Source organism: Homalodisca vitripennis, chromosome 2, assembly GCF_021130785.1.
Source record: "Homalodisca vitripennis isolate AUS2020 chromosome 2, UT_GWSS_2.1, whole genome shotgun sequence".
In the NCBI taxonomy this organism is placed as follows: Eukaryota; Metazoa; Arthropoda; class Insecta; order Hemiptera; family Cicadellidae; genus Homalodisca; species Homalodisca vitripennis.
The window spans coordinates 35758316-35902494 of NC_060208.1; the positions used below are offsets into that span (position 1 = coordinate 35758316).

Sequence of the window (144179 nt, forward strand, 5' to 3'; positions counted from 1 at the left end):
TATCTGCCACACTTTTTTATATAGAAATAAGTCAATGTATGACTATTATTATCTGTAGCTCTGTTATATGACAAGTTGATCTAGAATTTGTTATGTTAAGGCACTATTATGGAGGGTATTACCATTAGTACAGGGCAACACATAAGATGCTATTTTTGACTTGATGTTCATCAATATTACAATAGTTACATCATGTACGAAAAGTTTTGCCATTTTATAAAGGGGCCAATTTCATGTACAGGATAGGTACTTTTTATACTTGTATATGAATGATGGCGTATCAAATAAGCTAGATAATATTCCAGATTTCTTTTTATCTTAAAATTTGAAAAAGTACAATTAAATATATTGGCATTGTTTAACAACAATACACAGCTAAACTCTCACTATGTTGCAATCATGTCATCAGATTAAAAGCAGCCAATGATGTTAGTTTCATTATTAATCAAACGGTAATTCCATTTGTATCATCATCTAGACATGAGTAAGCAACCATCATCAACAAAATATAGATTAAAATTCTTGTCTTTGTGAGCTACCTGTACTAATGGCCATCTTGATTCGGGCAATGTAACATGAATGTGTGGTGTAACAACCATTGGTGGTGATGTGATACTGCTTTAAGAAAATTCTTTTACATTTTGTACATCATTTAACCCTTTAAGGACCAACCGTCTGATTTATCACCGGCGGTGTACTATGCGAAAAGGACCAGCAGTCTGATTTATCACCGGCGGCGTACTATGCGAAAAGGACCAGCCGTCTGATTTATCGCCGGCGGCATACTATGCGAAAAGGACCAGCCATCTGATTTATCGCCGGCGGACTTTTCATATTTTTTAAGAGATATTTTAATCTTCTATATGGAATAAATATACTATTTTTCTATTCCCTGTATGTTTCTTACTATGATATCAAATTTTAAACGTCTTTGGATTTATCAGCTTGGTGAAAAAAATTATTTTACGGCCATGTTGCATCGTAATGTTGTCAGGGAACTTTGGGATTATACCGACCACACCCAGACATGAATCGTTATGACATTTTGCTTCTACTGATTACTAGATTAGCGTAGAACAAATTTCGTCAATATAAAACAGGAATTGTCTTATCGCAAACCCCTCTCCATCCTCAAGACTGAGGTCAAAGTCGAACGGTCTAGTAGATAACGTGATTGCAGAGTCTCACCGCCCGTTCAGCTGGTGCGTCGCTTTGTTGTACTTCTGTGTTTTACCCCTACATTTCTACAAACACAAAAACTAAACTCTTTATTGAAAAAACACACAAAACTTGTTTTTTATGTACCGTACAAAAAACTTAAATAATCATGTGATGCCGCGCGGCCTGCCGTAATCGGGATTCTCGAGAAGATAAAATAACAGCGACAACAATACCTGGAAACGCTTGTTGATTGATGGAATGTTAGTTCTGTTACTCAACTACACCGTTTTATAACGTTCCAAGTTCATTGAAAAAAGTTTAAGCGTTGGGGGCGGCATATAACGGAATCTGACCCCATTAACAATTATTGATAATCGTAAGTTTGTAATTTTGTAATTAAAGAGTTGTTTTTTCGTTCTATCATGTTTGTTTCTATAAATGTATATTTTTGTGTTCTTCATACTGGTGTGGTCGGTATATTCCCAAAGTACCGAATAATATCCTTAATAGCCTATAAGGTTTTGTATGTTAGGCTAATGCTGAAAAGTGTGTTTTAACCAGTGTTACAGAAAAATTTAATTCATTTACAAACTCTTTATTTTTTATTCCAGGGCTTTCAAAATTTGTACAGTTATAGAGGATTATATTTAGAACTAATAAATACCATTTCCCACGGATAATTTATTCTTATTTTTGGTAGTTATAGAAAGATCAAACTCAATTTTTTTATTTTTTTTTTATTTAATAAACAGATAAATTAAATTGTTTTTTTGCTATATAATGAATTAAATTTATTTTTTTCACAATGAACAATTTCATTATAAACATTTTAAGCCTAAAAACAAATCTGTACGGTAATTAGTTCTGAAGATATGATTTTTTTCTCAAACGCTTGAAAAATCACACATTTTTAATATGCACAGTTCTTGGAGCATGGCCAGAAAAACGCAAAAATTTTCATTGCACATGTCAAATTTTGGTCTGGTCCTAAAAGGAAACCTGTACTCACTGACAACTTTTCAACCAGATCCAATAACAATGAATATCAACATAGCATTTTCCTACAAAACACAAATATACCTAAAATCTCAAAACTTGCGCTTACCTGAATAGTAATCTCAGGTCATGTATCTTCCACCCAATCATATAAGAATCCTGAAATATATAAAATGAAATTTAGCAGGCTTATAATAAATCCTTTATAATCTTAACTATTGTCCAGTTATTAATCAGAAATTCGCTCATCAAGTTTCAGCCTGGGGCGATAACATTCATCATGCTATGCAAGACAAAAAGTGTCACATAATTATTTGTTAAAAGTGTTCCTGAACTATACTTTTAGAACTATCTATAAGCAATTGAAAAGAATACAAAATCATAGTAATGAATAACATAGCATTTTCCTACAAAACACAAATATACCTAAATCTCAAAACTTGCGCTTACCTGAATAGTAATCTCAGGTCATGTATCTTCCACCCAATCATATAAGAATCCTGAAATATATAAAATGAAATTTAGCAGGCTTATAATAAATCCTTTATAATCTTAACTATTGTCCAGTTATTAATCAGATATTCGCTCATCAAGTTTCAGCCTGGGGCGATAACATTCATCATGCTATGCAAGACAAAAAGTGTCACATAATTATTTGTTAAAAGTGTTCCTGAACTATACTTTTAGAACTATCTATAAGCAATTGAAAAGAATACAAAATCATAGTAATGAATAACATAGCATTTTCCTACAAAACACAAATATACCTAAATCTCAAAACTTGCGCTTACCTGAATAGTAATCTCAGGTCATGTATCTTCCACCCAATCATATAAGAATCCTGAAATATATAAAATGAAATTTAGCAGGCTTATAATAAATCCTTTATAATCTTAACTATTGTCCAGTTATTAATCAGATATTCGCTCATCAAGTTTCAGCCTGGGGCGATAACATTCATCATGCTATGCAAGACAAAAAGTGTCACATAATTATTTGTTAAAAGTGTTCCTGAACTATCTATACTATCTTTTAGAACTATCTATAAGCAATTGAAAAGAATACAAAATCATAGTAGTTCCAAGTATTTATCAGATATTCCACAACCAAAAAAATGTACTTAAATTGTTAAATATAAAAACTTCCTCAGATTTCATGGTGTATCTGAAATAATTCACAACGATCAGCAAAAATCCATTTGCACCAGGTTAGTTAATTTACATGATGAACAAAGACTAAATCAGACAAACCCTCATCAACAAGTTTCAGACTGGGGCGGTTTAAAGTCATCATATAAATGCTTTCTTTTCTAAACAAACAAATAATTAAATAAGAAAACTGTACACATTTGGAATGTTCCAATTTTGCTGATAGCAAAATTGCACATCAAATGTGTCACAGTTCATTGGTGTGTTGTAATTAATAAAAATTGTACTAATTTACATAGTAATACAGTAAGTGAATTCTGAAGGGTGAACTTGATTCATGAATTCAGAACCTACAGAATAAAATTTGAGTCCTCTTCATTCAACACAATTAAACCCAATAGATATTTAAGAAATTGGATAATTTGGATTGATGAGACCTCAGACTATCAAAATTTTCTAAATTAATTTTTATAACAGAATCAAATACAAATTTTTAAGTATGGATTTCTGACATTTGAATTTAATTTTTTAATTCTGTGCAAACAGCATCTGTGGAATTAAATTTGTTAGACAGCATTATTATATGCATCGGAATAACTTGCGGTTCCCAAACATGAAGTTAATATTTCATTCATTCAATGCACATTACATAATGTAGCTATTACGTTGTAAAAGGTCAAATCATAATTACAGAAATAAGATTCATTAGATATAAAATTGTTACTAAGGCAGTGCCTTTAAGGACTATTTGTTTCACGAGATGTTGAATCAAGTCTCAGTTTTTAAGTTAGCATCAATGAAACTCAGCCCCGAAAGATGTATTTATAAGCATCATGGACTTGATAGCAACTTCTCTTGACAGTAGGTAATCTTATATTAGTTCATAGTTTTAGTCAAGTAAAGGAAATTTAACTTACCCTTTGGGGACATTCCAGCTATTTCTTCAACCCATTATCCTGATTTTTCCTTCACGTTCCTTAACATAGAGAACGACCTGAAAGCAAAAGTACATGATATAGTAAAATTCAATTAAAATAATCAAAAATTATTAGCTTTACACTACCAAAGTTTCAGTTCCATCAGATAGGAGCGAAAGACAATTAAAATTAATAATCAGGATTCATTTGAACTATGTTATCGTCATTTGGAACTTTCCACTATACATGAAAACACTTTGGAACTAAACATCCACAAAAGCATACTAGTATCAATATTTCAGCACTACGATAGTCACATTTTGTTTAATAAAGGCATTATAACCAATTTTTCTAATTTAACCCATTGGCGACGGATGACGTATATTGCCCGTCATCATGTATACAGCGCGTAAAAGACGGATGACGGACAGTGTCCGTCATGAATTTTGGGATTTGTTCAATCGATATAATTCTCGGTTATTTGTATGGTTATTCCGTTCACCAACAAGCGATCGATAGTTGAATCGTATTATTCGGTATCTAACATCCGAATACAAGAAACTGAATGCAAAAACCGAACATAAACCTGAATACCGTAACTGTTTGCAATAGAAACAGCGATCAGTCGAGCAACATGGCGTCTCGCGATGAAGTGTTTCTCCGTTCGTCGGAGTTATCTGCGTATGTGGATAATGTACTGAATGAAAGTGATAGTGATAGTGGTGATTTAGATGGCGAAACTGTGAATATCAATGACGATAATGATGAAATCAGTGACAATGACGGGCGAAGTGATAGTAGTGATGACGATGACGACAATGACAATAGGCCTAAACCTCCAAACTTGGACCTGGACAAATGACACAAACACAGTAAGGCAAATCAACTTTACTGGAAATTCAGGTTATAAATCCAATTGTTTCCAGGCAATTGAATGCTGATTGTACAGAGCTAGATGTATTGAATCAATTTCTAACCAATGAGTTCTGGGATAAAGTTGTAAGTGAAACTAACAAGTATGCTAGGGAGAAAATTCTTGGTGGAGGTGATGTTAGGCCTAATAATAATTGGACTGATGTAACCAAGGATGAAATGAAGGCTTACTTTAGCCTTGTTGTTTTGATGTCACAAAACCCAAAACAAAAAGTAACTGACTATTGGTCTCGCAGACAAATAATTCATTGTCCTATCTATAGTGAGGTTATGTCACGCGACAGATTCAAATCTATTTCTAGATACTTACACTTTTCATCCTCACTTCTGCAAACTGACAAACTAAGGAAAATCGACCAGTTGTTGAATTACTTTTGTCATCATTCAAAAGGGTATTCAAACCTGGAAAGTTTTGTTGTATTGACGAAAGTTTGATGTCCTTCCGAGGAAGGTTAGCCTACATCCAATTCAACCCTTCAAAAAGGGCTAGGTTTGGAATTAAGATTTATAAGGTATGTGATTCTGTAACAGGGTACTGCTACAATTTTCAAGATATACACTGGGAAGGAAATTACCAATGACACTACAATGCTAGTTAGTGAACAAGTTGTTTTGACAATGACAGAAGACTTAGTTGGTGAAGGTCGACTTATGTTTATGGGACAATTGGTATTCATCGCCAAACCTTTTTTTGGAGCTCCTAAACAGAGATACTTATTGCAATTGGTACATTGAGAGCCAATAGAAAAATGTTCCCAAGGAAATAAAAAAAGAAAAAACTGAAGAAAGGAGAAATAACATTTCGCTCAAGTAATAACATGTTGTGTCTGAAATGGAAAGATAGGAAGGATGTGACAATGCTTTCAACATACCACGAGAGACCAGATTTCCAAGAAGTAACTTCTCAGCGAGAAAGTAGAAAACAAAATCCAGTAGTAAGCCTCAAACCAAATGTTGTTGTAGATTACAACAAGTATATGTGTGGGGTAGACAAGCAGGACCAAAAACTTTCCCTCCTTTCCAGTAATGCGTAGGAGTGCCAAAGGGTACAAAAAAATATTTTTTTTTTTCCTTTTTGATATTGCATTATGTAATGCTAGTATTGTACAACAACTTGGTCACTAAAAAGAAAATTCATCTTTCAGAATTTAGGCTAAACATTGTTGACCAGTTACTATCAACAGTTCAGCTTCCTGATAGGCCTACAGGAGGGAGGCCTTCACTAGACCAACCAATGAGGCTACAATGTAAACAATGGGGACATTTCATTGAAAAAATTCCTCCAACAAACAAAGCTAGACCATCCAAAAGATGTAAAGTGTGTTATGATCACGGAAGGCGATCAGAAACAATTTACCAATGTAAAAAATGTAAAGTTCCTTTACATTTGGAGAACTGTTTTGAAATTTTTCATATACAGTAAATAAATACTAAAAAAAGTAAAAATGTATTTGTAATTATTTGTAAATATATACCACACATGAATTCCACAACAAAAACTTTTTACAGGTAAGTTATACCACCATAACTGAAAAAAACTATTAAACGTTTTTTAAACAAAAAAAAAACTCAGTCCTGGGTTGTCACAATAGCGTTAAAATCTCAGTCTCCAATGGGTTAAGAATGCATAACCAATCATTCAAATAAATTAGGCAATTCCATCAGATAGGAGCGAAAGACAATTTAAATGAATAATCAGGATTCATTTGAACTATGTTATCTTCATTTGGAATGCCAACAGCTCAGCAGCCTCGATTCTCTTTACAAATTAAAAATTTATATAGGGAATTTTATTTTTGTGAAATAAAACTGGACTCAATTGAATTACTTATTACTACATGAAATATGAAGAGAACAACAAATTCTAATCTAAAGGAAAAACTGGAAAATCTAAAGGAAAAAATAAACAAGAAAAAACTCTAATCTACGAATTTTAGGATGACAATGTCGCACTCAAACCCTTAGGCCAACGGAGATAACTCCCGAGGCCTTACACAGGAGTGCTTTAATATTCCCACACTTAGCACACTGTCGTAAGTATCAAACTCATACAGCCGGCTTAATAGTGTGGGGTGAGATACAATGTGAATTATCAATAGAGTTTACCTCAACCTGCCAAATAAACACGCCACCTTGTTAAAAAAAAACTTTAAAAACCAAACAGAAATTTTTTTAGAAATATTTATTTACAAAAAATGTATGAAAAAGGGTAACTTCAGAAGTGAACAATAATCACTAAGATCAGAAACTCTAGTCTGGCATGACAATTCGTTATCATCATTTGCTACCCTTTAAATTAATACTAGGTGATACAATATTTCTAGAACAATTTATTTTTTTAATTCCTTTATTTCTATGAAATACAAGATATAAACGGCAGTGAAACAAAATCACTGTGATAAGCAGAGAAAACATATAAAAGTTTTAATATGTCAAATAAAAATAAACCACTTGAAACTTCCACATCACAAATTTAAAATTCTATCACGAACATCTTAATACAAGTATATCCAGCTTGTAGAACAATCACTGGCTACCAATTTTAAAAGCAAATCTAAAATAAATTAATTAGCCTACATATCAAAACTACAACTGAGTTCTATTATTAGAATTATAGACTAAATTCAGAGATCAGAATCCTTTTGGCTTATGTATGGTGTATAATCATAATTGCTCATATTACTATAGTCATCATTTCTCCGATTCTATCCTGATAAGTGACAAAACGCCTGACAATAAACGCATACCAGTAACGATATTTCAGCACTAATATTATCATGTTTTGTTACATGATGACCAATAACCAATTTTTCTTATTTTAAGAAGTCATAAACATTAAAATAATCAGGATTCGTTTGAACTATGTTATAGTCATTTGGATATGTAAAAAAATTTTAAATCAAAACAAATGACCAAAAATCTATTAAAAAGGGTAAACTTCAGAAGTGAACAATAATCACCAAGATCAGAAACTCTAGTCTGGCATGACAATTCGTTATCATCATTGGCTACCCTTTAAATTAATACTAGGCAATACAATATTTCTAGAACAATTTATTTTTTAAATTCCTTCATTTCTATAATAAACAAAATATAAACGACAATGAAAGAACATCACTATGATAAGCGGAGAAAACATAAAAATTTAAATATGTCAAAAAGGGTAAACTTCAGAAGTGAACAATAATCACAGAGATCAGAAACTCTAGTCTGGCATGACAATTCGTTATCATCATTGGCTACCCTTTAAATTAATACTAGGCGATACAATATTTCTAGAACAATTTATTTTTTAAATTCCTTCATTTCTATAATAAACAAAATATAAACGACAATGAAAGAACATCACTATGATAAGCGGAGAAAACATAAAAATTTAAATATGTCAAAAAGGGTAAACTTCAGAAGTGAACAATAATCACAGAGATCAGAAACTCTAGTCTGGCATGACAATTCGTTATCATCATTGGCTACCCTTTAAATTAATACTAGGCGATACAATATTTCTAGAACAATTTATTTTTTAAATTCCTTTATTTCTATAATAAACAAAATATAAACGACAATGAAACAACATCACTATGATAAGCAGAGAAAACATAAAAATTTAAATATGTCAAAAAGGGTAAACTTCAGAAGTGAACAATACAGTAATCACCAAGATCAGAAACTCTAGTCTGGCATGACAATTCGTTATCATCATTGGCTACCCTTTTTACTTAATACTTATTTGATATTGTGTAAACAATATTTTTTAGAATAATTTGTCAAATTCCTTTTTTTCTATAACAGATATAAACCACAATGGAACAAAATCATTAGGATAAGCGGGAAACATTACTGTTAGAATATGTAAAATATAAATAAATTACTGGGTACTTCCAAACCTAAAATTATGCTACCTGCAAAATACACTTCTATACAAGTATGTCCTGCATGTATAACAGTAACTTTCAACCAATTTCCAAGGAAATAATCCAAAAATAGAATTAATAAGTATGAACCGGTTTGAGAATTATAAATTTAATTCAGAGATCAGAATCCTTTTGGCTTATGTATGGTGTATAATCATAATTGCTCATATTACTATAGTCATCATTTCTCTGATTCTATACAGATAAGTGACAGGTAAAAGGTGTGATCAATAGTGCCATAAAAAAATTGGAGAAACACCAGAAACTTAAACACAATACAAAGAATCTAGCAAAAGATCGAATGAGGAAATGTATTAGGAGAATTCTCACTGTCTGTCACAAAATGATCAGACTCCTACAAAAACACAATTGCATTTTCACCTCGGAGCACAACGCAAAAGTGGGCACCTAATCAATCATTTCCAGGTGGCACAGAAACAGTTTATTTAGTATCCAGTATAAACTCAAGAAATTATAACAATCTTGTCATATACACAAAAAAGATGAAGTACCATACATCTTCATAATGAATCAAATAACACCTCAAATAACACCCCACACAAAGTTTTTGTTCTAAGGCCAGTTGCACCACATTCAGATTCAAATATTTACAAGTATATATATTATACATTGTATACAATATATATATATCAATATATATATCACCTTGTGTTTTTTTTTTTTTTTTTTTTTTTTTTTTTTTTTTTTTTTTTTTTTTTTTTTTTTTTTTTTTTTTTTTTTTTTTTTTTGTGTAGAGTTATAAACGCTTATTGTAAGCATAAAACCTAAAATGATTTGTTTTTAATACAATTCGAATATTAAATTCAGAGATCAGAATCCTTTTGGCTTTTGTATGGTGTATAATCATAACAGTTCATATTAACTATTTCATCATCTCTCTGATTTTATTCAGATATATTTCAAAAGTAAAAAAATATCAATCAGAATAAAGTATACCATAACTATGACTATGATTTATATTGTGTGCGTGTGTTATATAATAATAAATATTTAGAATCACATTTTTTTATTTTTTAGTAATAAAATAATAAGATTATCAGAAATTCTGTTAGGTACAATGTAAATTGTTTAATCAATAATATTAACATAAATCAAAATAGAGCTCTGTTACCTTATCATATTTTAAGAGATTATAATTACCAGACATTTACAAAATGAATTTGAGTATATAATGATTAGAAACTCACCTGAACTTGTGGTATATAGTCTGAGCAATTTGAGACTACCCCTTGGAGTACCTAAAAAATAATAAAACAACATTACATAACTAGTATTAAAAATCTATTTAGTATGTATACATTACATTATTACATGAACCTTCAGTCCTGTTGAGCTTGATATTTTAACTTTCACAGAATTCAAGTTGGTAATTGTAATCATCATGTGGTTCAATGATAGTTTTTATACTTAAATTTGTTAAACTTCAAGGAAATGGTGTCCAAGAACTATTTTCTTTTTATCTCTTAATCTTGTTAACACATTCCAGACGCGATCTTTCACAACTGCCATGATGTACCTGATCAGGTATTTAAAGCTGACTAGCGCCAATAGTACCTGATCAGGTATTTAAAGCTGACTAGCGCCAATAGTTGACACATAGTTAAGAATTTCCGCGGCGGAGCAAGTAATTTATGTGATTCAATGTTTATTGAAATTAAATTTGGCTATTGCCATTTACACAAAATTTAATTAATGTAGATAAAGTAGTTTAACAGGTATTTCGTCTTCCAATCATATATTAGTTAGGTCATTTAAACGCATATGTAACATACAGCCAAATAAAAAATAATTGAATCGTACAAAGTAAGCGCTCTGTGGTGTAATGGTAGCACATCTACCCGGCAAGTGAGAGATCCGGGTTAAAGTCCCAGCGGAGCAAGTACTTCCTGTGATTTAATGTTTATTGAAATTGTCTGTGTTTCTTTCAGACTTTCAATGATAATTTTTGGATGATTTAATAAAATTAAAATGTATTATCACAAGAAACAAATGCCGCAACACACAACTACGTCATTGATGTTCTCCATTAATACTTAGGTAAAAGATACTAAGCATTTCCCTTTGTTCAAATTCAGCCAAGTGATAATCTCCTCAGGTTGTCAAAGATAATCATGTGTATCATCGACCAGTGCTCTGTTCTTGTTTCATCATTGGAGATAATATAAAACTCACTTTTTACAGAACGTTTTAAGAGTTCCAACTTGAAAATAAAGCACAAAATCATTAAAATTGAGACAAATGTTTGTTCTAAAAAGGTTCACAAGCTGAACTATTGATAACCTTTAATTAACATGCTGGGGTCTTACACCATGGTAGTTATGATTCTGGTTATGCTTCTTTGTTTGTTGCAAGCTAGATTATAAGGAAAACCCCAACCTACCTAAATTCTGGAATAAAAACAATGGATGAAGATAATTTATAATGTTCAGAGGACTTTGATTTTAGTGCTAACATTATGTAAAGAGCTGTGTACTCTCATGTACAAATTTAGATTTATCATCAGAATAATTTCTTGCAGTTCACTATAGAATGGCAATATAAAAAAATTATACAATACCTTTATGTTAATTGGTAAATTAGAAAATTTTTTCAAAAAATAGTTAAAAACACAACAGAACTCACTTAAATTTCATAAAGGCACTAGAAACTGCCTATGAATTTAAAAAAAATACTTCTAGAAGGAACTAGCAATATAACAGAATGATAGTATCGCCTCTACCTATGATTACTATTATGGCTGCAACTCCTGATTTTGTTACCTAAACCGCAACCACAGATTAACCCTCAGACTAATAATAAGCAACTCCCAGAATGATGCACTGGTTTTTGTCTCTCACGACATATTTTTCTGACATTTTTTTTAAATTTGTGTTAAATGCTAAGTAGTATCAAGTGTTACATATCATTTTTATGAAGAGAGAAAAATGAAAAATACAAATATGCACTTACTGGAGTATTTTTTTATTTGTATATAAATTAAAAAATGTGTAATGTAATTTTTTTTCTTTTCCAAGTTTCACTCCATGTAGCTTTCACATGACGAGGTTTCACAAAAAGTCTCATTCCACCAGTTTAAAATCATCCAGACTACCTGACAATGAATCTGACAAAGAAATATCATCTTGCACTTTATTTGCCAATATTTCACTTTTTATCAACAGAACTAATATTTTTATCAACCAATAGTTCACGAACGAGGATCACCCATTTTACAACATAACACTCAATTATAACCAACTAGCCTACACAATAACTTAGCTACAGTAGCAACAAATAACGTCAAGGCCATGCAGCACGTCACCAGTTGCATAGTCCATGCCGTGCGGCATTTGGATCAATATCAGCTAACTATATCAAGTGAATTGGTATTTATGAGTAGGTTTTCTACTTAAATTATAATTTGAATTATTCATTACACCCATAGGAGGGTGTTGCGGCTGAGACTCTACACCTAATTCCTCAATTTGCAGCAAGTAAATATTATCCCCCACTGTGTTATAAAATTATCTCAAACGAACTTATAACTTTACACCATAACTACGTGTATTGACATTACTTAAATCCTGGTTTGAAAAAGATCAAGTTACTTACTTTCCTAAACCACATCTTGGGACTTCTTTTAATCCCTGAAACAAAATATTTAAATACATTAAAATAATTATTATCTCAACATGGTTTCTATTATTTTCAAGCATGTTCAGAATGCTTCATAATCATTACATAATCATACGAACGAGACTTCAATCTGGTATTCATCACTTTGTCTACATAAAAAATGACAGCTCTGTATACTGTGATATAAAAGTACTTGTAATTTTTATAAAATTGGTAGAGTTGGCATATTGCAAATTATATGCTTGAGTTGCTAAAGAATCTATCCCTTAATCTTTTAAAACTATTTGCAATTATTACAAAGTTTTTAAAAATGTGTAAGGTTTCAGTTTTAATTATGCAGCTGACACATTTACTAATACAACCATATAATATTAAATATAATATTATTCACAAATAAACTGGGACTACAATAAAATATTATTTCCTACCTAGTATTACTATGGGATTCTTGAAAGTAATAAAATTTGTTGGAAATGTTTTATTTTAAAAGTATTTGCTCCTTCAACAAAACGCAAGAACTAAGCATTCACTTAGAAGTATACATTTTGTACAGAATTCAATGTAATTTTAAAAAGAAATAAAACACAAGAATGACAACATCGTGTCATAATAGTCTTCATTGACTTGTCACCATTTACAGCCCACACGATTTGGTCACATAAAATAATGCATCTAGAGAAGTGCATGGCAGAAAAAACTCGTGCAACTTGATAATTAACTTGCTTTAATGTACAAAATATAATTGCATCTAATATTATGGTGTAACAGTGTTACACGTAACGGAAAGCTCATTTTTGTATTCAAATCATAAGATATATATATACTTCAGATTGAAAAACTACTAATGAAGTTATTGTTATAGCGGCCTACCATTACAATAACGACTAAGTGCCCAGATATGTGTCTCTTAACGTTACGGTCACGAGAATTAGCTTAATGCTGGGAGGATTAAACAAACATGATTCCCACAGTTGTATTAATTTGCGTTCTTAGAATACTTTTACTGTTTATTATTATTTATAGCACTAATTTTAACCTGTTTTTTTTCTGTTAAGTAGTTTTGACTAAATTATAGCGGCTCCACCCCTACATGCTTGTTCTCTTTAATTTATATTGTTGTTTTATATATGAACTTTAAGCTTTCTTTCTCACTATTATGGATTACTTTGTTGCAAATGCATGTTATTTATTGTAATTAAATTTGAACCTGTTTTGTTTGTCAAGTTTATATACTGTACAATATTGTATTAAAGTATGTGATGAGAAACTTCAAATTCCTAGGTACAAACTGAATAAAAATAACCATACTAGTAATATAAAAACATCCAAATGTATGTGTGCGTGCGTGCGTGTGTATTATATTATATTAAATATATGTAACCCAATCCTTCATTAAATAACCCAGAAAATTAAATAATGTACCTTGCACTTATTAAGCATTTGATTATCAATATTAGGAAATATCTAACTTTAATTCTATAGTTGATTTATAACAACTGTAGAGGTCTTTGAGGATGGGATCTGCAGCCACACTGCAGACACCGAAGGCATAGACCTCCATTACTGTACCACCTGTGCATTCACGAAAGTTACAATATGTAACAACGTGCCAAATAGGTGGAAGGATAAAGTGTTCCAGTAATTGTGTATAAATTGAACGTAACAAGCAATTTAAGACAATTATAACTCTTCACATCTGGTAGTGTTTTAAGCCTAATTTATTTTTATTTTGAATTTACGTAACTAATTAGTGGGTTTTTTAAAATTAAAGTAGATTAAACTGCTTGTAGTAGTAAGTTTAAAGTTGTTTTAGAAACCCCAATTTTGACCCTCCGAGCGTCCATCATATTTCCCGAAACGTCCACCTGTTTTTGTAACTTTTGCAGTCTTTTTTTGCACAATTTATAAAAATCCTAAGAATGGTTTAAATATAGTGTAATATACATCATCTTTCTTGGAAAGAATCACAGAATGATTATATAAGAATAACAATTTTTAAACAAATTTTCTTTTTGCAACAGCCTGAGAAAGGGGAGAAATATTTTAAAAAATATTTTTTTAATATAAAGTATCCACATGTTATTGTTATATTACCTCTACAACAATTTCATAATAGGCAAATTATAACAAATTTAGTCATGAACACATAAATATACGGGGTTATGGGGTTCTGTAAATATATTCATAATGTTATATCATAATATATTCACAACAACACACTGAACAATTGCGCGAGCCCCGTCCCGCCCGAAATAACAGCTGGTATCGACCAAGAGGTATTCAAAGACCACTAAATGTAAAGAACAATTCACAGGCTTTCGTTATGTAATTTATAACAATGTTACGCGAATAATAGCGCGGGTTGAAATTATTTGATCGGCAAGTGCCCGCCGTCTTAAAATAAGACAGCGACGTTTAGTGAAAGGTGCCGTCGACTTAAAACAAGTCGGCAGACGCTCGTAGGGTTAATTAGAAAACCTTTTTTAACAGAACTAGTGAATAGACGAACTGACTATAGTTGATTTATAACGACTGTAGAGGTCTTTGAGGATGGGATCTGCAGCCACACTGCAGACACCGAAGGCATAGAGCTCCATTACTGTACCACCTGTGCATTCACGAAAGTTACAATATGTAACAACGTGCCAAATAGGTGGAAGTATAGTGTTCCAGTAATTATGTATAAATTGAACGTAACAAGCAATTTAAGACAATTATAACTCTTCACATCTGGTAAAGAGTGTTTTAAGCATAATTTATTTTTATTTTTAATTTACGTAACTAATAAATTAGTGGGGTTTTTTTATATTAAAGTAGATTAAACTGCTTGTAGTAAGTTTAAAATTGTTTTAGAAACCCCAATTTTAATTACAAAACTTTTTTAATAGAACTAGTGAATAGACAACTGACAGTAATGCATCCAGCAATCTACCATGGTAATGAACGAAATTTGTCAAGAACATAGTACCCTATCAGTAAAATAAAATTCTAAAAGGCAGATTACAAAATAATGCTTGAGCTAAAAAAAACTCACCTGAAAACAATTTTGTACACAACATATTAATTGCTTGAAAGGGCAAAATCAACTTCAAATTATCATTACTGAGTACAAGAAAAACAACAAGTCTGTCCATTATACAATCGTGTTTACAGAAAGAAAAACTTCTCTTACTAGCACCATACAAGAGAAAGAGCAGAATGTTTCTTGAAATTACACAACTAGCTCTAACCAATTAAAAAAGAAACAGTGATGTCAAAAGCCTAAAGGAAACATAATTATACTTGTAAAACAAATTAACTTTTTATTTGTAGTATGCCCTACTACAACTAAATCACATATTTCCATCCAGTTAACTACGATTAGATTGCTAGAACCAATTCACAATTGTGTATTTAATATTAAATGTATTTAGTAGAGATCCCTCAAGACAGTTACAGTACTATACACCCTGTCAGGTATGAGTTGGGTCTTTTGAACAAAATATTTTCTTTATTATCACTCATACTTTTCATATTTTTTAATTAATCTATCACAGTATTTTTAGGATAAGGTAGGAAGATTTAACGAATTCACTACGGGTTTATTTAACACACTTTTCCAGGTCTTGTTAACTGACCTAGTGACTAGCAATAAATCCTTTCATACAATATTCAACTATGGAAGTTAGTTAGGTAAGTATAACATACAATTAATGACTAGTAGATTTTCATATACTGTATTAATATGATACTCTAGTGATGAAAAAAGCTACCTTTATAAAATGTACTTTTTACTCTTTTAAGGATGAATGTGTCTCGACACCTAGTGATACAAATAACATGTTAATCAGCCATCGGCCCTTACAAATGATTTTACTCTATTTTTGAATTTTGAACAATAATGTTGAATCGAATTACATAATAGGCTCTTGTGTGGAAGTTTTTCTGCAAAATAAAGTAGCAATGCAGGCAAGGGCACTAACCACAGGCCTATGCACTACCCAAGTACAAACTACCTAAGGGGCCTACAGCACTACCCAAGGGCCAAATATACCACCTAAGGGGCTCACAGCCCTACCCAAGGGCCAGACACACTAAATCTAAGGGTTCATCAACGTTTATTTGATTGTAATAATACCTAAGCCTACTTACTTCACTGTTACTCCCACACCTACAAGTAGGGCAAGACACCTACCCAAAGGCTTACCTGCCTTCCTACCCCAGTGCTTACCTACCTTGACTTTGAAGCCTGTCCTTGGAGCTAATCACAACTATCATAGTCATATCCTAAGCAATTTCCACTTGAAAAATCAACAAATTTAATAATAGATAGTTGGTCTTATAAACTATCTAGTACCACAATAAAACAAGATCATGCTACAGAATTGAAATAAAAAGAAATTCTGAATAAGGCGTGGTTATTAGGAAAGAAGCATGGTCAATCTTCCTTGTATAGTAAAGTTAATTTTACACGGCTAAATATAAGTATTAATGCTTTACTTTGACCTAGCTGTCTTATTTAACTTTTATGAGATTAAACTAAATGACAACAGAATCGGAATTATTAATATACATACCGGCAATTCTCCTTCGGGATCCAGATTGAAAGCGATAACCATCTTCAACCGTAGCAGGAATAGAAATGGCAGAGGAAGCCTATGCAAGAATTGATGACGGGGCAAACTCAAATCCGGAAAAATTGGAATGGCGGAAACCAACCAAGCAACCAACAAGACAAACAAAAATACTTTCCTTGCCTTCTGAGAAAACATATTACAAAAGTAATTTAGTTGTTTATAAATTAACTAATTATGTTAAGGAATAAATTAATAATCTTAAATTACCTTACGATTAAATTAAACAATTAAAATTAATATCAAAGGCTCCATTTTTAATAAACACAATTACAAACAATTAAATGTCGTGATATCTTAGAAAACATATTGTTCTATACAACAAAATATAATCTTTATTTCACGTATTCTTGGTAAAACATGTTATGCTACAATTTGTGCATTGCTTAATACATGATCAAACACTCCAATAAATGAATTTTTTTTATTTTGTGAGGCCTTTCGTGTTTATTTATTTATTTATATACGAAGAACTCCATTTTACAGATAAGTACAACTAAGGCTGACACAAAAAAAGTGATCATAATCTAAGACAACATCAACGTTTAAAACTAAAACAATATTATGGCAGCAGAACACAAAATTATGTTGATTTGAATACAAGTTTTTGCTACATTTAGATTTGTCACAATATTATATTATCTCAGTACATGATCAAAGACAGAGAGTTTACGCATCAATAAAGACAATATCAATAATAATATAATAGTAATATTGAAAGAAACAACAATAATAATAGTGTTTAAAAAAAACAACAATAATAATATCAAAAACAGCAACGATATAGCAAATAATTAACGAGAATAAATGCTAATGTGAATACAATAATAATAAATAGCAAATTAGCAACAATTAATACTCGTATGAATACAACATTTTTGCTAGTATATAATAAAAGAATAATAACAATAATAGAACAATAAAAAAAACATTCACCGGGGAACCTGACTCTGGAAGATTCCTCTGATCGCAGATTGGCTGTCATCAAAGAAGTCGAACTGGCGACACAGCAGTTGCCCAGTCGATGTAATCGTGGAAGAGGACCGTTCATGATGTAGTTGGTGGGGTGCGACCGACCAAAAAACAGGTTGCATGAGCGGGTCAATCTTGAAGCACGTAGATCAATGCGACAGAGTAGGTCAGAACTATCGACCGTGCCACGAAGAACTCCCCATAAGAAAGAGCATCAGCTTGTTGCCTTCTAGTAGACAGAGGGAGAAGTCCAAGAGAGGCTTCAACTAGATCAATGGGTACATCAAGATAGTTATGACCCAGCCTAACACCGACAGCTTGGACGAAGCGTCGCTGGATCCTGTCTAGACGTTCAATGTGATTGTGTTGATAAGGGAACCAGACAACAGAACAGTATTCAAGTATACTCCTTACCAAGGACTTATATAGGATATTCAACGCCACAATGCCAAGACCACTTCTTGAAGCTCTTAGTATGAAGTTGAGCATTCGTAGGGCTCATATGCTTATAAGGGCTCAGATGAAGTCAATATGCTTATCAGGGCTAAGATCTGCAGAGAAGACGACACCCAGATCACGGACGATTGTACTGCGAGATAGAACAGTTCCACTGAGCACGTAGTCAGATACCACAAGAGGTTGGGCAGAGCGAGTGAAAGAAACCAGTGAACATTTGGCGGCATTTATGCTCATAGCGTTAGTGATGCACCAGTTCTCAATTAAGCATAGGTTCATCTGCAGTGTCTCAGTGTCAGAAGGGTCCCTAATAGCACGGAAGACCTTGACATCATCCGCAAACATTAGGCAGTCAACATTTAATGACTTGACCAAGTCATTAATATAGAAATTGAAGAGAAAAGGGCCCAGGCGTGACCCCTGAGGGACACCAGAAGTGGCGGTGAAAGGTCTTGATAGGGCGCCAGCGAAACTAACTAGGAAAGTTCTATCATTTAAGTAGGAGTGAAACCAAGAAAGTAGGCTGCCACATATACCATAACCGTGAAGTTTGGCCAGAATGTGCCCATGACTGATAGCATCAAAAGTTTTGCTAAAATCAATATAAACACTATCGACCTGGATGCCACTCGAGAAGGCAGACAAAATGTAATCCTCATAAACAACCAAGTTGCTAACTATTGACCTACCCCGGACAAAGCCATGTTGCTGCGGTGCTATGATATTTTTGAATTGGAAGCTCACATAGTCAAGAACTAAGCTTTCGAAAATCTTCCTCAGAACTGGCTGAATAGCAATGGGTCGGTAATTGTGGACATCAGAAGAATCAGACGACTTATGAATCGGCACAATAAAACAGCTCTTAAGTCCATCAGGGAATATACCATTCTCAAGTAATCTATTGAAGATAATTGTAAGTTGAGGCGCAATAATGGGAGCACAGAAGCGCAAGACGGATGGAGGGATTAAGTCAGGCCCAGTTCCCTTGGAAGTGTCCAATGAAGAAAGTTTTCTCTCCACATCCTCAACCCTGAATGTACAAGACGACATATTGATCTGGGTGGTGAAGTCAAAGTTCAATGAACACATCGTCAGACCCGCATAACTCATGGGTTTAAGCATTTAGTTTCCAATAAGAAAAGCTGGTAAAATGTAATTTGTGTATTTTTGGTCAAATGTGTGTCCTACACACAAAAAATATTAGATAGTGTAGGTATAATGCTCCAGCAGTCAATTTTTGTAGGAAGTTTTAAAGGTATATGCCAATACTCTTAAGGATTTGGATAGAATGTTGAAGAACATTTCTCTACGGTATGAATGTCGATGTGGGAGGAAGTTGCTCCTGTGTCTAGTGTTGTAGGTGTGACTATCACTTGCCCTGTTTTATTATAAATAGGTTTGTCTCTTCAATGTAGTAGTACACCAGTTAAGATTCTCAGCTCCAAGAATGCTGCTCTACATGTATCCAATAGTCCAACGTTTAAAACTCTAGTTATCCTCTTTTGTATAAGGAGCACGATTTTGAGGATTTCAGGTTGTAGGTTGTAGGTTGTAAGGTTACTTTGATCTCAAAGTATACACCATATTTGTCTAATCTTTTTTTATTACTTGTTATGGGCTGTAGATTGTTCAATCCCCCTGAAAAGTATACAAAAAAAAAGAAATCCTAATTCAAAATGGTATCATGATGGTCTGTTCTCAATAAAATGTGATCTTGATAAGCTTTATTACCTTCTTAACGACTCTAGTGATCCAAAGGGAATGATTAGAGAATTGTATAAGTTATCTAAAAACAGTACAGGTTAGAGATTCAAAGATCCAAGCTAGCATTCAACAATGAAATTGTAAACAGTTCAAATAACAAAACCAAAGCTGCTTGATCAATTATAAATGAAAATAAAGGGTCAAATAGTAGGCTTATTTCTCTGCCAAGCATCTCCTAACACTTTTAATAATTATTTTGTTGAATCTGTGCATGAGATCACCAATAATGTTACTGTAAGTATTAATGACCATGAGTTTTACTTAAATAGATTTTACTTAAAAAGTGAGATGAATTATTTTTTGTCTAAGCCTAGTTTTACCAGTAGAAAATTCTCAGTAGAAGAAGTGTATAAAGCTATTAACAATTTAAGCAGTAGTTCATCTCTTGATTTTTATGGTTTAAATTCTAAGATTTAAGAGTTTGTCCTGTGTACATTTGTTAGGTTTTAACTTGTCTTTTAAATATGTGTGTTGCTCAAGGGGTATTGCCTGATATTTTAAACATTTGTAAGGTTGTACCTGTTCATAAGAGAGGTCAAAATAAATCTTTGTGCTAATTATAGGACTATTTCAATTATTTCTATAGTGTGAAAGGTCATTGAACGCCTGATTTATATACAATTAACTGATTACCTTGAATTAAATGTACTCTTGTCTAAAAGTCAATTTGGTTTTCTGCCAAAACACAGCACAGTTAATGCAGTATTGTCTTTGGCTAGTGATTGTTACAAAGGCTTGGAACGTCATGAAAAATTAGTTTTTAGATCTTTTGATGTCTAAGGCTTTTGACACTGTAGACTCCTGTTGTTTAGTAAATAAGCTGGCTTTTTATTTTTCTGACAACTTAGCTGTTATTTTTTTAATCCTACCTATAGAGTAGACAGCAGACTGTATGTACTGATGGAGTTTTGTTTAAGATTCTCCCAGTCCATCTGGTGTACTACAAGGATCTATCTTGGGGCATACGCTGTTTATTTTATATATTAATGACTTACCTAGCAACTTAGCTAATTCCAATGTAAATAGTTTTTTATTCGCAGATTACTTAGTTTTAAATGTCAGGGAGAGTATCACATGCCCATGACACCCTAGAAGATAAGACAAAAATATTTGTAGACTGGTGCTGTGCTAATAAGTTAAGTCTGAATGCTGGGGAGGTGCAGGACTTAGCACTTAGCTTGTCACCAAAAAGGAAAGAAATCTGTGCTTTGTGAAGTTCCTGGACATATTTTTACAAACTGACTTAAAATGGGGTAATCATATTGGCAATGTAGCCACCAAACTAGCAAAGGGGCTCTTTTTGAGATCTTTAAAGAACAGTGTTGCTCCTGACATCCTTCTGAGCATATACTATGCTTACATTCAAAGCCGTCTTAGCTACGGTATCTCCTTATGGGGTAATTCCGGATGGTGAAAAGGTTTTTACATTACAGAAGAGGGCAGTCAGGTTAGCATGTGGCGCTCCGGATCAAACCCATTGTAAACCTTTATTCATATACCTAGGAGTAATTACATTGGCATCACTATAGGTTTTCTCAACCTTGTTGCATATTAAAGAAAAAAATAAATGTAATGACTGAACCAGTATTCACAGCTTTAACGTAAGATATAAAAATAATTTAAACAAGAAAAAATGTATGTACACTAGTACACAAAATAGTTTTTAATGTATGGGTATAAAAATGTACAATGTTTTACCAAATAATGTCAAGAAATTGTACAATAAATTTAAGTCAGCACTTAAGAGCTTCCTAGTTGAAAACTATTTATACGAGGTCTGTGAGTATTTTGACGTAATTAAATCTAACTTTAATTGAAAAATATTCTAGCCTTAGTAATCTTTGACCATTATTGTGCTGTACAGTTTTCAACAATAAAAATCTTGAATCTTGCACTGAAAATTGATGCGAGTATTGAGAGCGCTTTGCTTGTTGAACCCTGCGCGCGCGCTCGTGTGTGTAGGCTGTTCCACGTCACTACAGTTGCACTTAGAAATTAGAAAATGTATCCTCAGAAGGGGTATATACAGTTACTTTATTATTATTAATGGCATGAAAGAAACGGGCTCCGCTTGGATCGTTGATTCTACAGCCCAAATAACTGTATTTAATGTTAAGATTTCCAAGAATATTAGTTGCGGTATATTCATGAAATAAATGAAAAATATATTGCTAGTAAAATAAACGTCAAGTTACGACTTATATGAGCATGTTCTAAATTAAGTTCGATTACAACCCTTTGAATTGAAAAATGCATTGGTAAACATATTCTATGATGATCAACTTTACTTTATCATTGATTGGCAACATTACAGTGGAACTTGACGGCTGAGGCTCTTCATTAGTTTTTATAAAATTATTGGACATATTAACTGTAGATCAAATTATTTCTGATTTCCCATTTTATTCATCTCTATCACTCTTGGCGTCTTTTACAGTTAAGTTTACAATAAGTTTAAAACAAGTTGATCCGTTGATCCAGTACTATGGTTCGAAGCACTCATATTCCAAAAGGAAAACTAAATACCTACTTTAAATTCACATACGATACTAATATCTGAATAAAACAAATACCGACATTAAATATTTTGTATAAACTTTCACTGAAATCATAATAATATGCTACCAGTCTAACACAAATTCACTGTCAACTAAAAACTCAGTATATAAACCAGCTGTTTAGACGCCCACTAAACTAGACTGCAGTAAGTGCTGAGTTATAAGCATAAACGCAGTAAGTTCAATGGATTAACTACATTCTTGATTAGAATTTTGTACTAATGGCAGTCTTTCCAGAGTAATATGATACTTTTGACGTACTTACAGCAAAAAGTCCCCTTACATATCATTAGCTGTTGGAGATACGGCAATTTAAACTAGTTCATTGGATCCCCCATGGTTGAATGTAGGAAACCATATACAACTCAATATTGATTGTTTGGATCTACGGCACTTTTCCTTAGCTGGGTGGTATGGGTCTCGTCAAAATTAGTATATGTACGCGTCTTGGTCTTTTAGAAGAACGCTCCAAGTAATGATGTTGTCCTGCTCATTTGCAACACCTTTGTGTATAGTTTGCAAAAGTTTTTTTAATGCCCAAAGCGCTGACGTCGTATACAATTAAGTGTAGGTACATTGAAAGTTTCTTTTTACTTTAAAAATTACAACACATAGTTAGTGTTTATATTTCATTAGCTTTCTCGTTGCTTTCAAAGGAGACAGTGTACAATGAAATGGACATTTTATCTTTATGCAATAGACGCACTGCCTTATTCTGCTCGGAATACAACAGATACTAATTCTGATCGAATTTCTTCACTAGACAGAGAGCAAAAGACGTCCTTTAATACTACATTTTACTACTATGTTCTTGAAAAGTGTAATATTTAATAACCGAGTCATCATTAAGGGGACATGGTACACCCTATACCGACAATGCTAATTTTGCTATTTTTATGCCCATTTTTTTCAGAGGCCATTGGAGATAGACCTATGAAATTTTTACAGTTTGTACTACCTCTTTTGATTTACAAACAGACCTATTTTCAAATAAATATCTTAACTTTAAACCTCTCAAAAACAATTTTTTTAGAGTACCATTTTTAAGATTTATTTTTTAACATGTTTAATTAATATATTTCCAATAAAAACAGATACCAAGATAATAATAGGTATATTTGTACAAATATGTATTATAATTATGTGACAAAAATGTGAAGCTTCTATCTTGAACGGTTTCTGAGAAAACCGGGCATAAGTGTGCGAAAATGAAATTTTCTGTAAACGCAGTTTAAAGTAAGTGATTATACTAGAATTAACATTTTTGTAACGTAACAGCATTAAAAAATTCCTGGTTCATAGTCCTTGACCTTATCTTTCTCTTCAATCTTCCTTTTAGCCATCCTCCTTTGTTTCCTTTTCCTCTTTTGTGAATCCTGAACTTTCTTTTCAGCTTCATACACTCTTTTTCTATCAATTTTCTGAAGGCGCAGATTGCAATTATCACTGTATTTTAGTTTAAGAGCTTCTAGTTTAGGGAACATTCATTTTAGTTTAGGGAACATCTAGTTTCCCTAAAGCACCTTTGTTAAAAACTAATAACTGCATCATATACTCCTATTTTTAAGGTTGTCATACCTACAAATACAGTTTTTGGCAGGCTTCCATATAACTCCGTTCAATGACTCGTTTGGATTTTGGGTACGACCTAAAGTGCATCGACTTAGAAGAGTGTTGTTTGATAAGTCATTGAAGACAGGTTTGATGGCATTTAAAACTACTTCAGGAAGAGAGTGCTTGTGGGAATATGGCTCTTTAGTTATTTTTGCTCGGTTGAAACCGCACCATGAAAGTTCTCCTTCGGGGCATAAAATATGCTTAGGGTTAGCATCTGTTGACATTTTACGGTAGAAAATTGCCCATATGGCCTTTTTCATTTCAAGTAAGTCATCCCTGTTGTTTTTTATGGCATTACCATAGTAGGACTGAATGGTATCTATTTCAGGGCCAGTAAGCCTACCTTTTCCACCAAGTGCTTTACCATCACCCAATGTTCCCGTTGTTTTACACAGCTTTCGAAGTCGCGACCGCATCCTTTTGGAAACATGTCCTATACACTCAGCCTTTTCTATATTTATATCTCCATAAGGCTTTGATTCATCGACAACTGCATGACCCTTAGAGTCACCGTCCCCTAAGTAAGTCAGATATCTTACACCTCTTGTCATCACGGATCGGTTGAATATTGCACGGGACAAGATATTTTGTTTAATTTTTCTATAAGGGTTATAGTTGTCATAGAAATGTGGGAGTGGTATCATTGTTTTTGTAACAGATCAAACTATAATAATTTGCAAAAAAATAAAAACCTAAAAAAATCAAAATATTGAGTTCCATGTCCCCTTAAAAGCAGTTAGACTTCTAAAGTCACCTGTTATATGAATATTTAATTTAAGAGACCTAACTTTTACTTCCACGGAAAAATGTTACCTTATTATTGTTTTAATTATTTCTGATAATTGTTCAAATCTTGAAGAATATTATAGGTAGAAGACTTTCAGGCTCAGAATTGGTTTTGAGAGCGGCGTTGTCATCTATTTTGGCGTTGGCTGTATTGCATTTTATCGCAGAGTAATTATTTTTCTATAGGAAAAATATATTTGGTTTACATGGATGATCAGCGTCCAGAACTTTTCTTTTTAGAGTGAACGATGCTATTTGAACTTGTTGATTTTCGTCAATTTGACAATTGACGAACCAGTCACCTTTAATCTTAATGGTTCACATTGAACAGTGATTTATCGGAACAATTATCTGTTTGCAGTTCGGTGTTTACATTTTAGAAAGGAAAGGAGGCTCGGAGCTATGTTTATGTTTGAACAATGGTGGCTTGACACATTTTACAATGATGACAAATATAAAATGATTAACCAAGCTGTTAGTACTGAAAAAGAGTAATAAAATATGAAATAACGAAAAATAACACACGTATTAACTCTCCATTTGATAATGGTTCCTCTGACTTGTAAAGAATTCGTTTAGGCTATTCGGTTAAATTTAGAGTATTTTGCTATTACATTATCTTAAAAACAAAAAAAGTGTTCGTTAATAGAAGATTGTTAAGTATTTTCTTGAAGGAAGTCTTCCCTGTTCTGTCATGTCAGCTGATTTCGCGTACCTCGTCCAATATTGGTTCAATTTCTTTGATCTTATGTTCCTTGGTCCATCCCATTCCTTATTCAAAGCCGTGTCCTTCCTTGTTGACTGTTCTGCTGTTCCTGGGTTGTACTCAAAGGTCATTTAGTGAAACAAATTTTACTACGAAATGGCTTCAAACGCTGCTAAAACTCCAATAATGCAAGCAATTTCGGTAAGGAATTTTTTAGAAATTTGAACTAACTACAAAATGTAATTTTCCAACACTCAGTAAAATATTTAACCTTTGTTTATGTCGTCTGCTACAACCTTCTTCAACATCCTAAATTTAGCCTATGATATCAATATTATTTAAAAAATATTAAGAATGTTAGTTATTTAATTTTTCGGGCCGTTTTGTTATTTCTTTTCCATTTCATATTATTTGCATTTAACCCTTGCACTGGCAAGTCAGTTTGCCCTAACTTGAAGGCTGTTTTTAAGTGATTTGTAAACCTAGTCTTTTTTTATAAAATTAATTAAAAAATCTTTTTTTTTGTATTAGCTGTATAAAGGATAAATATAGTTAATTTGGTATAATATAAATAAAATAAATTTTAAACACTTTTGTGGAGTCAAAAATAAAAATTCCAGTTATAAAACAAAAGAGGGCGGACACGGTGTACCAGTCGTGTTAACAAATTTTAACTTCCAAGGTACTTTAAATATAAAAGAATTATTCTAGCTGTTGAAAGTGTATAGTTACCTCATATATGGTTTATTTGATAAATAAATTATTTTTAGTGCATTAAGCTTAACTAGACATATAACCTCTTTATAAATTTATCACTCTACGTTACATTGTAGTGAATCAGTAAATTTGTGTTTACTAACATGCTACCATGGTAACAGGTCACAGGAACGTAATAACTCAACACATCATTTTGTAATAGGTATTAACAAACAACAGTATATCCCGTCTCCAGCAGTCATTACTCAAATAGCCTACCACACACTAGGTCTTATTTTGTTTCAATTACTTTGGAACAATAATGTCGAGCTGAATTACGTTGTAGACTTTTAAGATTGTATTATAGTAAACTATAGTTTTATACATCAAAGAAATATATGCATTTTAGATTATATTAAATAATACAACTTTCTTTGTACTAAGTTTGGGCAGTTAAAATTGTTTAACAGGGTAAACAAACATGCCAGATAACATTTAAATCATTCTAATTAATGATTTTATATTATCGATCACTTAAGTGTTGGACACTTTGAAACACAAATTTTTCAAATTTATGGATCTGTTATAGGGATGGTAGAGTTTATCAAAATAGCTATAGTCATAACAACAATCTGATTTGAGATTAAATAATCATGGTACTTTGGTATTATCTGGAAGTTACTATTACTGGGAGAGTTTTCTTTATCAGTGACCAAAATAAATTACAGTATTAAAATGAACAGACTTTATTTAACCTATTTTGAAATTTATAAGTCATCACTACGAACGGTTATCGTATTCTGCCTCTCAAAAGGAAGCAATGTCAGCGAGAATTGAGTTAAATCCATTGCCACCAATCACCGCTACTCACGATCGCCACATGTATTCTGCTAATAAAAGAAACTTTCCTCTTCAATTCGACAAGAATTCAGGAGGCAAATATAATTATTCATGAAGAAATTATAATATAATCAAGCACACATAATCAATTAAAACAAAAACTCAAAGAACAACAATTAGTTATTTGAAAGTGACAGGTGATTCGTGCGTCAAGATCTACTTAGCGAGTCACTTTTTTTGGAGGTGATTTGGCGACAGGAGGTATGACTCATTGAGTATTTTTTAATTCATTATAAAACAAGAAAAGTACTAATAACATATAATGAAGTTTATTTTGGTCCAAGGTAACGAAAACTCGTCCAAAAAAAGGCCTTCGGATAATACCAAAGTACCATAATTATTATAATACTTAGCAGTTATTAATAATTAATTAACACTACAATCTCATAAATCATAAAGGAGTTATAACAAAAATACTCATAAATAATAGCAAAATGATTACTACATAACAAACATTTATAAAAGAAAATACACTAAATATGTGAAATTACTAGATTTGTGTAACTATGTATACGTTTTCTATTGGATAGCAATGATTAACCGCTTTCAAGAAGATATTGAAAGTATCCTCTCTAGAAAACCATACTTCTCTTCTATACAAATATTCACAAACATGATCTGCAAGCAGGCTGGTTGATATGCCACTTTTTAAAATTCGTTTTATAGTTCTCCACGAGCTGTAGACAGTAAAAGACAATACATTTATTTTATGAAAAGGTGTTCAAAGTTCATACAAGTTAGTTATTGTTCAAAAACCAGTATCGGTTCATTATATTGATAGTTATAATTAAGTAACATCATTTGTCAATATTGATATGAAAAAACCGGGTCCGCTTATTGTACTTACCTTGTTCATATTTAGGAGTACAGAGTTCCATTGTATACTAAAATATAGCTAAAGCCATTGTCTACAGAGATTGTATAATGAGTGATGGTTAATTATAACAGTCATGATTATCTTGCATTTATATAGTGTCAGCTTAGGTCACTATAGATTAATGAGAATGTCAATGAAGTTCTCTAGTGGTAAAGGCTCTAGACGATATAGCCATAGCTATAAACACATAGGCTAATAATTGGTACTTTGGTATTATCCGGAGGCTACTATTTGTGGTTTCTTATGGGAAATTTAAAAAACTACATTATTAGAAAGATTAGACTTTATTTGACTTACTGTAAAAGGTACATCTCATTAATGATCAGTTCTTGTTTTCTATGTCTCTGAAAGCGATATCAGTGAGGAGGCCACTCTGTCCCTACTTACTACTTGTTATTAGGCTATATAAGTAGGTTTAGACTAGGTTATCATAAATCTGTTACTATTAATACTAAAGTTAAAGGTAACCTTTAAGAACGCTTATGTGATACGTTCCCAAGGGATGTTATTTTTTTCACCAGGAGTAAGGGCGTCGCCGAAGCCCGCACTGATGGCCAGTGGCATTTCCAGTCTGTACTTTCCCGATCTCAGATTACATCAAAGATCATCCAACTTTTTGTTTTAACGATTTGCTACGTGATCTGATGTCAAAAAAGTAAACATCCCTAGAGATAGTACCTAAATTGATCATGTGAGCACTTATTAATTTTTTATATTTTTAATATGTAGGCCTACATATGTATTTACCTAATGATATAGCCTAATAACTAATAGTAGAGAGGGAGAAAGTGGCCTCCTCTTCAACATCGCTTCCTTTTGGTAGGCAGAAAATTAGAACTGATGGTCTTAATGAGACATAGCTTTTATAGTAAGTCAAATAAAGTCTGTTCTTTCTAATAATGTATTTTTTTTAGGCCCCTGGTAAGAACAACTCTTTAAGAAATAGTGGCCTTCAGATAATACCAAAGTAACAATAAAACTAATACTGAATCTTGCTAGCAATAGCCTAGACAACCTTTCAACTAACCTTTAAATACAAACAAAAATAATTTGTATAACAATTTACTAGTTATTAAAACACATTCTTCAACATTGAAACTATTTCAATGAATAATAAGCACTAATCAATACAATAAAAAATAAATAAATAACGTCTTTATTTGAAGCGATTTTCAACATTACATTGTTGTTTTTCAAAATAACTCAAGTCATACATTTTCAATCAAGGCACATACAAATCTAGCCAATATTGCCTCAAAAAGTTAAAATAAATTTAATTGCAATTATAGTACACAACCGAGTAAAGACGGCATAGCGCTACCAAGGAAATAATTCGTCATCACTTTTATAACATAATTTTATGATGTCACAGTATATAGAGAAATAAAAAAGCATTTCTTCCTGTTTCTAACGGTATATAAATCGTGTCGATAATCATCCAAATACGCCTATAATGATTAACAAGAGCAAGTGCAGCAAATCAATAGTATCTCCGTTTATGCCAGTTGGGACACAGCAATATCAACGGAAGATCTGTTGATTGTCAGTTAAAGGATAGGCCTAAATGATAATCTAAGAACCTTTGTTTTTTCTGGAAGCGCAGAATATTTTAGATCTACAAAATTAATTGGGTAGACTACCTGCACAGCACTTTTAACTAGGCTACATGTTTGTTGTCAATGAAATTATCAGTAGTTGTGATTAATTATTTTGATATTCTTAGTTGACCCTACACAACCCTCTGAACAAAAGTATTTAAGATTGTATGAGGTAATGAGTAAAATAACGTTTCTTAACCCTTTCTTTTTTCAATATCTGGTTTTCTGGGTGATTGCATAAATAATTATAAAATGTATTAAAAGTCTCATTGGAAGTTATTTATTTAACTAGAACTGGGATGCATTTAACCGTAGCTGGCATAGCTTTTTGATCTCTTGCTCTGAGTTAAAAAAAATTAACTGGAAAGTCCATTACTAAACAAAACATATTGCTATATATATTATAATTTTATTCAGAATAAAATACAGCTTGTTATGAAAGAAATAAAAATTGGATTTACCTTACATCCATGGATGTGTGGTGCTCCGAAGTTGAAACTTTTATCTTCTCCAGCCTATAGGAATCACTAACAACTTCAATTGAAAAATCCTAAATGTACAAAATATCCGTATTTTGTGCTGATCAAGAAAATGTCTACTTATTTTTAGACCTCTGTTTAAAAAGAAAATTAAAACAAACAAAAAATTAACTATTTACAAGACAGGTGAAAATTAATATCTCTAATCTCCATCATCATTACCATGGGCTCTTTTCTGTCCCATCCTTTTTCTCCTCTATTATTGCTCTAGCATGTGTTAACATCTAGGATGTATGGCACAATTACATGCAGAAAACTAATAACAACTTTGCTTTTTATATCGTCATCACTGTAATAAACTTCACATTTTTAAGTGCTCTTTACGGCCAGGTAATTGAATAAGAGCATGTGGTACATCATCACCTTGTGGTCTTGGCTGGGTAATGTTTTCAAATTTTCCTCTTCTACTGAAGATTCAACAATACTTTCAAGGTAGTGGTTTTCAGTGTTAGTTGTGTACAAAATATAAGAATTGTGGATAAGCAATATCAGTGGGCTTTGTGAATATTTACTTCCAGTGCCTGTTTGTAGTTCTGCTACATGTGATGCGATATATGCACTTATCACTAACATCCTCAACACCCATATTATAATTGTACCGATTTATGAGACGAAAATAGGTTTTACAGCTTGCAGTCTACTTCTACGGATAAGCTGGTCCTCGGTGTGCAACCACAACGAAATTAAAAAATACTGGTTTCCGTTATGCCTTTGGCTTATAACCTACTAGAAAAATTTTCCTTTGCCTGTAATAAATGTGTTTTTTTAACTCCAAGATACTCATTGAGTACTTTTTTTTTGCATAAACCTGTTGAATTTCTAATTATGGTATCGGAAATGAAAGTTTCTTTGTTGAACAACTCTCGGGCAAACAGAATGTTAGTATAGAAATGATCACTATGAATATGATGAACTTTTGTCCTATAATTGACATTGAGTTAGTTGGTCCATAACCACTCTGTGAGTACTTACTATTACATGTCTAAAATGGTTTTATACCTAATCTATTACATACAAAAAAATGGTACTTTGGTATTTTCCGGAGGCCATTATTTTTTAACAGTTCTTCTTACCGAGGACCTAAAAACCACATTATAAAAAAGAACAAATTTTATTTGACTCACTGTGAAAATGGCTTGTCATTATGCCGGTCGGTTCTTGTTTTCTGCCTCCCGAATGTTGGTGAGAAGGAAGCCACTCTGTTCCCATCTACTTCTTGTTATTACGCGATATAAGTAGGTATACATTTTTAACACCTTTTACTTTACAGCAAGATAAAATTGAAAACTTTTTTTAATGATCTGTGTCAAGAGACCTTTAATGTGAGGTACCACATGCCCCACTTTTTTATTAAGCAATTTCCCAAAAACAACCCTCCACTCCATATCCCTTACAGGTTTTTTTGGGGGTTCAAAATAATTTTATTGAATTCATGATAGTGTGGATCCTTGATAGTGTGCAGTCTACCAAATAATGCTTGCCAAATAAATATTTAGAACGTGTTATCAACAGAGTTCTTAAATAAAATTCTTGTAGAAGATTGCAGTAAGAAACATATCTAACTCATAGTTTGTATACAAATGATATATAGTTTTTTTTTAACTCTCAACTGGAACATTGATGATATGGAATTCCATGGTAAACACCTTCTGTTTTCAGAAATCTTATCTGTATTTTATCCAGTCTTGAACCGAGGCCGATGATGCAGAAAAACCAAGTGTCTTTCTAATACTCAAATAACTGCCAGATCAGGGTTAACATAAAGTGTATGGGCAAAAAGGATGTCTTAGTTGTGTGTGATGCCAGTGATGTTACTAGAAACGAAGTACATGAAGTATTGAATAATATTTAAAAAAAACACACACTCTTGACCTTTGTATTAACAATGCAATATGGGTATTACAGGGTTTACCTTTAAAGTATGATTCACCAGATTGGTAATGTGCGATTATAGAAATTAAGAAACACAGTAGTTATCATAATGTAACTAATGTTAGGTAACTGTATTTACTTAATTAAGTACTAATAGACTTTCATAAGCATCAGTACATCAGGTTTTACAAATTTTACTTTGTGAAGTCTGCAATTGTTAGGTCATTATGCACTGTAGTAGTGTTAGCCTTGATTGTTTTATAAGCTACCATACCTATTTGAATTTCCTAATCTTCCTCCTCTTGTAATGAAAAATCTAATTAATAAGGTAGACCTTAAATATAATTAAATATGCATTAAAGATTTGTCACTATAAGCGTGAATGAATAAAAAATGTCTTGTCTCTACAAGTCTCAATTTGTTCAATGTCTGCATGGCAAATGTCCTTCCTCAATTGAAATTTAGTTTTGTGTCATTGATTTATAAAATTATAAATGTGATATGGATGATTAAGGAAAAATTTTTTATTATATTGAAAACACAATTCTAGCACGTTAACATATGCTGGCCACTGCCATTTCTTTCTATGGTCGGTTGAATTTAGAAACTTTCTTTGACTCCTGAGATTATATATCTAATACAGCTAGTCACTAATGATTTCTTCTTTCTCCTTTTTCCCATATGTCCAGAAAGGCCGGCTATTCAATAAAAATGTTTTTCTTTTATGGCTAGGAAAATGTAATAAAGAAACCGGATAGTGCTGGCCACCCAACGTGAGAGGACATTTTTTTAAATCTCCCGAGGGCAAAGCGTTAACTCATTCTGCAGTAAATTGGGATCATCAGATTTGTATTTCAACTTTTATTCTGAACCAGATTATATAGTACCAATAAGAAGAATTGTAGTAAAGATATTTAGGCTGAAATTAACTTGAAGAAGGTAACAATTTTTTCAGTTTCATGTCTTTTTTATATATTGTCTTTTTCAGAAACGTAACTATGCTACTGCTGCCAAGATTGCACAGGCATGTGCTGAGGTCCAAGTCAAGGTGTTGCCCAACAAGCTGATATTAGCAGCTGCCGATAGTGAAGTGCCAATCAGCAGGGTCTCTTTGCTGTTCAGGTACGATCCTGGTGCCTCTAAAGTATTATAATACATTATCCTAATTAGCTCTGGAGAAATCAGTTTATTTATTTTGAAGTCAACCAATAAATAAAAGTTAGTTTGTAATAACTTATAGTTCATGATCTGCGGGCCACTGGACCATGGAGAGTAAGCTCAATTAGTATGGGTCACTGCACTATTGCTTTGTTTAAAGTTTGTTCATACAAGATCATTGTATGAATTGGGATGAAGCCAACATAATACATCAGAAACCCCATTTTATTAAAAAGAAATTTATCAAGGTGTCATAATATATCAAATTAGTGGACCAACCAATCAGTCAACCACAAGTCCAAATTAGACCGCTTTGGTTGCCAATTCTGAAACATAAATAAAATTAACAAGGAAACCTAAATAAATTGCCAAACAGATTGGAGATTTCTAATAAATCAATGGAAAGTTTCAGTTTAGTTTTGAGAAGTTCATCTAGAATAAGCCCATTATAAAATGTAAAACGCCCCAATCACATTTCCTGATTTTTCTGCCATGTTGTTTCTTCCGTGATGATCACTATTTCCTATTAGTGTCTGGTCAGTTTTCAGTGGTTGGTTGGTCAGTGCATACATGTACTCTTAAGTTCAGTTTTAAGCATTGGTGTTTTGTTGTTATTAAGTGCATGTTGTAGAGATACTGTGGATGAAGTTGACACACAAATGTGTGTCTCAACGCTCTGGTATGATTTGTTTATTTTAACCTAGGTTTAGTCATGTATTAGGTTAGTTTTCCACCTGAGGAAGATATCAGATTTCAGATCTTGAAACATAGTGTTTCTGATTTATTGTATTAGTATAATGAAGGCAAATATCTGGAAAATTCTGTTTCCAGTATCTTGCGGCATGAATAACATTGGTAATAGTGAACATATGTCGAGTGAAAGATTGTGCTGTTTATTTTACACAGTAAATAAAAGTGCAATGTTTTTCTTGATTGAATATGGACTGCTCATCTACTTTACCTTTTATATTTAATGGCATACTTCATTTTTTAAGAAAAATTTATGAACAACCAAGATTTTGAACTGAAAGTTTTATGGCAAAATGTTATTTAGAAGGGTTGATAGGAGACCCTAAATTGACTTAGAGAATGTGATTAAAAATTGTAGCAACTGAATTTGAGTTCTTATTAAATGTTGTCAAATCTAATGAAAAACAGGAAATATGAAGAACCGATTATTCCAAAAGGAATGTTTAGTGGAATCTTTTGTTTTTTAGCTACAGTATTTTAATATTTTGACACATAATACCTAAACACACAATTGCGAGAATAATACCTGAAATAGGAAAGGCTGTAACACTGAGGATTCGATTGGGGTAAAAACTGTGTAAAGTTAGATTGATAAAATTTCTTTTCATTATGTTCATTTCCTAAGTTTCTTTATGCAGGAGTAAATTATTCAAATATGTTTTGGATTTTTGCATTTAAATAATATAGTGATTGAACTGTCCTGGTATAGAGCTGGCTCAAGGTATGAGACCCCTGACAACCTAGGAGTGAGCAGTGTACTGCGCTCATCCGGTGGTCTGACCACATCCAATTCGAGTGGGTTCGGCATCGTCCGCAACTTGCAGCAGATCGGTGCGAGTCTCAGTGTCACATCGGACCGTGAGAGCATCGCCTACACGCTGGATGCCACACCTGACAAAATGTGAGTCCTTTCATATCTCGGACTTGATAGTTAGTGTTAAGCATAATTTATTTTGGAATCCATGCTAAACTGTTACAGATATCTGTCTCTGCCTTATGTAAGAATAAAATCATAATGAGCATAGTCAATACTTTGATTGAAGGTTACTTTTGATGATGGAAGGATTTTGAAGGAAACAGGATTTTTCCGGACATTTGCCATCGTTCAGTGAAACAAGAAAGTGACCTGAAGAAGAGATCAGATTGCAGATCTCGAAACGTAGTGTTACTGATTTCTTGTTTCACTGAACGATGGCAAATGCCCGGAAAATTCCTGTTTTTTTCATAGTCAATATACGGTACTTCTCATTTATCTTTTACAAAAGTCTCGGGATACTTTTAAAATTGTTTCTGAGCTGAAAGTCACCTCTTTTTTTAGCATACAACATAGTTTTCCATGGTATTGATTAATTTATCCTAACAAAGAAATTGACCATCAATCTCTCTAGTTTTGGTGGAGGTCAAAATACGTAGGTATAACGAGAATAAAAAATAAAAAGTTTTTAGTATGATACACGTTGAATAGAACTGTCAGACATGTAAATAAATGTAATTTCAGCATCAGTCAACAAAATAAAGACAAACTGGCTGAAAATTGTAAATTTTAGTCTCTTTTTATCTTGTTTAATGTAAGAATTATTTATGTGTAACAGTTGGTTATAAGTGTGTAAAGTGATAAAATACAACCAATGAAAATATTTACCGTTTGGTATATTTAATATTTTAGAGACATTTCCGTTTCGATCTCCACCTAAAATGGTATAGGTGACAAATCAATTCATATTTTTTTTAAGAAACCAAGTGTTTATGTAGTTACTGTTTTATTCTTTCTAAATGTAATCATTAACCTAGATGTATTCTTTCTGAATAAAGCCTAATTCTCGCTAAATTGTATTACTAAACTTCATTACACAGATCTATTTGAAATTCTGAAAAGGTACATCTTGGGTGTAAGAGCTTTCAATTAATATCAAATATATATATATATATATATATATATATATATATATATATATATATATATATAACAATTGTTTAAGATAAGTAAAATTTCTGTAAAAGACTTAAGAAATTCTGTAAATAATATAGGATGCCTCTATTAATTTTATGAATAACTAGTGTATGTAAGAATAATAAAATATAATTTAATCCTGGCTCTGCACCGTAAGAAAAAGCTGAAAAATTTCACTCTGTTATTAAAACAAAACATTGAGATAAAATATGTGGATTTCTTTAGAGAGACATGCATATAAATAGTGTCAAGTCAGTGAAAGTTCACTAATGATTTTCTGGTTGTTGTAAACATTTTTTGTAATGTTGCAGTGAAAAAGGATTACCATTCCTTGTCGATGCAGCCACCAAGCAGGTGTTCAAACCCTGGGAACTGGACGACCAGGTTCCGCGTATCAAATACGAACTGGCCACCACTTCCCCTCAGGTGGGTAGGTGTAGCTTGGAAGGTATTATACTATGTGAGAGAAGGTGAGTAAAAGAAAGTGAATCCTCACCTATTCTTCTTTAACGGCTATATACAGTGACAACTCAACAATAGCAATCTTAAGCTTAGTAACATCAAAGTCCAAGAAGGTGGAACATGCACTGATCCAAGCATCTAGAACAGTACTTATCTAAAACCTTGACAATACTGAACCTTATCTAAAAATTTAACCAATTTGTGAACCTCCGTTTTTGAGTCAATAATTACTAACCCAGCTTTTCTACATACAGTTGGCAGTATTTGTTTCAACACTTTAATTTATTGAATCTTTGATAAAAAAATCCCTGAATTTACAAATATTGATTCATCTTGATAAGACATTGTTGGTTTGTGAGTCTAGTCCTAGTGTCAAAGTAATAACCCAAGCTTAAAGTTGCATTATAAAAACTAGGAAGAGAGAGATTTTAGTGTATCAGAGTCACCTCTATAATTTCCCGGGGGCAAAATGTGACTTAAACTCATGTCTATGTAACCTGTTAATTGATTTTGTACTGTCAATAAAGAAACTCCCCTGCAAAAAGGTTTTATATACACCTTTGATATTTTGTAATATTCATTCCCATTTCACAAGGTTTTATCTTTGTCTTAAGTTATCAGTGAATGCCTTTTGTGAATGTCTTCAGTTAGCTCACTCCTGTTACACAAGGAAATTGTTAGTTTCACCAATGTCAATTTTTAGTAAATATTTTTGAAGCATGTCATTTCTAGTACCACCAATAAGTTTTGACAGATCGCGTTATGGCATTCATGACCAGACATACTATCGAATTTCCTATCAAACTTGTCTTTATGGGTTTGTCACCTGCCAAAGTAATAATGTAAGGACGACTTTGTTACAGGCCAAGGTTCTAGACTTGGTGGTCAATGCAGCCTACAGGAGTGGGCTGGGAAACTCCATATTTGTAAAAGACTACAACATCGGCAAAATAAACTCTGAAACTGTAAGTCCTTTAGATAATATGTAGTATATTTAGTTTATAGGTACTGTTTAAAGCTCATAACCATGCAAACAAAGCCAATCATACATAATCTCAATATTAAAATTTCACAATCAAGAAACATGTAATAAAATTAAAAAAATCGAAGTAATTTATATTTCATTTTAAATAAATCATAAACACTGTAATACACTTTGTTTAAAGTTTGTTATTGATGATGGAAGGTTTGAAAGGATAACAGGATTTCAGACATTTGCCATTGTTATGTTACACATATAACGATGGCAAATTACTGTAATATGATTAATTTTAACATAAAGAAGAAAACCAGACCAAAGTACATCAAAAAAATAAAGATTAAACATTGATGATTGAAGATTTGGAACAAGTTTCAAATAAATAAATTAGTTAAATATCCAGACTTTTATAAAATGTTCTTTTGCATATTACAAGAAGACAAATTTTCCAGATTTTATTAACTGGATAATTCTACATTGCAGCTGCAGTACTTTGTGGCGCAGAATTTCACAGCACCCCGAGGAGCCTTGGTGGGTGTAGGAGTGTCGCTGGAGCACTTGCATCACTTAGCTGAGAGTCTGAACCTGCCATCTTCACCTGGCAGTCATGAAGCCCCCAAATACTACGGTGGAGAGATCAGGCACGATCTACCATCTTCACACGTCCACATTGCACTGGCTGCCGAGTCTGCAGGGTCTGTAACTCAGTGAACATACATTGAGTTCTTAGAATTTTAAAAATATGAGGAATTCTGTAAAGAAGAATTTGCTTCTAGTAAAACAAGGGTTGATTCAAGATTGGGCTAGATGATGCAAGTCAGCAGGTATGCAGGAAGGTGTTGCCACAAAAAGAGGTCACTAGGATACGGAGAGGAGGGGAGGACTAGTTTTGGTTGATGTTGCTTCATTACATATCCAGACTCATAGTTGAATTGAATTACACAGCAAACTGTATCTTTGGAATTTATTCAGTCTTTGTATCTCTTTTGTTTGATAAATCACATTTTGGTAATGAAAGGTTTAATCTTCCATCATATTCGTAATCAATGGGATTAAAATAATCTGTATATATATATATATATAAACATTAATATATATATTAATATTTATATATATATATATATATATATATAAATGATATATATAAATTAATGTTTTATATATATATATATATATATATATATATATATATATATATATATATATATATATATATATATATAATTAATTAATGTTTGTCTGTATGTCCTTTATAGAATTGTAAATTATTTGATTGATCATTATGACAATTTGTATGTATATGTATTTTTTCACTAAGAAGCTTTATATGCTGTGCTCATTGATGTAACTCGCCACCAGGCGGCACTGCAAAAGATACAAGTTTTTAAAGCACCTGCACATTATAAACTGCAATTACGAGGCAGTTATGTATATTAAATAGCCAAACACTATTTGAAGATGCTAAGTTATGATGTATATTTGTTTTTAAAATAAATTTCTGGGTAAACTTAAAGCTTGAGTGTTTGGCCACTTTATAATGAAGTACATGTACATGTACAATAGCTATAAACATACACTTTTCACAGATTTTTTTGATCGTGGCGACAAGACAAACTCTACCTCGGCATTGGAAATATAATTCACTTGAAACAAAAGTGCTTATATACGGGCAAAGCTTACGAAAAGCATGCAAAGCCACGGGAAAGAGCTAGTTATGTGATAAAAGTTAAATTAAATATGAAACTAATCAAATTTTAATAAGGGTTAAATTTATGAACGTATGCAGAAATGCAGCATATTGCTGTTCATCATGTCCTTTTAATTTTAATACAGGGTGTATCAAAAAGAATCATCCGATTTAATAAAATCATAACTATTCTGTTTGTTGAGCTAAATGCACCACCAACGTACTGTTAAAAAGAGTATCTTTTAAAGTTTTTCATGGTTCCTGCAAGGTAGCAGAAGCGCACTTGAGTGAACGCCTACTTCATTTCTAGTGAAAATGGTGTCTGCACCACAAAAAGCGTTTTGTGTTCTACTTTTTTCGCAGTGTGTCTGTAATAACTGTTCAGTGTGACCTTCTTAATAAGTGTGGTGTTGATCCTCCTACATCACAGAGCATTAGACGATGGTATGCACAATTTCAAAAAACAGGTTGTCTGTGTAAAGGCAAATGACCCAGAGTGTCCGATGAAGACGTGCAGCACGTCTGCCATTGTTTCACACGCAGCCCTCAGAAATCTGTTAACCGCGCTGGTCGACAGCTCAACATGCCTCCTATGGCCGTCTGGCGTGTGTTGCGTCGACGATTGCGCATGAAAGGATACAGACTTCAGATACTGCAAGCTCTTCGTGAGGGTGATAAAGAACGACGCGTGGAGTTTTGTAACTTCATTCTTGATAAGATGATGGATAACATTTTGTATCGGCATTTTTGTATATGGATAACGTATTGTAAACCGCCATATGTTAGAATATGGGGCACAGAAAAACCACTTGAAATTGTGCAACATGAGAGAGACTTTCCAAAATTTAATGTGTTTTGCGCGGTTCCACAGGAAAAGGTGTACGGTCCATTTTTCTTAGCTGAGAACACTGTTACAGAAATAACATATCTCGATATGCTTGAGAATTATCTTTTCCCCCAATTGGAGACTGATTCAAATGACTTCATTTACCAACAGGACGGGGCACCGCCACATTGGCATCTGGCAGTCCGGCAATTTTTAAATCAAAGAATTTGTGACCGGTGGATCGGCCACACTGGACAAAATGACGCATCCTTACATTTCTGGCCTCCAAGGTCACCGGACCTTACTGTATGTGATTTTTTCTTGTTGGGTTCCATCAAAGACTCTGTATATGTGCCTCCGCTACCAACAACAATGGATGAGCTGAGGAATCGCATTACAACAGCAGTGGAATCAGTAACTCAGGACATGCTCGCTGCAGTGTGGGATGAATTTGAATACCGCATAGATATATGTCGTGTATCTAAAGGTGGACATATTGAACACCTTTGAAAAGGTATGAAAAAAATCTTTTTGAGTTTCCCTTTCAGCCAAAAAAATTAGTAATTGTATATGTTTACTACTGTTCGAAATATAGACATGCCAAATCGGATAATTCTTTTTGATACACATTACAATGTAATTGCTTTATCATTTTAAATGTTTGTGATATGTTGGCCTCAGATATCAGTATTGAAAATGCTTCAATTTATACATATATATATATTATTATAATGAAAGAAGACAACTTCACAGTCCTTTAACATTTTGACAAAAATAATTTTCAATTATGATATAAAATACGTACTGCATATATTTTTTAACTTTTATGAACAAATTTATTATTGCACTGAAGTCTTTTGTCTTTTTTTATCATAAGAAGCCTTTGTGCTTGTATTGATATATATATATATATATATATATATATATATATATATATATATATATATATATATATATATATAGATGGAGGGAGGGGGGGAGAGAGAGTGCCTTTATACTTGAAGTACTGGACTAATAAAATAGTTTATTCACTAACTGGTGGTACAAACATCTTCGGGTTGCGGATTGGTAGCTCAGGAGTGCTTTGTTCATTCAGTAGTCTAGTTAATATAACATATATAATAAGTGAGAGATCCGGGTTCGAGTTCCGGCAGAGAAGCACGTTTTGGAATTCAATGTTTATTGAAATGATATATATATAATGTTTGACAGTGTTGCCTTAGACATTGCAACAAACATATTGTGTGACTAGATAAAATTAATTCAAGGAATTTGAGGTAGAAAGTAACCGGTTTGATTTATTTTAATCTTATATTCATTTATGTACCGAATTAATGACAATCTTGTAGGAAGAGACGCAGGAGCAACAACAACAACCTCTCTTAAGCCCCGTTTTACACTAGCATGTAGCGCTTTGCGCAAAGTTTTACTTGCATCCTACTTGCAAGAAAACTTGCAAATGTAAACACTAACATGCACAAAAGTTAAACTTGCAGGGCTGACTTGCCATGCATTGTTTACTTGCGCCGGTAATTATTTGTTCTGACAAATATTACCGGCGCAAGTAACAACTTGTGCGTCAGTTCTACTTGCACGCCGGCTCCACTTGCCTGTGTAAAACACGTGACTTGCAGACCACTCCGACTTGTAAGCAAGTAAAGTGAGTGTGTTTAGTCGTGTTCCGGTGTGTGCTCTGTACATTTGAGTTTAAGGTTAATTTGTATATTTGTTATAGTTGTAGTGGTTACTGAGTTGTCATGGCTGATACCAACGAGAACAATGAAAGTGATAAACCCGTGATAGGAAAGGAGACTGTCAAGAAGGAAGGAAAAAAGGTAAAAAAGTATGATAAATGGAAACATAAACAACATTGAAACTTTTTTTTGGAACTGTATGAGGGATACCCTTGTTTATGGGATTATAAATTGGCGGAATATAAAGATAGAAATCTTAAAGAAGACGGCTGGTTACAGATTGTAAAAGGAATGAATATGCCAAACTTTACTGTTAAAGATGCTAAAGAAAAGATGCGAAGCCTGAGGAATACATATTCGAACGAGCTAGTAAAAATAACAAAAAGCAAGTCTTCAGGAAGTGGTTTAGATGACGTATACACACCGACACTGAGGTGGTTTCCAACAATGGGACCGCATATTAGGAGCAGTTGTGAAGACAAGAGAGAGCCAAGTAATTGGAATTTCCAAATGAAGATGGTAATAAGGTAGGCATTGAAGTTTTGTAATGTAAGGTAACTTAAGCCTAAATAACAACATAATGTAAAACGGTTTTTTCCATTAACGTTTATTTAATCAATGTTCAAAATGAAACACATTATACATACAGTTACAGTTACATTATACATGTATTGATGGTACCATTAAATGCCAATTTGGCTGAATTAGCCCAAATTGATTGTCAAACACTTAAATGTTCCATCATGTTGCATCATCTGCAACGAACAAAGCGTTTTCAGGCAGGTTTAATGTGTTATTATCTATAGCCTGTTGCAACTTACTATTTGCCAACACTCCGCCATCGGATGCCTCGGCCATTGCTCCCTATGTCAACCGTACGTAAAACAATAGGCATCATCGACCACACCAAGAAGTATAGTACTGAAATTTCCTTTATAATTGTAGTAATCTGACCCGGATTCATTTGGACAACGTATTTGAATATGTTTTCCATCGATGCTACCCACAACATCTAGGAAAGTTCCATCGTGTTGAAAAACCGCTCATTATGTCTTCCCATCCGGCTTCCGTCATTGGCATCTACAAAAAATAAATATTGTCATGTCGTAACACATATAAAATATCAGAACATGTTTTTACTTTTAACAGAAACAATTTTCATTAAGTTACACCTTTTTTCCCCCACAGGACCAACGAAACGAAGAATCCCAAGATATTGATGCTGAGAGAGTGACGAACATCAAACACCCCGTATCAAGAGAAAGATTACAACTGACCACCAAACTGTTATTCCTCCCAAGATTAGAACTGCATTTAAAACAAAAACAGATGAGAAAGTACAGAAAATTTGAATCTTCCATTATAACACTAAAAGAGATATCAGATAAGGCATTTTGAACCACGGAATGTACAGATGACAGAAAGCAATGAGTTCGATTTATTCGGCCAATTTGTTGCTTCCCAGTTGAAAAAAATTTGCCTGAGTCACCGCTTTACTTGCCATGCAACACATTCAAACCCATTTGTTTGAATTAAGAATGAAAAGAAACATACAACCTGCCCAACATAATAACGTACAAAGTCCGTCCCAAAATTTATTTATTATCTCCATCTCCAAACTACTCATCTCATTCCAATATTGAGTATTCACGTGGTTGGCCCAAGTGAGGATAGTGCAGCCTCTCCCGTGTATCATAATATGGGACACGTCGGCTCAAATAGTGCAGGATAACAAACTTATTGTCAATGGCTATAAAACAGTATTTTAAATGAAGGCGAAGGGAAGAAACCGACGACATCTAAGAAAAGTTCAAAGACATTTTCAATACCTAATTTTTTGGTCTCTATGACACTAACATTTTTTACCAATTTCCAATCTACTGCTAATCAATATTTCCTTTGACTATTGTATAATAAATTTATTATCATTGAACTTGTGTTTAAATGAAGTACACATATCCTCAAAAAACATTTTATTAATAGCTAGGAAAATCTCTTACCTGCACAAATTCCTGCAATGTTTCATATATAGCAGCACAAACATCAGGAATGAATTTTGAAATAGTGCATTTTGGTACTCGATAAAAATACTGTAGGGAAGCAAAGGAATCTCCAGTAGCCAAAAATCTTAACGTAATTTGTAACTTAATTTTTGCTGGTAGGGCTACCCTCATCTTTGTATCCTTTTTCTGTATGCACTCTTTCACATGGTCTAGCAATTCGTCAAATTTATTTTTTGAGAGACGGAGGATGTTCCTAAAGCTATCTTGGTCTTCTCTCGCCAATTCATCTAATAGTTTTGATCCTCCTAGTTGCAGCCTTCTTGAAACCCATCTTCTTTCCCAGCATGACCTTTTTTTTCTTCTCTTTATATTTAATAGTAATTCATTTGCTTCTACAAAAAGCTCATCACGTAACACACTAACTGCATCTCTCACTACAGCCCTAACGTCCTCTATAACATCCGACATTCCGCATCACATGTAGCACTGCACTGACTGGAATTGAGGCTAGTTCCACTTGCAGTAGGTGTAAACCTTGACTTGCATGCAAGTACAGCTTGCATTAACTTGCACATCCTACTTGCGCAAGCGCTACATGCTAGTGTAAACAGGGCTTTAGTCACTTAAAGATTGAGAAAGTAAGTCCGTTCCTACTTACACTAGGTTTTGTATACACTATGGCTGTCGTAGAACACATTCACCACAAATTTGTATTGTCAAGAATAATGCTTGCTGCAACTGTGGGTTGAAAAATAATTTGTAGGAATCCAACTACAAACCCAACACTAATATGCTTCTGTACAAGGTTTATCTTCGTAACCTTTATCTTCTGTCTTTTTTTTATACAAAAATTGTATATGTATCTACGTAAACTCTTAGAAATTACTACAAAACTTATAATCATTGTTGTTAACAATAGATGTTGAGTGAAGTACTACTGTTTGTTATTGTGTTAAATGTTCGTCATAATATTCATATTAGTGTTTGTCTATAGACTCAAAACGAAGGAGGCACTAGTGTTCTCAGTGCTGCGAGCGGCGCTTGGTGCTGGTTCCTATGTCAAGTATGGAGTAGGCGCAGGACCCCTCGGCAAGCTGATCGCCGAGTCCAAGGAACCTCTCGGGATCTCGGCCTTCAGTAACTCTTTCTCCGACTCTGGCTTGTTCGGTCTGGTGCTGTCCACCACAGCCCATAATGCCAAAGTGGTGTGTATTTTTGTCATCTAAAAATCTCTTCTTTGTTTAAAGTTTATTTTTGGCGATGGAAGGATTGTGAAGGAAAAAGGATTTTTCTGGACATTTGCCATCGTTCAGTGAAACAAAAAATCAGTAACACTACGTTTTGAGATCTGCAATCTGATCTCTTCTTCAGCTAAATAACTAGCCTAATACATAATTACAAACTAGGTTAAAATAAACAAATCATACCAAAGCGTTGTGACACACCTAAATCTCAATGCTTAACGTAGTGTTACAGATTTTTTTTTTCACTGAACAATGGCAAATGTCCAGAAAAATCCTTTTTCCTTTACAAATCTCTGATTTAATGTTCATACTTGGAATATAAATAGTTCCAGTGAGATAGAACATCTGTTTGGTAAATGATTTGAAACTGTAGATTGTAACAGTATATGAATTTTCAGGTTGTATTTGAGAAAGACTGCAAATACCAAAATTGTAATTAACCCTTTGATATCTCATCCATTTGTGTTTGTTTTGTTACAAATGAGCTTATTTATACAAACATTTACATTCTATGGCTTTAAAAACTTCATTTTGAGAGTGTTAAGAGTATTATTTCCGGTCACTCTCATTTTTCTGACACGAAGAGGAAACAAACAATCATAATTGCTATGGTTATAATGGTTACATTGTGTTTTATAAAGATACAGTTAAAAAAGGCAAAATAGTTTATTTAATTTTTTTTATTTTTAAAAATTTTTATCCAATTTAAATATATTTTGTTTGGCTTAGTTACTGTTCTTAACCTTTGAGTGCCGCAGTAAGTGCCGGTATCGTTAATTTTGATTTTTTGTATTTTGATAATATTTAATATAGTACAAGGTTATTTTGGCCAAATAACCAGATAGCTATATTCATTAGGTTCCAAACTATCGATAAATATGAGTTTTATGTTGTTTCCCTCCTGTTTGATCTGTGAAACGTATGTTGTTTGGTTACTTATCAGGAGGCCACTATTTTTGGACGAGTTTTCCTTATCGGGGACAAAATAAATTACAGTATTAAAAAGAACAGACTTTTTAAATTTACAAGTTATTATCACAATCAATAAAAACAAAAAATTAAAGAACAACATTTTATTATTTGCAAGTGACACGTGATTTGTGCATCTAGGCCTACTTGAAGGGGCACTCGTCTAGGCCTGTTTGCAGGCGATTTGGCGATAGGAGGTATGATTCATAGAGTATTTTTTATTCATTATGGAAGAAGGAAAGTATTAGGAATGTATAATGAAATTTATTTTGGTCCACAATAAGGAAATCTCGTCCAAAAATAGTGGGCTGCAATAATACCCAAGTACCTATGTGATGATTTTGTCTACCAGTCACAACGTAGTGGATTATTACCGTTTTGCGTAACGACCATTCTTGTTGTTTATGTGCCAATAACCAAGAATATGAGTAAATACAAACGAAAATCGTAACTTATACAGTGTTTTATCGTATTTCTTTATGAAAGTAATGTAGTGATTTGAGTTGTGTCCAAGCAAAAAATGTGAATTTCCAGATTAAATATAATAGGTTTATTTTGGTTTTTACAAAGTTGCTGACATTCTTACAAAAGAAATGTAAGCAAGTATTTGTCTATACATTTACTAATCCTATTTAATTGTGTTATCTTGATGTTTTATTTGATGTATTGTGAAAACTACACTATTACTATGTAATTTCTAAACTCTGACAAATGAAGTACAATTTACAAAATGTCGGTACCCGGAAGCATTTTGTAAATACATATAATGATATATTTTTTTAATTGTGTAATCACATATTATACATGGGGTTTATTTAAAATTGTATGGCCTTTATCATGGTGGGAGGGAAAAAATCTTAAAAATACAGTATACACTCAAATTAGGTTCAAACTTAAATTTTATAAAACATTTTTTACAACTTAATATTTTGTAAAAAAAACTTGTTTTATAAAAACTAAAATTTTTATATTTTTATAAAGCAAATTTTGTTTGTAAAGATATGTCTCATATACTTTATTTCATTTGAAAAAAAAAAAAACAACAACATTATGAAAATCTGTTGGATAGTTATTTTACAACAGTTATTTCTCAAAAGCTGGATAAATTTTATCACTAACAGTATGGTAACAATAAATGCCAACGTGCCAGACACTATGACAGGATAGGTGAGTGATCTAAGGCTAATCTCCGGATGTAGAGCACTAGCAGTCTGGGCCGGGTCTAATTCTCACTCCTGATACTTGGTTTTTTGTATTCAATAGATACATGTATAAGGATCACTGATCTGTGGCAAAGCCAATACCACAACTACATACAATCAGTAGTTGACAAAATACAGCTGATTTTGTTTACTTTATTAATAAAATAAATAAAACATTTAATTAGTAATTATTTTTATTTTTGTGGTTATGTACAACCAGACTATAACAATTACACCATTGTTAATAAACAAATGAAGTTAAACAATACAAATCTATTTAATCTATGAAATTTAAATACACTTACCAATCTGATCATGTTTCTTAAACTTGGAACTGGCAGAGTCGTAATTTTAGACACATTAAACATAATATTGTGCTAATTTTGAACAATCTTCATCTAAATCATAATAAAATTTCTATAATTGTAATCAGCAAACTCCGTGCTTTCTTTTAACATAATAACTTTTGTACATAACATGTTGCTTTATATTTTACTGGCCAATAAAAACTAAACACGTCTGATGCGCTATTTAATCTTAACAGCTATTGCTGTTCGAGTCAGCTGGATTCTGTTCTGTTTAGTTTTACCTTGTTTTTCGTGTTCTACTATATTATAAGTAGACATTTATTCTTGGTCAGCATAACAACTTGGATATTTTGGATTTTTGTATTGAAAGGTGTTTAGTGATATCTTTGGACTGCAGAAAATAAAAAAAATTGTTTCTAAAAAATGGTTTGGGGAAACAATTTTAGGAAACAAAATTTCCAACTTTGGAGTACCATAAATTTACAAATGTAAAGATAAACCCAATTTATTTTTCTCTTGCAATATACTGGATTTTATTCTGAGTAAAATAGTAAAATGATATGCAACACTTTATAATTTGCTTATTAACTGATTTTGCAGTCGATTTTTTGTTTACCTCTGTGCAAGGGATAAAATGCTGTGCCAGTTCTAGGGTTGAAGAAAAAAATTCCACTATACTAAGTAGTTTGATTGTATTTGAAAATGTCTGGATCGAACTATCCAGATTAGAATTGTTTTTTTAGTATTCCTTAAGAGAAACTGTTTGTATATTGTTAAACATTTATATTCAATTTCACTATGTCCATAACTACTGCGTATGTTTTGTTTCCTAGTATTAAAATATTTATTCAACTAAAATTAACTAAATTCAATAAACTACAAAATCATACTGTTTTATTAGTACTTGTTTTAAGATAATAATGTATTACTTAGCCAAATACCAGAAAAAGATTACAAAAGTGTTTACATAAAAAATGTAATCTGATTTTTATCCCTAACATGACAACTTTAATGGTGAAAATGGTTTTTATGGTTTGATGAGAATCAGTGTGGCCCTAAGTATTGTTGTGGGAGGATTAATGTTCATTTATGATCAATGATTAGAAATCAGAAATCAGAAATTCTTTATTGATAATCTTTAAGATTACAAGTAGCGTCAATTAACAAAAAGTTTACATAGTTATAAAAATATAAAAGTTCATGTTTGTCTCTGTCAAGTTGTCAGTCTCCATAAGTAAAATTCCTCCACTGTGTAGATGGTTCTTTGCAAGAGCCAGTTCTTTATTGCAGTCTTCATGTTAATGTGATTGTTTCCTATTTTCTTAATTTCTTCTGGCAGAGCATTAAAAAGTTTTTTCCCAGCATAGGTTTGGTTTTTTTCTCAAATACAGCTGTTCTGTGAAGAGGTAGTGGAAAGTCTTGACCATGTCTTGTGTTATGTTCATGAAGATTACTATTTCGAGGAAAGTCTTTTAATAAGCAGTACAATATCGTTTCCAGAATATATAGAGAAGTCACTGTCAGTATATTCAATTCTTTAAAAGTAGCTCTGCAGCTTTCTCTAGGTCCTAGCTTCCCCATTAACCGGATTGCTTTCTTCTGAATTTTGAGGACTTTTAGTAGGTTAAATTGAGTTGTGCCCCCCCATGCTGCTATCCCATACCTGAGATGACTTTCAAATAGGGCATTAGTACGCTATTTTGGTAGATTCAAGAGTGCTTGTTGCATGGGTCCTTCGCAAAGCATAGAGTGATGAATTTAGCTTCAGGCATAAGTTGTCATGTGATTTGTCCATGTCAATGTATTATTTAGTGTTATTCCTAAATAATTTCATGTCCTCTGTTTCTTGAATACCAGGGATTTCGGACACATAGTTTTTATTAGTTCCTAGAGTGAGTTGTTTAGTTTTCAAGCTGTTTTAAGACCAGATCATTGTATTTGCAATATTGTTGGGCCATATTGAATGAGATGTAGGAGTTTATTTCTAGCTGTTCAACATCCTTCTGGGCTGAGAGTAGTACGGTATCGTCTGCGTACATGATGGAATTTGTGTAGTTTTCCAAGAATATTGGCAGGTCATTGGTGAATAAAATATATAACACTGGTCCTAAGACGGAGCCTTGGGGAACCCCTCGAGTCATAGGTAGTTTTTTCAGATTTAACAGTACAGGTCTCTCCATTCTTCTCTGTTTAACCTCTACAACTTGGTATCTTTCGTTCAAATAACTCTCAAACCATTTTAAGGCTGACTGTTGGACGCCAAGAGTTTGTAGTTTGGCTAGGATGAGCTTATGGCCAAGACAGTCGAAAGCTTTGCTCAAGTCTAAAAAGATACTAGTGATGGTGTTGCCCTCTTCCAGGTTGTCTGTAATATATTCAACAAGGTCTATTATTGCAGTTGATGTAGATCTTTCTTTTCTGAAGCCATGTTGATTATTGGATAGGAGGTTATTGTCTTGTAGGTGAGTGAGTAGTCTAGAAAGAGTGATCTTCTCTATTATTTTTGATACAGTTGGTAGTAGTGAAATGGGACGGTAGTTTGTTGCTTCATCTTTGTTTCCTTGTTTTATTTAGGGTATACTTTGGCCTGTTTTAAGTTTTTTGGAAATATGCTCTGTATAAAAGGATATGTTAGTGATGTGAAGGATTGGTTTCAGAAGTTCAGCTTCGCAAAATTTTATGATTTTTGATGAAATCTCGTCCAAAACCCGAGGAGGTTTTACTTTTCAATGAACGGATTGTTTGTTTAATTTCTTTGGCTGTGGTTGGGGTCATTTCTGTCATTGTGGTATCTATATTGTAGCATGGACTATACAGTAAGTTGTCATTCGATATTTGGTGTTGCTTTAGCGTGTTTTCTGCTATATTTACAAAGAAGGTGTTAAGTGGTCAGCGATTTTCTTTGGGGTCCGTTTCTTTTATTCCGTCGATTGATAAATGATTCAAGTCTGATGTTGATTGGTTCTTAGCAGCTCTTTCTCTATTTATGAGTTCCCAGACTGCTTTTGTTTTGTTATTAGCGTGATATATGTGGTCTGCATTAGCTTCCTTCCTAAGTCGCCTGAGTTTCAGATCATAGGCCTTCTTCTTCTGGTTTGCCTCAGATTTATCTTCAGTTCTTCCTGTGACATTAAACTTATCCTGCGCATTGATAAATTCCTTTCGTTAATCTTAAGGTTTCTTCATCATAGACTGTGTTCTTTCTAGAGTGGCTTTGTTTCTTGGTTTTGAGTGGGCAGGCAAGATCTAATGCCCTTGTAAAGGTATTAAGGAAGTTATTGGTAAGCGTCATCAATGTTGTTCGATTGCGTCACATTCTCCCAGGGTTTCTGTGGCTAGGATAGATTTTAGGTAATTTAGGTTCCTCACGCATGTGTTTCTGTATGTTGAGAATGTTATATTTTCAAATATTTTAGGAAAGTCAGCTGTGCAATATTGGCCAGTATGATCTGATAAGCCAGTGTTACAGATTTCGACATTTAGTTTACCTGGGTGGGGAGGTCAGTGCATATAAAGTCAATAGAGGAGTTAGAGGTGGCTGTGACTCTCGTTGGTGGCAGGGCAAGTCTCTTTAGGTCATGTGAAGCCAGCAGTTCATCTAGTGCACCTTGTTCTCGGTTTCTGGGTAAGGTTATCTATGTTGATGTCTCCAGTGATTATGATGTAAGAGTTGTGTCTTTTGACTTCAGTTAAGGTGTCGTCTATCACTTGGAGTGCAGTCTCAAGATTTGCATTCGGTGGTTTGTAATAGCCTAATATATGTATGTCCTTTTTATTACTAATTTTTATTTTAGTTCCAGTTACCTCACATACCATTTCTATACTGTATTTTTTCCAGGTTGAGAGTGGTGGTTTTGTTGGCTAGCTTCTTGTGTCTATATATAACAACTCCTCCCTTGATATGCTCTGTTCTGCCATATGCACACACAAAGTCATAATTACTGAGCCTCACATGATTGATGACATGCTGTTTTAGTCCGTGCTCAGTTAGGACCACTATGTCAGCAGGTTTAGTATGTAGTTGGTGTTCAGTCTTTCGATTTTATTGCTTACTCTGTCTATGTTCTGATGAAAAACTATGAGCTTCTCTGTTTTTGTGTTACTTAAACAGGTGCGTTGTGAGGTTGGCTTGTTTCTAAAAAATTGCTGGACGTGCTAGAGAAATTCGTAGAAGCTAAGGCAGATTCATTGTTAGTGCATGACAGATCACCACTATTACAAGCATACCCATAATGTTTTTTCATATGCTCCTTATAGGAAGGCAATGTATTTTATGAAGAAGTCCTCATAGGTTTCATTGCTTCTTTTTGATATTGAATTAAGTGGAGGAGAATTGCTCAAAATTCATCTTTCCATAAGGTTTTCCATTCACTTGGAGCTTCAGTGAATTTGCTTTATCTGCAGCTTTGGCCACTTGAAGGGAGACACTAAACATGTTTACCTTTTTACCTCTGGTTTTCCGGGGTGTATGTACTTTTTGTTTTTACTGGTTCCTGAGGTCGGGGGTAGGTTTGCAATCTGTCAAAGTGGTTTGCAGTTTTTGTTTGCAGGTTTGGCTGGTTCCTGAGGTCGGGGGTAGGTTGCAATCTGTCAAAGTGGTTTGCAGTTTTTGTTTGCAGGTTTGGCTCGTTCCTGAAGTCGGGGTAGGTTGCAATCTGTCAAAGTGGTTTGCAGTTTTTGTTTGCAGGTTTGGCTGGTTCCTGAAGTCGGGGGTAGGTTGCAATCTGTCAAAGTGGTTTGCAGTTTTTGTTTGCAGGTTTGGCTGGTTCCTGAAGTCGGGGGGGTGGGTTGCAATCTGTCAAAGTGGTTTGCAGTTTTTTGTTTGCAGGTTTGGCTGGTTCCTGAAGTCAGGGATAGGTTGCAATCTGTCAGAGTGGTTTGCAGTTTTTTGTTTGCAGGTTTGGCTGGTTCCTGAAGTCAAGGCTTGGATTGTCTCTGTCATCGGTAATGTCAGGGTGTTTTCTAGTTTTTCAACTAAATGTTAGACTGGATCTTGAGGTCAAAGTATTAATAGCTATCTCCATTCGTTCAAGTTTTGTTTTTATGTCAGATATTTTAAACTTTGAAAAAAATTGAGCTGTCTCTAGTTTCATGATTATCTTGACTAGAGGAGGAAGTTGGAGTCGTAGTGTGTTTCAAAATGTTGTTTTTGAGACTTGGTTTTCAGTTTTCCTTTTAAGCATTGAAACAGTTTTTCTAGTTCCGCTATCTTCTTAACATAACCATCAATGAGTAGACCGAGTTTTGAGTCATTTTCCTCATAAATAGTTTGTGCTTCTAAGTAAAGTTTCTTCTCTTTAGTGAGTTGACCCTCAATATCCGTATTAAGCTGTAAAAGGTTTTCTATTTTGTCAATGTGTGCCTTTTCTAGGTTTTCCATTAATTTAATTCATCATCAGAGAATTATAAGTAAAATTTAGATGAATTCTTGACGAGATTCTCCATTAAAATGAGAGTTGACAGAATGAGTGATGTTGTCTGACAGGCGGTTGAGGCGGCAGTGAAGCTGCTGCAGAGTGGTTCAGTGAGTGACGCTGATGTGGCGAGGGGCAAGGCGTTGGTGAAGGCGACACTGCTGCAAAACTATGAGAGTGGAGAGGGTGTCGTGGAGGACATCGGGGCCCAAGCTCTGCTATTGGGTACTGTACTGGGAGCTCCACAGATAGCAGCAGCTGTTGACTCCATCACCACAGCTCACGTGCAGGACGTAAGTTGCTTTGGTTAGATTAAATTGATACGAATTATGAGCAAGTGGATAAGTTGAGTTAAGATTTGAGATGAAAAGTTGTGAATGTCGTTGTTGAATTTAAGTTATACTTTAAGACTGATTTGTCCAATAACTATTCTCTCCAGATAATTTACTAAAGTTTAAGGGTCCTATCCTCATAAGATTTTAGATTCCTCAATCCAGTGTACTAGCACCGGTTTTTAATGGATAACACTCAATAGAGCCAATAGAACAGGCTGACCAATGAATAATCCTGTGGTTACAGGCAACACGCCTGGCCATTGGTTATGGTTAGAAATCACCTTAAGTAGTGTATAGTTTAAGAGGTACCTTGTCAGGAAATGGCCAGTTCTGATGTTAAGTAATGTCCTGAGCTGTATATAATATTAGTAACTAGTAATGTATTTTATAGTATCTGTTGCATGACATACTAGATGCTGTTTAAGAGGAAAATCACTGAATTGGGAAGTGTTAATGAGTTTATTGAAAGTTAGAAAGTTGTTGCCTAGACAGTAACAATGAAGAGATAGTGTTTTTGTCTATGTTGGTGCACCGATGATGCAAGTAACTGTGAAGTTAGTGTCATAGACTCAGACAGCACAGATATTCATACTGTCTGGTTCAGCCTATACAATGACTCAGATATGTCTGCACTATTATTTAGATTATGACTCAGACTTCATCCATGCCTCCCTGAAACCTTGCTTGCCCCCGTCATTGTTTTTAATTTCAAGCATTTACAGACAAAAAATAAATTAATAAACCAGTGTATGCAATCCTACACAAAGGTAAGTTGAGTATAAACAGTGAGCAGTTTGATGCGGCATGCCAATACTGTTTGTAGTCAGTGCATAAATACATTTATTCCACTTCTTAATCCTAATTTCACCTGGTAAAATAGACCCTTTACATTTGTTTATCCTTGCTGATGAGATCATTTAAGACTAGCATTATGCATAACAATCCTAACCTCATTGTGTCATATTGCCATTTCTTTTGTTTCTGGGCACCTCGTTTGTGCATGTACACCACTCACCATTCCCCACTAATAGGCATGATAGTTTGATAGCTCATGCAGTGTAGTTTGCTGTACTGTGGTTGAGTGTACCTAGTGAAAATAGATGTAGTGGAGTGGGGGAATCAACTACTTTCACAGGCCACTCTCCCCTACACACCCTACACTTTGGCTTGCTTTGTACTATAGTTTTCTCTTTGCTTTAATAAAGCATGTTTATAGCACTGGCAGGCTGGATTGATACTTTTGGAATTTTTGAAGACTTACATTTGGTAACAACATGATGAAAACTATTATATAAGGTAGATTAGTTCAAAAATATAACTCAAAAGTGTATATGAAATGTAGACCTCTCAAAAAATTTAATTACAGATGATAAAATAAAATAATTTACATAACTAGATATACTTTAATTATGTGATTAGACATTTATCTTGATAAGTTTACCACTTGTGCACTTGCCATTCCATAATACGACTTACCTAGGTTATATGTTGCATATTTATTTTTCAAGTTTTTTTTTACATAATTTTTTATATTGTGATTGATTTCCTATTAAAAAAATCAAATAAACATGAAAATAATGTTATATAACTATGATTAGGTCAATTTTTAGTTACATCAATTCTACACATTACACTTATCTCAGAGAACCATCAACTATAAATTCGTTTTGTACTGCTTGCATTTCTAATTAAATCAAGCAGAAAAATAATTTAACTTCAATGATTGTATTGTGCAGCACATTTACATTACTCTAGCTCAAAATATCTGTACAAAAATTTGAGTATCATTGACTAATTTGTATCTATAACCAGTATTTTGTTTCATTCATTTTGATGAGAGATTTCTTGTGCCAGCAGCACAGCTACTTGTACTAGTGTAATAATCCACATTCAAAACAAATTTCTAAGTGAGCAAAAGTTATGCTCCTGTCAATTATGAGTAATGACACCAATAGCATTATACATTTGGGAGTGATTCTTGGTTATTCTGTGTGTTGTCTAATTGTAATATTTCCAGTTTAATCTAATGTCCAACAAGATCAGCTAATTGGCATTGTTTCATTCATTGGGAGAAGGTCATTGACCTGGAAACTTAAGGGGATTGGCGAGGTAGATGTGGGCTATAATTGTGTCCAAAGAAGAAATAGCCGAGACACAATAGTGCTACAGTGCACTGGCGAAAGGAATCGCACAGCTCTGTAGGTTCCTTGACCTCGGATATAAGATGATAATTATAATGGGAATTGGGTTATAGATTTCTTTGTTTAGACTCCATGTCTGGTCTACTGACTCGAGAGATTCTGATCTCTAGCAGCATATGCTGCACTCAGCAGGAAATCTAGAATGGCCGTTGAAGCCAAAGGCTTGCAGTAGCAGTCAAGGCTTGCAGTAGCAGTCAAGGCTGGCAGCAGATTGTCAGCAGCATACGCTATTATAATGCATTTAGCAGGAAAACTCAAATTGCAGTTGAAGCCAAGGCTTGCAATAACAGTTGAGGCTAGCAGCAGACTTTCAGACCACTAGACATCAATTCAGTTGTCAAGTGACTTTCCACGGTCAGGAGGCTCAGCATGAGTAAAAGTTCACTCACAGAATAACGGTCATACTGACTGTGCAAAATGTGTTCAGTTCAGACATGACATCTTACATGGTGTCTACCGCATACTACCGTATTTTATGGTTGGTTGTCCATCTTATAAATACACTTATAAGTGAATTCTAACTAGATACAGTTGTTTCTCAGTTAAGTCAAGATGAGAGCATAGATTCTAGGTTCATTTTGTCTTGACATTAGTGTTATTTAATCGTATCTAAATTATTAAATTTCCCTTAGATGTAATCTTATAATACAAAATTAAATTTCAAAATAATCATTGTTTTGTTAAATGTATTATTTTATTCATGAACTTTGTTACATTTATCTGTACTGTCAATGTTTGAAATATTTAATTTCATTTTGCAGGCTGCTAGAAAAGTTGCATCAGGCAAGAAGTCCATGGCTGCTTATGGAAACCTGAGGTACACTCCTTATCTGGACCAAGTTGCAAAGTAAATAGGATTGATGAGAATGTAGTAGATCAATAACCCCCACCATCTTCTCTTGTTCATGCATTCACAATTTTATTTATACAAATTTGTATTGTTCCCTGTACTTCCCTTTTAAAAGGAAGTTGTATAAGATATCTGTGCTGTATAAATAATTTAAGGATATTGCTGGTAATAAATAAAGTTAAAAGAGACTTCTGTGTTATTTTAAAATTAGTTCCTTTATAAATGTTTTTGAGCAGTGCCTTCAAATCCTTTTCCAACTTCTCAAAATGGAACCTTATTATACAAACAGTATTAAGGAGTACTATTATTGTAACCCCCACACGAAAATAACCTGATGACATATGAGGTGGTGACCACTAGCTTGTGGATATGTTAATACTGTCTGCTTGATTTATATGTTGTCTGTAATCCAGATAAATGAAATCAAATGTGCATTATTTATTATCGTAATCAAACCACACAAATTTAACAGTAATTTTAATATTTAAAACTATGGTACAATTGGTGTTGTGGCTACCAATATAGTCATCCAATAAGGAAGAGCTGCTCCAACAATGTACATATAATAGTTTTTGGTAACAGTTGATGAGGTTTTGGATGAGGAACTGTAAAATTTTCAATCCACTTGAAACTGGTAACGGTCGTAGACGCCTAGTATAGAAGGTAGATTCAGATGCATCAGTCTCCATCGGAGTATTTTTGTAAGGTCTGCTGTAATATTGAACTGTTCATGAGCAGAATTAATTGATTTATGAAAATAATACAAAGGGTGTTTCAAAAAGGACTTTACAACTTTGAAAATTCATATAAATTGACTCAAAAAAGGTACAGTGCTAGTTTTAGTGTTGTTTTAATGAGAAAAACATTAAGATTTGACTCGCTTAGTTCTCTAGTGCAGAATCACCCTACAACAAGCGCTATAAGCAGTTATATTAAAGATGGCTGCCTTTACTGGACTGGAGCATGCTAGATGTGTATGTTGGTTTGAAGAATCAACTGGCGACAACAGCTCAGTGTAATTTTTGTACCAAGTATGCTAAAGATCCTCCTAGTAGGCCTATAATTTGTGAATGGCATAAATTTTTTACATAAACGGGTGCTCAGAAAAACATAAGAAATTATCAGATTGTCCAAGCACATCTGATGAAGTCGTTAAGCAAGTGAGAAAGTTTTGTCAACAGCCCTTCGAAATCGACCCAGCGTGCATATCATGCCCTGCAAGACCCACAAAGATGGTTTGGCGTTGTTGAGTAAACATTTGGATTTGAAGCCATACAGTTGTTGTTTTTACAAGAGACTAGACACTGTTAAGATTACCCGAAAGAACCTATGTGTGAATATGTTAAACCGATTGGATGATGAACATTTCTTGGACAACAAAATATTTTCTGACATCTACTTTTCACTTAAGTGGCAAGGTTAACACACATAACTGTAGGATTTGGGCCAATGGAAATCCACATAAAACATTGCAACATGCTCGTGATAGCCCTAAGCCGAATGTGTTTTTTGTGTTGTGCAAGAATAAATTGTACAGCCCTTTCTTTCCAAGAGAGAACTATCAATGGGATAGTGTACATGGATATGTTGCAAAAATGTTTTGATACCACAGATCGATGTGGATGACCGAGAACGAAATGTTTACTTCATCCAAGATGGCGCACCACCACACTGACTGACAGCCGGAAATTTCTCAATGACCAGGTCAATGGATACACCTGCAATGCTAATGTGAGTTTAGGAAGAAATCAACTATCTACAGGATATCTGCAAGTTAACTAGCAGAATTCACATAAAACATCTTAAGTTTAAGGTAAAAATCTTTATGTTTTCCTTTAAAACAACACTAAACGCAGCACTGAACCTTTCTTTGAACAAATTTATGTGAATTTTAAAAGTTGTGACGTTCTTTTTGAAAGACTGTATATTTAAAACATTTATAGGAAGAGTGGGATAAAAGAAAAAAATTCATTTCAGAGAAACACTGGCAGTAGGACAATTCCTGTGTTAATTACAATTATCTAGATTATTATCACAATTATCTAATTGCATTTAGGCATACATCTCTACACTAAATTTAATTGTTCTGACCATATCAATATATTTAATAACATACTTAATTCAGCCAGGTATGCTTTGAGTATACTAGTTAGAATAACATCTTTGGGAGTTGGTATAGCTGTGTATTATGCCCATGTATACTCAACGCTGAGTTATGGAATTACTTTGTGGTGTAATTGTGCAGATGTGCAAAAACTCTTTATGTAAAAAAATCAATTATTAGAACAATAGGTCATTGCAATTCAACATGTAAACCGTTATTTAAAAAATTTAATACCCTCACTTTGCCATATATATGTATATATATTTTTAAGGCTTAAATTAGTGCTTAAGAATTCTGATCAATTTGAAAAATAAAAATTGAATCATATATATCACACAAGAAATTTTAATTTGTTTCAATATCCAGTACATAAACAAAACCAAATTGAAAATAGTCCTCTTTATCTAAGATTGAAATTGTATAATAATATTCCACAGTCGTATAAAAAAACTTCCTGTATCTAAATTTACTATTAAAAGAAATGCTTTGTCAAAAAAAATTATAAAATGGGTTCAAACCTTAGACTTTATAAATTTTGTTGTTTTATAACGTTTTTATATCAATAAAATATGTATGAAAAGTAATGTTTTAGAATAAGCTTTAGTTATGTAGTTATAATTAATGACCATGTACCAGTTTTTTATTACATTGTGATAATGTATTGTACAATAAATATTTGTCTATTGTCAATTCTACAGGAAGTAATTAATTTAAATAAACACTATCTTATGTACATTTAAATAGGCTGATTTAGAATACAAAACCTACCTAATAAAAACACCTGGTAATTTGGTTTTATAAATAACCACCTTGTTATACATTATAGTGTATTTTCAATAAATCACTTAACATAGGAGTAATCGAGGCAAAGACATAAATTACAGAGGTTTATCAGTGGATATGTCCAATTAAAATTCATTGGACACGGTCTAGACGGCAGGCAGGACTCACGAACGAGGAGCCAGACTGCTGTTGCCAGGGGCGACGGACATCTCTCCTCCTTGACTGTTTTCTCTCAGGGGACTCTGGAACATTATTTAAACCATAAGAGTGGGCATTTATAGACTCTTCACAAACAGATAAATTATTAACTGGATGGGTGACTGCAGAGTAAACATGTTCTATTTGTTTGGACAGTGATTCACAATCTATTCATTTGGAATATCTAGTACATTTTCAATCCCTAGTGAATCATTGCCAAGATAAGCACAATTTAAAAAAATGTTGTACAGTAGTAGAATTGACATGGCTAACAGCATATCCCAAGGCATAATACATACAACCATCCTATTAACCATTGAGTGTTACGGCATCACGTATGTGAAAAGTGCAAAAGTGTCAGAGTGTTTTTACACGGTGTGAACCCGAAAAAATATATGATAATAATTTCTGATTTATTTTACCTAAACCATACTTTGTTCTACAGAGCACCAATGCTCCTTTCTTTGCATGCCCAGACCATTGTTCTTATCCTCCCAGTTTCCATAGTAGTCAGTTGAACCACTTGTGGCGTCCGTTGACTACTAAGTACTGTTCTACTACAAACTACCTTTCACATGTTTCTACCTTGCAATGAAGAAAATTTAATGCTAACCCTTCACATGCATATTACGTAAAATCTCATATGGTTAAATTGGCTCAAAACGCGTATGACAGGAAATCTCGTAATTTACGTTTTTGTCCTGAATTTAGTTTCTGAATAAGTTTGTGAAACACAGGTGATTGAATGCACTAGAACAGGGTTGCTACAGGAGTACAATAATGAAATTCCCTGACTTTTCCCTGATTTCCAGACCAAATTTTTCATTTTTCCCTGACTTTTTTCAACGCAATCCCCAGGGTTTTTGGCAATTAATGGGTGGAAAAAAGCGGTGTTGAGGCTAACAGGGTGGCAAATATAAAAAAAGCAAAAAATAAAGTGAACACAGTTTAATAAGTACATAAAGATTGACTTAAATGATCTTTTACAACACAGAAGTAAAATATGCGCTGCGTCGTCTGCAGGCTTGGACTCGGCGCGGCGGCAGTAAGTTTATTTGTGTAAAGGGATTTTATATTTTTCCCTGACCAACGTCGAAATTCCCTGACTTGAGACTGGGTTCCCTGACTTTTCCCTGATTTCCAGTCCTGTTTTGTTTCCCTGATTTCCCTGACCTGTAGCATCCCTGTAGAATGTTCAGGTGAACGTCATACAACAGCTCCAATTAATTCATTGTTCTTGGCTTCTAGATATCAGTCCGAAAACTGTTTTTTGTAGCTATAGACTGCCATTTTGGACTGTATGTTGGTGCATTTTATGTGATTTTCCGTATGGGAAGAGTGCCAGTGCAACTCTTGAGACCAGCGTTTAAGCTTCGTACCTGTGTTGTGTTGCATGTTAAATGATATGTTTGCATATTGTTTACACTTTTATGTGAATAATAAGAGTTTTATTTCTTTGAAATACTGATTTTATCTATGTCAGATGATTGCTTCAAAAAAATTCTTTAATTGGCTAATTCCATATTTCGTATTGCCATGCATTTTAATTTGAAAAAATATAAAAATCTTTAAAACATTCAGATTTAATATTTGTTTGTCCTATAATAATTTCAAAAATCTTTATTCAAATAAAATTGATTTTTTATGGTATTTGCACGCTAGGAGGAAGTAGACAAATTTACATTCAGTGTTCTAAGAACTGTGTCTTATGTTTTCATAATGTACTAAGCTTTTATAATGGAATATATTTATAAATCAAAGCCAATTTAAAAACAAAAGCCATGTTTAAAACAGAATGGTATGTGCCTAAAAGTTAAAGAAATATATTTTAATATCAGTTCATAGTCTGGGTGTTCTTCATAAAATAATATTTTTGAGGTTTTCTTATTATTGAATGTCACTGCTTCATGTTTAATAATTGCCTGCATCTGATATGACTAGTAAAATTCCTGATTTAGCTCACCTTGACATGTATCTGGTGTCTGAGCATGGCGGCTCGCAGGATGAGCATCCTTGTCTGTCTTTGGTATTCTCGGCCGACAGCCAGTGACTTCTCAAACGTTGTGCTGCGCTGATCCATGTCCTTGGCATAGAGGATCTGCCCAACAAACATGTTTACCTTTCGTAAATATACAATTTCTAATCAATTACTGAAATCGTCTTGTAAAAAAAACTACATTCCACAATGTACAGTTCGAGGACTTTAACTGTGCACGTGACCTTGAGTGTGTGGTGATAGGCGGGAGGGGTGGCGAGGTAGCATTATGTGCTGCGTCCCGAAAATATTTCTTGTGACTCATGGGTAAAACCCTCCTTTCAGGAATCGTATTGACCCAAATAACTCATCACACTCACTACAATCAGTCTGTTTTGTGACAGTGCTGATTGTGGTGGAATTCCTCCAACTGTACTGAACAAACTGCAACTTCTATTAGCAAACATATAGATAACAATGGGATAACATGCCATATACATATACAAGAACTGAAAAACACATACACAGTATCTTCAACTGTTTCACTTCAGAATTCAGAACCTTGTTTGATTCTCTGAACATGATTTGGTCCTGTTTACTTTAAAAGTACTTTTGTAATGAAAAATACCTCTGGTTAGGTTAATGCATAGCTAAAGGTGCAGTCATTCGATGATTCTACATCACATTGAAGTTTTTAACCGGTTACAGTTAACAATCTAATCCCATAATGCAATTTTAATTTTAACTGTCAAGCTAACCGTCAATTGCATGAAAATCATCTTTCTTCATAGTTTTGTGATAAAAGGAATTTAACCTTTTCCATAAGGATTTCACCTGAAATAGGCACATGCCTGCTTCTTTCTTGCATGAACCAACCATAAAATGCATCTTCTAAATGTAGAAACTCAACTGATTTCAAAGTTTTTCTCACATTGTCTGATGACTCACTACTCATAAAGAACAACTCAATTTGTCCTTTTTCTGTTTTATATCATGTTATTGTTGCACGGTAAACATTGTACTCATTGGACAAATGAGATAACTTTTCACCTTTTTCTAAGCGTTTCAAAATTTCCTTCTTTATCTATTGTCAAAGTCACATTTCCTTATTCCTGGCATCGCACTTGTCTCTTGTTTCTTAAATTTGTTTTGTATGCACTATTCACACATGCCTACATCACTCACAGATACTGTATTTGTGCAGTCAATGGTGACAGGAGAATGTGAGTGACTAAGTTGTTGCGTAATCTAACTGACATGCAGAGACATGAAAACAAACAGCTTGTCACACATATATGCGCACTAAGTGCCGGATTATAGAGACTGACCGTACTCTAGACGGATTATAGAGACTGAACCGTACTCTTGACATATTAGTACAAAAAGAACATGTACTTACAGTGTATAAACTGCAGGGCAATTATTGTACTTACGATGGTACATAAAGCACATCATAAGTATAGAAGTGATGTGTAAGCTTACGGAGTACTGTGTAAGATACAGATTACAGTATAGGTTTAGAGTACATGTAAGCATAGATAAATATGTAGGCATTTATAGTATCATGTATGAAGGATTTCTGATAAGAACACTAAAAAAATATTGCATGTAATTAAAGAGTAACAATGTATTTGATATCACTTCTTTAGTAGTAGTTACGAACCAATTACCTTGTTGTGTGAATCAATGCGTGCCTGTATCTGACCATCCAGTATAAGTTGCATCAACTCGTCCTCAAGAGCAGACACTGAGGTGTTGAGAGCTTCTGCCATCTTCCGCATGTCCGCCGACAGGTATGGACTAAACATATATATAGTACTCATAAAAATTTGAATATTTATAAAAACAATATTGAAGTTAAATTTTTTCTTTTCCTCTACATATTGATTTTGAATCATTTTCTAGTTTTTACTTCATTCAATCTTAAAACAGACTTTTTTAGTTTGGTCAATAACTGATGCATAAAATTATTTTAACCCTTTCCGGGCCAGGAGGCAATATATTGCCGCCATTGATCGTGTCTGAAAAATGCCAGATGGCAAAATATTGCTGTCGGTGACATGCAAAAAGCGCCAGGCGGCAATATATTGCCTCCTTGATATTCATCGTTTTCCTAAATAAATACGACGTTAAATGATTAAAGTTTTATGTTTTTTTTATTCCCTGGTATATTTGTAGATAATTAATATGAATATCATTTTTATTTTGGAGGTCTATGCATTTTTATTTTGTAATTTATTGTCACGTGACATTATCAGCTGACTGCTGCCAGTCAGTGCTCGATCTTTCGTTGTTTATTCTTTATGCTTCAGTGTAATCGTATTATTGTATGCTGGATTCTTCTTCATTATTTTACTTTGTGGTTGTAAATATTAGTAGTTTTAGTTGTTACGTGCTTAGCTATTGTGTGTAGTTGTTACAATGACTAACAATTTGCGATCTCATGGGAATAAAATTGACCGACGGTTAAATGACGATCTTGCATTATCCTAGACAAAATGTGTCATAAACAATTTACTTATGAGAGAAATAACACAAAATTTTGTATGGATGTTCCTTTCTAAATGTATAATATAATAAAATGGCTTCCCATGGTAAAATTATTTTTACGTTTTTAGTTATTTGCAAAAAAAATAATTAAAAAAAATGTTTTATGTAATCTATTAAAACATTTTTTTTTAGTTTTAAATTACTTAAAACTACATCTATATATATATATATATATATATATATTTTTTTTTTTTGTTGATAGTATATATCTACACACACAAGTAATTTGGTGCAACTTTTAGGTTATTGTCTAATTTTTGTGAAAACTTGCACTTTTGACTAGTCACAAGGGGATATGAGATGTGAAAAAATTTTGCAACATCTCATATTTGCTCCTGGCCCTGAAAGGGTTAAGAACTTTTCTTACTACTGTAACAGATAGAATTTACAACATAACAATGTAACATGTGTGCCCATTAAATCTACAAAGAATTATTGGGGTCTAAAGGTGACTTTTTCAGAATATACGAGGTGTGTCCAAAAAGTATCCGACCTTGACATCTGGCATGAACTGACGTTACTCTGCGTCAACGGCAATCTGGTCCCCTTCAAAGTACTACCCTCCACAAGCCACTGCCTTATTCCAACCCTCCTCCCACTTCCGGAAACACTCCTTAAATTCATTTTGCGGAATGGCTAACAGGTCCTTTGTCGCATTTTGTTTTATTTGTTCAACATCGTCAAATCTTTTTCCTTTCAAAGGAATTTTTAAATTTCGGAAATAGCCAGAAGTCACAAGGAGCTATGTCAGGACTGTAGGGAGGCTGTCGTAGTTGGTTGATGTCATGTTTGACCAAAAAAACGCTGAATAAGATTTGAGGAATGTGTTCACGTTTCCTTCGCACTACATCTCGTAGCCGCCTTAGGACCTCAAGATAATACTCCTTATTCACTGTCTGGCCTCTTGGAGTATATTCGTGATGAACAACGCCATCCTGGTAAAAAAAACTGTCAGCATTGTCTTGACATTGCTTCGACTTTGTCTTGCTTTTATCGGCCGTTGTTCTTCACGAGTTTTCCACTGTGAAGATTGAGCCTTTGTTTCAGGGTCGTTGCCATAAATCCATGACTCATCACCAGTAATAACTTTTTTAAATAGCCCTGGGTCACTTTTTATCAAATCCAGATTGTCCTGTGCGATTTCAAGTCGACAGTTCTTTTGGTCTTCTGTCAGCAGCCGAGGAACAAATTTTGCCGAAACACGGTTCATTTTTAAATCTTCGTGTAAAATGTTACGAACTGACGATTTTGGTATTCCTAAATCTTCTTCCAGTTCTCGGACAGTCAATCGACGGTTTTCATTAATTGCTGCACGAATACGTTCAACATTTCCAGCATTTCTGGCCGTTGAAGGCCTGCCAGATTGGTCATCACTGTCCACTGATATGTGGCCATTTTTAAACCGCCTAAACCACTCTTTTATTTAAGTATCGCCCATAGACACGTCACCATAAACTTTATGTATCATAGTAATCGTCTCTGATGCTGAATGGCCAAGTTTTTGGCAAAATTTAATGCAAATGCGCTGCTCAACACGTTCAGTCATATTGAAATGCGACATACACACATGGCAGTACTGTATGGAACAGAGTGCTGTGACTCACTGAGTGACCGGATCGTATTCAATGCCTAATATGGGAAGGAGTAGGCCCGCCCCTCCCCTCCAATAACCGGTTCGAGCCGGTCGGTTACGCTGCGGCCACCTACTGGTCGGCGGTCGGATACTTTTTTTGGACAGACTTTGTATAAATTATTTGCAATTATAATTGATTACGCAAATGAACAAAAACTGTATGGGAAATATATTATTACCAACATTATTTAAAAGTTTATAATATTAAATTAATACAAATATTATAATTATATCAAAGTAAGTACTCTACATTTTAGTTGATTTCCATTAATTTGTCTTAAAGGTAAAGAGCTATTTATAAAAAGCACTTGCCACATATTTGTGGCTTACTTACCAAAGTGGAAATAAAAAAAAACCCTTGAAAATGAAACAGGTAAACTTTAGATCAGAAGATATTTAAAACATTCTAATGTCAATTTTGAATACGAGTAGCAAACAAAACAAAACAAACACAACTTATCAATCATTAACCATTCAGTAGAACATTAAATCCCTATTCCTAAAGACAGACTGTTAATTAAAACACCACATACAGATCAGATTTCAACTACATTTCAACAGCATCGCTCACAACCACTCACCTGAAGTACTGTATGAGTGCTCTGTTTCTAATCTGGGTGTACAGTGTGTTAACATGTGGTGCCAGATACATGTCCAAGTAAAGGTTGTCCTGGAACATTTCAAGCAGTTTAAGTTTCATTCCTCAATTTAAGATCATTGGAGTGCATAGTGGCTATCTCAATACTAGACCTCTTTGGTAGAAGACCAATTTCTAGCATTTTGTATTGTATAATTTAAAGCACGAGACGCATCCGGAAAGTAAATACCATATCCCTCCTAATGTCGCCACTGTGCTACTTGTAACACTATGAGCATGCATACTTGTTTCTTTAGTTCATCAGCTCCACACTGACACCATTACGGTTGATTAGTCTCGTGTTTGTGGTGATCATCTGAAATGTTTAAAATATGGATGATCTTGCAGATTGAGATTTTATCTGTTTCTTATTTTTTTGTGCAAAACTGAGTTAGGCTTTCCAATTCAAATGGTGAGTTAGACAGCAATTGACGGATCCAGGAGAAATACCATGGCTCCCTCCAAGATTTTGAAAACAAGATGTTTTTACAGGGCATACTTAATAATACTAATAATGTAACGATAAAAAACAAAATTAACTTACTTTACTGAACTAAACTTTGAGTATGATTAAATATATTTACAAACAATTAATTTTTGTAGCTTCATGCAAAACCATCTGTTAGTAAAGATCGGTAACTAAAATCAAGCTGTGTCCCTCCCGAAAATCAGTAGTGGATCCACCTTTGAAATATCCTTAATGAAACATAAAGTGGGAGATCTTCTGTAGTGAATAACTTGGTATGAGAAAATTAAAGAGAACTGACGAATCATGACATTTCCATAACTTTAGAGAACTAATAAGCATAAGATTGTAACTGACCACTTAAGCTAGCATCTGTGTTCCCACTGGTTTCTCATCATTTTCAAGATGTTTCATTGCAGAAGGTTTTAACCCTTTGAGTTGCATGCATTTTTGAGGAGGTGATGCTGTCAGTGATAAGCATTTATGACAGGTCACTTCTATCAGTGCCAAGCATTCTCTTTGTGTTTGTGTAGTGTTCAGTCAAATAATTCATAACTTAAAAAACAAACAATGAAATGATTTTTATTTAATTTTGTAGGGAGGAGGGAAGTAGACTATAACTTGTAAAATGTAAAAACATGTTTAAATAAAAATATAATAGAAAAAAATTAAATTTGGTTTATCTTTGGAATACAAAATTTGCAATTTTATGATCTTAATTTATTTTGTATGCCTCTTTTTTATTGTTCCTATGAGCACAGATAAAATGTATTTATAACTAAGATCTTACTATAAGTATATATAAAATAAATATGCAGTATTTAATTTCTGGATTCAAGTATTAAATTTCTGTTTATAAATTTTCCAACTCCTTTTAGTTGAAATTATTAACAGTTTGAATTTTTTCACTATTTTCTTGTTAGAATTATCCAGCTTTTTGAAATAAAAAATAGAACAATGTGTAATATTTTTACAGACTATATCTAATTGGTCAGACATAAGACCCAAGGGTAAAAATTTTCCCTGATTACATGATCTACCTAAAAAATGTTCTTTATTATTTATGATTATAGTACTAAGGACCCAACAAGAGCTTAATAACGTGTCGTCCATCTATGTGTCCAGTGACTTGAACAGATACGAGGGTCTTCCAGAAAGTAAAGAACGTTTTGTTATAAGTCAATAAAAACAAAAGATAAGAGCATGAAAATTTATTTATAAATACTTATAAACTTACTCTATTTTTCTACAAAATCGCCGGAACTGTCAAGGCACTTGTTGTAGCGTGGCACCAGTTTTTCTATACCGACGTTATACTGTTCTGCCGCCAAGGAATGAAGCCACGTTTTTACTCCTTCTTTGAGGTCTTCGTCACCCAAAAAGTTTTTTCCGCCTAAAAACACTTTCAACTTTGGAAACAACTCGGAGCCAGATCTGGACTATACGGAGGGTGTCCGAAGATTTGCCATTTGAAAGAATTGAGTTCTGCTTTGGTTCGTGCACTGCAATGAGGCCGAGCATTGTCGTGGATCAGCACCACTTTCGACGACAGCATTCCGCGTCGTTTGTTCTGAATAGCGCGGCGAAGCCGATGCAAGGTCTCGATGTAGGCCTCTGAGTTGATTGTTTCGCCTCTCGGCATGAACTCCACATGGATTAGGCCTTTTCGGTCCCAAAAAACTGTTGCCATCAATTTCCTGGTGTTCAAATTTGGTTTTTCTTTCCTGTTTTTTGTTGGTGAATTCGAGTGATGCCATTCCATTGACTGGAGCTTTGTTTCCGGGGTTCGATAGGAAACCCAAGTTTCGTCACCCGTTACGATGCGGTCAAGAAACGCATCACCTTCTTCGTCATACTGAGTCAAAAACTCAAGAGCTGCTCCCATCCGTTTAGTCTTGTGGACATCAGTAAGAATCTTAGGCACCCAACGAGCACACATTTTCTGATAACCAAGACGTTCAGTCACTATTTCGTGCAAAAGCGACCTTGAAATTTGTGGAAAAAATTCCACTAGACCACTCAAAGTGAAACGACGGTTTTGTTGAATTTTTCCATCAACTTTCGCTGCCAACTCGTCAGTAACGAGTGACGGCCTTCCACTTCGTTCCTCGTCGTGCACATTAGTTCGACCTTCCTTAAATTGAATGCACCATTTTCTCACTGATGACTCGTTCATCGCATTGTCACCGTAAACTGCCTTAATTTGCCTATAAATTTCAATAGGTCGAACATTCTGTGCATTCAGAAACCGTATCACACTACGCAGTTCACACTTGGCGGGATTTTCAATTAACGCCGCCATTTTAAACTTTCACAGGAGACGCAAACGTGACCTCACGGTACCGCTACTCAGCTCACACTGAGGCAGAAGGTGTGGCTAACGAACAAGCTATCTACCGCGGTGGTGGGGGAACTGCGCCGCCCGTGATGCGCAATCGTTCTTTACTTTCTGGAAGACCCTCGTAGAAAGTTCCTAGAGACTTGAAACTTATTACATAGGTTCCTCTTGATCTAAGAAAGAACCCCATTGATTAGGGTCAAAAGGTCAAAGAGCAGTTAATCTGTCTGTCCGTCTGTGGATAGTTTTTGATTAAAAGTCTTATAGACTTGAAACTTTATACATAGGTTCTCCTTGGTACAAATACAATGTTAAAACTGTTAACTTACAATAATAGTAATCATTAATTGATTTCTTTATGTGTTAACAAAATACTTACTTATAGTTTAGCAATCAAAGTTTTAATGTAATACATAACATAAAATTAGACTCACCTTGATTTCATCTAACAATTTGAGACATGATGCATACTTTGATTCGTAGAACTTGAAAATGATGTCACGAAGCTGTGGTTCTAATTCCAGGAATAACTTAAATGAACTGGAACAGACAAAATAAACATTTAAGAAATAAAATTCACTCATTTATGTTTATTTTTATATTTGTCTAGTGCTATCCTTAAAAGAACTTGGAAAAATAGCTTTTTAAGTAGCAGTTTTGAATTAACAGGAATAAAGAGTACTGTTGGTGAAAGGAAAATAGTTGTGGAAAAACCTGAGTTGGAAAGAATCGAGAGATTGTTCCTGAAGTGGTCTGAAAGTATGAAGAAAATGGAAGAACACAGGTTGCATGCCATTAAAGATATCCAAGATACAGAAAAAACTAGATTAAGAGGAATGTCCTAGGGATAATCAAGTAAAGAGGATGATTGAATGTGTGCAGAGAAGAGGAGAGGACTGGCTGAGGATGTTAAAACAGAGAAGACAAAAGGATTTGAAGAGGACTTTGTGCTTGCAACCAAATGAAAATTACAGAAGATTACACAGAGTGGTATGAATTAAGTTAAGTAATTGCTTCTATAAGGGTATTTTCAAGCTTCTTATTTGATTGTAAGTGAATAAAACAGCTAGCACCACTTTGTTTTTAAGCAATTTAAACTTTTCTTGACTAATAGTTTCTTATAAAATTCTCTTTCAACATTTGTTGAGCAATACCTTAATACCAGTCAAGTCAGCTTGGAATCACTCTTCAGTTTCTCTACTGGTGATCTACTGTTGAAAAACTATTGCTATTAACACTCTCGGTCTTGGGAACATTCAAAAGTCGTAGGGAGGTATGTCAGGACTGCACAGAGGCTGGTGAAGTGGTGCAAGGTTGTGTTTGACCAAAAATGAACACCGTACTTAACTCTGGCAGTGTTTGACATTGAGTTATTTTAAAAGACTTTTTGCTGCCAATTGGTTAAATAAGATTCCAAAAGCTTAAATTTGCTGTCAATAAAACCATAATATTCCAGTTTTTTCAATAGTATGTCCTGGTCAACACAGTAAAAAACCTTGCTTGAGACATACAGTCTTCTTCATAGCTCTCAATAACTAAGGATTCAAGACTTCCGACTGCACCACACGAGACTACAGAGATTGGTCTGTACCTGACTACCTTCTTCCTTTCACCTTTTCTTAAAATAGGAACCACCTAAGAAATCTTAAATTTATCAAGGAACACACCCTAATTTAAAGAACTATTTATATAATAGGTCAAGGTTATTAAAATATTATCATCACCAATTAATTTTACTGTCATTGGATGTATCATAACACGTATATTGCTCTCATAAGTTTGTTATTCATTGTATAAACTTTTTTTTAAATTTTTTTTGCAAGGTAAAGCACGGATATCCACCTCTTCCGAACTTCTCAGATAGTCACACAATGGTCCCATATCACAGTTCACTTTGGCAATGACCTGGTCATTTCGGCATGTTAGTAGCCGACTGGAGCATGGGTGGCTCTCCACTAATGTATGGCCATCTTGAAACTACTTTCTCTTAATCTGTGCCATACTCATAACATCATCTACTTCTGAACAGTTTCCACTTGGCTGTTATCCAGTTTTTGGCAACATTTGCAAGGTCTGCTCCAACAAATGCAGCTCCAACTGCTCATTAAAATGCTGCTAGTCAGTTAATGATGCTATAGGCAGACATAAAGACATGCGCATACAGATTCAATGTTGGCTCATGCAAGTCTGCTTGATTTATATTAAAAAAAAAAAAAAAAAAAAAAAAAAAAAAAAAAAAAAGGTTGGATAATTAACAGCCCTTATATTGTATACAATCATCAACATAACACTCTTAACAGAGACAGTCTACAGCACAACCATCACATCAAATTGGACCGAAAAATTTAGGAATTATAAGCTATCATAACATAAAGCTGTATTTTACTAAATAGATAACCCTACATTTCTACACTTTGAAGGAAATGGATGTTGGTTTTGAAATCTTGTGATCATAATCTTTGACAATACATAAGAATATAATTTTCAAAAATAAATTCACACAAGGATGACTGTTATCTTTTAAGCAGATTTCTATTAGATAGACAGAAAAACTAAACACTGCAAATACTTAATTTATATCAACAAACAAAATACAAATAACAAACTGTATGTAACAAACAAATGTATTGAGTGATATGAAAGTTTAATATGTTTCATGTAGAACAGTAACACACCAAGACAGATGTTTCTTGCTTTGTCAGAAGTTCGGAAACATTTTGTTCAACAACTGATGTTTATAATGACCCGATTACCTGCTGAAGATGACATGTTTCTGCAGCTCCTGGCGGTCGAAGGTGGCCAGCGCACACAGGCCACCGTACATGGCTACATTACTACATGACAACAGCTCGGGAAAGTCGCAGTGGTCTAAGTTCGCCTGTAGAAAGTGCTTAGCCGCTGTCTTGTACTTGCTGGTAGCCAGTTCTGCCAATCCGGCCGCACACTTGAGCCTCGTCAAGATCGCTTGGTTACTGTCCTTGCCCTGTACAAGTGACAATAAGTGGAGTCTCTTCCTTTGGTTACATTTTTAAGTTCTACAACTACTTTCCATCTGGTTATGAAAAATACAAAAATGTTAAATTTTACTTTATAAATAAGATTGAAATACTACATCATTTTATACATATTTACTGCCTACATTAGTAATTTTTCTCATCAAATGGGTATACAGGACTCTGCCAGGAATTCCACCTTTTACTAATTATTAAGTGCAAACATAAGAAAATTGACTATTACTCTATATCAAGCACTAATTGTTAGAAAAGATCCAAAATTTGGTATTTGTTCCTATAGTTTTATCCTCGTTTGAAGAAAATGTCTTCCCAGTCAGCAATGTTTTAATACTGTGAGATAGATGGAAATTAAGAGTACCAAGAGTAAGCAAGTATGTAAGATTTTAATATTGAAAATCAGCCTCTTTCGATTGTGCACTCCAATTCAAAAGGAATGAGTTAGTGTGTTTATGAGACGAAAAAGGACTTTTATGTGGACCAGTCATGGTTGTTTTACTCAGCATTTTTCAGTTATTAACTAACTACAGTTTTGTTACTAATAATTTTGCCATTTTCCTTAATAACCGTTACATCCCTAAACTTCTTCCACTTCCACCAAGCTAATAGCTCTATTGTTAACATACTGAAATGTATTGATATAGATACCTACAGTGAAATACTTTGAAACAAAGCAAAGTATACATGCTTTGACCCTTCAACTTTGGTCTGTGACCCCCCTCCCCCCAACTCAATATTAGATAATGCATAATTTAACCATTGTTAAATGACTTTTTAACAGAACTATAATTGTTTACAGTGAGTAGTAAACTACACGTTGGACGGCTAAATAAGTTTTAATAAGTCCGTATTAATTTTTCTTCCACATACAATGTTAAATTCATTGGTATTCAATAAAGCAGAAGCATATTATTAGTTTCAAATGAGACAAGTTTTACCTCTGTGCACAGCATAATGGAAAGACTGCTGTTGTCAGACAAAATGGGAATTATGAAATTCGTAGCACTGTCTATAACTTTTAAAATCGCATAAACCATAACGGCTGTCCTCAAAGTTCTATATAGAGACCAATTTATTTTCTCATTATTGTTGCAGACTTTCCATATAATATTGACATACAACTTTGTACAGATTTATAATATTCTCTTACATTTATTTTTGACACCAATTGTGAACAGTTTAAGATCTTGATTCATGATAAGTAGCAAACAGATAAACTAAAAAAAGGCTAACAGTTTTATTTTAAAATTATGAAACTTTTTATATGGAAGGAACCATGGGAATGGTGAATGATATAGCATTCTAATGTATCTTTGGATTCTAAACTTTATTTTTAAAGCATATTGAAAATATATTGCTAAGGAGCTGAACACTGTTTATTTTTCACTAACAATATTATCCAACTGTGTTAGCTTTTAAGTAACAAAGAATGTATACTTTCAAAGTATTTCATTGTATGTAATGATGAAGATTGAGGGCTCAGGATGACATAATCAATCCTACGATCCTCCCTATTACTGTGTAGGAATTATGTCACTTTTTCCTATCATTATTATGTCCCTCATCAGTGCAAAGCAGGCTCACTGTTCCCTCAATGATTTTGTCTTCCCTCAAAAATATTGCACTTTATCTCTTGTGCATTGCTTCGAAATTTAATTTATAATGGTGATAAGCTCCCTTCTTCACTTGTTTTTTCAAATTATCACAGAGGGAATTATTGTCATTGTCATTTTAATGCCTGGTCCCTCTGTTTTTTTTTTTATTCCTTCAGCTACTGTAAATACACCGTGCCTCAATGTCACAGGAACTGGTAATATAAACTGCACACAGTGTTTTACTTACATTAACCTCAGAGAAGTCAGGGGTGGACTCGGCTTTGTTGACGTAACTGAGCACATGTGACCAGTTCTGCAGATATACGCTGACCTGGGATAAAACAGTACAAATGCTTCAGTTATTAATCATCTGGTGTTACCATTAGAAATTATCATAAATTTATGATATTTTATATATTGCACATAAAATACATCATCTAAGTCTGTAAAATTACTACGCATATTATCAAACTTTGGACCAAATAATATATATTTTGTTAAATAATTAACGCCAGCATTTGCAAACAATCTTTAATTTTTTTTTTTTTATTGAGGCAAACTGGCATGCCAGATCTGCTGGCTTTTCCAATGCCTTGTTTTAAAAAACCCTAACATGCAAGTACATGAGAGTGACTATATTCTAACATGATTTTATTCTATGAGAACGAAGGTGGCTGTTGTTACGAATAAAGTTAATATTGATGTGGCAGATCTTCATTTGCGAATTGTATTTAGATCGCATTTCACAAATCTCCTTTAATACCCATTAGGGCTGGAAAATAGGAATTTTTTGCAGTCTTTACAAAATTGATGTGCTAGGTAAAATAAAATTGAGAAATTGAAATCAAATGACTCTGTGAATGATTTAGTTAACAACTAAAACGGCTGCTATGGTTTCTCCATTCTAATATATACACTAGTGGAGTAGACGTTCCCCCTTCTACTAGTATCACCATAGCCAAAGAATAAAACTTCATCCAAATCAAAAAATTCATGCATGCTTGGAAAATGGGGAAGCTCGAAAAAGTCACCAATACTAATTGTTACAGAAGTGATTTGGGAAGCAAATTTCTCAGGCCTGTAATACCCTTACCTATGACTGTGGATGTCAGATATTTATAAAGACCTGTAGGACCTGTTTCACAGTGAACATTAACAACAAGGATACATATCTATATCTCTTCCGGATTACAAGTCTTTTTTATGTTCAAATCATGCTTCCCAACGAGGATACACATTATAAGAAGATGGCAATCACATGCCAATTTCAAACATCAGAGACTGCCTCAAATCAAACAAACTTGCAACAGAACTCATAGTGTCATGCAACATTGTGCTTTATTGCTCTTGCTGTGGCAAAGGAGCAATTTGTCAAAACTGATGAGGGTTCCTGTTTAAGTAAGGTATGGTATATACAAAAGGGGCAATCTTCGGGACCAGCCCTTTCTCAAAAGTACGATGATGAGACCTATTAACCCTTTGAACCCCAGGCGACGATGTATCGTCGCCAATGAAGATGCGAGAATCCCCGGGCGACGTAATATCGTCGCCATGGTATATGCGTTTAATACATATTTATGAGTATTTTAGTAAAATACAATTTTTTTGTTAGTAATATAGTGTATTTAAAATAACATTTATGCTCAAAAAATATATTACTCTTTGTTGCTACAGCTGTATTTGTTTACAAAGCGGTCTAATGTTACGTATATTGTCTTTGTGCATGTGAATTGAGTTAAATGTTGTAATTGAGGACTGTTTTTAGTCACTTTTTCTTTAGTTTTAATCTTATAGTAATAATCAGTTCTGTGAACAATGAGTGACAACATTGTAAATCACCCGAGTGAATTGGACAGACAACTGGATGTTGACCTATCAGATGACGATTGGTCTGACGTCTCATCAATTTTCAGTGATGACACTGATGTTGATCCTACCTATAGGCCAACTATCTCGGACTCAGATGACGAAGAAATGCCATTTAGTCAGCTATCTACTTCTCACGGTAACGCCGCCGCTAGGCCTACTCCGGACAATGACCAACCGGCCTCAGTGAGATCGCGGTTGCAAAATCTTTATCTTTAGAGATATCAATATAATTGTTTTTGTACATACATAAAACTAAATTTAGAAAATTAAAATGTGGGTGCCCATAGTAAAAAGTTTTCTTATTTTTGAAATAAAAAAATCTTAAAATCTATTTTTTTACCTAAAAAACTATAAACACATAAGTTATTTTAATGTTGTTTAAAACAATTTTTTATACTTGAGACTGAACTTTTTCTGTGTATACAATTTCATTCTGGACATTTTGGTGTGTAATACAAGACAATAGCATAAAAAATAGCAAAAATATTAATTTTTTACGAACAGTATGCAATACAGCTGTTTCTGCTCTGGGGATTCTCTGTAGTTCTTAGGTCAAATGGTTTTGGTACGTTTTTTTCCACCATCAATATTTTGGTATGGGGTTCAAAGGGTTAATTAACCCTTTGGCTGTCAAGCAATTTTGCTATTTCCTACGCAAAACTGCCAAGAGTTCATCAGTGTGCAACACCCAAACTGCCAGTACTATTTGTAATACAACCAATCACCACTACCAGGCAAAATATGTTATTTAACAATGTTACACACAATTTTGTTTTATTTAGTACTAGCTGTTACCCGCGGCTTCGCACGCAATTTTTAGAACTGAATTCATAAAAAGCAATTATGATATAATATGATGGGAGTCCTACAAACATTTTAAAACGTACGTAGGCATACATCAGGTAGATATTATTTAAGTTCGTGGTAAATAGTATCAGAGTTTAACTTAATTATTATATCATGTTTGGCACGTGTAGGAGCATTTCTGGTTCTAATTAATTATATACATAACGTCACAGCTGAATCTGCCTTGTAATCGCGATAAAGAAAACACAAATCTCAGATCACACAGGTCTCGGAAACTTACTTTGGTCAAAAAGCGTATATTTCCAGTCCTTGTCATATATTTCAGGTCTAAGATATTTCCAGTACCATAGTAGAGTTTGCCTTGTTGTTCTGAAGAAGAAAAAACAAATACACTTACATAGGACCGAGATCCCTACTTCGGTTAAAAAGTGCCTACTTAAGACCGTTTAAATTCACCTACTATGTAACAGGTTAGCTTGCAATATTGCCTTGATTAAAATACTATACACGTTCGATTATATAGTTCTCGGAAATCTATTTTGGTCAAAGTCGTGTTGGCATAGTTGAGTTTGCTAGGACTGAAAAGCCTATTACGACCTAGGGGGAAGTCCTACCTACTTCTTATGTACTTCCGGTATAAGAGGGAAATCCTTATTAAGGTTATGCAACATTCCAAAATAATCGTTATTAAAGTTTTGCGTTACACTTGTTTTTTGGACTGTAGCCAGGGAAAGAATGAATCGTTAAGGTATGTTAGTATTCATTTCTCTGTTTTTCCGTAAGCCATTGATAAAATATAATATCATAATGTCAAGGAAGCCCACCAGTTTAAAGTAACTTATGTAAAAACATTCATAACTTTGTTCATTAAGGTTAGATTTACAACATTTGTTTAATTCATTAGATGATTTTAATTCGTCACTGGCGCAATCTGGAGTAAAATTTATATATTAATGTTTTATTTACTATCTGCATTACACTACCGATCAAGCACTGTTTACTTATTATTGATAAAATTCAAATGTAAACAGATGTTTCAGAAAGTTTGTCGAACTATAGCTGTCAACAGCTGTCAAAATACGTTTCGTTCTTATCATAACATTCGAATGTAAACAAACTCATTTTTCAATTTGAATTCGACTTTATTCGGTGAAATGAATGTGTTATGGGTGGTAAAAAGCACTATAAATGTTAATTCAGACCAAGCTATACCTGTTCCAAATTTCACCACAATCCGTATAGCAGTTTCAGCGTGATTCGAGGACAAACTTCCAAACATTCAAACTTTCGCATTTATAATATTAGTGGGATTGTCATCAATAGTTTACTCACAGCAAAAGAAAGAAACTTCCCAACCATTAAACAAAACTTATATGTATACAGTTAGTGTATTCATAAATAGTTCATACCGTTATACATAAAATATGTTTACAAATGATAATTAGTGTACCTTGATTACGTTGAGGCACATGTTGACCACGTGTTTCCCACTGGTGCAGTAGTCGCGTGCACGTGAGTAGCACTTGAGGGCATTGCTGAGATCACCACAATCCAGGTGGTGGTCTCCTAAGTCGTCATTCCCCCGCCGGATGCTCTCCTTAATCGAGTTGCTCCTGTAGTTCTTCAAATCTGTGTCTAGCTTCTCAAGTTTCATTGCACCTTTCTTGTTTTTAGATTCGATCCAGACCAGGTCGGGTGCTGGTATGTCCTGAGCTCCTCCACTAGCCACATCAGGCAGTGACATCCCTCTGCACAGAACAGGGAATTTATTCAATTTTAAAATAATTTATTTCCTTTATTAGTTGAACAGACCTACTGTACAATATGAAGACCAAAGATATTATGTTTGCTATGATTTTTGACAAATACCTGATTACTAAAATATTTTACATATTAAAACAAATTTAATAAAAGTAATCATACTAAAATAGTTATAGTTTGTAAATCACAAAAGGGATTATAAGTTTTCTCCAATTGAAATAATTATAATCCTGTGATTATAATATAATGAAATCATGTCCCTTTAGATGTAAATATAAAGCAAGGTTTTAGACTTATCAAATAAAATCTTATCACTTATTTTATAGCCTACAAAGGGGATAATTTTACCAGTCTATTTTGTTCAAACATATATTGTGCCATGTCTATTTTGTTATTAATTCATTATAAACTGATAAGAAACTCAAATGAATACTCTGTTGGAACTTTTTATGGATATTTATTTGTCTGGATTGGTATCCTGTCCCAGTGAAAAAAAGAAATTTAAACTTGAACACATGGGAATTAAAATATGAGGGAGATCTGTAACATTTTAACTGTGGGATTGGGAAAACTTTCTACACTCTTATTAACTAAGCTTTTATTTGGCTATAAAGAATAAAGCTTAAATTATTTGTTAACCAATTTTAAATTTATGTATTCCAAGTAAGTATATCAAATAGTTTTCAAATAATAAGTTAATAACAGTAAATTATCAGTAACATCACATACATTACAGCACCAGTCAAACTTTCCAGATTATTCGCTTGATTGCGTAATACGTTTTACCAGTGATTGTCAACTGACAACGCAGTGGTGACAACACATTTTGATTATTAATTGACAAATTGTTGAGATTTTTAGTTTTTAAACGAAATTCAAAGCATATTAAAGGGGTTTTTTATGGTAAATAAAATTCATAACAATCACGGTTTTACACTTTTCATGGTTGAGTGAAAACCCTTTATCCCCCCTCCCTTAAAAACCCCTTGCTTTGCCGCTGAATCAGCTTACCCATTTATAAGTGCAGTGTCTCACAGTGTAGTATAATAAATATTTTTCATAGGTTCTGAAAAGGCTGATATTAATTTGCTAGTGTTACAAAGTGCTTTTCCTCAGTATAACACAAGAAGTTAAGTACATTACCATACGCATGTACAAAATATAAAATCATTTTTTTAACTGACCCAATATTTTCCTGCAGCTTTTTGTGCAGCTGCTGGTAGAGGTTGACGTTGTATGTCTGCATGACATAATTAATGGCCATCTTAAGTGCTTCGACACGCAGAGGTGGACAGTGATCGGCAATGTACATCAACCTATAGAGTCGCGCTAGGCCTGTATAACTATTTGCGTACGACTCCAGATCCTGCAACAGCCACAATTTTAAACTTGAAAATATATTTATTAATTGTGTAACTAGTAATAGACTGAAATTAGGTATTTGTGCTATATCCTAAATGGCTCAGCCCCATATCAAACATTGCTGAATTTGGTATAAGGCCTAGCCCACAGTATTATCACTTTTAGGACCTAATGTTTTAACATTTACTGCGATTGGTGGGATTCATAAAAAAGACAAGAAAAATTTACAAATTAGGCAAAAATTCAAACTTTACATGATCACAACACCACAATGTGAGCTGAAAGTGTAGGTCATGAGGGTGAACATTAATGGCACCAAACACATGCCTTGTATCACATAGGAATACATTTTACAGGTGGAATTGGATAAGAATATCGAAGTTATTTTGAAGTCATGTCATCAGGACATCATTGGAAGAGACACCTGAACTGATCTTGCAAGTGGCATAAAAACCGAGCAGAACCTATGTTGAGCAGATGAACATTGCATCCTTGAGTGTGTCTGCAGTGAGTGGAGTTAAAGAAATGATCACAAAGTGATTCTTCAGTGATATCTCAAATGTAGATAAGACTAGATTTGTATATACATATAATACATAGTATCTGCATCCATCCATCCATTTTTAAATGGTTTTACAGAATAAATATGGAGCATGTTGCAATCAAGTCAATAAAAACATTTGTTGTTGGAAAAAATAAGAGGCAAGAGTAAATGACACTGAACTTGCCACTGCAAGATAAGCAATAAGTGATAATGGGGAAAAAATGGTTTTGCTGCTGGAAGCAAGGTTGGCAAGGACGACATTGATATTCCAAGATGAAATGTGTAAGGAACAGCAGCAGTGTGGGGAGGGGCATGCTGACTGATAATACTGACTGATGCTACAGTTATTCAAGTGAAATCTCGGATAATGGCGAGGAAGAGGATTTTATTGTTCTTTTTGTTAACACTGATTTCAAATAAGAACTTCTCAATCTGAGGCTACTTGATCTGTTTTCATTACCTCTCCAGTTATGTCCGGTACACAGGTTTCTGATAATCACTGTTCCGATAATCAGGCTTTTACTGTAATTTAGATACTACAGCTGGACTTAGAAACAATCTTTTTTAACCAAATACTTTAATTATTGTGTTATGGGTTTCTATGTAATCTAACAACTACTTTAGGCTATATTGACCTAAGGGCCATTATAAACCTAAACACTAAATGAAAATAGATTTCTTTACCAATGTTGGGTTTTCCACCAAATACGGGTCTTCTTCTGTGTTATCATTATCTTCCAGTGGGGCATCAACCTGCATTGGCTCGACAGCATTTCCCTGGAAATAGAAATCACACTAACTGAGCTAGAATCATTAGGTTTACTAACACTTTAATACAGAAACAAAACAACACTCCTCATGTAATGCATAAAAGACTACAACTGTATGCAAAAAAAATCCAAATAGATGAGATCAAACCAAACAATTAACCTACACATAAAGACTTCAACAGTTTAATGCTGAATGAATAGCCAAATTTTATGCAGGAAAAGTTTCCTGAAAGCAAAAATAACACACAAGGAATTAATTCAAAGTCTGTAAACTGATTAAACACCCTGCTTAACACATTGACTGTGGCGGACAGTCACTGCTTCTATCCCAACTGCCATAAAGTCTGTACATGACTGGTGTCACAATGAAAAGGTGTTAACAATGTATAATATAGCTAGAAATGTATCATAGTTTAACATATTGAATGTGGAGGACAGTCGTTGCTAATATCCTGGCTGCCCGTAAAGTCTGTACATGACTGGTGTCACAATGAAAAGGTGTTAACAATGTATAATATAGCTAGAAATGTATCATAGTTTAACACATTGAATGTGGAGGACAGTTGTTGCTAATATCCCGGCTGCCCTAAAGTTGGTACATGGCTGGTATCGAACGAAGTAAAGGTGTTTCCATGTAAAAAAAATGCTCATTCAATTAATATCTTAACCTTTCCAGCGTTATTGACGCGGATCCGCGGAGGGCCACTACAAGCTCAAAACGTTATTGCCGTGGATCCGCGTTTTTGCATTCTTTATTTTCTTACTGCTATGTTAGTTGAATATTTTGCTGTTAGATGGTTCTAGTCGTCATGCGACATACAGACGGGTTGCCCTGCCTCGAATTCTGTTACAATGGGAGTGGCAGTTGCTTCTAATTGGCCAAACACTGTCTAGCGGGCGTGGCCCCGCGCCTTTCACAAAGTCATTGACGGGAGCTCCCGTCAAGGCATCTAGCCAGTTGTTAGTGAGAAGCGTCCGGTACACGCATATGTATTTCGGTTATCGCTAATTTTCTGTTGTGTCTTATTCTTTTTAAAGTAAATTATTCATATTAAATACAGCAGTTTCCAGTATTTATTTAGTGTTTTTTACCATTATTCGTGTGAATGGCCTATCCAGACGATTCGGAATTTGAAGATTTGGTAATTCTGAGCAATTACTTGGTCAACCCCAAACTTTTTAATATTTTACTACGGTCATAAGGATGTTATCACAAAGCAAGAAACATAATTCAAGCCCTGCAAGGCTGTCCTACACGTTGCCGAGCGATAAGAAGGTTCAAAGTCCACGCGATAACAGTGGCTTGCGGGAGACGCGTGGAATGTCAGTTGTGACAGCCCGCCACTAAATAAACACTCTTTGTCTACTTTTGTATTTTTCTAATTTTATTGGTTTGTAATATAGTATACGTTTATCTATAAAACTGTGTTTCATTCCCATACTTACTGAATAAATTATAAAAATATTAGTGACAACTACACTGCTATTCTACGATATTCTCAAAAGTTAAAAATTATCCTAGGTAATCCAAAAAAGGCTAAACGAATTTTATTTACCGTTAAATAACTCTATTTTGACATACAGAAACGAAAATAAATTTAACTTTACACATTGGAAATTTAAAAAAATTGTAACTTTATCAAAGATCAGGTCTAATTTTTCATGACGCTTAAAAGGTTAAAAGTATGTGGATGTTGAGTTAATAAACTATCCAGGTAATTTATATCTTTCGTTAAGAATCAGAGAAAGCAAAAAGAAATTTTAAACTAACTGCTCGAGTGGGTACTCTCTCTGAAAAAGCCACCTTATAGTGCTTCAAGGGTTCCAAATGTATGCAGTTTTATTACTTTGAAACCTCCATATCAAAAATGTATCATGCTAAACCTATATTTTACAAGGAGTATTGTATACCAATCCATTCCTTTACTAGTACGGTTTTTATTAAGGCCTGCAATATAGTAAGCAGCCACCACAATTAAATCAGAACCAAACTATCGATTAGAAAAACCTAAACTATCGTACGATATTTGAGTAATGGTCACAAGAAAAATGTCAATGTAAATGACAATGAAAAGAAAAATACCTTTATTAAAGAGGCGGAGTTAGGGTTGTTAAGCCCTCTCTACCACTCAACCTCATACTGTATACAGTAAATTTACAATAGTTTAACACACACACATGTACATGTGTTATTTGTGTCACAAAGTGCCAGACACGTTTATCCTTCAAAATGGTAAAATTAACTTAATGTTACACTGTTTTGTTTGTTACATTAAAGATACATAGCCTAGATCATTAAAATATTACTGTTTAAGATACAAAAACATCTGATCTATATACTGTAATTTGAAATACCTATAACGTAATTTTGTTTCAGTAGTTATGTGGAGGATTCGTTAATCATGAATTTCGATTGTAGTGGTGGCTGCTTATTATACATTAGAGATAAGCGGTATATAACGTATTAGTGTCAGTAACAGAGTTATTCAGTGGTAACCTAATACCAGGATTTCACTAACTGCTGGGATGAATAATTTGGCGTTCTCATAGAGTCTTTCTGCCATTAGGTTACTCAGTAACCATTAACAGCCCAGGCGATTTCGTGCAAGCAATGAGACTATGAACGTACCAGTTTTGATAACGCTTTCCTAGTATTAGGTTACTGAGAATCAAATAACATAGTGGAGTGAGCTGGATGGAGCAGGAGAGGCAGGGAACAAAGGATCAGATTATTAGATAGACCGATAAATTTATCACAATAGAAATTAACCCGTACAGATTTATTTCTGGATAAATGATAACAAACCCAACTAATTCATTTATTTACTTATTGTAAACAAACCTAACAAATCCATCATTAACTTATTTGTTCTTAGTATCATTAATTATAAAGTCTATTTTAAAATAGTCTGAATATTACATTGTAATGAGTAAATTTTTGTTTACTAAACAATAATTGGTACTTCGGTATTATCCGGAGGCCACTATGGTACTTTGGTACTATCCTGAGGCCACTATTTTTGGAAGAGTTTTCCTCATCGGGGACCACAATAATCTTCATTATATTATACTAGTACTTTCCTTGTTTCATAACATGAATAGAAAAATACTTTACGAGTATTACTTCCTGTCGCCAAATCGCCTCCAAACAGGCCAAGGCGAACGACCCTTCAAGTAGGCCTAGACGCACAAATCACTTGTCACTTTCGAATAAATAATTGTTGTTCTTTTAGTTTTTGCTTTAATTGATTGTCATGCGTTTTATTAATTATTAATTTCACTGTGAATAATTATCTTCCCCTCTGGGATTTATCTCGAACTGAAGAGGAAAGTTTTATATAGGCAGAATACATGTGGCCATCGGGAGTGATAGTGATGTATTCAACTCCATTCTCGCCGACATCGCTTCCTTTTGGGAGGCAGAATATGATAACCGTTCATCGTAATGACTTGTAAATTCCAAAATAGGTAAAATAAAGTCTATTTTTGTATATACTGTAATTTATTTTTGTCTCTGATAAAGAAGACTGACCAAAAACATTGGCCTCCAGATAATACCAAAGTACTACCACTATTTTTGCAACAGTTTTGATTACCTGGGACCTAAAAAACTACATTATTAAATAGAACTGAATTTTTTACTTACTCTGAAAATTACATGTCATTATGACGATCGTTTCTTGTTTTCTGCTTCCAAGAAGGAAGCAATGTTGGCAAGAAGTAGACCACTCTGTCTCAATCTACTTCTTGGTATTACACAATGTAAGTAAGTTTAGATTTAAAGATAAATCAGAAGGTATCATAAATATGTTACTATGTTAAATGTACCACGTTAGATAACCTTTACAAGCACTAACGTGATGTGATCTTTAATTTGGGTACTATCTCGAGGTATGTTTTTCTGTCTTCACCAAAGCCTGCACTGATGACCAGGGGCATTTCCGATCGGTACTTTCCCGATCTCAGATCACGTCCCAGATCATCCAACTTCTCCAACGTCAGATTACATTGGACAATCTGGCATGTGATCTGAGGTTGGGAAAGAACCGTAAATATATCAGACTTTGGTACTACTAGTAATATATTTAAGATAACCTAATCTAAACCTACTTATATCTCATAATAATATTCCATAGTGTAATATTTCTATTCCTAGCCTCACTGCTTGCACAAAATGAGCAATTTTCACAATAAGTCAAATAAAGCGTGTTCTTTCTGATAATGTAATTTGTTTAGGTCTCAGAACTGTTCAAAAATAGTGGGAAAAAAGGCACCACCGAATCTCGCACTGATAGCCAGGGTCATTTCTAATTCATCTTTTCCTGACTTCAAATTATGTCCTAGATTGTAGAACATCATCTGACGTCAGAGAAGTTGAACGATCTAGGCCGTGATCTGAGGTCGGGAAAATGCTGATCAGAAATGCCTCTCGCCACCTGTACATGACATTTCTGGTAAAATAAGAAAAACATCCCTCGAAATAGTACCCAAATTCAAGCTCAGATCACACAGCACTTGTAAAGGTTATATTTAACTTTTTATATTTATAATACGTACATATGTGTAGCCTAATAACAAACAGTAGAAAAGGACTTTGTAGTACCCAATGATTGTGTTGTATGGCAAAAATTTTAATTAACCCATTTATAACTTTATTAGTGTTATCAGTCTATGTTACGTTGTAGTGAGTTAAACTGTTGTATACTAACATGTTACCAAGGTAACAGTTTAGTAGAACTTAATACCTCAACACGTTATTTTGTAATAGGTTATTGACAAACAACAGTATTTTCCGTCTCTAGCGGCCATTACTCAAATATAATACACATGATTTAACTATGAATTAATTTAGAACAATAATGTCAAACTGAATTACGTTACACTTTATACTAAGTTTAAGTAGCGTAGTACAGCGCACGGCAAAACAAACAGTGCAGTTTTGAAGTGGTATTAAAGAAAATCGGTACGAGTTATGAAAATGTGGTTTATTTTGCTTGAATAAGTACATTACCCCATTTTTTCTGTTAAGATTTGAAGATCACATCAGAAAGATGGCGTCCTCCAGAAGCAATGCACTGATGTAGGCGATTTCTGAAGTTTTCCACTGCATTTTGGCACATATTGATTGGAATGGCGGTGATTTCCTCTCTAATACGGATCTTGAGTTCTTCCAAGTTGTGAGGACGATGCCGAAAAAACCTTGTCCTTGAGATAACCCCACAGGAAAAAATCGCAAATGCTCAAATCAGGTGATCTTGCAGGCCACCGCAGGTCACCCCTCAGAGACACGAGACGCGCAGGAAACATCTGCTGCAATTTCGTCCTTGAAACATGTGCTGTGTGGGCCGTAGCCCCATCTTGTTGGAACCAAATATCCTCAAGATGTTGTTCTTCAACCAAACTGATTCAATTCTGGCTCAAAAAAATCTTGCAGCATCGAAACGTAACGCTGAGCAGTCACGGTTGTTGTAAGCCCATCCTCCTCAAAGAAGTAGGGTCCAATAACACCAAATTTGGAAATCGCACACCATACAGTCACTTTCGGGGAATGGAGAGGTCGCTCATTAACTTGTTGTGGGTTTCTGTCCGACCAATAACGGAAATTCTGTTTATTAACTGAACCTGACAGGTGGAAATGGGCTTCATCACTACTGAAGAAGGTTGACCTTGGTGGGATACGTTCTAAAATTTCTTGAGCGCAATTCACGCGGTGTTGAAAGTCTGGAGGCATTAACTTCTGAACCAACATAATTTTATAGGGGTGGAAGAATAAATCTTTGTGTAAAATCCTCCTAACAGAGCGATCAGACATGTTTAACGCAGTTGCGTGTTTTCGGGCAGAGCATGTTGGTGATTGTTCAACAGCTGCCCTCACTACTGCGACGTTTTCGGGAGTTCTCGCTGTTTTCGGTCTTCCCATACCTTTAGGCCTTTGTGTTGAACCAGTTTCTTCCAACGCACGAACCCAACTTGCAATAACATTGCGATGTGGAAGGGGATCATTACGCGGAATGTTAAAGTGCACTCGGAACGCTCGTTGAGTCGTGATGTAAGAACGGCCACTTTCAAAAAACGTGTGAACGGCAAAGTGGCCGTTCCACGCGATGCTCTCCGCTCCAAACCATTGCTACGACTGAAAACGGGGTGAGTGACCGAATGCAGTGAGCCCCCTCCCCGGCTCCTACCCCCACCACAGCGGATGTAGAAGCCCATCACAACTGCACTGTTTGTTTTGCCGCACCCTGTAGTTATCCTATAATTACTTAACAGGGTAAACATGTCTGACAGCATTTAAATTGTTCTAATGGCGATTAAATGTTATTGATCATTCAAGTGTTGGAGGTTATAATACAGCAGCAATATTTTGTAAAATAAAAACTTTGGGAAGACTTTAATAAGCTGCCTACACCCGCTATTCGATAAACAGTAAAACCTCAATATAACGAACCTCAAGGGACCGGACAGAAAATTCGTTATATCGAGTATTTTGTTATGATGAGGTTCGTTGTTATGTTGAGGTTAGGTTAGGTACAATTTCACTACATCGAGGTTCACAGACCATCGGCTCGGTTGTGTTAAAACGTTGTGAAATCGTATGCTGTACTGTATTTAAATAGTGTGTAAAACGAAATAAAAATGCATTTAATTTGGAACATTTTTTTTGTTTCAATTAAGAATACAGTATGTAAAACAGAAAAACTGTAATACAGTAGCTATGTACTTTGAAAACACATTAAAAGAAAGATGAAAGCAAATACGACCTGAACAAAACAAAAATCTTACGCTAAATATGGTAAAAAATACAGTAAAATAAAATACAGTACTCGTACTGTACAGTATTACTAAACTCAAAATTACGAATTGTTAAAGGTTAAATGACCTAATCTACATGTTGTGTTTCAATGGCATCATTATTGATGGTGTTTTCGCCCTGTTTGTTAGAGAAAAAGTCAGTAATAGTACTCTGCTTACGTGATGTGACATTGATAATATCCAATGAGCAATGCAATTCAGTTATAGAATTGCCACACTTTCATTCAAACCACCCTTTTTAAGAAAAAAAACACTTTAGAACACCAATGGCCTCTCGAGCCTCTTTTGAATTCGGGTCGGGGATTACACAATCTGGTTCATCGTCATCGTCGGCATCCACATTTTCGTCCAGAACAGAGGTCACAGAAGAAATTATGTCAGCGCCCGTCAACTCCCCACACACAGCAACGTCGTCATCAAAAGTAACAAAGTCTTCAAACTCTGCATCCTTCTCTAGCTCTAATGCTGCTTTGACTGTTTCCCAACCCTCCGCAGTGTCGATTTTTTGTGTAGGAGGCTGATCTGAATTGTCCTCCTGAGTTGTGACAGTGAATCTACTCTTCTTGAAACAATTAAAAATTGTAGTTTCTGTAACTTTACTCCACGCTCTTGTGATCATCCACATGGTGTCCAAGACATTGATATTTGTAGGTAAACAGCTTTCCGTGTCTGTAAGAAACTGTTGTACGACCTTTCTTTCTATAATTTACTTTAAAACTTTGGATAATGCTCTGGTCAAGCGGTTGCAGTTTAGAGGTTGTGTTTGGAGGAAGATAATCGACCTTAATGTTACTCAGCATAGGAATGTCTCCATGAGCCGTGCAGTTATCAATGAAGATGAGAATTTTCTTCTTTTTCTTATTCATATCTTTGTTAACACTTTGAAGCCATGCACTGAAAGCGTCACAATTCATCCAAGCCTTTGTATTTGCCATGTAGTCTGTAGGAAGTTCATTCACGTTTTTAAAACAACGTGGTTTTTTTTGCTTTTCCAATTACTAAAGGCTTTAATTTATGAGTCCCTGTGCAGTTTGCTCCAAGCATAACTATTAAACGATGTTTACTATTTTTTCCACCATGGCATTTATCACCCTTAAATGACACAATGTTTTGTCAGATAAACATTTGAAAACCAATCCAGTTTCATCTGCGTTATAGATGTTTTCTGGTTCATATTCCTCGGTTAGCTCGGGAAGTTTATCTTTCCACTCAGTACAAACACCATCACCGACTTTTACACTTTCACCGCACACTTTTCAAAAAATAAGTTCATTTCGTTTTCCAAAGTTTTGCAACCATCCATTACTAGCTCGGAAGTTCTCGTGACCCAGTTTAAAAGCAAACTGTTGGGCTTTTTCTCAAAGTATAGGTCCACTTATTGCATTATTTTTGTCTCGGCACTGCTTCAACCATTAAAGCACACACTCCTCTAAGTCCTTCAGCTCACACAACTTAACCTTTCTGATTTTAGAACACAGTACACTTCCATCATCGAACTTCTCTTTCATTTTTAAATTGTAGCTAAAGTGCTGGGCGGAATGCCAAATTCTTTCGCGATGTCCAATTTTTTTTCGTCGTATTGTCTTTACCGCATTTGATAATTTTTCATTTACACTCTATGCTTATAGCTCGCCGTTTCTTTTTGTTATTGGCGTCCATCGTCACTAAACTACTGTAACGTAATTCCGAAGCACCGCACAATCCAAACTTTCCACGACAACTGAATAAACTCGTCTAGCAATTCAGACCAGAGTGGCTGTGACGGTAATTCTAAGCAATATATGGGTCAACCTCGATTTTTCTCATATTACAATATAATGTTCCAATAGTCAATTAGAAAAGGAAATGACTAGAATTTCTTGCCGGAAAGCAGTTATAGGGAGCAGGCAACCGCCAGACGGTCATATACTGCTTAGAATTACCTATTGGTGATCAGGGGCACTGACGTGATCTGGGCTTCAAATTTTGAACTACTCGAGTTAATTTTTTTCTAAAAGAGCAAGCAGCGCGAAGCGCTGCGCAGCGGGCAGGCATCGTGCGTGATCCTTTTTTTTATTAAATATTACTGATAAATTGTTATTACATATTACAATATAATGTAGGTAATGTAAAACAATTTTAAACACATAATTACATGCCGGAAAGCAAAGTAAAACCAACCAAAAACCAACAACTAACCTTAATAGTCGTCAACGTCGGAGTTGGAGTCTGGCTCAATGGGTTGTTGTTCACAGCGGTCACCGTACGCTGTGACACCGTTGTAGACATGTGAAATTGCCCGAAAGATGTTGTGTACTCTAGTTTTATAATCTGAATATTTTCTTTTAAACATAAACTCAGCTAAATGTCCAACAAGATGATGTTTTCTGTTGCCGTACCTTGGGATATTGCCTCTAACTTCCCGCCACAAACGTTCTATGGTTTGGGTGTGTGCGCCGGTATCGGGATCAATGAAATTGTAACTGTGGTTAACAGTAAGATGTTGGTAATTGTTATATTGTAAACAATTATAGCTTTTCCAACAATCACTGATTACTGTTGTTCCCGGCAACACTCATTATGGGGCATGGTCACCTTAAGAAGCATCTACACAGGGTTGGCATCTTTCAGGAGGATCCGCTCTGTGGAAGGTGTAATGAGCAGGAGGAGACTGCTGAGCACCTGCTCTTTGATTGCCCTGCAATAGCAAGAGAGCGGTATCCATCTTTGGTAGCTTGAACAGGGGTGGTGAGTTTTCCCAGGAGGACTTGATAGGTTGTTTTCGGTGGCTGAAGTTGTAGACTGGTAGGCCTCATGGTGTTTCCGGGGTGCGCAAAAGGCCCTTGAGGCTTAAGTACATGGCAGTAGGCCGCCCAAAAAAAAAAAAAAAAAACTTACTTTTGTATTATAGGTAACAACGTTTCTTGGCCACGTGTTGGTACAGGAACAAAAAAACAACGTTTTGTTTCACGCTCAATACCAGCGAAAACCCAATTTCCTTCAATAATACGGCCGCGATTAAATTTACGTTTACCGATTTTTGTCTCGTCAATCTCTACTGTTTTGCCCACCCCTCCAATAGGTTCTGATTTTTCAACTAGAATAATCACACAAACTTCTCTGAGATAGCTACTCCAATCTACTACAGCAACATGAGACAGGTCGAGTTCATGTCTTAGCAGGTCATGTCGTGGTGGTTTTAATAACACCCAATAAGCCACAAATTGGCACATTGTTTGCGTTGTGAGATTATGGTTTTTGAAAAAAAAGTTAATTTATACTGAGACACATACTTTTTGCACTGGACTTTCACTTTCTTCCGGTTACGATCAGTCTTTTCTATCCTGTTCCAACATCGAAACACGTGATCCGTTTCATTTAAGGTCATTTGACCCCCGCAACTCGGACATGTTTTATTACGTGGTAAAACTCTGTGGTCGTACAAAAAATTTCTTAAAGTTACACTATCCTCAGAACAAACTATAAATGACGCTAACGTAAACTCGCACAAATTACACAAAAAAGGATTAACATCCGAACGGCTGCACATCACGATAGCAACTGATTAGGACCGGCCGCCAGTGACTGATAACCCCGAGATAACGCTGCGCGGACTGAAATTAATTCAGTATATACCCAGATCACGCACAATGCCTGCCCTGCTGCGCAGCGCTTCGCACTGCTTGCTCTTTTGGAAAAAAAATTAACTCGAGTAGTTCCAAATTTGAAGCCCAGATCATGTCAGTGCCCCTGATCACTAATATAGGTAATTCTAAGCAATATATGACCGTCTGGCGGTTGCCTGCTCCCTATAACTGCTTTCCAGCAAGAAATTCTAGTCATTTCCTTTTCTAATTGACTATTGGAACATTATATTGTAATATGAGAAAAATCGAGGTTGACCCATATATTGCTTAGAATTAACTTACCACTGTGACTAAGCTTTCATGTCAAGACACGATTTTTTTTGTTTGTTGTCTTTTGTTGCCATTGTGACGTTTGTTTACGTTCATTATAACAAGGTGCAGTTATGGAAAATTCGTTATACAGAGGTGAATTTCGCTACGAGAGGTTCTATCAACGAAAAATTCACTATACCGAGGGTGATTTATTTTTTCCAGGATTACTAAAAATTCGTTACATCGAGGTTGTGAGTATACTTTATTTGTTATGTAGAGGTGAAATTTGCATTGATTGTTATGGAGACTTCTAGGGGATTAAAAAAAATTCGTTATATCAAGGAATTTGTTATATTGAGGTTTCACTGTATTATCCAACTTCGATGTATGTAAAAATCGTACACAATAAAGTTATAATCAATTACTGTAACAAGAAGAATCTCTTACATTACAATAAATAAAAATTTAACACTAACATTACAAAACAACAAAACTAACTATGGCCTAGACTTAGATATCAAAGAAACCTTACAATATTTATAACTTGCCCAGCTTGATATCAATAAGTAACCGCTTTTGTGAAATGGAGGAAAGAATTCTCTCCATGGGTTACCAGGAGCCAAACCCTCATGTTGAAGCCACTTAAACAAATCTCATAACTTGTGAGAAATATCTCACATATATTCCTCATATTTATCACCATTTTCAAAGACTCAAAATATTGATTTACTTTTTGATGTTTACATTAAAATTACTAGGGCCTATAACTCATAAGTTGAAATCATATACTAAGTTAAATTGTAATATCGAGTTATTCCGTCGGATAAAAATATTGAAACATTCGATAAAAACAACCAAATAACGACTGTTGGCCGCTTATTAAAGTCTACCCAGTCTCAAAATATTAGTTTCTTCTTGTTATTTATTGTTTACATTAAAATTATATAATTAATAAGTTGAAATCATATGATAAGTTAAATGAATTGTAATATCTAGGCTAATTATCCTTCAGATAAAAACAACCAAACCATCGATAGTTGATTTCATTATCAATTATTATACTGCAGCCAAAGTATTTTGGGTCTAAATTAGAGAGATTAAGGAATTCCTTATATTGAGGACTCCCTGATGAGAGAATTTTTCTTATTAGGTCTTTCAAAGTACTTTGGTCTAAGTTAGATAGATTAAGGAATTCCCTACATTGAGAACTCCCTGATGAGAGAAATTTTCTTATTAGGTCTTTCCCCACTTTTATTTCCTGAACATATATACTTAACAAATTGTTATCCTTAACAATATTTAAGTAGTTTCCATTAAAAAATTAACAAATGATGTAAAGTTGGGCTTATGCTAAAAACCTTTACCAAAGGACTGTCCATTCTGTACTCTTGCTTTCTGAAGTCCTATAGCCTGATAAATACCAAAATACTAGGTTAGAAGGCATTGTGGTTGTATTAGCCTAAATGTTTTTAGAATATCTCACCTGTTGATACATCCTTACAGGGAGCTGCAAAGTAGGTAATGGCATACCTTCACTTCTGAATTCTAAATTATGTATCTACTTATCACAAAATCCAAAATATCACCAACAAAAACAAATCCGGTCCAAAACTTCCTCAACTCCTCAAGCAAAATCAAACGCCAAACTACAACCATCAACCAACACCAACCATCCAATGAGAATGTCAGAATAAATTCACCGACCACCAAAGATGAACAAATTTTACACTTGGGAAAAATATCAAGAACATAAAGGAAAAAAGTGTCAGCTGATTTATAAGATTATTTTAGGCATAGAACGTGCAAACAACCGATATAAGCAACATAACGTGCGTGATGTTATCGATTAGTTTTTTTTTTTTCGATATATAACGAGTACAAAGTGCAGGCCTATGACTGTTTGCCTAGATTTGAAACCTACTGTTCTTAAATACAGCCTGTTAGTACAGAGGGACTTGAACTAAACATTTTGATAAATCATATCGATCCGTTCCGTGGCATTGTAGTATATAAGAACACATTTAATACCTTAGATTTGTATAAGATCTTCATCCGGTGCTAAAATCTGTTATCCCTTAAAACGTTATAATTGCCTATCAGCGACTGTAATATACCGTTATTATAAAACTATTAATAAAAGCATTAAACATGTTATATTATACAAATCGCACAACTAGCTTTACCGCACAACAGTTCTGCCACACAATCGTAATGTCGATTACAGTGTCTGTTGTTTAAAGTGAAGAAAAAAAAACAAAATCTTAGGGCTTAAACTTGACGTTTCCTCCTTGAAAGAAAAATAATGGTACCTGAAAACAGTAGTGGGGCGATTTTTAAAGGATTTTGTTTATAATTTGTAGGATATTACTTTGGACAACAGTTGCAAAGGTTATACGACAAAATAATGACTCCCACAGAAAAAAATCATAATGATTTTTTTTTTCAAAATTAAACAGCATTACAAATGTTTATTAATAAATTGCGAAAGACAATACATCAGTAAAACTTTTAATTTAATAAATAAATACACCAACATTTGTAGAACTATTCAACATTAAACAAGAATGAATGTTTGAGAAATGAACTAAGAGAATTTACTTTTTTAACCACTAATCTTCAAGGAGCTAAAATTTGTTTTTTTTTTTTTTGTGTGTGTGTGCAAAGTCGAAGTCCCCGGGACCACTGACAACCACGTTCCTCAATCTCTGAAGACGCACCAATAGGACTGTTAGCATTGTAGTTGGTATAGTGTTGCGTCCTCACGAATAAATCCTTGAGTCTAGTTCATAAGGGAATCCACAAGATGATTTTATTGATTTATTTACAATAACGGTAAACTCCATTTTAGACAAATATACACCATTATCTGGTTGAGGAGGAATAAGGTACTGTCCAAATGTTTATTGGGGAGCTTAAATAAGAAGACAACATAATTGATTGTCCTACGTCCTGCCAGAAACTGAAAGTTTCAACGTTGCCACTATTTTCGACTGAAACTTTATTATAAAGAAAATCTGTAAATCAGTAGATACTCGAATACGCTTAAAAACGTCTATGTGTATGCTTCTCGCTTGTCGATGACAATCTGTTGAGGTTGCCAGATGGCAAAAACACGCGCAAGATAAAAAAATAATATATTATAAGAATAAAAACAGGATTTGAGATATATTACATAACCAATGAAGCTCATATTTATGAAAATAGACATTTTCTATCGGTGTAATATAAAATACAATAACAATTTTCATAAAATGCACAGCACTGGCACTTTAGTTATTGAATTTAGTAATGAGTGAGTACAACAAGACTTATGTTTCTACAAAATGACACCTATATTGATTTTGTTAGTTATTTCAATACATTTCTACCCACTTTCAAAATTGGATCTTTTAACTCGTTTGTGTCTAGAAAAAAATAAGCTGTATCTACTGACTGTTGAAGAGAACGTTACTGATGGAGTTAAATTTCCTGATTTAAAACAGACTTATTTTTAGCGTATCTCTAAGCCGCTGCTAAATCACTGCTGCAATATTTAATGAGATAAATAAAATGTCTCCCACAACAAGAACGTACTGCTAGTTTATTAGTAATATAAATATTTGTTGAGGAAACTCATGGGGCTTAAAACTTTTCATAGGTTAATGGGAGCCTTGGGCGTACCTGCGAACTTTTATGTAAAGGATTTTAATCATAATTAAATTTCTAGTTCTTCCTGATTGCAAAATGTTTAAGTAATAATAACGCTCTAATGAAATGTGTATAGCAGTATAATTTTTACTTAAAAATATACTTGTTTGTGTACACAAATCTATATCTTAACCAAAAATACGTTGAATAAATCAATATTCTAGTCAAAATGGAAGGTAATGAGATGTACACCAAACGATCTGAAAATATATTTTTCTATTTACTGCAGTGCTCAAATAACGGAGAGAGATGTATATATGTATTTACAGTATTTGCTTCTAAATGTTACTATTCGTAATGTATTTATCAGGGCTTTAGTCAAAAGGAAAATTTAGAAAGTTTTAGATGAGCACCAGGAGTAATGAAGTAGATTTCCTCATAAAATAAAAAAGTTATACAAATTCAATTGATGGTACTCTTTCAGGCCTGTGCTGGGTACCTTGAAAGGGAGTGGGACACAAAAATATTGAAGAAAAGTTTTGGTTTAAGTGGCTCAGGGATGGCAGTTTTGAAATTGGAGGATAAAGAACGTCAATGAAGGCTAGTATCTTTTACTAACGAAGAATTGGGGAACATATTGGAAAATTCTTGTCAAATATAAGAAGAACTTGCAGCAACATTGGGAGTAACTCCACAAACAATTTCGGGACGTTTAAAATCCATGTCCATGATCTAGAAAGTAGGAAACTGGGTACCACATATGTTGAAGTCAAAATATTTTGAAAGGCGAGTTTTCACCTGTGAACAGCTGCTCCAAAGGCAAAATAGAAAAGTTTATTTATATCGCACAGTGACTGGAGATGGAAACTGCATTCGTTACAATAATTCAAAATGAAAAAAATCATGGAGAAGACCGGGCCACGCATCAACATCGATTGCAAAAAGAATTCATGGAACGAAGGTGATGATCAGCATTTGGAGGGATTAGGTAGGAGTAGTTTATTAGGAGTTAATGACTGTTTGCTGAATTCTATTGTTTATTTGATCCATTTTAAACATTTGCAATTCCGTAGGCAAAATAAAAGACAAAGTAGTATTAGAAACATAATTAGTGTAATTTTGGTAGACTCACATACAAACTTAGGATGAGATAAGTTTACATTATCTACTACTCAAAAAGGTTACAAGGATTTACTACGTAATTCCTTAAGGAAAGTACCGAAAATAAACATGTTTACAAATGTAAAGTTCTTTAAGTAACACTACATACTAAACCTGAAAAATTAATTCTTAATTCGGAGCTGGAGTGGCAAAGATAATCAATAATAGTGTTTGGATTTATGAAATTAAAAATGTCAGCTTCTGAGTGCATTAACAGTAAAGATTCTAAACCTTTGTTTGTCAAAGACAATCTCAACCTGGTTTTGATGTTTCAATTTAGAAAATGCTCGTCCACGAGACTTGAGTCAACGAGATGGTTAGAAGAAATTTATACACTTTTGAAAGTTCTGTGTATTATAAACAGTACATGGTATATTCTAATATAGTTTTGTATGCACATTTGATACAATTGTTGCATGATGCTGACGCTTTGCACTGGATCTCGTGTTCTTCATCATCTTCTTCTTGATCATCGTCATCATCACTGTGCTCACTGATTTTTTTGTCTAAGATATCTTAATACTCCTAATCGGTGTTCAGACTTGCATTTGCAATCTGGTGCCATACATTCATGAACGATATAAGTTCTACTTTCAGATTTTCTTCATCAACATTTAAAATTAATTTTCCCATTTTCTTAAATGCTTTAGAAGGAAGAGATTCTTGGGATTTTAATATTTTAGGGTAAAAACAAGCCAAATCCAAATAGAGTGGTTTGTGCTGCACAAAACGGATTTCTACAGTTTTCACAGTTCTACCAACAATTATGAAGAAAGTGTTTATTTTGAATTCTTCTTTAGGAGAAGTTCCAAGCACTGTCATCTTCAGCAAGTTCTCCTATCTTTTTTATTCTTTTCTCAGTTATTACTTTGCCAATAATTTTGTAATTAAGTTTTATCTGTATTTGCTCTTTCTTCAAGTTTTTGCGTCAGTTTGAAAACAACGTGTTGTGCTGCTTTCAAAGTTTCAGCAACCTTCCCTCAAAGGCGTTATAGTCTGTTAAAAGACTCAATTTTCCTCTACGCTTGGGCATAGTATATACATTCTTTGTTTCTGTAAACATCTTAAAAACTGGGAAATATTTAAACTATATGAAAAATATAAAATCCTAACACTTTTAAATATATAATTTTTAAATCATCTGTTCACAACACACAGAACCTTACAATTTGTAAGAATATGAAGGAAACAGGATTTTTCTGGACAATTGCCATCGTTCAGTGATACAAAAGGTTTTGTTTCACTGAACGTTGGATAGCAAATGTCCGGAAAATCCTGTTTCCTTCACAATCCTTCCATTGTCTAAAACAAACTTCAAACAAAGAATGTAGGACTATATTATATAAACTTACAACAGTTTGAAAATAAATTCACCAACTATAATAGATATAAGGGAAATCAATTGAAAATCATTGTTATCAACTACATATTGATCAGTAATGTTATTTCCAAAACCCATAATGTGAATTTTCGGACTGCATTTTCCTGGTCAACTACTCAGGACTTAAAAGTTATTAAAGTTAGTCTTGATCAGGGCCTGCCAACTGAGGTGATATATTTTAAATTATGCCCAATATTATTTGATGAGATAGGGGAGCCTTGTTTCACCTGTGTATATACTGCTGGAGAAACAACAATTAAGCAATGTTTCATCAGTTCACATTGTATTTTGTGTTGTGTTACTGTGTAGGCAATTTTTGTAAGCTCACAGCAACAAACTCTTGGAGAGCTTCATGCTCATTGATATTAATAGATTCATGTAGTATTTATTAACTGATCTTTCTAAGATCTTTTACAGTATTCAAGAGGTATTCAATTTATCTCTCTTTTATTATTAGTTGTTTAACGGACTTAATGGAAATGTTTCTCTTGACATTAGAACTTGCACTGGATTAGCTACTTCCATGACACTAAAGTCCAAGTCAACAGTACAAGTATCTTTTTCAACTTATGTATTGGATTTTCCAAGTGTGGTAGGTATGCTCCTTGAAAAATAACGTTAATAAAAAATAAAAAAAAAACTTGAAAACCCATTTGACTTCTATATGTGTTTATACCTTGAATAAAACGTTTAACAGCAAATAAATGTGTTATTTTTATTATCTATTGAATAGTCACTAGTAGTCTAATTTGCCATTCAAAATATTATTTTTTATGGTTCCATCAGGAGAGGAGTAGAAAAATATTGCAGATGGATTTGAGCATGACTGAAACGTCCCAAGTTGCTGTGAGGAACTTGATGAAGTATATTTTATACAAAGATCCTCTTAATTCTGGGGTCTTAAGATCCATCCAATATTTCAATTAAAAGAGACATTTACAGTATTGTTATGATTGTTATTGATCACTATAGATTTTATTACACAAATATTGGTTTTAAAGGATCAAATCCAAGTGGTTGATGTTTCAAAACTGTGATTTTTATGAGGCTCTAGAAAACAGTTCTCTGATGACTTTTTCGTTGGTAATTATGCATTTGCCCAGAAAATGTACCTCATGAAACCTTATAGTGAGTGGGTTATAGACAAAAGAAGTTTAACTGTTAACTAGCAAGTGTCTAATTTCCGTTTAAGTAGAGCAAGAAGAATCTGTGAGAATGAATTGTGCATCTAGTAAGTACATATGTTTTGAAGGCCTCTGCTCTACAAATACCAACAGTAAATAAATTATTTAGTGTTGCTTACACAATTGGCTATGTGATATAAAAAATTATTCTTATTTTGCAAAATGATGTGTTGAGAATGGAAATCAAGAAACTGGAGTTACAATAATAGGAGAGTGGTATAAAGAAATGAATACATTAAAAACCTTGAACCTTATATGGTGGCACTCAATCAACCCAAATGACAATAAAGATTAAAAACCACTTAAGAGGTTAAAATGAAGTGGTATAATAAGAATTTATTTCAATTTTATAAATATAACATTATATATTTGTGTACATTCATTAGGCTGTTGAAAACAAAATCACACAACATATAATTTTAAAAAATATATAATTAATAACAATTCAATATGACACATTATAATATAGTTTTGTATAGTTAAGATTCAAATACTGAGTTTGAAAAATGTTTTCATAAAATATAGTTGATAAAATTATAAAAATTAAAAATGCTTATTTACAACAGCCACCAGTTTCTTGCTCCTTATGGTGCTTTTAACCATTGCTGGAAACCATTTCAGTTTTAGGACTTTCACATCTTTTATAACACAACCAGATTTTTAGATTTTGCATTTTTATATTCTCTTGATTGTATGAGCATCTAAGATTCTTAAGTTTTTATTTCAATTCATTAACACCAAGCCTTTTCTAGTCTTTTTTTTACCTCTTTTCAATACATCACAGTTCAAGATAAGTATTAGTTAAATAACAAAGAAAACAGAGATCTCGAAATGAAGCCTTGCAGCACTCCTGAATCCGTTATGAAATTCTCAAAATACACTTCATCAAATTATTATTATCCAAATTTCCTTTCTAAAAGATAAGATTCCGATCAGTGAAAAAAGGAGGAGAAAATCCTAAAGCTGTTAAATCTGCCAAAAACGGGTAATGAGAAGTCTATCAGATACCTTTTGATATCCAATATAAATTGTATCAATCTGATTTCATTACTCAATCGCAGGACCATTCACTGCTAAAGATGAAAAACATTTGTGGCGTTTGGATGACATATCATGAAGATGTGATGTTAAGAAGATAAGACTGTGAACTCTGTTAGTATAATATTTTTAATATCTGTGGTAAGATACCTACAACAGAAATTGGTATATAATTAAAAAGTATTCAGGAGCCATTTATAGAATTAGCAAGGAGAATCTCCCAGTCAATAAAGCTTGAATAAATTTCCAAACAACAAGCACAGAAGCAAGGATACCTGATATGAGGGACTGTCCAGGTTCTTGATGACTAACTAGGCATTGCAATTGATATGGGAAGAACCTTTATAGCCTATTTGATTTACTTTACAAATACCTGTACACAAATATATCCACCATCTTAAATTTCTCACAAAACTGAACTTCAATTGTTCTTTATCAAAAGACTTTTAAAAGGAAGTGAAGTATTCTGACAACTCATCAATATTAATAGTTGGCTCTGAGAGAAAATTTCCCAAACATATTTCTAAAAGTTTGTCGGTTAACACTTCTAATCAAATTTGCAGATCTGTCTTATACAGTGATTGAGTGCCACTTTTACCTTGCTTCAAAACCCCAGAATACACTTCAAAGTCTGTAACTCCAGATTACTTAAAGTTTCTATGATCACAACACTGCTTAAGCAAAGTGACTAAGTTTCCTGAGAACCGCTTAATCTCCGGATGGAAAGTAGTTGTGTTCTTCAACCAATTGATACTATGCATGTGAATTTCAATAGGATGATGGACCTAGTCTTCCTTGACCAGTTGACTTTCATAAAGACGAGATCCAGGATATTTTGTGTTGTGAGAGTAAGGACGTAGTCAGCGAGGAGGTCCAAGGGGTCCGGACTCCCCCAAATTTTCAATTGCTTCAATTACTTTTTTTAGTAAACGATTATTATTATTTAAATAATTCAGTTTTACTGATATGTACTACTAAAAAATCATTCTCAACATAGATACAGGTCAAGAACTTTTAAGTAACAAAATGGGACCTTGCTTTCTGTCCACTTAGGGAAAATATCAGTTGTCTTCACTCCCCAAAATTTTTCCTGGCTTTGTTCTTGTGTGACAGGGTAAAATAATTCACAAATATTAAAAGTTAACCTACTATAGCGAATAAAATAATAATTAATTGCAATGATTTGTTTATTACAAGTTGTTTTGCTCTTTGGTTAATTTATTATAGGTGTGGATGAGATTAAGTAAGTGGAAGACACGACTTGTAGCCATAATGTCCCCCAAATCAAGATGTTTTTCATTTCATTTTTATCTAGTCATGTGATAAAAACAGCTACATCAATGAGAAAAGCAGCACTAATCCCACTTATAACCTGGAGTTTAGTCACCTACATTATTAATGTTATTTTTTAAGCAATTAATTTTTCCCAACAGCGTTTTAAGAACATTAGAACAAACTGAAGAAGATAAATAATTGTAAGGAAGCAATAAGGTTCTTGTTTCCATGTGCAACACAACCAGACATTTTCAGGGATGCTTCCAGATCAGGTCTCCTGAAAGAATAAACCTTAGCATGCAGCAGCAAACATGAATAAGAATAGCAAGGGAACATCATCCGACAACGGAACAACTGGTATCATTTGTTACCATATGTTATCATAAGTCTCCAGTCTTACACACCTACTCAATCAGAGGTCATGCACTTCATAGAAGCTTATCTGTCAAGGATCTTGGTGTGACTTTATCATCTAATCTATCTTGGGAACTTCACATCAGGAATATATGCAATAAGGCTGCTCGCAACTTGGGCTTGATACTGAGACTCACCAAGCCCTTTAACGACATTCACTCACTGAAGATTTTGTACTATGCACATGTCAGACCCCATCTCGAGTACTGCAGCGTCGTTTGGTCACCGCACCAGCACTACCTTGTGGATGATATTGAGAAGATACAGAGACGTTTCTTGCAACTTGTTGGGGTTCGTCTTGGTTATAGATACAGACAGAGGTCCCCATACAAGATATTGCTACTTTCCTGAACATACCATCACTCAGTTCTAGACGCTGTATTCAGGATGTGATGTTTCTTTACCGTTTGATCAACGCTGAGTTGGACTGCCCTGACCTTCTAGAAAAAATCAACTTCAAGGCATCGTTTGGAACCAGAGCCATGAATTCTTTCACCAAGGTCGCAGCTTCCTCCTCTTATGCAGCAAATGGCCCAATGCATTCCATTTCAGCGGCTAGGGAACAACATTCCATCCACTCTCGACATCTTTAACGCATCCAAATCTGCAATAAAAAGCCGGCTTGCATCACTGTAGCTGTTATTATTATTGGCTCGTCTCTACACCTACCCTGCCTGTGTTTGCGTCTCAGTCTTTTATTTTGTTATTGTTTTCAAAACTGTTACCTACGTAATTGTTTTGCATCGTTCTTGTTAAGCATCTTTCTTTGTTATTGTTATAATATTTATCTATTTATTGTTACACATTACTTGTTATCTATTTATACTTTCTTGTTATGCATCTTACAATTCATATCTATTTGTTTCATTATGTATTCTATTGTTTTGAAACTTACTTGTTAAAATGGTTATGCCGTTGAAATAATAAAAATAAAATAAAAATAAAAATCATATTTATTGTCAGCTCTGTAAACACTAAAATTATCTGAGATGCAGACTGTGCTAACAAGCTCAGATATAATAGTCATTTTTGGGTAGAGCAATGATGCTGGAAATAGTACATATCGAAAATGTAATCAGATTCGGTAAATAGATCATGGTTAATGTGGTGCTATTAGTTTAATTCAAAGATCAATGGGACAGAGGCCTAAATTTCTGGTGCGAATCTTTATGTCATGAAACACATGAAATAATATTATTTTAAAATGTATGGCAATTTCTAACATTTTTAGTAATTTGTAATGTTGAAGGCCACTTCAAAGGCTTACGTAAGAAATCAAAAGTTTTAATGATGATAGTCAGTTCAGTAGTTTCTGAAATTGTGTATGAGATTTCATGGTAAATGGGTTTTATTTATTTTATAAGAGAGTACTGATTACTATCAAATAAAAATGTTGTCTTATTGTTTCTAAAACATGCACTCTTTTAACAATCATATACCTACTATGCAAACCAAAATATTGGTGAAATAATAATGTTATTACAGATAATTATATCTTTTTTTTAATAGAGACATTTTGTCTATAAAATTGTATACCAAGCTTCCTTCCTTTTTGTGATACATTTTAAAGACATAAAAATTCCTTAAAGTATTTTATATTCGCTTATTTTATTCAAATTGTACTATCACACTAAATTTAAAGAAATCTCATTTAGAAAATTGTAAATTATTTTAAAATTATGGATTTTTTTATTACTTATACAGAATTAATTGTTAAACATGCAGTAATACAGCATTAAACTATAAAGGGCAATTTTTACAAAATGAGTCAAAATAAACAAAAATATTTCTAATAATGTTGAACTTACTTTTAAAATTGGTATAAAATTGCCAGTTGTATGTAATTTCATATAGTTTAACTTTATTAGCAGTTATAAACTTGTTAAGATAATAGTCATCTGATCATAAAAGCATTAAAAAACTTTAGAACTATATTTGCATTTTTACACTTTTTAATGATACACCATATTCAGAGGAATCTGACCCCAAAATGTTAACAACGTAGAATATTTAAACCAGTATAAATGTAAATTTTATTTAAACGAAAATACAATTTCTTAATTATTGGAGTGTTTGTTCATAAATTAATCATTTAATTCCAATAAGAAGAAGCTGGTAGAATGTAGTATAAATATATTTAGAAAGTTTTGAACTGGTTATAATAATTAACCAATATTCATGTAAAATGAGAAAAAGAAGTTACACTTATTGTTATTTAAACAAAAACTACACATTAACAATCATGTGCTAAATAAAGTGAAATACAATACATACTGCAGATACATTTTTAACAATTGATTTCCTTAAGTTTTAGTCCACAGTCTTCAAACACACTATGTAGAGTCATAGTGCAGTCACTATTGATGCGTACACAACAAATATTTCATACCAAGGACATGGTGTTTGCTTAACAATTTAAATTGAAGTTAAGTTAGAGTTCAAATTAGACTTCTCTCAAATCTACTATGAAAGTAATCTAGCTGATTAGGTTTGAAGCACATAATGAATTGAAATAATACACTACTTCCAGATGATACTTTTCTAACCCTTCATTTATAACTTGGTAGTTAAGTATGGCATTAAAGAGAATTGCCACAATACAATATCACTGAATTGATAAGGGAACAGTCTGAGTAGATAATATATGTTATCAACTGTAGAAAAATATCCTTCAGTTCAATTGTTTGTGAGCAGTGAATAAGGTGTGTAGTGAATACAGTAGTGTAGAAATATACTTAACTCTTCTTTTGTTGTAGAAACATTTTTTTTTATTTTACAAAGCACTGTATAATTCACTTAAGTGGACATTAGTTATTTTTCAATGTGACATGTCTGTGACCTTTCTAAATCATGCTGAAAGAAACTAATTTTATATCATCATAATCTACCAAAATATTGACACCCATATATTTTTTCACAATAGTTGTACAGGATTTTTGTGTTCAGTGAGCAAAGTCTTTGATAAACTATAATTTATAATCAAAAATATTATAAGCTTTTGTAAAACATATAACACATACATAAATGATAACAACAAATTACTGACTAATTGAAGTATATCAAAAATTGCTACACAAATACCATAACACTTTGAACAAACATTTATGTTACCTCAGACGATGTTAAGAAAAAAAAATTGGTTATCTGACTTCAGGATTGCCTTAGTGGCCTTAAATATTTTAATGCAAGTTTAAAAACATTGTCATTTACAGTTTATTTAACTTGTTGAATGAAGTGTAGTTGTTTGTATAAAACAGCTCATTGTAGAATTGTATCATAGTGGGTTAAGTAATAAATTTGATTACATAATACTCTGTTTGAAAACTACTTAACTCTGTAATACTCGAGAGCCTATTATAATGTTATAAACACAATTTATTGTAGATAAAAGTAATAATTCCATTTATTTCTACTAAGTCCATAATTACATTGTACTTAAAAGTTAATAAATATGACTTTTTCATGTTGGCTTTAATTAAAATTATTTTGTAACATTGTTTTGAGAAAAGTACTTAGTATTAAAAGTTTGAAAATAAGTACTTCCTGGTTAAATCATGTATGATAACAAAGTAATGATTCTGTTGTTTATCTTTGACTATACAGGCATTAGTTGGGTACTACATCTAGAGGAGCACTAATGTAGGTACCTAAATTTTCATTGGCTGAGGAACCCTATATATTTAATTTAAAAGTATGCAAGCAAATACACTTTTTTTTGTTTTAAACCATGTTTTAACCAAATCTCTTACACCTTTTGAATTATTTTTCACTTGGCAATATTTAACTGTAATAGGTACCTAAGCAATTGCACATATATTTTGTGATTAAGACCATTGCATGCCTTGGTTTAAACCAACCATGTAAACACTAACCAACATTTCTCACTTTTTTAGGTTATTAATTAACAAATTAACTGTGTATAACATGAAACATGAAGATAACGTTTTTCTCAAGGTGTTGGTACCTTTTCAATTATCTTCAACATTATTTTAATCAATGGCATTAGTCGGTCTACAGATCTGCATTTCATTTCTGCTACATTAATTTTGTTATTGATAAATTTAAAATATCTTAAACTTTGATAGAATACACTTTAATATAACTTACTTAATTTACAATACATTGATCAATTTTATTTTAGTAGACTTATATTACATTTGAACCATGCCATCTATCCCACAGTGTTTAAGATTTTAATTAATTGTTACTCTCTCTCTCTCTCTCTCTCTCTCTCTCTATATATATATATATATATATATATATATATATATATATATATATATATATATATATATATATATATACCTTCTCCTGTTGTAGACTAATAATTTAAAATAATCCAGTTCTATGGAATCTTGATGCTTTAATGAATGGGGGTTTAAGGAGTTTGTGGGGGACAGGATCATTTTTATATACTTTTATGAAGTTTTCATTACACAATTTTGCAATTTATTCACAAGAATGCGCTTATCTGCAACAATATATCTGAAACTTGTTTTAAACTAGTTCAATGCAAATAACATTAGTATTGCTAATAATTATTGGACCGAGTTAAATACTGCTTGTGTTTGTTTCTTTCCTATGATATTTTTTCTTCAGATCATAGACCTTTTCCTCTGAATGCATCAGTCTTATTATACTTGTCTTACACTAGCTATCTGATCCAAGAGAAACTTTGAAGAATTTTTACATCAATTTTATCCAGCTCAAGAGCTGTATATATATGCATACCATGCCAAAGGGTATTTTGCACATATTGGAGTTACTCTAGTTGGAGACAGAGGGATTTTTGAAATACTGAAAAAAGCTAGTAACTTAGTAAAAATATCTCTTCTTGTTTAGAGAAGATTGTAGTGTCCATACACTCCAAATAATACAAATTTCGATAATTATCGTTGAAAACTCTATCCAGTGTATTGGCCAACTGTACAGCAATATATAAATGTACCTATCTATAAACTTGTAATTAAAATCTGGTATTATACCTTGCCTGAACAGTTCAAAATGTTGTAGATTAGATTGCCACCTTATGTAATGGAAAACTGCCAATATTTGAAAATGTTCTGACAAGGTATAGTTTCATATTTTGGTTAATTATACACTTCCAGGGCTATAGGCCATGAATTTTGTTATTAACTTTTATTTCAAACCTTTAATTTTTATATTTAAACAAAATAATTTGAATTATAAAAAAGTTCTTTTGACTCTCCAGCCACAAAATTTTCCCTATAGAAACAAGGATTGGTATATTTCAACCAGTAAATAAAATTATAATAGCTTTGGGCACAAACTTATTCTTATAAAAAAACTAAGCTCTCTATCCAAATTATACTAGGTACTTGTTAAAAGTTTTTTTACAGTGTATTTAGTACTACTGTACTTGAATACAACTCTATCATATTAATTAAAATTGTATATTTATCAATATTTGCTTTCACTTATTTCGTAGTTGGGGTAACCAGCTTTTTAATCAATGTGCATTAACTCCAAGTACGGTTATCTTGAAATAGACCCACTATAAATTATTAATAAAAATTTGATTTGTATGCATGGTTATGGTATCTCCACCATACTATATTTCTTATTTTTTATTCTCTGCGAGGGGGATCAGAGAACCGATTTTCAGAAATTTCAATTTACCCAAGTTCTTTTTATTTTAAATAAATTACAAATATTAGCAACCTACAAGGTTGATAAAATATTATTGACCTTACAGAATTATTATGTAAGATAAAGTAATAACATTATTTGTTTTCTTATTATAAAGTACAACAATAACATACTAGATACAAATAAACAATGATAGCTTAAAATCGCCACCTATATAAATTGAATCAACCAGACTTTGAACGAACTTATTGACCGCTCCCACACGCCCCCCTCCCCCAAACAGATGTTTTGGTGCCAAGTTGCGCCAGTGCAATGCAGTGCCAAAATTGACTTACTGAACTGATTTCAAAACAGTCGAGTCGGAGGAGCTCCTTAGCTCTCAACGCTAGTAATACGCGCTTTATCGAACGAACAGCAATTTCGTAATCTTGTTACTGCCATAAACAAATGATTAATTATTCATTAGCCTTGATACAGTGCTCAAAGGTGATCAAGTGAACATTGTTGTACAACAGCTGATCGTAATATATTAGTGTTAGAATTCATAGTGAACGCCTTTTTAAAAATAGTAGTTTTCTGAATTACAATAACTAGACTGCATAATGTCTCCCTCAAGATTAGTTGCTTTACCTCTAATTAAAGACATGGCTAGCAATGGGTCGAGAATTGCTATTCAAAGGTGTAGTTGGTTCGGAGTGCCGAAGTCGAACCATAAGCGATCATTTTCCGGCAATCCACGAAGAACGACGTCGTCTGTTTTGTCAGCGACAACTACAAACACAACATTTGAATCAAAAAGAATGTCAGCTCAAGCAGCACCCTGTGTAAAATGTGTGACTTACGAAAATATGAATCCTGCAATAAAGGTAATGGAGTATGCTGTCAGAGGCCCCCTGGTTATAAGAGCATCTGAAATAGAAAAAGAATTAGAAAAGGTAAGTTTTCTATTTAAGGTTATGTTTTCTCAATGTCATTTCAATCACCTCAAAGTCAAATTCCAAAGTGCAGTCTTCCTCTTTGATTTTGACAAATTGATTTAATTCATTGGAAGAAATGACTAATTATTTAATTTGTAACTTATACCTAAACAAAATTTTCCAGTTGTGTCATAGTTGTGTAATTTCTTGCTTAATCCGGATATTTTTAAACACTGAGGATGGATTAGATAATATTAGTCCTTGATCTTACCTCATATTTATATATTTTTCTAGATTAAATTGTGTTTGGAACTAAAGCTAAACAAAATGTATCCTTGCCAAAGTTTAAAGAGGAAAAAAAACCAACACTTTAATAATTCATTTAAACTGAGTGAATTACTTACTAGCATTTGTATTTTGAGTTGCATGGTTTATTTCTATCTTTTATTCTGACATGAGTAATAAGCCTACTCATCTTACCATTATAATATAGGCTAGTTTTAATACAGGTAGGCTACTTGTACCATAGGAATTGTAGTCTTGATCAATTTAAATTAAGTACATTATCTCTATTAGTAATTCAAATCAATCATTCCAACTACTATATTATGGGTTTTTGGAATTTTATCCAATAAATAAGGAGTGTCTAAAATGTACGGAAATTTAATGGAATAGTAAGGGTGATAAAATAATAATTAACTTACAGGCTATGAACAATATTATTATCACATAAACACATTTTATGCGTATGATGTTAATGTATTGGCGGTGCTAAGTTAATTATTGAACCAACAAATGCTTCATAAGGGAAAACAGCCAGAAAGCCATTAGAATATTTGGATTATAATATGAAACAATCAAATTGTCACTTGTATCAGATTTAGTTTAAAAATGTAAAAGTAGGCTGTTTTACCTAAATATAAAAAACAAATTATAAGCAAATATGTATTTACATTTATTTAATAGATTTACTACTTAATTTGTAGTTGCAACCTTAGATATTATAGTGAAGGTGTACACATTAAAATTTGTATAGTCACTCTAATAGCTTTTCATTAACTGTTTTTAGCTCGGTTTTCAAGTGTTCAGTGACACAGTAGTGTTTTTCTTATACCTATGATCAGGCAGTGAAGAGTGTGTTAAAACATATCTTAATATCTCTATTTACATTTAAAGCGAAGTACGTGTTTTCTATTTTTCTCAACTGTTCATTTTGACTTTAGAAAATATGATTCATGACATGTATGTATGTAGTACTAAAGGCTCGGTTAAAGCTTAGTTGTACATCACTTTTAGTTAACCCTAACGTAGTAAGCTATAATCCTCCCAATACATTACTCCATAGACAATACTATGCTTCTACATAGATCTTTTACCTGTTACTCGGCTTGATAATTAGTATGTTTTCAATGGAGGATTAAAGTAAGTATTACTGCATGCCCACATCTCACTAGCTGAATGTAATACCAACCCCCATGAGTTATAATACATCATTACTAACTCGTAGGCCTTCGTGTCATATAGACAGTGCTATTTCATTGAATGTATAGTTATTTAATATTTTTATATAATTTTTATTACTGTAGTCAAGAGGGCTCTGACCATTGCAACTAGTAACGTGGGCTGGGAATATTCCCAGTGGGAGGGAAGTTATAAAATGGGAATATTTCTTTTGCCTGGAAAGATTCCCAAAAATTTAAAATTTATGAACGTTTTAAAATTTTGAAAGTTTTTAACATTAACAGTTAAAGGACCTTAAAACTAGGTTAACTAAGTAAATTCATATATTTTAATCCAAGAATAAACTGTATTCCTGTATAAACAATATCCTGAGAATTTATTCAAAATTACCATTCATAATAATCATTCCATTAATTTAATTTCCTGTATAAACAATATCCTGGGAAAAATATTAAAAAAACTACCTATTTTTATAAATACAATGCTGCTTTACGCTTTTTCAGCTTTTCAAAATGTATAATTATTAGGTTAATAATTGTCAATATTACCATACTATTTAGTACATTCATGTTTTAATAAACAATGCAGGAATTAAAGCCTAATAAAATATTTAATTAATTCTTTGATCTCTAAAACGTTAAAAACAAACAAAAAATTAGTTTATTTCTAACAAGGAGGTTAAGTTCAGATCCAAAAACATAAACCTATATCCAAATATTTTATTTATAATTTAAAACAGACAGTAGAAATGTTGAAATAAAAAAGTATTAAGATAAAAATTTAAAAAAAATGCTAAGTTCATCATAAACCGATGGTTTATCTCTTAAGGGTAATTTAATGTCAATGAACTTTAATGGGTAATTTTTTTCTTACAATACAAAAGTGAGAATTTTTCTGATGTTTTTATTTGATCAATAATAATATATTTTAAACATATAAGATTGTGTGTGCTTTATTTTATCGCAAAATTACCATATTGACCTATTAATTTGAGCCATTTTGATTTTAAAATTATCAATTCTCAGGGATTTTATTTAATTATAATTTTATTTAAAAATATGTTTCAGTTTTGAGTTTGATTTAACCATAATTACTGCTTTTACCTATTAATCTACAGTTATTTTTAGCTATCTTGTTAATTGATCATAGATTCCCGGAAATTTATGAATTTTGGAAATATTGTTGGCAATATTCCCTGGGATTATTTCCTCGATATAAATTCCCGGGAATTTTACATCACTAATTCCATCTTAAAGGAATTGCTCTTTACTAGTTTGCTTTGTTTATTATTGCCATGTAATATTTTTTTTTTTAGGCCTACATGATTCATAATAAGTTTAATGTTTCATTTTACATTAAAATAAGAAGAGTCTATCAATTACCAACTTGTTAAATAAGAAGCTAAAGTTTAAAACACCATTTGTATTAAGGCATAAGCATAATTAAAAATATAAATAGCCTTTATAGAGCATATTGTAAAATTACAGATGTGAACTGGCTAGAATATCTTAGTTTATTATTGCAAATCTAGGGTACAAATAATATTATTTCATGTAAGGAAGATTTAAAATAATTATTTTCATAACTTGGGTACTCTATTAGTTTGTTAGTTTATTTTTATTATATATTATTACTATCTAATATAATTTTAATTCACTATGTTTGGTCTTGTAAAAAAAAACATAGAGTACTTTTAAAAAGTTTGTATCATTAAAATTTACCAGTATCTTAGAGGGCTTTTGATAACCAAATCAACACATTTTAATATTAAATAATTTTTGTAATGGTCATATTATAGGAATTTGAGGTAAGCCCTTAGTGTGATATATTTTTTCAAGTTTTTATAACATAACATTCTATTTATTAAATGTTCTGCGACATCATGTTTGTTTAGAAATTGTTTTTTAATCCAGTAAATAGTTTTTAAGGCCTTGGGAATAGTGTCCAAGTTGTATCGTAGTTGCAATAATCCAAATATAGTTTTGGCGTGCAGTTGTTCAAGCAGGTGAATGTCTGCCAAATCGATGGCCCAGTTTTAACTATCTCTCGTGACATACCTGACCTATGCTATCATGGACCATCAGTGATTACACTCAAAACCATTTAATTTAATCAGTTAGATCTGATGTAATTAGTTGCTGACGTACTTTTGTTATTGTTGACACGTCTGTCTTTTAATCTGCATTAAAATCTCTAATAAAATATATTAATTAAAATCGTGCCTAATCTGGCAGGGAGAGTCAGTCAAACTTCTACTAAAAAACTGTACCATTAGTCTACAGCTATCTAATGTCTCTCTTATAACACACTGACAAAAACATAATAAACCTTAACAGTAGTACAGAGAGGTGTGCCTTAAGGATCAGTGTTGGATCCTGTATTATTCCTGCTGCTAACAAATGACCTACCAAACCAACTTATAGATATCTTCTATACTGTCATGTTTGCAGATGACACTGTTATATCAGTAGCAGAAAAATCAAATATGCAGATTGAAATAAAAACCAATATTGCTTTTATTATAACTAAGCAATACTACTACTCAAATGACGTTGTGCTGATTGAGGGGAAAACTCAGCAGATGGCTTACAGAAACTAGAAAAAAGAAATTGATACTGGACTACCTGATATGAAGAGATAGAAAACACACCAAGTACCTTAGAGTTATGATAGATGAGAACTTTACATTGCAACCTCATATGGACCAGCTGTGTAAAAAGCTCAGGCAGGTAGAATTTACATCACCCGACGAACTAAACAAACAAGTAAGAATACAACAGCAAAAATTGTGTATTTTGCACTCTTTGAATCCCACCTGAGATTTGTGTTGGCAATAATAGCCAGCTCAAACCTAGAAAGAGTTCTTATCCAACAGAAAAGAGCAAGTAGGTGCCTTGCTGGACTAAACTAGTAACAGTTGTTAAGAACCTTTTAAAAAACAAAATACTAATTGTAGTGTCACTATAACATAAGAGAAGTCATCCTGCATGTAGTCAGGACTAATCAAGACAGGCACAGTGATTTACACTAGATTAACACCCAAAACGTAACCAGTTTTGTGCTGCTGCCAACTCATCATTTAAATTTTTATGAAAAAAAGTCCAGCTACAAAGGAGCTTTGTTTTATAACAATATGCTCGACCACCTCAAGAAAGAAAATGGACAGCGCTTAAGAAGAAAATTGATAAGATGGCTGGAAGACAGACCTGAGAAAGAATTCTTAGAGAGAACCCTTGACTAAAGAAAACATGAAGAATAATTTACAAACACTAACTATCACACTTTTCCTGTAAGATAAACATGTATTTTGACTTTTGTTCTGTTCTACATGAATACGTTCAATAAAGAATCTGATTCTGGATAACTTTACCTCTTAAGATGCAAACATAGTTAATGCTACAGATTGTATAAACATAATCAATCATCAGTCTCACATATATTTGTGCTGCAGAAAAGAGCTTTGCGAATCATGTCTGTAGCCAGGCACGATGGATACTGTTCAGCACTATTTTTAAAGCATATACATTTTTGACATTTGTGAAGGGGAATAGACACAGAATTAGGGATTACTCAAAAGTACACAGCCATGAAACTAGAAATAATTTCAAATTAATTACAATTTTGGTTCATACTTAAGTTTTTATGATAGCAGTATTAGATTTTTTTAACGTTTTGCCTACAGAAATAAAAGAACTCCCTCTTCATTCATTTAAAAGATACATACAAATAAACTAACGGAAAACTGGTTATACTCCTTAGGAGACTTTTTTACATTAAGTTGTGGGATAGATATATTTGTGTGACAAAAATAATAATGGGTATAAAATTTATTATGTCTGTTAAAATATAATATTATCAAACTTAGTGTTCGACGTACTGATAATGTAAAGAATTAATATTTTAGGAGGTACAGAGGAGAATGTCATAACTCAAGCACATGGCTAATAAACATAATGTAATGGCCTCTTACTGATAATTTAATAAAAAGCAAGGCGCGTCAGTGACGAGTACAGATACGGAAGTGTTATTGGGATCAAAGTGTAACTGCTTGACCCTGGTCTGTTGCCTAATGCTCTGTGAACTCTGATACAATATCACTAAAAGTGACAAACGCTATTAGTTTCCACAAAGCGTTGTATAGAAACATTTTTATATAGTCACTCATATGTAAAGAAAATGTGCCAACAAAATATTTAAATGTTTTATAATATTACCAATTTATATATAGGCTGCCAATTATGAAGTAACAGTTTCAAATTAAATATTTAAAACCATATTAATCTATTGCTGTTAGACAATCTGCTCACTTACTGTTAGGCTTTTTACCAGACAAATGTCAACAAACTATCTGGTGAATATCAAAAATTTTGAGTTTTAAGTACAAATTCACATCAGTGTTATTTATGATCATGTACATGTAACATTTGCTGTCTCTTTCTATAAAGAAAATTAGTATTAAAAACAGTATTTAAATAAATTACATTAGAACTTGCAAATAAGAAATACAGTTTTTTTCTCTTCTTGTTTGGACATTTATTTGTTTGGATTGGTACAGAATATTGAAGATCTCATTCAATCTTTCAACGAAATACACTAGTTGACACACAATATATATTTTATAAATAAAAAAAAATCAGAAATATTTTAAAATAAATTATAAAAATATCTTTATTGGAGTAAGACAAATTCTTTCATTCATAACTAGAAATATGGAAGTTACATGCATAAAACTTATCTTTTGTTCACAAAAATAATTCAATCTTGGAAATTTAAAATGAAAAAAGGTCTTGTGATATTGTCAAACATTAACAGAACAAAACATTAATAATGTATTAATAGTTTAATTTAAAATGTTTATAAGAGTCAGAATTGTATGCTAAAAACTGTTTTTCACAGTTTGATAATTTAATTGTGGGTATTTTAAAATAAAAATGTTCCTGTATTATTGTTAAACTTTAACAGAACAAAAGGCTAAACATGAATAGATTATTTAAAAAATTATACTTTATTTACAAAAATGAGAATGTCAAATATTTAACAGGAATGATGTGTTACTTGGTCTACTGAAGTAACTCAAGTCGCTCATATAATTTTATTCAAAATGCATTTTCTATGTATAAAGTCTAATTGAAAATGCAATGCTGACTTTAAATAACTGCCAATGTGACTTTGTATGTAGTTTATAATAGTTTTTTTTAGTTTAAAATTCTGAATCTTGTACATAAGTTGGTAATTTTAAAATAAAGTATTCTGTTCAGTTTGACAGTAATACAGGTACATTTTTACTCTAATTATTTATTATTAATTTGTTAAATAAAAAAATGATCCATTAATAATAATTACAAACTTAAATTTACAGTTCATTGTCATTTATTAAAATTGTTGTTTGTGTTATCTTCTCTGCTGGTTATTGGAGTTAAGGGCAAAATGCTGAAGACAAAATAACAAAAATAACACTCATTAATATTGTAATATATTAGAAATGAGGAAAACATAGTTGTTCACAACTAGTGAACAATGTTGCAGCAAATTGAGTTGTACTTGTATTAACTATTTGTTTTTTTAACACTGTTGCAAAGAGAATGAAATGAGAACTGCAGCAAAACTGTAGCAAACAAGAATGTGGTTAGTACTGTAGCAAAGTTTGCAACTCAAATGTAGCTATCAATGTGTAAGAAGATCTGTTGCAAAAACAGTGTAACATGGTTGAGTGTAATGACCGTAGTAACATTCTGTACAGAGGACTGTAGCAAGGAGATTGAATGAAAACGGAAAGTGTACAATGGACTGTAGCAATCTAAGAGATAAATGGCAGCAAAGTAGAGAGTTTAGCATAAACAAATTAAGAATTTAGCGAGGATGTGTTTGTAAAAAGACGGCAGCAAAACAGAGTAAAAGACCTTACCAAAAAATAATTTAGTGAAGACTGGAGCAACTGTGACAAAGTGGTGGAGCAAGAACCATAGCAAAATAAAAACAGTTTTGGTTTATGAACAACTCAGTAATAATCTTAAACATTATAAAATTCTCTTACATTTGTTATGCCTCAATTATTACCATTTTTAGATTAAAATCTGCATTTCTCTATAAATTAGATGTTCTTCCTTTGTTCATCAAGTTCATGTAAGGGAAGTCAATGTTATATTTTGGAACCAATAATCAAATATACTATAGTATATAAACATAATTATTTGAGTATTCTAATCGTGTATTATATGTTTAACTAAGCAAGTTAGTCTATAAACAGTACAATAGAAAAATAATGGTTTTTACATTTAGTTGATTAACATTTGTACCTAAACCGTTAAAATCATCTTCTACCTTCTCTAAAATGTATTTAAAGTTAGAAAATAAAAAAGTAAATTTTTGTAAGCCTACTAAAGTTTATATCAAAGCAAAGATTGTTAAATCATCATCAGCTTTATCAAGGTTATAATGTTTTTTCTGGAAATTGTAGAGTCTACAAATTTCTAACTTAGGTTCAAGAAATGTGTTTTCAGTTACTGGATCTGATTCTGATTCTTCATTGTGTCTGTATTGTGGCCAGGGAACTAGAATAAACTGGGGATTAAAATGTGTTTAATGTTGTCTTAAGAGAACAATTTATAGCTGATTTTACTATCATAAATCAGTTTCTGGTTTTTTAACAGGATCTTCTTAATAAAATCAATAGATTAAAAGGAATGTAATGTAATTCACATTGATTTTCAATTATTATTATGTTTGACTTGAAAAATGAATGATATATAACTTATAAGCATGTGCAAGATAATAGATCACAAGTGTAGGATAACAACATGCAAGGAAATTACATTATATTTTGATTAGATAAGTATGCTTTTCGTCGATATGTCACTATTGTGTTTCTAAAAACATATTGTGACAGTTTGTATGTTTGAAAGTACTTGTACATTTTGTTAATGTTTTACAATTGTTTATTATACATTGAATAATATAAATATGTTCACTGGTATAAGTTGATGTGTTACTAATTATGTATTGTTTTATTAGTTATCTGTTAAAAAATCAAATGTTGTTGTTAAATAAAATTTAAAATTTATTTAATGTTTGTTAGAATGAAATCAAGTTCAAAACTAGTAGAAGACCCAATTGATAATAGATCATTAATGTTTTATTTGACAGAATTAAAATTTGACTAAACATTGTGAGACTCTGTAGGACCTACTTGAAATAAAAAGTTTATTGTTTTTTAGTATATTACATGCAAATTTTTATACTAGAATTATAAATTATTAATTTTTTGAAGGTTTTAAAATATTATCACACCATAATGTCCTTTGATTTTATATATAACAAATTAAGTAAATTTATAATTTTACAGACAAGACTCCTTTTTAATGCATTTAGTTCTGGTGGTGCCCTTAGACACTGTGTGCCTGACATGTATCAACGTTAAAACCATTTTTAGACATGCTGCGTATTCTGCCATTTTATGATACTACCTATTATTTCTTTATCACTAATAGTTTCATCTGGTTATACTTTTGTTTTCACCAGTTTATTTGCAGTTATGAATTTTATGAACTGAAAAATGAATTTCAGTTGTTAGTATAATATAATATCACAATATATTTTTAAGCAGCACTGAACATGTTAATCTAATCTTAAATGATTAAGTCGTAAGGAACAAGTCTCCCTCAACTAAGAAGAACTCAACATAGACTTTATTAGTTTTTTAATAATTATAACTTTTTAAATTTTTTTGAAACTGATAAGAACAAATAGATTTAGATGCAAAATTCAGTAGGGGATGATTTTTAATGCATTAAGTTTTTATTATCTGTCAGTTTAATCAAATTGAGTATAGTAAGTAAAACATTGTTAAAATTCTAAAACAATTTTATGTTTATTTATTGAAAGTATGTGTCTTGATTGTTTTAATACAACTAAATATTGGTTTTGAAATTCAGTATTAGTTAATACAAAAAAAGTGTATCAGTCATAAATTAATTGTGATTTATTTCGGGAAATCAGATAAAAAAGGGAGATTTTTGAGTTAGATTTGTCCAATATACACAGGAGTACAATGGAAAGTTCCACTCTCTTGTACAGTAAAGACTGTTAGACTCTAATTAGTAAAGTTAAAGCACGTAAATTAGGTTTTAAGTGGTTTGGACTCTCTTGAACTGTAGTCTTCTTAGTTCATCTGAAGAGTTGTTAGACTTGACCCTCGTGTCCATAGTAGAGGCTTGTCTGTGTTTACTCTGTTGTTATCGTCTCAGGTTTGAGACAATGAACAAGACTCTTGACTCTTGGATGGTAACCTTGGCTTCTTGTATTTCCGATTACACAAATTTAAACTTTCATAACGTATCAAAGCAGTAAGGAAATAGTTCAAGAATAATTAGAGATGCTAATTATTCTCTAATTACAAGTATACATAATTAATTTTCATCCTTATTTTGGAAAGGAGTGCAATATTAAATCATTGTTTATTGTTTTTGTCAGAGGAGGAATTTTATATGCTGCGCACTGATTTATACCGCTATTAAAAAGACATGACGGTTCCTAGTGTTTGGTTCACTATAATCAGACTACATAGATAATTAGGAGTCTTCAGGAGACAGTACAATATTGTTATTTAGGGCTTTAAATATATAATTAAAAGTTTTAAACATTTAAAAAGTTGCAAAAATCTAGTCTACTACACTTATGGAAATTCATTACATATTTTTACGTCCTCAGGGAAAAGATTAGCATTTTTAAATTTGGTAAATGCCTATAACATTGCACAAGACATGTTTCAACATTATTTGTACAATATCCTAATTAAAATGAAGAGTATGTGCAAATTAAGCTTTACTTTGTATATAAAACACACGCATGTGCACACATGGGCATGTGTGCATATGTTGTACATTTTCTTGCACAAACAACAGAAGGCTAACTGAACTCAAACTAAACAGCATTCTTGTAATAATAGACAACATTATGAATATGTTCAGTCCCACTGGGTAGTATTATCTGTCAAGTTGCCTCTGATATCAAGAAGGGTTCAACAAAATAAAACAAATAAATTACATTAAAATATTTCAACTTAGTCCTAACTAATTAGAAACACCTGTTATTCTGTATAAGAATATTGTAAACATTTTTTTTCTTCAGTTAAATCTATCCCAAATAGAAGACATAATAGAGAGTAAATTAAAATTTTAAAGAAAACTGTATTTACAAAGGTAACTAATTTGATTGAAAAACTACCCAGCATCATTCTAATTTGAATCCATGATCACAAACTTTATTAGGTCTAGTGCAAGTATTTGATTTTTAATTGTATAACGTATCCAACGCTTTTGTATTGTAAGTCAGTGGAATACACTTTGGCTTTGATATTGAATAAATAGTTTTTCCTAGTGATTAATTACTTAAAAAAACACTATAACCGGTTTGTAGAAGCATGATTCTATTTGGATATTGAATTGTATAATTGACTCCTTTACCACAAAAAGCCATGTTAAATATCCTAAAATTCTGGTTTTTTAATATACCTTATTTTTAAATATTCCTGACAGTTTTATTATATCTAAAATAAGCAGCTCTTGTTTTGTAATAGACATTTTGTTGGTGGGAACTAATTTATTTAGAAAAGAATTATTTATATTTATTCAAAATATATTTGTACTAAGTAATTACCATTTAAAATTAATATAAATGTTGAGATATTTGGAGGGAATATAATTGTGAATTGGGAATGAATATAATAAAGTGAAGTGATGAATGTTTATTTCAGAGATGAGACTCAAGGTGTCTGTATTACTTAATTTTGAAACAACAAATATTCAAAATACAATATATTCATGTTTAATGTTATGTTCGTGTTTTAATTTGATTGTAAAATAAAAACAGATATTTTAAATAATATAAAAATAAAAATGTTTAATAAATTAATCTTTTTAAGTACCAATAAATAAATACTATATAATTCATTATTTTTTAAATTAAATTTAACCACAATATCTTTGGTAGAAGTTATTTTATAGAAACTACAGTTGCTCGTGGTCTGTGTGGTGGCAATGGACTGGATCACTTAGAAAGAGATTAAATCTGTTGTTATTGGACTGTGAGTGTGGGAGGCTGACTGTCAGGTAGCGTGCTAATTGTAGATATTGTTACAGCTGTCCGTGAAGGTCTTGTCAAGGTCGTTCACCACCAATCTATATAATCAGTTACAGTACTGGTAGTTCAATCTCTTATTTGTGGATAGTTGAATTGATCAGAAATGATTTTTTTAGCTTGACAGACAACAAACAGATAAATTGTAACAGTGTAACAGTTTTACTTGCTGCACAATATTAAAAATATGAGATTATTATTAGGAAAAGGTTTTTAGTAAGGATCTAATAGTGTCTTCTTAAATTGTGTCGTCTGTCTGTCTCCATGTATGAGATAACCCTTCTGTAGAAAGGTCTTGAAACAAGGTACACAAGTTCCTTTTGGTCTAAGGAAGAACTCTATTGATTTTTGGGGTCAAAATTAAAGATAAATATAAAATTTTAACAATTTTGTATTAGTCTTATTTGTTTCTGTACTCACGCTTGTTGCTTGTTTGTGTCCATTTCCTAATAGAAGAAAATGAAAGTGATCAGAAAAACTCAGACACTCAAACAAAGTTTTTATGTACACGAAATATAAATGTTTCTACAAAACAGCCCTTTGCAAAAAAAATCAATTGGACAATATCTTCCAGTAGTCATTTCGGACAGAAAATGGTTGGACAATACCCAAATTATTTGATGATATTTGTAAATGATTCCAGTGATCAAATTACAATGTTTTAGATTTTGAAATATTCATGAGGAAGTGTTCTTTGACAAATTTTAGTAGACTATTATTATATTCTATTGTTTTTCTTCAGCCTGACAGGAAAAACATTGATATCTCTGAATTTATTTTGTGATAAAATTGTACCTGTCTGTATTCCAAGTCGTCTGCATCAACTAGTCCACATCTTATCTATTCACCGCTATACACTCAATAATATGTCAACTTCATTGTACTCATTGTAGTAGAATGAGTTTGATAGTTCATTACTTGTCAAGATAATGTTCTAGAACATTATTTTGTTCTGTATTTGGGTAAATAAATCACAGTGGTATAAGTTTTTTTTTTTTCAAAATAACTAAAACTTGTTACTTATTATCTTACGATCTATATTCTAAAAATACTGAACATTATTAAAAAATTTAAAATTTGCTTTCAATCATTATATAATAATTGAAGAACAGCTATTCTACATTTTACTTGGAAAAGGTGCCTGGCCAGTAATTCCCTTACCTTTTTTAAATTTTAGTGGATTTTGATAGGTCATTACTGTGGACATACAATCTCATTAATTGTATAGTTTAAGTTGCATATGTTTAGTTATGTTGTAGTACTTTAATATGTCTCTTCCAGATTTACCATTTGTTGTAATATGTTGATCATCCTTTCACTATCTAGTAATCCTACTTATTTATAAATGCTTTTTTTTAATTTAAAAAATAGTAAGATGCATGTTTGTACACAAGCGTTGTTGAACTAAACATGTTTAAACCTTAGCATGCGAATAACTGATCATATAGCAGGATAGTGCCATTAGATTACATTGTTACCAATATTTGAAAGATTAAACTTTCTAGTATTCTAATACAGTAATAAGACAAAGTAGAAACTGTTATCTGTTTTAAAAGTACTCAATCAATCTTTGACAGATTTTGGCAAGTTTGGTATCATTGGTTTTGTGATTAAATTGTACATATGTTATTATTTATTGTGTATTAGCAACAAAATTTAGTTTCTGTAACATTTGGTATTAAAATATGAAAACAGTGGTCATTTTAAACTGTAAATAGGTATAAATTTATTTTATTTTTAAATATTCTACTTAAATACAATCACAATTTATATGTAGAAGTACTTTAGTTACAATCACCAAATTTCAGTACTTTAGTTAAAATAGTTTTTATAAATAAAATAATTGTTATAATACACATGCAAACAGGTAAAAAAAAAAAAATGTTTTCAGACCTGTTGCATTCGATTTTATCTTACTTGATGATCGGAACAATTTTCTGGAATGCTGGTTACCCATTTTGGGGATACCCTGTATATGGAGTCAAGAATCAAAACTATTTAAGATTTTTAAAGAATTTGGACAGAAAAAAGATAGAAGTAGGTCTGAACACCAACCTAAGTAGACAAGATCAATTGTACCCCATGTTACCTCCTCCACTTTATCCAATTCCCAAATAACATCCTTGTGCAGCACTTGAAGCTCTGCTGGGCATCATGTTCCATTCAATACAGTCTGGATGTTTAAAATTAAATCAGTGATGTTTCTTTTAACTATACTTTTGATTCCAGACAGTAGTAGAAAGATATTATAGTATGAGAGCACTGAACTTACCAAGAAGTTTGTGGTATGACATGGCCACATTCTGTACCAATGATTATATATGTCAGTGAAAGACAATCTAATCAATTATGTTTAATAAAGAGCCAATCTTAATGACTGGTTATTCTGATACTCACCACTATATCATTGTATAAATTACTTAGCACAGACACTTAACTCACTGTGCGAATGAAATACAAGTTGCCTCCTCTTTTGTACATTGTATCTTGATAGATATCAAGCCTACACTGTTTCTGCAGGTCCCTCTATGTGAAATCTAGAACTTCGTTATATGTGCCCTACTGGCTTCTCAACTAACACAAGAAATCCATTGCTTCAGAAGTTTCCGGTTTTATTGCTTTTTACTGAAACATATATTTTCAACATCTGCTTATTTTCCATGCTTGAACAGATTGTGTCAGTCCTGGTGGTATTACAGTTGCATTTTTATCACGTCACTGTTTTTGCTACATTTCCGACACAGGGTCCCACTGGATTTTTTTGTTCTCGAATAAAATGAATAAAAATATCAAATCATTAATTTGACAATTGTTTTCTTCTTACTATTACTCTACTTAAACATGCTATTGATCTATGAAATTGATTCAACACAATTTGTATAATAATACACCATTGAACATTTCAATACATGCTACTGACACCAACAATGTCCTAAAAGCCTATTTTAAGTTGTAGCAGGTGGTGGTGTGTTACAGCTGTAGACTATTTTTTACAGTCAGCTCTCATTGTTGTTATGTCTGGATTGGTTCCAGAACCAATATCACTAATAGTACTGATCTTCCGCACCAAGGTCATCTAAATTAGTGATCCATTTGGTGATAATAGTTTTATCACTTTTTTATTTTATAACACGTTTAGTCACAATTCATCTATACAGACAAATAAACATTAAAAGTTGTTAATGTACATAAAAATACATTTTTATTTATAAATAGACAGTAAAGGTAATAAAAGAGTAATAATAACAACAACAGTAAATAAATAGTAACTAATTGTAATAAAATTGTATAAACACCATTATGACAAATCAATACTGTATATATTATAAAAACAAAATATTATTGACAAAAAAAATGCTAACGCTACCACAATCAGTTACACCTAACAACGTTAATGAGCAGTTGAACAAATAAAAATAAATCAACCCAAATCAAACAAATACTTTAAAATCTTAAAATTAAAGGGGCTGTTGTGGTAGAGCCCTTTTGCACGCAACGCACACCTTTTAAGAATTCCCGATAGATTTATTGTTCTCCAGCATCCTTTTGAATACTCCTTGGCCATGTCTACGCCACTGGACCAACATCCTTTTATTGGTGGATGATATAAGTCATCAATATCATTAGTCGATAACAAGATATGTCTGGAAGTAGCTAGTGTAGGTGGGAAAATTCCAATAATTTTATAAGGCTTTGTAGGGATCATGCATGTAAAGATTATGTACCGTACGTGAGATTAAAAAGTCTACAAAATTGATAATTCAAGGTAGAAGATAATTAATATCTGTGGTTAGTGGATAATCAGAAGATTAGGTTACCCTGGAGACTTCTAGGAAGTGTAAGATGAGATGGTACGTGTTTATCTGTAGTCTGTGAGTCATGCAATACTGAATTGGTTACAAGTCCATATTAAGTTTCTCAGGAAAGATGAGCTTTGAAGTGGTGGTATTTCCCAAAGTGACATCATAAAATAGCATTTTACAATTTATTGTCTTTGAAGGATTATGCTGTCTTAAAGTAAATTATGCTATTAATACATTTAAGTTGTTTCTGTATAATTTAAAACATCTCAGTACATTTTCTTCCAGGGTGCGAAAAAGCCTTTCAATGAAGTCATCAAAGCAAACATCGGAGACTGCCATGCAATGGGGCAGGTCCCCATCACCTTTATTAGACAGGTGAGTTTCATAATTATATGAGAAGAAATGCATGGCTTCTCTTTCTCAAGCAGTAACTTTAATATGGGGTTTCCTTACTCAATCTCATTCCTCAACTTTGAAAAATCATCAAATTTTTTCCAATTGTATATTGTCTAAATTTTTCACTTGATCTCTTTTTCTTTAAGACTAGGGCCCAACTTCCGAGTTAATGAACATGTTGTCTAATAAATTATTCAATTAGCAAATTAGTCGTAATGTAGTAGCCAAATGTTTTATCTTACATTCAAGATGTGTAATCTTAATCTTCATTCAGGTGCTGGCCCTGGTCTCGTTGCCCGAACTCTTCAATGATTCCAGATTCCCAGAAGATGTGAAGAAACGAGCCAGAGACATTCTAGCCGGCTGTAGAGGTGGAAGTGTAGGTAAGTGTACAATGTGTGTTGTGGATATAAAATAAAGGTTTAATTGTATATAATAATTATTATTATTGTATAATAATAAGTCATGAGCTTTATAAATGTGACCTCTCCTCCCAAATGACCTCTGTGAATTCCAGTACCCATTCTTCTACTAACTGAAGGTCCCATTCAACGGGCACGTGAAGGAAGAGTTCTTTCCTTCCAATTCTCCCTGGAAGGAAACAGCACCTAAGCAATCTGTTGAAGGAGTATATGATTTTCATTTTTGTGAAGGCGTATCAAAATTGATTGGAAGAGAATGTGATGATTATATCAAAAAGCAAAAGATAGAAGTGAAGAGCAGAGAAGTCTTCTTTAGTATTTATCATTTATTCTCTCCTCTTTCAAAATAACATATTTCTGAAATTCCTTCAGAATATTTGTATAAAAAACAATATTTTTAAAAGTTTAAAATCTAATCTGTATTGTATGAAATGGGCTAAGTGCAATGAGAGCTTCTTGAGGAAACCTCTCATTGCACTTAGCCCTTAATGGACCTTTGCACTTGGTTCCAGAGTGACAGGATTTTCAGGATAGGTAAGGTTCGTGGTAGGGACCACCTCCTTCGAGATCCGATGAGGAGGGATAGCAGGCTCTATATCTTAGCCATGTCACCGTGGAAAAAGGGGAGACTAACTCTGTTCCACCCTCTTTATGTCATAGTGGGTTGGGGACAGTACTCTTGTCATGTTTATAATTGCAACACTAAAGAACCTACACTCACTACAACAGCCATCCTCCACAGTTAAGTAGACTTACCTGGAAATTATAAACAAGCCAGAACAGTTCAGAAGTAAACCATAACTATGTAGCATTACAAAACTCTAGTTTTTTATTTTTTATTTTATTTTTTTTACCTAGTTTTTTATTTTATTGGCTGCAGATCAAAATGATAGTGAAAGTTTATTATTAAAAGTCAGTTGAGTTTAAAAATAAAATAATGTGACGTTAAAAATATTTTCTGATTCCTGTGGAATTCTTTTAAATTTAATTAAGTGATGGATTCGATTATATATTTAGTAAAATTAAAAAAAGTTGTAAAAGTTAATTAATAATATCCACTAGTAGTATTTTTATGATAGAAAAAATTACAAAAAGAAAAGATTAATAATATGTCATTTTTAAATGGGATAGGGTTGCAGATTTCTTAATTACGGTGGGATAGTTGGTTGGGGTGGGAGGGGTCGCAAACAACAGGAAAGCCAATCATTTAATTTATGGGCAGCCATGAACAAATGATGAATAGTCCTTCATTTCATGACAGACTTGTTGCCACAGGATCCTACACAGATTCTCCTGGCATCGAAGTGATACGCCGTCACGCCGCTCAGTACATAGAGAGGAGGGATGGAGGCATTCCAAGTGACTGGCAGAACATCATCCTGTCGGCCGGCGCTTCTGATGGAATCAAGGTCTGTTCTCCTCTACACACAGTGGTTATGTTTTAAGTATGATTTGGATTTTTATCTAAATTATAACCTATAGTTACAGGCATTGTTACCAGGATCAAGGTGTCTATTTCAAACCTTTTTCAGTATTCAGTAAGTAATACAAGGACTGTCCATAAATGAACCTAGAATTTATGGAGTCAAATAGTTTAGTTCAATAACACAGTAACAGTACCTTATATTCATATATTAAATAATTTTCTCTATGGTACTGAATGGATGAATATATTATATTCTTATTTTTATATTTTCTTAGAAGTAAATGATCGTCAGCGACTAGTTTTGGTGGAGAGTAACTAAAGGGTAAAAATATTTTTTTTCAGAGATGATATTTTTTGTTTAGTATATATATCCCAACATACACACACACATATATCCTAAAAAAAATTTAAGATTTTGTTGTACCATTAAGAGATTTCAATTTATGCCTAGTTTATGGCATGGCATACATCCAAATAGTATTAGATCTCTTCTCGTGTTCTGACCAGTATGTCTGGTTTGATGATTGCCACAGAAGTGATTATCTTGTATCTGTTACAGTTTACATTACATTTTATTTTCATGTATTAGGTTCTTCACATATCTTCAAAAGAGGAAGTCTAAGGAAATCAGATGCAGGCTTCTTGGAGGCCAAGTGAACAGTAGACTCTTTTCTTCTTCTAGTCCACCTGTTGTTGAAGTAAGGACCAAGTCCTCTGATGCCAGCTGAAGTAGTACTCTATCTTGCTGATAATAGACAGGACCCTTTTCCACCTCAATATCAACCAATTGAAGGAAAACACTTCTCCATTGTGTCGTAATAGACATTATCATCAACAGTATTTGCAACAAAAATTAAGTGGCCTTTAACATAGTCCTGCATAAGTGTGGTAAATGATCTTCAGCCACACTAGTTTTGGTAGAGGGTAACTAAAGGGTAAAAAGATGATATTTTTTCTGAGATATTTTTCTTGGCTTGTCACACTCATTATCACCAACCATCTGCCACATAAGTAATATCACCATCAGATAACTACATAAAGAAACTGAAAGTCATCACTGTAACGGTTGTATGTGATTAGCTGTTGCTGATTTAACGTTCATTTATATGTCTAATTGTTAGTTTTGAGTGTGTCAAGGTAAAAAAATATCATTATTCTATTATGTTTTATTCTAATTTTTCCACACTAAGTGTGTGTATTCTAAATATATTTAATATTTGAAGTATTGTAAGTGTTTTGAAAGTGATGTTGTGTTAAATGGTAAAATCTTAATATATGTTTTAAAGTAAAAAATATTTCCCAAGTTATGATTTTTTTAAGGTTTTGGACTAAAGAACAACACACATTGAATTTCATAGTAAATTTGTATGATTAGTTCTTGTATTTTACTGAAAAAAAAATATTTATAGTACTATGTATATTGTGTTATACATGATTATTTATAGTATTCCAGACACACCTTTGTGAATTAGGGATTTCAGTTTAGTTATTGGAATAAAAATGCCCAGCATTATAGAGTTACCCAGCAAGTAATCTTACAAATTTATGTTGATGTAACTTGATGAGTTGCTGATTTTATAGATATCAACTAATCTGCACAACCTTGTATCATTAAATCATTGATTTTTTTATCTTAGAGTTTTGTGATGAACACCCTGGACAGAAATTTATTTCCCAAATGAATGATTTATACAAATTTAAACTGTTAAAACTTAAAATAAAAGTAGATTTCTTACTTTGTCTTACATCACATTTATTTTCATAACAGATAATATGGTACTATATCTAATTTAAATGTACTCTTCAACGATAAGGCTTTATTCCTTAACTGTGGTGTGTATGTGCCGTACCCTCACAGCAATGAAACATAGATTGAAACAAGAGGGCCCATTATTCCATTTTCAGGAAGTCAGGCATTCGATCACTAAGAACGTATCACACTACTTCTGGGAAGTGTCAGTACATTGGTGTGAACTTCAACATCAAATTGGGACATTCATTTGCATATTCACTGTATAGTGAAATTTCTCTTGAATCCTCAACATTGGTTAAAAATCATGGACTTATTTTCCCTTCTCTGTCTTTATCACAATTTTGTGCTTGTACAGTTGAAGTCGGATCAATCTGTGTACTTTGGTGTGGAAATGGCTGTGTCATGTCATGACACTTGGCTAATTGCAAATCTTGCACTCATCATCTCCTGATGTTACAACAGTTTTGTATTTCAAGTGGATTTGCTTGAACTCTGATTTCCCTACTTATTTATTTATTAGCTGAAGAGAACATTATAATGGCATAAGACTTGTCAAGAAACAAAACTATTAAATATTGAGAGAAAGTAAAATGCTAACATAACTACTTACTGTTACTTACAAAAGAAACAATAAGCCAGACAATGAGGACAGGCCAAAGGTTAATCCTGTGATTGTGGAGCGACCAGTTAAACATTAATTCACATTTTTATTTCAGAGTATCTTTTTTCATATAAGAGTGTAGAGATCTTGGGTCTCACAGCTCAGCTGCCTAGTAGTATCACCACTAGGATTCTCCCAGTGGTATAAATTTTTCTTTATAGAACCAAGCTGCAAGTGCTAACTCATCTTTCCATTCCGTACGGGAAAGGCTAATATTGTTACCAACACCTTTTCCATCTTCCTCTCCCGTATTTTTTCTTCTTGCTGTTTTTCACCAGTTAATTTACTGGAAATAACTTAAAGTTAAGCTAGGTTAGGTAACACCAGGTAACATGTAATATGAGGTTAGGTTAGATTTGTAATTAAGTATAAAGAATTATTTTACATGTTCATTAAAACGTATCCACCTTGGTATTTTTTTACAGTCAGTGCTGAAGCTGCTGATAGAGGATGTGGATGGCAAGAAGCCCGGAGTGATGGTTCCCATCCCCCAATATCCACTATATTCTGCTTCCATAGCTGAATTCAACATGGAGCAGGTAAGCAACTGCAACATTTCTGTTGTGAAAACAACCTTTCAAGTTTGAGTGAATGAAAAAAATTGTTTATGTTTACAGGAAATACTTGGGATTCTTTAACATTCAACCTATATTACAAGTCTTATTAACTGTTAAAAACAAAAATGAAAACTGTATACAATATACATAGATTTACAGAAATAGTATTTTATGTTTAAACTATAAATTTCACTATAAGTAGAGCAATAACAAAATATTATACATTATACTTGCTTGTTTAAATTATTAACAAGGTAACACCAAACCATTGTCACATAATAGTCTTCACTGAGGTTGCATACAAAATTTCAAATCTGTAACTCATAAAATTCTCATGATGTCCTGTGGGCAGATAGACAATCATACAAAACAGAAATTGACACTAAAATTACGCTCAGCCAAGTTCCATAGTTGGACCATGCACCATCCTAGAACACCTTCTTGTCTATGTAAAAACGATATTTTAATGAAAAGTCTAAAGTCTACAGATAAAATCTCTCTGGATATCAAGCCACATGATAATTCACATTTTGGTGTTCATTAAGTTTTGATTCATTGAGGTGAGTTATTTATTTGTGGTTTAATTAAAGTTCTGGTGAGCTAGGGAGAATACTACAGTGCAAGAGTGCACTCAATAATGTCACCGACTTTTAACATTGACTTTCCACTCTATTATATTTCGTTTGACTGTATGTTTTAAAAATTTAACGTGACTCTTAAAGTCTCATATCAATATACTCTGTTTGTTAACAAATTGATTTATTCTGTAATTTTTCATTGCCATCATGGTTACCATAAGGCCAATGTAAAAATGCTTAACCAAAATCAATAGAGTGACATGCACCATCATCGAACTCAGTTCCTCATATTTAAATGAAGTTTCATGCAAAATTTCAAGTCTATTGTTCACGTGATATCATATTTTCGAGATATCATGTGAACAAACAGACTGACAGACAGTAGAAATGAAATTTTTCCAACCTCTTGAGTGATAGGCTTCACTAAAGCTTAGGTAGTAATTGCTTACAATGTACATTGAATATCACAGATGTTAGTACCAGAAATAAAAACGGAAGTCCCAAAAATAAAAATAAAGGAAGGAAATAATAGTTTGTTTACTTACACATTTGTTCTACCTGGTAGTAAACAAGTTTGTCAAGTCTCGTTAGTCATGGCTAATTGTGGCAAAAAATAAGTTTTAAACCTGAAACTGCCAATCATTTTTTGCATCAACTGTTGACAGTTGTATTGTATTGTAAACCAATTAATGTGGTTTATTTTGAAAATATAGGATTTGAACTAAAACTGTAAAAGAAATTTTCTGGCCCATAAATAACTGAATTGTGAATTTTATTAAAGTTTGAATGGCCATTGTTTTGTTTCGAAATGGCATACCAAGCCTGCCAATGAACTTAGCCAAGATATTTGTATAAACAATACATTTTTTTACCAAGTTCTAACATGTTTCAGCATATCTTTTACCAATTCTTGGACTCAAAACATCTTTATGGTTTTTACATGAAATCAATAAGAATATTAAAAACCTTTAAAATAAAAGCAAATTTGTATCAAAAAATTTTAGGAAATATTACATGGATTTCAAAAACACTATTTTACTTTATCTCTAGGCCCACAAATAGCAAGTTGAATTTTTTTCAATTTGAAAAAATGTCTGTTGGTTATCCTGCAGACATCCCATCGGTAGTCGATTTCTTCCCAAACTCGTACTAGCATTGCAGGTGTAATTTGCTCCTCGGGGCTGATGAAGCCCCAGAAGAAAAGTCTGAGGAACGTGGGGGCCATGTAATTGGCATAGCACGGCCAATCCATTGACCTGGAAAGCGGTCATTGTGAAATTCCTGGATGTCAGTCAGATAGTGTGATGGTGCACCAATTTGCATGAAGTAAACATTTTGCACTCAGTCATCCTCATCAATCTATGGTATCATAAATTGTTGCAAACATATCCCGTTAATGTTTTCTATTGGAAAAAAAGGGGCTGTACATTTTCTTCTTGCCCAACGCACAAAACACGTTCAGCTTAGGGCTATCACGAGCATGATGCAATGTTTCATATGGATTTTCACTGATCCAAATCCTACAGTTATGTGTGTTAACCATCACACTTACTTGAAAAGTTGACTCGTCAGAAAAGATTATGTTTTCCAAGAAATGTTCATCATCATCCAATTGATTTAACATATCCGCACAGAAGTTCTTCCTGGGTTATTCTTGTCTGTGCCTGTAATTGCTTGTAAAAGCAACTGTACAGACAGTTGCAATGACAGACTGTCTTATCTGTACAGTTTCAAATGCAAACATTTTCTCAACCCACGCCAAACCATCATATGTGGGACTTGCAGCTCACGAGATAGACACCGGGTTGATTTCTTAGGGCTGTTGCCAACACTTTGTCTCACTTGCTCAACGACTTCATCAGATGTGCTTGGACGACCTGATGATTTCTTATGTTTTACTAAGCACCCTGTTTCTACATAACATTTATGCCACTCATAAATTGTAGTCCCATTAAGAGGATCTTTAGCGTACTTGGTACGAAAATTACACTGGACCGTTGTAGCTGACTTTGATTCTTCATACTAAAACACAAAGCTAGTACGTTCCGGTATAGTAAAGGTAGACATCTTTAACGTAACTGCTGCTAACACTTATTGCGGCACAATTCTGTACTATCGAATTATGCAATGTGTTTCCCTTTAAAACAACACTAAAACCACACCCAGCAGGGATCACTTCTGGCTGGTTTATACCTACCAGTTGAACCCACCACTGGGCACAGCAAAAAACCGATGTGCCACTTCAATCTGGGCAACCTTATGGATGTCCAGTAGCGGCACATCACTAACCGCAAATGTTGAGATTCTGGGATTCATGGGCAATTCGATAGGTCTAGCCTACTGTGGAGGATGGCTGTTGGAGTTGGTGGGGTTTGTTCCCTTACCTCAGAGGCTCTTGTTAACCTCAACAAGGGTGTGCCACCCCCTGCCTACTTTGACTGGAGAGGCTGGTTCACAGCTGGCCTCCCTTCTTCCGGGATGACTTTGAGATGTAGTGCCCTAATTCTTCCTCATGGATCTCGATAGGAGGCGGCCCCCTACTCCCTAACCTTACCCATCCTGAATATCCTATCACTCCGGAAGCAGCGCAAAGGTCCTTACAGGACTAAGTGCAATTTATAAGCTTCTTGTCCTAAGAAAAAAAAAAAAACCAGCACCATACCTATTTTGAATAAATTTATTTGAATTTCTAAAATTGCAAAGTCCTTTGTGAAACACTGGTATAATTGAGAGATACACATAACTTAGTACCAGTTTATCATTCTTGAATTGGAATATGTTTCAAGTGAAATAAAGTTGCTGTTATTTTGCAGATAAGTTATTACCTGAATGAGGAAAAGGGTTGGTCACTGGATACGGTAGTTTAGAGTTGGAGAGAAGTTACAATGAGGCCAAGAAGAAGTGTACTCCACGTGCCCTGGTGATCATCAACCCTGGCAATCCTACAGGTTAGTCACTGTGAACTTATGAACATCTTAACTCCTTCCACAGTGAACGTCTGAGGCTCCTGTCTGGTCAATCTATTTGGTTCTCACTGAAGCTTTATTTAACCCTTCGCACGCCACTAATAAATCCATTAACTTTCCTATAACGCCAAGACAAGTAACATTTTTTTATTCTTTCAAGTTCAAAGCTAATTTGTATTATAACTATAAAAGGTAAAAAGCAAAAAAAGTATAAAACAGGGTATTTTACTTAAAATTACTGTATTTATTGACAAAAATTAAAAAAAAGAACTATTTACAAAACTGTTTATTTCAAATAAACTTTAATTTCATTGTAAAGTGTAATTAAACTAAAAAGTTTGGCAACCGTGATAAGCACGGGGTGCGCACTGGGCATTTTGAAGGCTTTTTGTGAACTAAAAAACTCTCTAAGAGACATAATCTATAATATTGGATATCACTGTATTTGGAATTTTATTCAGTCTACCATTCTAATATATCCGTCTATGGCATGGGAAGAGTTAAAAAAATAAAGATGTAAGAGCCTTACTCATCAAGGCTTTGTTGGCAAATTCTAGAAACATGGAGTATGTTGAAATTGTGTTAAAAATTGCTATTTTACTAACTGTAGAATATGATTGAAGTAGGCTAATGATTAATCGGATTAAAATTATTGTCAGCAATTCAACACAGTAGTAAACCACTTTCGCATAGGTTAGTTTCTGAACATTATAATTTGTTTGCAATTTTGTTGAAAAATGTATGTTTTCAATGGATTATTGTACATTTCTATGGATCGTTCCAGTCTAGGAGACGTTATTGTATATTTGAAAGTAAGAATATTGTCATTTTTCAGGTCAAGTGCTGTCAAAGAAAAACATTGAAGAGATCATCAAGTTTGCTCACAAGTACAATCTGTTTCTCTTTGCTGATGAGGTAAAGATTTAGCCTTTTACTGTAATTATACACTAACAACATATAATCATTGTATTTTTCTTTTCTACGTATTAAATCACTTATTTAGACCATAATCTGGTTGCTGTTAGTGTGTTACCAAATGTCAGTTTATCATTAATGTCTCTGTGTGAAGGTGTATCAGGACAACGTATACGCCGAAGGTTGCAAGTTCCACTCTTTCAAGAAAGTGCTGATGGAAATGGGGCCTCCCTACAGCGAGATGGAACTAGCTTCTTTCATGTCTTGTTCAAAAGGTAGTTAAAATATTAGTTAGTTATTTCTCTAGAGACTATAGTGGAAAATTGTAACTGGAAATATTTTGGTAGATTCATAATGGATTTTCTATAAGATATAGACTACCTGGGATTTTCATGCAGTCTGGAACTATCAATTTTGTGCTGAAGTTCAGAAAAATAGTACTGAAGAAATAAGAGATGGGCACAGTAATGTTTACTCTCACTCATTTTTCAATAATTTTCCAAAATTGTTAACACATTCCTTAATATAAAAAAAACCTAACCAGATGTAATTGCTCTTGCAACAAATAATTATAGGAGGGTGAAATGTTCACTTATCCTAGAATCCACAACACATTTGCTGTGGTTTGACCTAAATGTATTTATTGCTGACTGTTATCAGTGGCTCCACAAGCATATCTATGAAGTACAACTGGATCATCATATAGTCAATTCCTTTTTAAAACAATTTATTGAACATTCTTGAGAGAAGTGATTGTCATTTACATGAAATGCACTGTGTACCTGGTAATCATTTTTATTGATTTTTTTCAAATAGGAGAGGCCATTCTCCTTTTAAGCCAATTTTGGACTCATAACGTCAGTTTGATCTTATAACTAAACTGATCTTAAACACTATTATAAGTCACATTTGCCTGTAGAGTATTCATAATATCATAACTAAATATAGTTAATGCACTGTTGGGAGATGTCGTATTCGATGTGCGTACCTGTGACGGTCTGGGTAGATATATCGCCAGCTACCTATACCCAGTGATATTATGAGTTAATTCTACCATTATTGTGTGTATGAGGGATGATATATTCATGGTTTTGTATAAATCAAAACCACCAAATGGACTCAAATGAAATTTTTTATACAGGCCATTTCTGGGTGCTCACTGATATTTTAGGCTTTAAAACGTTTTAGTAATTCACCCACAGACATGTACAAAAACCGAGAACTTTCTAATTGATCACAAATCTCCCCAATTTTTGTGAGCTACGAATTTTGGCTTTGGTAATCTATGGACTGTAAGTTTTCATTGCAAAACAATTTAAAAAATTGAATCCTACACACACACACAGTCACATAAGATTTTATTGTTGAGGGGTCAGTGGCATTTCAGTGTTAACATTCATTGTCACATATCGCTACTGCCACAGATAGGAGAGGCTGAGATCAAATTACACATCCCCCTCCTTCTTCTCTAATTAACAGCAGTGTTACCAGTTTTGAAATAATGACTTCCCTCTGGCATTCAAAACTGTTGCATCTTTATCCCTTATACTAAATTACATATTTTATTTAATGTAATATTATGAGACCATTACTAGTAGATTATGAATTGTTCACCATTGTTCAGGTTACATGGGTGAATGTGGTCTGCGAGGTGGCTACTCTGAGGTTATCAACCTAGATCCTCAAGTCAAGGCCATGATGCTGAAGTGTATATCTGCCATGCTGTGTCCTACTGTTCTAGGCCAGGTTGGTCAACATTCTTGTCACGTTCATGTGGCTTTAGAAGTGTTAACTTAGTAATTTTCATCTAACATTCTTTTTGTCCAAAACGTGTTAACAAATTTCTGTTCTTAACATTTAAAAAAATCTTATTTCATCCAAACAAATTTTGAAGCACTAGACTAGAGATTGAATACTTTCTTTATAGAACAGATTTGGAGTGCTGTTTGTTGTGACATTTATTGAATGGTGAACTTTACTTGCCAATCATTACTTGTGTGATATCTGGTACATTGATGGATCAAGGAAAGGTTGTAGGGTGGGCCTGGTGTCAGATGTTAGTGTGAAAGGGTCACCTTTTAATCCTCTGGGGCTCTCGAGATAACGAATAAACTATAGTCATTCATTTTTATGTTTTAAAAGAAAAGTCCATTCCAAGGAATGTTTTGGATCCAGCCAGAGATTTGAATTGATATCAGGTAATCTTTTTTTCTGAGTACACCACAGGCAGCTTATAGTATTACACTTTAAGCCTCGCATTTTACCCTGTGTACCACAAATAAACAAGTATTAACCTTTTGTACATTTTTTAGCTAAATCTAAGTGTTTTTTTAGACTGTGATGGATTGTGTGGTGAACCCTCCCCAACCAGGAGAACCCTCGTACGAGAAGTTCAAGTCAGAGAAGGAAGGAGTGCTCAAATCTCTGGCAGAAAGAGCCTCTTAAGGAATACGTTTTTTATAGTATTCGCTTAATTACTATTATTAATGAATGTACATTAAATTTCAAACAAAGGTGGTTTGTTTTTTATGTGCTATCATAATATCGAGGAGAAACACTGTGAAGAAATAATTTTGGGGGAGGCCATTTTAAAATTTCTAAAAGGCAATAATATCTTGTTGAACAATCCAGGTTCGTATTTCAAAATTAATTTATCACAGCAAAATTGTCATCTGCGATTTCTGTAGATCAGAGATTATTCAATAGTATCATTAATAGTATGGAGTATCAGTCACTTGCACCTACTTCTAAACTCCACTGTCCGCTGAAGACGTCTTGCCACCGAGGTTGCAAATATGCTTATTTTCGTTTCGTCTATTTATATTATTGGTATTATATTTGATTTTTAATAGGTGTTTGGTCGTCTGTTTTTACATTTTAAAAAGCTTTAAACGGGCACTCATGTGAAGAAACTTTTTACTTTTTTACCGTATTCTTAGGGTTGGAACAGAAGAAAATGGAAAATGGTCTTTATTGGATAACGCCTACCGACACTCGTGTTGCTTAGCCAAAATTATGTGACAACGCCTGTGACTCACAGCAAATATACTACCGTCACACAAGCTATATATAATTTCTGAAAAATAGTTTATAAGACTGTGTTTTGTACATAAGGTATTAGATATCTCGTATGATTCTATCATTAATAAATACCTATGTTTAAGGAGATGTATTACGTTTGAAACCTAGAGTAGTTTTCATTCGCTAAAACATTTAGAAGTTTAATATACAAAAATATATATGTTGCCTCAATCTAATAGTGCTTTTGGACACTCCGCGTTATAGGTAATTGTTAAGTTTACCTGTTAAGAAAGACGATGAGGTTTTCTCATCTCTGATTCAAAACGCTAGGGAATGGACTTAAAAACATTTAAAAGCCACAGAAAAGCTAGGTATGAACACAGTAATAGATTAAACTTCTGCACTCAAACTATCTGTCCCATGAAGTGAGGCATCAAATCCAGGAGCAAATTCAATACGAAGTTTTTCCAAAAACCACACGGGAACATCACATTTCTCTAAAATATAAGGCAATCCAAGTTCGTATTTGGGGTTTTAACATATCAGCAACAAGAATAGCAGCAAGCGGAACACGTACAATGAGATGTGTTGTTCTACGTCTCTAGATATAATAATAAAACTCTTATGAAAAGAAAACCAATCATAGGATTTTGTAACAAAATATTGTTTAAAGAACTAATTGATTGTATAATCTATAATCAAGAACTTAGTTTTATGAGTCAATAAAAAACCGATATGGTGTAGTATAGAATGATCCGGGCATTGCTTTACAGATTTAATTTGCTATTTTGATGCCATTTGAACCTAAAATAAATATTCCTAGATAATAAATAAGAGTAACCTACGTACCAAGGTGCAAGTCTCAAGACCTTTCTGCCAAGAGTTATCACACATATCAGCAAACATTATAAATATACGATTTTATTAAGAAGGGCCTATCGGCCCTAAACATTTAAGGGAAAGTAACAAGTTACTTTAAAGAATTAAATCTCTTTATTAAAACCTGCCACAATACTTCGCTAATGAGTTGTCCAATTAGATGCTCCAAGCCTGAAATATTTTACAAGGAAATTAAAATTACTACTAGCAACTTCTTAATTGGAAAAGATCCGACGTTGATTGTTCGCTAACGCTCAGCCTATCGCTCGAGGAGATAAAACACTTTATTTGTATTTCTGAATGTGGTGTAGTAGTAATTAATTTTTGTTGTGATTTACTTTAATTTTAAAATAACTACAAAATAGTTGGGAACTTGTACATTTTTATAACTATACTTGATTTTTTTTAATTTTATTTTTTACACTTACAAAAGGCGTCATTTTCTTAAATTTAAATCATATTACACCAGTATTAAAAAAATATCTTTTGTATTAATACCTATGTGAAAAAATATAGTTATATATAGCTGTAATAGTTTTAGAGAGATAATATATTTTTAATAAAAAATACAAAAAATGGCGAATAGCGGATAGCGGATAAAAGACAAATTTCTCCAACTACGTTTTATGGGACATTTTTTGTTTGGAATTATGAGTAATCTAATGTACCACCCTTTGTCAACACCCTGTGTGTATATGTATATAACAGACATATAGGTATGAAAATTCTTCTATCTCAGCTCCTTTAAGTGGTTGCAGACCACGCCAAAAGCCTTTCTTTGACTGGTTGGAGTATATATGGTATATAAACATTTCAAATGTTACAGTTCTAGGCCATCGAGAAGTTTAAAAATATATCGTTTTTATGAAGTTTAAACCCCTATATAGACACCATGTGAAGTTTATCTTCATAACAATGTTATAATAAGTTTTTTATTCAGTTTTAGGTCGTGAGAAACGTGGACTTTTAAATCTAATCTGTTCACGACATCAAAGAAAAGTTGAACAAAGACAGGGAAGTTGAAAAAACAAAAATATAGTTCCTCTAGGGTTACAACTTTATTTCAAGCCTTATAGGTTGTTGTTCTGCACGGAAATGCTATCCTAAATTTAATTGATGAAAGCGCGGGAGTATGGAATTTAAAAACTTTTTAGAACGTAAAAATGCCTATAACACAACGATTCTATTACGGTTAAGGGAGGTTTCGACGATATTAAATTTAAAAGCCACTCAAAAACTAAGTAAGTTTTTACATTTAAAGTTCTTTTTTATCTCTAACCATAGCAGGCACTGCAGCAAATAAACTGCAGTTAAGGTACCAAGTGGAAATTTACATTATCTCTTTACAAGTAGTTAGGAAGTTAAGTAAAAAAATTAAAATATTGAAAAAGCTGTATTCACTGCTATACAAAATATCATTTCAACCCTGCACTAGAGCCTAGCTACATTCTTAGCGTAGATAGGTGTTACGGTCAGTTTATGGATAAAGCAAATAGGATCTATCTGTGCCTGGAAAACAAACTACGAGGACCATTTTTTGTACGATAAGAATGTTTTATACCGACAGTTAAGCATTTGAGATGGGTGGTCTAAATACACTGTATATAGAGATACACGCTTTATAAGCCGAAATAAGAAAACAACAAAAAGTTATTTATAAGTTTTATGTATTCAGTCCTCTTCAATAGTCATGTTAACTGTTTCATGGTCATGTTTCATATACATGTTAACTTATACATGTATATGAAAACAATGAATATAGTTGATATCGAATAAAAAAACTGATGATTCATGGGTTTAAATTATGTTAAATAATGAATTTACCCATTAAGTATTTAAATCTCAACATGGTAAATTAAAAAGAAGTTCGGTTCCAATAGGAACAGCTCTTTATTCTATGCTCAGTTGTATGTTATAATTAAATAATTAACTTTAAATATAATTTTTAATTGTTGTCTAGTTACCTAGTGTAATTTTCATACTGCTAACGAATTATGAGTAGTAATTAAGAACTCAAAAACATTGTGTAAACATAAAAATTAATTACCTCAAGGTGTTGTTCTTATTTGATATCTTTTTTTTAAAGTAATTTTTAATTTTTAGGATTTTTCATGTGGCTGCAAAAATGAAAAATTCTGAGGTTATTCCACGTTGGTGAATAGGTTTATTATTCATTTACTGCACTAGTAGAGTTTTGCCTTCTCTTACTGTATATACTTGCTGGCTAGTGGCTAGTGTGAACAAGGCCAAGCTAAAGACACGTGCACGAGTACGTGGAGTTTCTTCTAAAAACAATTACAACGATAAAATTAGAAACAATAAGTCGGCAGCAGATTGTCCCCAAGAAGCGGCCATTTACACTGTAATGGTCCAGGCGTGAACCACTTAACCACACACTTCCCACAACTTTTCTCCCTGCTCCCTTACACTCACCTTCAAACGCGTTACACTTCTTTTATTTTTTCAATAATTCAAAAAGATTTATTCCCTTACTTTCTTTTATCTTAAAGAAGCTGCAAATTCTCCTTGTTTTCTCTTTCAGTTACTTTCAATAGTACATATGATGCATTGTAAACGGACACATTGATAAATAGGAAGTTAATTTCTTACTTATGATAGACGAGAAACTTACGAGGAAACAAAGAGATTGTTTTTGAATACGTTGTTATAAAGATAAAAATGAATTTGTCATATATTTTATTACAAAATTACAGTTAAAATATCATAAAACTAAATAAACTGCAATCATTTTTAAACACCAGTGTCGTTGTGTGTCTGGTCCCATCGAGTGTGCAGATAACTTTTTTATATAATGGACCTATGAAACTTGGTACGTAGGAAAATAAGAAACTCTTATTATTCCTTAAAAATGTAGTAGACAGTACAATCTAAAATTTTTCCTACAAAAACGTTATCAAAAAACTATGATGAATTGATTTTGTTAGATAGTTATGGTTTCGTATAAAGAATGGAACATTTTTAAACTTAAACCTACAATGTCGTTATGTGCTGTTGGCTTAATTCGATAACGCAGTTTTAATCGGTTTTTTTATATCTGTAAGTTGCTATGGATACGGGCCAAGGATGAGAAGTGAAAGGTACAACATAAATGTGTATACTGGCCATCCGTTCTACAATTTGTTTTTGCCCTCAGTTACTAATATGTCATGGCACAAACTAGGAGCTGATTTTGAGCACCTTATGTGCACATTCATGTTTAGTTGGATTCTTTAGTGATGTTTAGATACCATGTTAATTGCAATACGGGTTGAATTCTTGACTGTATTGAAATTCACGAAATATTTTATTTTTCTTTGTCATTGGTGTTTGGTCCTTGTAATATTGATCGTTTGCATTCACGATATGGGTTCATTTAAAATTGGCATTTTATCCCCTTAATAGTTTTTACTTTGGAAAAACACACTATAAGAAGATGGTTTTTTTAAATTTATTAGTTTCTTGTAGTCATAATGTTTAATTTTATCCAGGCGGTCTTTGATTCCAAGTGTCAAGTCTGTGACGGAGTCACATTTCAGACGCTACATTAAGCAGGAAAAGTGAAATGGAGCTCAATTCAACATAGATATAGAAATATACCATTTAAATCTTTGTGAAAACTTGCATAGTTTCCATCTGTTACATTTTATCACATAGGAACTAATTGCCACAATGATAGTACATTACAATTTTAAACTTTGTTCAATAAAATTATATTCAATCTTGTAACATTCATAACTTTATATTTCATCAGCAGAGTGCAGTACCAGTTAATCAAAAAGGAGGTCATATTTAAATTCGTCTTCTGATTGACTGCAACATTGTTAATTTATGTCCAGGAAGGTTGATTGAATATTCATCAAACTACAAGGTCAGGTTCTATTTGTTTAGTTGTTTCTGTCATATACCTATATACCGATTATTGTGATTAGTGAGATATATTAATTGTTAAATTATATTTTTGAAGAAATAGCTTTTAAATCTATACTAAATTAAAGTGAAATAATTAACTTCATTGATTTAATTAATTTTGCCTTAGCATCAATTAAATAACGGTATCTTGACCTATTTTTACAAAATATTTATTTAACGACATAGTTATTTTCATATGTGTCAAGTCTTAACAATAATCTTGTTTAAATAGATGTTTGTAAAAAAATTATTTTTTATTCGTACTTTCTTAAGTCCTATTGTTTTTTTTTCAAAACTAAGCGTATTTTTAACAAGACCTTTATATGGCTGTATTGCAATATACAATGGAACAACTTAAACATAATTGTGTGTAAAGTTTTTAAGATTAGAAGTCCTGGAGGTGAAGTCAAATTTTGCTACCCAAAGAGCAAATATTATTATGGCTTTAAAAAATATCATAGAAATTCGTTAAATTGTTTCTGAAAGTTATGTGAATAAATGAGCCCTATGAAGTAAAGAGTAAACATTTCTCAATATTTATTGTATTTTATAGAATAAGTTATGAAAACCAAATTAAGGTGCTTTGAAAGTGGATTTTACGTAAGAGCTAAATCTTTTAGAACCTGTTCGGTTAATAACTGATAAACAAGCATTATGTAGGCAACATTGTAATTTTTATTCCTGAAAAATCTTAGGGGTCTTCCTTAAATTATTGATCTTGTGTGTGTACTTGTTTATGTGTAAGCATAATGTGGCTCAGTATGTAAATAGACTTAGCATTGTATGTGCACACCGAAATACATTTTAACAAGGGAGTAAGGGAGTGTTTTTAGTTAATACGTAATTTTATGCAACACATTTATTCATAGAAAACGTCATAGTTGTGACAAAATCACTTCGAAAAACATTTGCAGATTTTTCCAGTATCAATAATAAAACACATTCAAACATTTCCTCTTGTAATTTTAAACTTATTTCATTTAATGGTTAAAAAAGTTTAAAACTATTATTATAAATGTTTGGGTGGTTGTGATTACACTTTACTTAACCATAGGTAATTAATACTTTCAGTCATTTTGGCTGAATTGGTGTTTTGAAGTGAGGTTTTCGTAATTTTTATATTTATTTTTGTTTTTGATGTGGATGTTGGTGTTGGTACACATAAATCTAATCTTTAAAGATGATATAATTTCAAAATTAATAACAGATCATTTAATGAAACCCGTATACAAACATTAATTATGCGAGTGCTAACTTCGATAAGTAAGCAGAGCTGAGTAGAATTACCGCTGCAGACGGGACTTTAGCCGTATTAAACCCCACGTTCCGCAACCTGCTGCAATATCCCAGGTCGTCTCTAATGTGTTTCATTAAAATAGAAAACCTGTTACCTAATATTAAAACTTGTAACAAATACACAAGTAGACAATTAATTGTGACAGCATGAAAACAAAACTCTTCTTTTGAAGGGAAACAGGATTTTTCCGGACATTTGCCATCGTTCAGTGAAACAAGAAAACAGTAACACTACTTTCGAGATCTGCAATCTGACCTCTTCTTCAGGTAAAGAACTAACCTAATACATAATTACAAACTAGGTTAAAATAAACAAGCCTTACCAAAGCGTTTGTGGAATTATGTATTAGGTTAGTTCTTTACCTGAAGAAGAGATCAGATTGCAGATCTCGAAACGTAGTGTTACTGATTTCTTGTTTCACTGAACGATGCCAAATGTCCGGAAAATCCTGTTTCCTTCACAATCCTTCCACCGTCAAAAATAGCCTTCAAACAAAGAACTCTTTTTTTATTAACGGTTTTGTTATTCATAAGAGTAATGCTAAAAATTAATAAAAATGTGATAATTAATATTTAACATAATTAACTCCTGATGAGATAGAAATTCATTTATTGACGTCCATCACAGAAGTATAAATGAGAAGACCAAACAACACGCACACCGCTGCTCTAACGACATGTTACAACACGCAAGCCGAGGGTCACGCAACTCCCTGGCCGAATGACGTCATTCAGTTTATAACTAAAAAAAGAGTTTTTTCTATTTCTTATCTACAGTTGACGGTATAGTTAGGCCATCACTTGATCATTCAAGACAACAATTTTTTTTTTCTTTGATATGGTTTGTTTTTTATTACTAAACTTAACATTTGCTTTGGATTTGTACAGACACAAAGGGCACTCGTGGACGAACAAAATATTTTCTTAGCCAGATTTCTTGCACTTATCTGTACTATGTATAATATAATACTAATGTATTGAGTTTAGTACTTTTAATTAGGCAAATATATTTCAAAATAATGAAAGGAAGTTGTAGTTATTAATTTCCATTTGTGCAAGATATATTGTGTATGAATTTTAACGTTACGGGCAACTTGACTATTATTAACTTCCCCTACGTGAAAGCATTCTATCCCTTTACGTTAGTTTGGAAGATTTATAATTGAAGCATATCGCTTCAGAGGGCATGAAATATTTACCTTATGTATGTCTCTCTATCGGTATCTATCAAAAGAACGGACTAAAGTATGAAATTGATATTTTACATTAAGCTTATTTATATATAAGCAACATCGATTCGACAATGGTGCATGTCATTCCATGAGATTTGGCTGTACATAAACGAACACTTCTACTATGGTCTTATGGGTAACTAGGATGGTATGGTTGCAAATTTGCTCAGTAAATACATTTATATTATACAATTAAATTTGACAGAAGTTGTCGGATATAGAAATCCAAATTTTTCTAAATCATATCCTAGACAGTTGTAGTATAATAGATTTTGATCAAAGTTGGCCCAAGTTTTCTGTGGTACATATGTTATCCGAGGTAAGCTCGTGAGTGCCATTAGAGCCAAAGAGGATCGAGTACCACCAAGGTTAAAATC

At 33.0% G+C, this 144179-nt stretch overlaps 3 protein-coding genes and 4 non-coding genes across 7 annotated transcripts; 2 read left to right on the forward strand and 5 right to left on the reverse strand.

Annotated features, from left to right (window-relative positions):
• Positions 1-4376: 4376 nt before the first annotated feature.
• Positions 4377-4458, reverse strand: LOC124356384. Its single transcript, XR_006921867.1, has one exon. It is a non-coding gene; the product is annotated as a small nucleolar RNA snR60/Z15/Z230/Z193/J17 (small nucleolar RNA).
• Positions 4459-6808: 2350 nt separating this feature from the next.
• On the reverse strand, positions 6809-6890 carry LOC124356385. The gene has a single exon (XR_006921868.1). It is a non-coding gene; the product is annotated as a small nucleolar RNA snR60/Z15/Z230/Z193/J17 (small nucleolar RNA).
• Positions 6891-14199: 7309 nt separating this feature from the next.
• Positions 14200-14326, reverse strand: LOC124356382. The gene has a single exon (XR_006921865.1). It is a non-coding gene; the product is annotated as a small nucleolar RNA SNORA57 (small nucleolar RNA).
• Positions 14327-15235: 909 nt separating this feature from the next.
• LOC124356383 lies at positions 15236-15362 on the reverse strand. Its single transcript, XR_006921866.1, has one exon. It is a non-coding gene; the product is annotated as a small nucleolar RNA SNORA57 (small nucleolar RNA).
• Positions 15363-26219: 10857 nt separating this feature from the next.
• Positions 26220-56880, forward strand: LOC124353802 (cytochrome b-c1 complex subunit 2, mitochondrial). Its single transcript, XM_046803800.1, has 9 exons — positions 26220-26378; positions 33648-33781; positions 35277-35468; positions 36830-36944; positions 37844-37945; positions 38443-38654; positions 45164-45374; positions 53378-53599; positions 56604-56880. Exons 1-9 carry the CDS (start codon positions 26334-26336, stop codon positions 56691-56693), a joined length of 1323 nt encoding a protein of 440 aa, XP_046659756.1. The 5' UTR covers positions 26220-26333; the 3' UTR covers positions 56694-56880.
• Positions 56881-59609: 2729 nt separating this feature from the next.
• LOC124353803 (COP9 signalosome complex subunit 1) lies at positions 59610-93474 on the reverse strand. Its single transcript, XM_046803801.1, has 11 exons — positions 93270-93474; positions 81010-81102; positions 79604-79785; positions 78109-78406; positions 74230-74313; positions 72130-72359; positions 69811-69916; positions 66517-66605; positions 63423-63552; positions 61741-61875; positions 59610-59821 (listed from the first exon to the last, which is right to left on the reverse strand). Exons 1-11 carry the CDS (start codon positions 93312-93314, stop codon positions 59744-59746), a joined length of 1470 nt encoding a protein of 489 aa, XP_046659757.1. The 5' UTR covers positions 93315-93474; the 3' UTR covers positions 59610-59743.
• Positions 93475-107748: 14274 nt separating this feature from the next.
• Positions 107749-135910, forward strand: LOC124355584 (alanine aminotransferase 2-like). The gene is given in 11 exon segments (XM_046806746.1): positions 107749-108411; positions 124077-124166; positions 124462-124570; positions 125885-126018; positions 128875-128988; positions 132398-132439; positions 132442-132532; positions 133386-133465; positions 133620-133740; positions 135090-135211; positions 135800-135910. Coding segments are annotated over 11 exon segments (1347 nt in total). The 5' UTR covers positions 107749-108078.
• The last annotated feature ends 8269 nt before the right edge of the window (positions 135911-144179 follow it).

Excerpts from the sequence above, each read along its gene's own strand:
- LOC124353803 (XM_046803801.1), bottom strand. The coding sequence starts at position 93,314 with ATGCCATTACCTACTTTGCAGCTCCCTGTAAGGATGTATCAACAG. Across the intron at positions 81,103-93,269 it reads CTGTAAGGATGTATCAACAG|GGAAATGCTGTCGAGCCAAT; the intron begins GTGAGATATTCT and ends TTCTATTTCCAG. Across the intron at positions 66,606-69,810 it reads AATTGTTAGATGAAATCAAG|GACAACCTTTACTTGGACAT; the intron begins GTGAGTCTAATT and ends GAAATGTTCCAG.
- LOC124353802 (XM_046803800.1), top strand. The coding sequence starts at position 26,334 with ATGGCTTCAAACGCTGCTAAAACTCCAATAATGCAAGCAATTTCG. Across the intron at positions 38,655-45,163 it reads CTGGCTGCCGAGTCTGCAGG|ACTCAAAACGAAGGAGGCAC; the intron begins GTCTGTAACTCA and ends GTTTGTCTATAG. Across the intron at positions 45,375-53,377 it reads CAGCCCATAATGCCAAAGTG|GCGGTTGAGGCGGCAGTGAA; the intron begins GTGTGTATTTTT and ends GTTGTCTGACAG.